We start from the raw sequence: 123,873 nt of genomic DNA, 5'->3' as shown, positions 1-123,873 counted from the left end.
ATTTCACTTGTACCAGTACCAACTCATCAATGGCATGTTTGTATATAAATATGAAGGAAGATGTTGCTTATTATGACTGTAAGTATTAGAATAAGTTCAAACTTAATTTGCTTATTTCCTTTGTGAAATATGTCTCTAAACATATTTATTTTGTATGACTTACCTAGGTACATATCCAAATTAATTATCTGGAACCTAATTCCTTCAAGTTATGGATTGCCAAAGAAAGGGTCATGAATCTTTAGATGACTGTTATGGTCAGAATATTTAATGTGCACACACCTCTAAATTGTACTGGATGTAAACCGACTGTATTGATTGATTCAGTGTGTGGTGTGGTCACTTGAGATGTCTCTTGAATACACCAGTTATAATATGTATGTGTCTGGTCTGATTGTTGTTTTTACGGAGATCAACTTTTACCATTTTCTCATAAATGTATTTGTTACAGGGACTTCTAAGAAATCATGTTTGTCAGAAAATCTTGTTCTTACTATTAACTAAATATATCCTTCATGTACAAGCAATGTAGATATTTACCATGTCAACTAAGTATTATGTCATGCCTTGGCTGGTCGATATTGGGAGTTATACTACTTTGATCAGTCTGGTTGATAAATAGTTATGATCACTGTTCATATTTAGATTGTTAGGAAGTGTTGACAGATGAGGTTGTATGTCTGAGGGCACTTGACACAGTATTACTGTTGCCTGTTTATAATGTGCATATCACTATTTCAGCATATGTCTTCTGTGATTACGACTCAAGCTATGTTTTGTGAAAGCAAATACAGTTTTCTGTGCATCAACTTGAGTTTAATGAGTAAATTTCAGCTTTAGGACATTCAGTCAGTCTATAGGATGCATGATAATTAAGGTCCATTTTCCTGATATGTCACCGTTTTGGTTTTGTTTAAAAAATGTTTGGTAACTCAAAATGTTCGTCACCTCAGTTGTCCAGAGATTGTATAGCAGAACCAAGACAGGTGCTCTGTAACATTGCAACACCTGTCCTCACAGTTCTGTTTCTGGTTGAATGTAGCACACTGAAATAGCAGTATTTTTACAGTGTCCTGTACATAATGTTCCTTTCTTATAGAAATAAACACAGGGTTCACTTACCCACCTAACCATATTGTTTTATTGTGACTGGTGTGGGGTCCGGGAGGAATTCTCACTTGCACAACATGGGCCATGGTAAAAATATTATCATCTCATATCTCGTGAGAGGTACTACTTTCAAGTGAAACCTGCAGAAACCTGCTTGGACGTCAGATATAGAATTTCATGCTCTGTTGTCACTAAAACTTGCAAAACACTCCATTTCTATCATGTTTTCTGCCAATAATGTTTTCTGACACATACTTTGAATTTTATAGTAACAAGTTGTTACTATAAAATTCAAAGTATGTGTCAGAAAACTAACAACTAACAACTCTTAATTTTGTAACATACAAGACTACACATCATTATTTCAAAATGCATACCGACAATAAAAGAGAAAGAAGTAATTTTCTGCGGTCATGTGGCACTTAAATCAGCTGTCTCAATCTGAGCTGGTTATTGTGATTTGAAACTTCTGATTGACCAAACATAATCAAGCATTTTCCACAGTACCCATGAGCCAGATGACTCCTGGTTTCAAAGATGCATAGGGACATTGCATCTTAACCATACCAAGACCTGTTTGATTTCCCCAAGACTAAATTTATGAAGTGCATTCTTCCCTTCTTTGATATTATTGACATAAAACTCCAATTAATTGGTTGACTGGACTTTAATGGAATAAGTTCTACTTCATTTGCGTAGTACTGTAGTCTTCAGCCTTGAGAATAGGGAGAATATCAGTGGTTGTACCCTTCTACCAAAAGTGATTGAACGTGCAGGTCTCAAATCAACATGCATCAGGTTCAAACAGCTGATCTATTATTGTTCACATTCAATACTGTATAACTTCCACCCATAGGTCTTAGAAACTAGGGCGGGGACGAGTTTAAATAGTCTGGGTGCATAGTCAGAAAGAAATGCGAACATTAGTGACTTGTAGTGTAACCATATAGTTCAAGATAATTTTTGTCATTAAACATATATCACATGACCAACAACGGGTCAGGGTAGTTCTGTGGGTACCCAGGTCCTTCTCAGTATCCACCCGAACCGAGCACCAGAGTTCCCCGTCCCCGCTCTACTAGAAATGGTATTAACATGTCTTGTTTAATCACACAGTTAACAAAATTGTATTAGGAAAAGTGAGGTGAAATGGGGTTTAATGTTCTGTTGAAGATTATTGCACTTACACGGGAATGTGCATGCTTTGTGCATGTATTATTCCAGACCCACGACCCACCAAGACACTATGTCGCAGTTTAACAAACACACACACACACACACTGTATAAGAGCTGACTGGCCCTTGTTTTATCACAATGACAAATCCCAGTCAGTTTAACAACAAGTACCTTCTTTTAACGTCCTTCAATATGAAGGAGTCAGGGAATCAAACGCTCTCCAGGCATGCTCCATTCACTGGACCATATTGGAGGGCAAAGATTGTACTACAGATTGGTAGAATGGAGACAAAACCTCTGTGTTTTCATGATGTGCTATGCTATGACATAAACATGTTTTCAATGCATGTTAATTCTAATATCCATTCAAATCTATAGATCAACTGATCTATCTGAAGTTAAATCCCAAATAGGTTTATCACTTACTCAAATAGGCACAAATGAAACATAGTTGTAGCTGTTTATTACCAACAGGTTTTCTTGTTATTTACAAATTAACAAAATGTGATGAAAACAAATACCATAAGGTCAGTATGATGGAAAAATATATAAACAGGATGCAATAATTTGCATGATTCAATAATGATACATAATTTGTAGAAAAATACTCTACAATATTGCATGTTACAAAACATCATCAAAAAGAATATTTACATCCAATGAAATCTGATATAGGATTCCAGTAAATTTTAGGCTATAAGGTAACATGACACATACATTGATCAAGGTAAACTGTCATTATTATCACAGATACAGTTCATGTGAATGTTGAATACAGGTGGCAGGCTCATTCTCCTCCCGCACAATGTCCCAAACACCACAGAACCCAACCTATATCCACCTCTTCAGGGTGAGATAAACTGCATGCCCATTGGCTTATGTACATCAGTTAGGGATACAGACCCAAGAGTAATTCTGAATTACTATTCAACAAAATGAGATAGTATACAAAAGATTTATCTATGGAAATAACTTTTAGTGAAAAAATGAATCTGAACTAAATTCTTCTTTCAGAAGAGGTAATTATTAACAGGCATATATATATTCCATAAAAATGAAAAACATGCTAACTTCCTGACTGTAGAAAACAAAGACACTTTTATCAGACATATCTTTCCTGTTTGACAGTGGATACCAAATATTTCCTCATCCGCCATGTCACCATCTTGAGATTGGTCCATTAGCCACTTCTACATAAAGTACACTTTGGTATCTTCCTTGAAATTTATGTATCTTGACAAAGGTAGCACAACAGTGGCAACACTCTCCAATGGAAATGACTGCAGCACACACAAAAAGACACCTTGCATGTCCATGTGGAGTTAGTGACTCACTTTGCACCCTGCATCCAGCTATTGTCACAAGCACTGCTATGAATTTGAAAAGGTAGTCTTGGCAGGTAGCATGATTAATTCAACAGTTGTCTTCATTACCTATCCTATTTGTGTGCCAAGGTGCAAGGTCAAATACTATAAATGATTCTCATCCGGAAATAGGCACTTATTCCACCCGCACATAACTGCTTTCAAACCAATTAAATATCTACTGGCCTTGCTGTGACATCTTCTAAAACAGTGATTAGAATCCCTACTCCAACAGGTGTTTAAAACATCTGTTCACATATTGAAGCATTTGTTGTCAGTCAAAACAAAAAACAGTCATAACGTGATAACAAATACTCTTGAAAAAAACAATTTACACTGTTACTGACATATTAAATATAATTTCATAACTTTGTTCAATCAGCACTTCAAGACTGTTAAATACTTGCCATTTCACTAATCACAGGCAATGATAACACATATTTCATGATGGCAGGGGAATGAAAACAGCGTACCACATTCCGATCTGACAAACCAGTGTAATATCTTCACCTAGCAACCTATCATCACTGCCAACACTCAGAAAACAGTGAGTCACAAGGCATAAGAAACAAACATGGTTCCAATAATATGGAAATTTATCAATTGCTTGGTAAGCAGTATTTTTTTAATTTGATATAGCAATTGATCGATTAGTTTCTCATATAATGCAAAAGAGAATTAGGTGTTTATGTTCCTGACCTCTTCATAGAAAAAACAAACTCTTGTGCAATGAATGTCATTTTCCAAACAAACATTTTTTGATTTTTCACTTACAAAGATTTGTTCCTTTTACAACTGTTCTCCTTCCTGTCAACTATTAAGAACATTTTGTGTACTACATATTAAAGTGTGTGTGTGTGTGTGTGTGTGTGTGTGTGGAGGGTGTGTGCGTTCGTGCGTGCATGCACACACATATGCACGGAATATCATACTAAAATGACGTGCATTATTAAATGGTAGGGTAAAGGGTCAAACTGATTCAAACCCAAGATCAACTCGGATGACCCAATGGAGGGAGTGTACACAGTATTTCATTCTGTGCTGTCAGAAAAGATGTTTGAAATAGGGTATCACTAGATTCAAGGGATACATAAACATCAAAATGTCCTAAAAGACTAAAATTAACCTTTTGGTCGCGGTGAGATAAAATGACGTCTGGTCTTCCTTGAGACGTAATAGGACAGATCTGCCAATCAGAACTGCATATGACGTTTGTAAGTCTCAGCTATTGATGTCTACCCACAATGGCATCCATTTAGAGGATGGATCTGTTCCATCATAGATGGGTATGCATTGAGGGATTGATCAGACTACAGTGATAGGAAATACATGGCCACTGGGTTACAATGCATCAGATTAGCAAAGAAGTTTTACAGTTTTTACCATTGATCTGATTTCAAACTTAAAATGATTGATTAATTTTATGAACAGCTTGCACAAGTTGAAGATATAAACATAGATGTTACAAGACATAAACAATCAAACTTGATTCACATACATCTATGTGTGTACAAATGTTACAAAACTATATTTACTCAACACTGGCGAATTCTAAACTGTTTCAACAAATGAGGAAGGCTGGCTAATTTGCATAAATATCCCATGATTATGGAGAGGTACATTATTGTTTGTGACAGGCAAATGAAACATCTCTTTGTTTGTTTCAAATTACTTGACAAAGTAGAGACAATTTATGGAAAACAACTTCTTTAATAGTGTAAAGGCGACGTTTCGGAAAAGATCCTTACACCATTGTCAGGCAAGACTGAATGAGAAACATTGTCCTCCACCTACTATATGTATTCTGTACAATGTCCCTCATTCAGTCTTGCTTGACAATTGTATAAGGAGCTATACCGAAACGTCGCCTCTACAGTATTAAAGAAGTTATTATCCATAAATTTTGTCTACTTCTACTACTCGTCATCCATCAAATTCTAAGTAATGCCTATCAAACAATTCAAAATACTTGCCATGACATAACACATATATGTCTCAACATTTGCCAATATCTGTTCCACTGAAGGCCATATGATAATGTAATCAACTCGCAACAAGTTGTTATTCCAGGACCAGAGTGTGAACTTACTCAGAATAAGCACTATTCCAACCATGCCAACACAGGTTATCTGAAACTTCTTCTCAATTGCTTCTAGTTATCAGTTCTAGTTGTCAAGAGACCATAATAACAACTCAACTGGGACCCAACTTGAGTACATTGTTAATCGTATCTTTCTAGCTTTGGAAAGGTCAACTTGTTTTACACACATGAGCAAAGATTGTTTGCACAATTCTTCAATTACCTCAGGTCATAATAACTACACAGTTATAGAGGAGATGACAATATAGGCTCAGCAAACAATATTAAGCATTTAATTTTACATTTTGCACGTTTCGGTAGAGAAGATATGTTCACACCTGAGTTCCAATCACAGCAGGATTAATGTTCCGATCAAATTTAACCTTGTTGTTCTCTCATGCATGTAATATATGCTAATTCTTAGCAAAACATTTCAGACAAATTATTTGTAATAGGATATCAAATGATATTTATTGCCCTCTTATGCACTATCTGAAAATATGTAATAACACCCATGAACTGAAATAATATAAGATTTGAAAAAGTATAAATATTATACAAAAATCTAATTACAAAATGCACAACCAAATGCATCAATTTCCTTGAATGCCACCTTCCAGGTCAACTATCTGTGCTGTGTGGCTGTGAGACCACCCCAGAGATTCTATTGCTGGGAAGACAGTTACATCTGGTTTGCAGGACTAACCAGCTTGGGCTGACATTTTCCATGAAATATATTTTGTTTGTTGTTTTACACAAATGTAGCAATATTCAAACCAAAAGGTTGATGTGAGCAATGTCCTCTTTGGGGCATGATGACTTGCAATCAACCATGTCATCAAATCTGACAGCCACTTATATATAAATCAACTCCTACCAAGCTCAAAACCTGTAACTAAACACCTGTGTGACACATACCTCGGTTGACAATGTGCTTGAAAGTTATTTAATGTGAATATTTTTAACAAAAATGATTGAAGTATCCCCAGTTTGTACTGAAATAATAATATACCTGAGCCAAATGTTACAATGAGTGAGCAACTTTGGTTTAACACCGCTTTTAACAGTATTCCAGTTATATCACGGCATGACAGCTTGATGCCGGAGGAAACTACGAAGTGATGCAGGTCTCAGATGTTTACCACTTTGGTCAAACCCACAAGCATGGGTATGGTGCTGACAAACCTAGAAACTGGGCAACTTGTGGCCCCTAAATGTCAAAATGAGAGTGAAGGAATTAGTATTGGTTTTAGCTATGAACAATTTCACCATAATTACAGCATTAATGTCAATGGTGGAAGAACACTGTCAAGTTACAAACAAACACTAATAACCAAGGTTACACAAAGCGATCTAAGGGCTACGGCTGACTTATGACAGTTGCATCATGAACATTGCTCTTTGGAACAGATTCCTGGTCACAGCTTGGAGTTGATGTTTTGTGGATGTATGTTCCTTTGTTACAAAATGAATCAAAATAATATGAAATCAGTTATATGTAGCACTGTACCCGAAAATACCCATTTCTGATATACCATCTGATTATTGTATTGCAATATGAATCCTAACCTAAACTGCCATTGACAAACCCCAACAGTCCAGGTCACAAAGCTGGGTTTGTTCACGTTTATCCTCCATCTCACATTTTCAGATCTACTTCAGATCTCACTCAAGAACCACATCTATCCACCTTGTGGTGTCAACATATGCATGTTTATCAACAGTGTCAGCATGGCGAGAATACTGATGCTACTGCATAACACAGAACCAGAACACACTGTTGCAGCATTCCTTTCCTCTTGGAGGTCAACATGTACTTGATGCTCATTTCTCACAGAATTTGACATCATATTCAACTGCCCAAAATTGAGAAGATTGATCCAGTGTAAAATTACAGTTTTATATAGTGATCATGTCTTTTCACTGGTTCAAAACCAGAATTAGCACTGGGAATAACAAGTCTTGGAATACATGGAGTCTTGGATGGATGAGCTGCTCAGTCACAATTACAATTATAAATCCACCAGGAATAATTCATCTAGTCCAGAAGCATACAGATTAAGTAACTCACACATCATTTGGACATCCATATCATACAGCTGCTATAGTTGGGAACCATGTGATGTGAGGAAAAGACCAGATTATGCAACTGAGATAGAACAGCTCCAAGGAATAACTAAACAAGATGACTTATTTCTCACACACACTGACGACCTAAAAAATAAAAGAATTGGTTCTCAGACAATGGCTTTTGAAATATAGTTCAGGCAGGCTGCATGTTTGTGGTTTTATTTGGGGAGGAGGGTGTTCAAACTAGTATGTAACCAAATAAACAGTTGTCTACAATCAACTTGTAAGGGGCCTTCATACATAAATGTATTCCTTAAGCTCTGATTTTATTTCACAATGTGAGGACGCTACCATGAGCACACAACACCCGAAAAAAAGCATGTAAACAAGTTCGTACTTGTATGCAAGTTAGTCCTGTTATTACATTATCTGGCTTTAAAAGTGTTCACTGTGTATCTGGACTTTCATTTGTAATCCATTATATTACTTTTATATAAGATTTCATTCAATTTTGAAAACATTAATTTCAGAGAAATCGAGTATGAACTGATTGGAAAATCACATCAACTCGCCATGAACTCGCCTTGAAACAAACATTACTCGTTAGAGATACAAACTCTTCCTATCACTGTATTGATATTTCTTTTCAGTTATGATATTGGCCATGACATTAAGTATTTCATAAATCACCCATAGGTAGGAGAGAAAATGTGTGAACAGCTGATTGCTATTTTTGGCTTATCATATGAGACAAATTCACATTTAATCTTAATCTTTGCGTAAGAAACATTGTGGCATACAGTACACAAATACCATTGAATTTGTAAATCATCATGTCTAGTGATGTTTTTTCATAAATTTTGAGTTTTCATTGACTAAATTTGCAAATGGCATGACCACAACAACAGATGAGCAGCCAAGCAGTGTGCATGTAAAGGGAAGTAACTGCATGCTTTATTGGACAGCATTGTTTATAAGTATTGTAGCATTTCACAGCCAGGGTTGTGAGCGCGTAACTCAGAATATTTAAGGATTTTTTTTTTTTAATGGAAATAAAAGCGAAAGGTGCAGCAGGCTTTATGATGAGAACCAAGACTATTATTTATTTTAGCCCAATCCTTTTTGTTATACTGTAAGGATATCTAGGACCAATCTTTTACTGACATACAAAGCACTATGTTCTATAGTCCCACAAGAAGTAACTGTTTAGTGATTATTTGCTGGATTAAAAAAAAAGAAGGGTATATTTGGGGAAGAAGGATCTCTAATAATTGTCTCTTGCTTCTTCATGTGCATTTCAGTGTGGAAAGTACAAGCCCTTTTAAGGAAGGCTAACAGATGGCACAGAAGTTCCTCTTAGTCTTTGATTCCATTTGTCAACTGTAACAGTATGAATGTATGAATGCACCACATTGATCCTTGTCACCAACTGTCATCAACCCATCCACCCTCCCTGAAAACTAGGAGTTGACAACGATGCCAAGTGGAACATACAAAGACGTCTCATCTCCAACATCAGGAAAGTCTGTAGAGTCTTCACAAGGGGACAGAGAACCAGACTCGGACCCTTCCTGCTTGGAGTTGCTGTCATCTTGATCATCATCTCCAGATAGCTTCTTGTAGGGCTTGGTCCGTACCTTGAGGAACTCCTCTTTGCTCAGCATACGTATACCTGTGGCTGTCAGTAGCTTTCCATGCCGAGTCTTAAGGTGACGCTTGTATGTGTTGCGTGTTTTGAACTTAAGAGGACAGTCCATGCATTCAAAGGGGGTTTCACCTGTGTGTCTCCGCAAATGTTCCTGGAAATAGTACAGGCACATTGGTAGGGTTATGCTGATCTGACTGGGAAATTAATCCAAGTCAAGCAGGGACATGAATCAATGAATACTGAGAGCAAAATGAAGCACCCATAAAAGAGTTTCGGGATATCTTTACTTATCTTCAAACTGGCTTATTGCTAGGTTGATGCCACAGGGATTTATCAAGGATTTTAAACTGAGTGCCCTTGGCAGGCAAAGGGGAAACAAATCGTTACAGTTGGGACTTCTGTTATTTTGATTAGGTTAATTGCAATAGTATACAACTAAACATAAAAGTCTTTTGGATCCTCTTTATTGCAGTTAAACACAAGTTACCTCTACCAAACCACATCATAATAACTGTCACAACATGAAGTGGGACATTTTTAGGTCCATTTTGGATTTTTTTTACTGACATTGGTTGCAGACTTGGGGCCAAACATAGGTCTCTGAGCAGGTCTAGATAAATCCCGATACCAATCCCTAATTCACTGCATTGACTAGTGTCCATGTACAGACATGTGTACAGTTTTTTTTGGTGAAATCCTTTTTTACTGACCTAAAATCTATAAGAAAACAATGTTTACTGACCTTGAAATGGCTGGGGTGTCTGAACTTGCGACCACAGTCCTTGCACGTGAAGCGACTCTGGTTGTTGTGGATGAGCATGTGGTAGTTAAGGCTGTGTTGGCGGGTGAAGGTTGTGTTGCAGATAAGGCACACAAATGGTTTGATTCCTGGAACAGACAGAACAGACTATGGGAAATACAGTAAACTATGGTTATAACGAACTCAAAGGGATCACAAAGTTTAGTTCGTTATAACCGGCATTCATTATAAGCATACATGCTGCATATATATACAGCAAATGGTCAGGGACAAAAAAGTTTGTCACATCCGTCAGGTCGTCATCAACGTAGTTTACTGTACACCAAATATCTGCACGAGTTAGCAGTGAAGAAGTCCCATGTCAATGTCAGCTATTTCTAAGAGACCAGCAAGGGTGACAATTTAATCGCTGATTTAAACACACTAGAATACCATATTTCCTCAATAATAGGGAGAATTCCGTGCACAAAAACTACCCACTATTTAAACATTATCCCAGCATTTAATCAAGGAAATTTGTAGAATTTTCCTATTCGGAATATTCTATAAGTAATACGTTACCACTGTTATACCGAGGCTGTTGTCTCCCACAACTGCTCTTATAGCGAAATCTACCACAGAGATTCAATTACCTCATGCAGCACGTACGTAGCCACCTGAGCTGCCATGTGACACCCTTCACTCTTGTCTCTTGCGAGAGCAAGTGCTCAGGGGACGGTCGGGCGGGCATCAGCCAAGTGGTAAAGTATTACTTATAGAATATTTCGAAGAGGAAAAGTCTACAAATTACATTAAGTAATACATTACCACTGTTATACTGAGGCTGATTACCACAGTAGGCGGTTGGGAGCGCTACAACCCAAACCTGACTGATCGCTGTTCCTTTTCCGACCAGCGGAAGTAAACAAGGCAGAAGCACTCGATGTGCATGCTCCCAGCTTGGTGTTACCCTATAGGAATACCAAAGCACTGTCAAGCGCATACCGTAAGGCTCAATCGTCTTTGCCAAACGATTAGTGACTCCAAACGGCCTCACTGGATAGGTATTTCATTGCCGCAGCAGATGAGAACACAGTTCCCGTGTGAGCTGAATCTTAGATCAGGTTAAACAGTCGGGAAGAGGGAAATTAATTTCATCCGGACCGTATATCCCAAAGCAAGCCTACTTAAAGTATGTGATAGGCACGTGACCTAATTCCCGTATTTGTAAGCATGCATTACAAGGCTGGAACACATGACGGACAATTAAATAAATAATTGTCAAAATACAAATACGGACAAAACACACAAAAAGCCGTCCCACCTGTGGTGTGAGAGCCCTGGTTTGCGGGACCCCCACTCCTATTACCCACGGCGGTGAGAACATTGGAATCGACCCAGATTGTCCACTGTGCAAAGGTCTAAGCCTGAGGAGTTCGGAAATGCGCTAAGCACACACCTTAGATGACCGCTTGCGCTGCGATCAGCGGCCCAAGACGGTGAACACCCTCCACGTCTTCATCAGAAACTTTTCTGAGGTAATGATTGGCAAATACCGAGTCAGAACGCCAGTAACAACCTCTCAATATTCTGTGAACAGAGATATTAGAGTGTAGGGCAAATGTTAGCACACGGATCTCGTGCAGGTTTGACCCCGCAACCGGTACCCCCCCGTGACCGGTACGCCAGATTGATGATAGAACGAAGCCATAACGCAATCGAGTTGCGAGTTATGTCAGCAGTCCGATTAGGGTTACACGATATGAACAGACAGTCGCGCCCTTGTCTACGTTCATTCGAGGCCTTAAGATAATACTTAAGGGCCCTAACTGGACACAGTGATCTGTCCTCGGTATCAGCAGGATGTAAGATTTCCTTGAGTGATCTTACAGTGAATTCTCTCTCCGTTTGGCCAAATTTCTAAATCTTAGCGACAAATAGCCCAACGTACATTTTACACCTTCTGGGTAGAATCATAATGCATACTAACGTATGCCCGAGATGCCCGACGAGAGAAACCTTTTCTCCTCAGTCGCTCGGTGACAACATCCAAATGTGCAGATTGAACTTCCCTGCATTTGGATGAAGTTGACGGGTGTGAGGGTGGATCAGTAGATCCAGTTTCACAGGCAGTGGAAGTGGCGACTGCGTGGCCTGGGCTAGCAAGTCGGGGTACAATGATCTGGTCGGCCACATGGGCGCGATCAGTAACATTCGACAGCGAACTCATCCGAGCCAGCTTAGAATGAGTGGTATTAACGCTGTCGGTGGGTAAGCATAAGCGTCGATGCCCGTCCAGTCTAACGCAAATGCATCGTGATCGATGGCCCTCGGGTCCGGGACTGGTGATACAAACAACGGGAGTTGATTGTTGAACTGTGTTGCGAACAGGTCGACCATCGGGCGACCCAGACGTTAGCACAGCCACTGAAACACTACTGGGTTGAGCATCCACTCCGTGGGGCTCGGACCCCGAGGCCTCGACAGAGCTCTGCCAGTACGTTCCGCACACCGTGGATGTGACGGGCGAGCACCTGGCACGGGATACTGTCCACCAGAGCGTCAAACTCGAACGTGAGATCGAGTAGTGACTGACTGTGGGTTCCCCCCAGTTTGTTCACATAAGACGATACTGTCATGTTGTCGGTCGTCAGCATGAGTCGGGTGCCGACCAGACGATGCTTCCAGTGACTGACTGCGTTGACGCTGTCGGCATAGGAACCCCTCCATTGAGAGTCACCTGGAGGAGCCCTTGCCGTCCTTAGACGGTTTGGGCTTCCCCCAGTGCCTCTTCTTCCCGCGAAAGGGCGGCAGATTGCCCTTACCGGCACCCTCGGGGCAGGGCTTCTTCCCAGAGGAAGAAGGACCCGACCCCTTGGACTTACCGGCCGCAGCATCTTGGGGGGCACTCGGTTTAGGAGCAGCACCCAGGCGTCAATGCAAGGACCCAACAAGATCCAGCGGACACAGCTGCCTGTTGTTCTTTCAGAACACCAGGGATCTTGTTATTAAACAGGGTCTGTGCAGACCAAGGCTGCGAAAGGAGCACCTCCTGGTTAGCAGCGCCCAACCCCGAGGCGGGAAGGTACACTTGCCGTCTGAGGAAGAGGCACGTGCGGGAAAGAAAGGCCGAAGCCCCGCCGACGTACTCAAGCGAAGCATTTAAACCGATTAAACAGTTGTAAATGCGCTGGTCTCGGTCTGTGGGAGAACCTTCGACCAGACTGGCCGCTGCTGCCAAGTAGGTATCCCCGTGCGACATAGCCAGCATGGAGCGCCTAGCGAGGGTGTCCAAATGCTGCAAGGTAGCAGCCGGTGGGGCACGAACACCAAAACCCTCGACGTGGGCCTCCGCGGAGGGACCGGCCTCGGGGAAGGCAAGGTCATGCACCGGGAATGAATCCTTTCTCCATGACGGCAGAGGCAACGGGAGTCCCCGACTGGAGGCCGCCGCAAAGGCTTTCCCCAGGGAAGGCTTAATACCACGGAACAAGGTTGAAGCGGGGAAAGCCTTGTCAGACGACTCCTCGTAGACTTTGGCGGAACCCTTGGAGCCGTGGATTCCCTGCAGTACCGGCAGGGGCTTGGGCATGTCCTCAAAGAGGTCATAAACCATGGCTACGCGGTCCTTAACCGATAGCGGAGCCAACGGTTCGGGGGAAGGACCGGTGACCATGGGAGCCCCCGTCGCACCGAAAGACCCTGCGTCCGAATCCCCGGCCATCGAAGAGGCCGGGACAGAACAGCCAGCGGCCTATCCTGGGATAAGGCCACCAGCTTGGGAGTCAACGAGCTGCAAAAGCAATGCGGTAACGGAGTCCGCGGTCAGTCTAAGGGCCACCAGGGGATCCGCTGCAGACGTGGAAGTGGTACCGGCAAGGGGACCCCGACCGGACAAGCCGGCCACCACAGGGGTGGAGACAGACTGCACGTAGAGCCTGTAGCGCTCCAACGCCTCAGGCCCCAGACCGTCGCACCGGGAGTCCCCGCAAGGAACCCTGCACCGCGGGCAACGATCATGGGGATCCCGGGACAATAGAAATTTGCGGCACACCGTGCAACACATGGTTGCGTGAGTGGAGGGGGTGGAGCACGGGGAAGTGTCCATGTCAGATATTGTTTTAGCTATAAACAAAGAACAAAACATGATTACAAACACAAGCGCCACAAATAGTCACAACGAAAATTTTCACAAGAAAATAAACGAGTAATGCGAATATAAAACATACACATATTTCAGCGTGAGAGAAATAGGTGATGTAAAAAAAAAAAAACATACTATAACAGGGGAATGTAAGACGCAACGTGCAGACGAAACACCCCGTAAGTATATAGAGAAAAGGGCAGGAAATTTTTTCCTTTTGGCGGGAAAAATATTTTCGAGCGTAGTTAAAGCAAACGCCCTCAATAGATACAGTTTATATGCTTTAATAAACAGTAATAAATATCACAAGGATGAAGAAACAGGAAAGCTTCCGAGCAGTCTTTGAACGTCTTGCTGAGGCAAGCGAAGAGACAAGAGTGAAGGGTGTCACATGGCAGCTCAGGTGCCTACGCACGTACTGCATGAGGTAATTGAATCTCTATGGTAGATTTCGCTATAAGAGCAGTTGTGGGAGACAACAGCCTCGGTATAACAGTGGTAACGTATTACTTAATGTAATATGGTACTAATACTCAGTAGCCAAAAATGTGAACCCCAAACCAATGAAACCAGGAACGAAGAATGTTGGGGAATTAAACCAGAGCACTATGGTACAGAACTTAGTCAGTATTCAGTGATATTAACATTTAAGGGAGGAAGAAGTGCCAAACATTTTGTAAATAATACCAAATTACAGGATACAATATTGTTTTCATTAATCCCTCTAATCCCTCTAAGTCCCTCTAAGCATTTAATGCTCCTTTGAACAGTATTCCAGTTGTGTTACAGCATGTCATCTTCATGTGTGAGGAAAGCCACAAGTGATGCATGTCATAGACATTTTCCACTTTGGTGAAACCCATGAGCATGGGTATGGCATTGACAAACCTAGAAACATATTTTGGGGCGAACCGGGATTCAAACCCATCATCATTATCACAGGGTTCTGGCATGCCCAAGGGATGCAAATTGCAGTGCTTTAGCCAACTGTGCCAACTGTGCCCTCATATAGCTGTAGAAACGCCAATCAAAACCATTTGCCTAAACAACCCTGAATGTGGCTCTTAACATCATGCAAGTGTTTTGGACCTCTATAAATTTTGATTGATCAGCTTACTAGACCAAACAGAATTTTATGCAACTCATGCCTCCACCAAATAGAGACAGATTGTCAACTTTTGCTATCTCCCTCATCAGTCACTACTACAAAGAGATATTTCAACTTCCCCTGACTTCACACCAGGCATAAAGGGCATGTAGTAGTTCTTTTATTGACTATGAAAGTGAGTGCATACCTGCATGGCTTCTGTAGTGATACATAAGGGTAGCACTGGCTGTAAATGTCTTGTCCTTGCAGATCTTACAGATTAAGGGCACTTTATCATCCTTCCTCCTATTCTTTAGCTCACGAATACATTTCAAAGCCATTCTCTGAAATAGACATATAACAAAATTCTTATAACAAATATCAAGTAAATATCTCAGTAATACAGCAGCATGGTGATATTTTACAGAAGTATCCTCTTGAAAAGAAGAAAAACTTGTGACTCACTGTGACTCACTGGTCTAAGTCCATATGATAAAAGCTAAGACAAACACTCATGATTCAAAATCTCAATGTTGTCCCTGATTTTTTTTAAATTCTCAGTTTACCCGTTCCCATTCTGGTGTGATCTCTGCTTGTTCCCCCTTCTCCACTGCAGCAATCTTCCTCCGCTTCCGTGGACTAATGATATCATCCTCGTGGTCACTGTACAAGGCATTCTCCTCTGGCACAATCAGACGCCCCTTCTTTGCCAGGTTTGACTTTGGCATTGGTGGGTATGGCTCTGGTCAACAAAGCGATTCATCCTAATCAGCATAGTCACAAAACACTGTACCTAACATCATGTCATTATTCACTTAAAGATTGACTGTGTATTTTTTTCGGTTCATTGAAGTATGAATAGAAAAAAAAACGATGTGCAAACTGTATGAATTTCGACCATGAAAACATGTTTTATCTACAATAGTTTAACCAAAAACAGGTGTATATATCAAAGCCGACAAAAATGAAGATATTGATAAACATACAGGTGTAGGAATACATACTGTGGCGCGACATGAATCAGGTGATTGTTTAATTTATGCACATAACTTGACACGCCTAAGTCAGTAGCCAATTAACAGAGAGTAGGAACAAAACAATGTCCATAAGACCTGTCAATCAAGGCAAGAGGCGAGAAGAAGTGCAACAGTCAGACTGTAACAAACCAGAATAAATATGTCTAGGAGAAGGCGGCTGTTTCAAATGACGTGGTCAGTTACCGCCGGATTGAAACATTTGTTCCCTGAGCACGGGAAGACACAGTAGGAAAAATGCTAGATCTCTAGTTAGAAATGAAACCCGAAGACATGAAAGTTGTGGAACCGAGTAGAGCAGGAAAAAACAGGCGAGCCAGCCTGCACGTTTGCTGTTCATTCCTTCACCGCCTCCGTTCTCAAAGGTTTGTTAGGACAATGAATATGCATGAATTTCATTAAATGTCCTGTGCATGAATATCGATACTCTTAAGCAGAAAGGGAATTCCCTCGAATGTAATTTTGTGATTCCCCGACCATTCGTGACCATTTTGTGACTGGGTTCCATCTTAGCGCAAACGGGCATACCTAAAATTGCCAACTCTTTGCGTAATGGTTCACATATATTTTCCCATATATTATATATGTTTAAGATGCAATTTAAAGCACATCTGGACATGTGGAATTATACAGTATGATTGAATACATTGAACTGTGTTTTAGGTAAAATCAAAAATTATTTCTGAGGCATTCTTTGACGAAGAACTTGAAATAATATGCGCATTTTGATTGGTTTGTCGTATTTTCGCACTTAAAATTCATCGATAGGGGGGCGAGTGGCGAGTCTTGCAGGTTATGGAAAGGGGCGAGTGGTGATGAATTCCGTAGTATTGAAAGTAGTCCTCCTAAGTGGGCCTCGTTTTTAACTTTTTACATTCATTGGGAAATGAATGCAATAACACGTGACCAATTCAGCTAATCAGAATGCAGGAATATCAATGAACACAACAAACATTTAAATATAAACATATGAATAAACTCAGTAACTGGCAATCAACTCACACAATTACTTCCAACAATGCACAGACATGCTGAGTTGCATTCCTTGGCAGGGTCATGGGTTTGAATCTAAGATTTGTACTGAATTAAGTTGACAAGCCATGAAATAACTGAAATACTGTTCAAAGCAATGTTGAGGCCCAACTCACTCACTCACTCAAAGAGTAACGATAGACTCACTTTCCCCATTGTGTCCTTCACCATCCTCATCATCCTCATCAGAGTTGCTGCCTTCTGACTCGTTCACCACCTCCTCCATGCTCACCATCGGGAGTTCAGCAACTGCAGGAAGCTGTAGCAACATGATGGGTTTGGTGGACTTCCTCTTTTCACTGTCCTCAGACCCATTGTCACACACATCTATCACTCCATTCTCCTCCTCCCCCGAGGACTCCAGATCAAAGTGCATAGTTTCGATGCCACGTTTCTTACCAAATATGGTGGTGTAACAGTGGTCATGGTGAGGCTGAGTCCGACTCAGCAAATCAATAATAAATTGTTCATTTTCTTCAATACGGCGCTCTGTCTCTTCATGCAAGTTATCATCACTCTCGTTCTCAGATCCTTCTCCCTTCTCTCCACTGCTTCCATGTTTACCTTTCAATTTCTCCTTCTTCACTTTTGTAGCACCACTTTTTGTGTCTTTTTGATTGCCACTGTCAGCACCAACAGTTTGCAATGTTGACTTCTTGTGGGCATACCGTCTAGCCATGTCCTTTTTGTTTGGCGAGATGGCTCGATTGGTTTTTTTACGTTTCAATGAATTCTCTTTCACTTCCTCCTCTTCTGAATTTCTGTTGAAATTGTCAGTTTTGGAATGTGACTTGGCCTTCGAAGCAGGACTGTTAGATGGCTTGCATTTAGGGTCTGACACTGTCTTTCTACTAGGCTTTAGTGCAGTGAATTTGGCAATTGGACTGGCGCTTTTCTTTGCTTTCCCAGGACTTGATGATGTGGTGTTCTGAGTGGGAGTTTTTCGTTTTTTGGCAGCTTCTACAGAAAGAACTACGGTATCAAATTCAGCACAGCAAGAATTAAAGTAATTATAGTAGTGCTTCAGATTGATACTTATACTCACAGGATGAGTGACTCATTACATCTGAAGATATAATGGGCCTGATATTCCAAAATATATAATGGGGGTTATTTGTGGTTATACTACCTAGATACCGCAACTATACCAACTTAATGTCCATGCTTGCTATGCTTTTAATTTAACATTCAAACGTTTGAGGTTCTTAATCTGAAGGACATTAGGAATGAAAGCAGTGCACTGATGCATCTTACATTTTCATGCAACAATACGATACACGATACGTGTATCTTCTGAATCGATAAAACACTTGCTGAAAGATATTACTTCCTACTCATTTAATGACCCGCAGCAATTATGTCTGTCAAATATTGAAAAATGTGTTGTAATTGGCGTTCCAAGGTCACTACTAAAAATAGCAGCTATGAACATGTGTCTACAGCTAGCTTCTCTTTAAAACATGCTCTGAAATATTTATAGTCAAGACATTTCCACGCAATTTGATGTAAAAATATGTATTGTATCATGACCTTGCTGTATCATTTCATCTCTACCTGACATAACTTTGTTTATTACTTGCCCGTGAAGACATCACCCGTTTAATAAACATACAGCTGTATTACACATTGTGTAATACCAAAACGTGTGCTTATGTACTCTCGAAACACGTTTCACGAACAAATATTGAAAGCTCTCAACATCCCTTGGCTTATTCATGACATTGCTTGTGGAGTTGATAGATCATTGAGAGAAGCTTATGCAAACTCGATGACCCCAGCAACCGTGTTGCTAGGCTGACGTCACATGGCATTGTTTCACGGATGGATCTTGCAACAAAATTCCACAAATTATGTCATCGGGTATTGTGATGTGATTGTAAACTTTGAGGTGCAAGGCCCGTTCCACAAGGCGATCGCAACGACAGTCGTAAGTCTTAGTTAAAGTATGCGAGATGTGATAGTCTTAGCCCTTCGATAATTTTGTGAATTCTAAAGGTGGACCGTTGTATGGTATTAAATTCATATGTTTCAACTTTTGATGTGTTTGAAGTATTATTCTGTTAAACTCAATTGGACTATGCCGTGGATCGTGTAAGTGTCAGCCAATTCATACTCAACAGTATAATTCTAAAAATGTTATAAAAGGCAAGTAATAAATAAAATACTAAACTCGTGAATAGATGTGGTGTCTGAGTCGCTTTCGCTTGTCAGATACCACAACTATTCACCATGTTCTCTCGTTTCATAAAATTGGTATTACACATGAGCTCGTTTAGTATTCTATATATCTATCATAATGGTCATTCCCACCTGCTAACTTTTTCTTTCTCACAGTGACAGGTACAGCGGAGAAGACAAACTTCTCCGTTAGATCTGGATCTGAAAAGAAATGGGACTTTCAAGTACGCACCAAAACACAACTGATAAAACAAGACCTTGGTCTATCTTCTGGAAATAAAATGATATCAGGGATAGAAATTAAAACTAGCCTGCTAGCCTGGGCTATTACAAATTCCTGTGGGTGAGTACAAATTTCCCAATTTCCCCATTGTTTTAGCACTATAAAGGCATTATATCTTTAGCTGGGCCAGTAAAGCTTTGGAGTTTAGTTCTAACCCTGTGATACTATTACCAGTCTTACTGAAACTTTAAAAGTCCAAGATTATTGGGATACTGGAAATCAGGAAATGCTACTGGGGCAAGTATTTACACAGCTTGCTCAAAAGTCATACCATTTGCATCATCAATCAGCTGTTCAATGTGACTCAGTAAGTGTGTCCTCATCTTCATACGTGCACGTGTCTCATTGCCAAAGCTAGTGAACTTCTCCTTGCACTTGTCTGGCATGAGATAGCAAGTGTATGTGTAGTTACGAGTCATCTCATTAGACGTCATATCGCTGAACAGGCTGAGCAAGGCCTTGTCGGAAAGTGCTTGTATCTGGTCAAGGTTCAGAACCTCCAGAGATTGTATGCTACGCTTGGTCAGCTGTGGAATAAATATTGCAAATTCACTAGACTGTTATACATTATACTTCCCTGAAATAGATGAATATTACACCTGCATATGGGAATTGGTATACACTTTTCCTGTTTCAGATGTCAATAACAAAATACAGCCCTGTTACATACCAGCATATTGTACCATTTGATAAAACCGCTAAGTGTTATAATGCAAAGGTAGATACTGTCTTATTGGTATTTTTCTAATGACATACTTATATTTACCCAAATTAAATTGTAAATATGCAATAAATATGATATAATGAAAAAATTGACAACCTTTTTAGGAGTGAGTGATTTCTCATTAAACTTGGGTTCTTTTTCCAATGTTGCTGATGCCACCTGTGCCAAAACATCCAGTGACATGTAAGAGGTCTGTTCTTCTGCCTCACTGTCACTTGTCTCCACATCACCATTGTCATTGGTCGATGCTGGTAATCTGTTTGATGATCTCCGAGTTCCTCTTTGTGATACCTGTGGTCCAGCTGAAAATTTTCAAAACAGAGATGATATTATTTTATATTATCCACTGATGTGAACATACCTTCATTATTGTCAAGTATTCTTTACTTGCATTAAAAGCTTCTCATTTAAAAATATGTTGTAATTTTGAACAAATGTTCAGAAACCTTAAAGTTGCTATCTCTCCCTTAACAACATGCATCTAATCTAATGGTTGTTCCACTGTCTTTGTCTACAATTTATCTCTATCAAAACAACTGTCAAACAATGACTTTCTAGCTCTAGAACTGTCAGTTTTTTATTTATTCTTTGTACCTATAATTTTGCAGACAACACAAATTCACTAAATGGTGTATCAATTCATTTCACACCAGAATATTTACATTTGTGCCAGAAGAATTTAAGTATAAAACACCATGTCATAAATGTGATGAAAACAGTGATTACTTTCTCTGTGGAATAGTTCCCAATGCATGGTAATCTATTATTTTACATTCAGGAAATGTAGATCTGTGAAGTTGTAAGTAACGGTTTTGAATATATACCTTCCAAAATCTTTAACATTAACAATTCAGTATCAATGTAGATTATATTTTGCTTTTGACAGTTTCAGGAGAGATACACTGTCGTACTGTCATACCTAATGTTCTATTGTAAATTATTTTCTTTGAAGTTAAAGGTCTGCTCTGAGATCACTGTAGGCCTACTAGCTTTAACATTTATGATGCCTTTACAAAATTAAAAGAGAATTCTTTCTGTTCATATTGTTAATATTTTCAAATTCTGACAAATAAATTTAAGAATGAACCATTTGACATAAGTAACAGAATAGTATATACATGGCAGCAGGGCTAAGAACTTGATAGTCTACAAACACGACTATTCCTGGCGGAGGACTGATACTGATTTTCACAGCACGTGTAGGGTTGGCTTCTCAGCAGATCTGGGTGTATTGGCATGTAAGAAATGAACGGATTGTAGAAACTGTTGTGGCGCTCTAAGCACAGTAATTGGAGAATAAGCTGAATCTTTCGCGCCGAAAAGTTGTAATTCTTTCATCCGCCATTTTGGATTCGTCTGTCACAACACGCCGCTCGTCGTCTCCGAACATTATAGCTTTTATTAAACGCATCGCCTGTGAGCAACTAATTGATACTATAAACAATGTGTCATTTGGTATCAATATCACAGTACTCGACGTTGTTTAAGATTTGAAACATTGTTATCACTGTATGAAACAAATGACAACAAAGTAACAATTTACAACATGGCTCCGTAGCAGCCGACGTCTTGCTCCATATGTCTTAAGTCGTAAACAACAGCATTAATGCGGTGCGAATTTCTCTCAAATGTATAAATGGTAACTCGATTAAAATGTTTAAATTGTTATACCGCTCTTTTGACGGTCCCTTAAACTTCTTTTTGCAGCCTTTTCCTTTAGTCTTGTCGTCGCCATTTTCGCGTCTTCTGCTATCACAATTTGGGCTCTACCCTAGTCTTAAATGTACGGCAAACACGAACAATATTTTAATTTAAAAATCGCATTGCTGCAAAATATTGAGATTGATTTCCTATTCGCTTCAAACACAAAAGTATGTTTGTATAATTTGAAATGAATAAGTTACATATTGAAGTAACTTTAGACGAAAAGGTAGTTTTACTTTTTACTTCCCCGTCGAGCCCAACAGACTATGGTACATTGCTGACCTCAAAAGAAAAGCAGACGATTTTCATAAATATTTCTGATATTTTTTATCAGTTCTGCAATGGTCATGATTGTGTGTTGAAATTGCACGACTAACTGTAGTGCACGCATGTTATGAATTTAATATAATATTTGGCTTTTAATTTGATTTATCACGTGACAAAAATAACAAAATGGCGGCTCTCTTTAGGGCCTAGAGGGCAAGAGCCAGAGCAGTGGTGATACCGTATTATTTGACAACACAAGTAAGGTTTTCATGTGTGAAGTTATCTGAGGTAGGTTTAATTGCATATCTGTATGAGTGCTTGCTGTTTGCTTTGTCGCATGTTTTTCATTGCGGTATTCTCAATATATATCTGACAAGCCCAGTTTGGATACTGATATGACAGGCACATTCTCCACATGATAACAGAAATTCATGTGTCTCATGTCAAAATGTGGCCAACGAATATATATTTCGTCTATTTAACCAGTTATAAGAAGACATGTGTTGACAAACGGAAATTTTGTCCTTTTTACGCCATTTCAGAAGGCTCGTGTAGGAACACCAACACGTTGGTACTTTGCAGAGTGACAAGATGGCACTGACCGATAAATGGTTCCAAATAAATATTTGTGATCTGTTTTCACCACTGCTTTATAGAATTGCTTAAGCTCAATCAAATTTGATTCAGGAGAACAGGTGAATGACACAGTTTACTCATGTGATTCATCAACTTGTTTAGTTACCATTCTTCATAGCCAACAAAATACATGTCACATGGGGTGCAGGCTAAAACGGCACCTCAGCAAAACGTCACCGATTTCTCTGGCAAAAACGGTACCGCATTTGGCAAAAACGGCTACTATGTGTCGGGCGAAAACGGCACCTCTATTTCTAATGACGATAACAACGATTTATGTAGTAATATATTTGATTTATGTTATTTGTTACATATTATTTGATGTATTTACATGTTACCGTATTCGACCCATTAAGCGCCCAGGGCGCTTAAAAAAAGACAGAAGGGGTGGGCGCTTATTGGGACAAATTCAGAGTCTAATTGGCGTAAATTCATCAGTAAGCCTTATCGTATTTTCTTGAGAATAGTGCGCACTTTCTTTTCCAAAAAACACAGCTGTGTAGAAGGGGGTTCGCATTATACACAAATTAATGACTTTTGATGTGTTTTCCCCTAAGGAAAGACATTACTGTGAGCACGTAACACCGGAAATACCATGTCAACAAATCCATTCTGAAGTTCGCAAATTATTCATGTAATTACACTGTCTGGCTATAAAAAGTGTTCTTTGTATATCTGGACTTATGTTCGTAACTTAATTCATCAATTTTATTCAACATTCCTTTTAATATTGTTTTAATTAAATCGGCGAAATCGTGTGTGAAGCGATCGGAAGATCGCACAACTCACCGTTATTAACAGCAACCACGGTCAGATTACTGCTATTGACGCCTTGAAACGAACTTAAGTTGACAGAGAATGGTTACATATATCATAAATGCCATACTTTGATTCATTAAAAGTCATATTTGTTTTTGTTCGACGATTCTATGTCAACACGTAATTCTCTCGATCACGTGCACGGGAGCCTTGACGGTGACTGGTCAGACATGTTCCATGTGAAAAATAATACCCGGCAATAACGATCAGCTGCTTTGCTTAGGGTTATTATTATTTTAAATATGTTTAGTAAAAGCTGCATCTAAATTAACAAGATATTGGAATATATTATTCCTGATAAAAAAAAAATAGTTTCAGATATAACTTTTGCCGATCCTTGCATTTAAAATCCTGTAAAGTTATATCATTGGGTATGTCTTGACCGAATCACCGGTAGATTCCAAGAAAACGTGTGTACAACTGATTGCTGTTTCCGTCTTAGTTTACGAGAAAATGCACAAGGTAATCTTAATCCCTGGATATAAAACAATACCTAGCAGAACAAAAAATACAATTTAAACGGTAAATCAACATGTCTGGTGATTTTTTTATCTCAAATTTCGAATTTGTACTGACGAAGTTTCTCATCACCCGTTTGTTTGCCGGACTTCGCTGAAAGGGTACAGTGTAATTTTTCTCTGCGCATAATTTTCAAAGTCACAAATATCTAAAGTAAACAGAATACAATCATGCCCCGCTTATATGGACTTCAAATATCCGGAAACCTCGGTGCCCGGACGATTTTCATTTAAAACGAAATAATTACTATATGAATTTATTTTTTTTGTTTTTTGTTGTTGTTGTTGTTTGTTTTTTGGGGTTTTTTTTTGGTTTTTTTTTGGGGGGGCGCTTATTGGGGGAGGGGCGCTTAATGGGTCGAATACGGTAATTCCTGTTTCCAGTTGTTAACAGATAACCACATGTATACATTCACATATATATACAGTTCTTCACAGTTTTCATCTTCATCACACTTTACAATATCGGCACATGTACCACCGAGCATTTCTAATGTAAACTTGTTTGAACTTTTCACAATTATTGGTGTTTGTAAGAGACGATGTTACTTTAATTTCATTTATTTTACTTCAAGGCATGTTATGTTTTCACAATAAGTTGAGTTGCGTATAGGCTAAGTTGGAATATAGTTGGAGTAGAGGCTAATTTCTAATGTAAACTTGTTTTAACATTTCACAATTATGGGTGTTTGCAAGCGACCATGTAAGTTTAATTTCATAAATTTTATTTTTTGCTTGAGCATGTTGAAGCGAGGTGCTGTTTTCGCCAATCGGTGCCGTTTTGCTGAGGTGCCGTTTTAGCTATAACCCATACCATGTATACGAAAATACAAGAAATAGTATTCTTTCATTGGCATGAATGGCATAGCAGGACTCTGGTATAGTAAATAAATCAATTGTATGGATGACAACATATATTCTCATCATTACAAGGTTGTGAAAACTTACAGATAATGACTGGTTCTGACAACATGAAACTGATTCCAATTAAATTAATATAACATGATAAGTAGAAGCCAGTACTTATTACAGATGATTGTTGGTGAATGATTTGGAGATATTCAATGATAGAGGGCTAACGCTGTGATTACCTAACATCGGTAGAAACTAACATTTTTAGTCCACTATACCTTATTATGATAATATATAGAAACACCCTTAAAAATGGCAAATTTCTACTAGTACCTTAACTATTGGGCATTTTGGCAAGTACTAGAGGAATTGTGTCAATTTCTAACGCTGCCAAATAGGTATTGATAGGTTTGAGCCATGTAATAACCAATTGCACATCTAGTTTTCACCCGGTGACCAGTACTTAGTTTTATGTTTCATGCTTCATATGCTTACTAAAGTTGCTGGTATCCAAACAGAAAAGGTTGCAACTTTGTAATAAAAGAAGCTGTCATTTATACCATTGCTTGTAATTGATATAGAGAGTATATGAGTTATTTATCAGCTGCACAGTGACAGTTGCACATATAATACGTTATGGTGTCAAAACACATACTTACAAGTTTGAAAACTGAAAGGCAAATGTGTGTGTAACTCTTTTGGACTTAATTCGTGTAAGCATGAAATACTCCCTACTGAGTGATTATTACTTAAAATTATAAGGTAAACTAATACTGGCAATCGAACTACAAGGCTTGGGTGTTGATCATAGTCATGATTGGCATTTCGTCAAATCATATTGGAACAAACATTTACTGCTATGTCTGTCTACAACTTTAGCCACTTGTTCATTTTTTAAAGCCCAGGACAAGTGAAATGTTTGTCTTGTAATTTCAGAGATGTTTCATAAATAGTAGCCTGCATGTTAAGTCACAAATCTCAAGGAAATATTATGGTAAACAAAAGATTCAAAAGTTTGTGTCAAAGACTGTAATCCAGGACTATGTTTGCCTTTTACCACCAGCTGAATACCAAACAATTTCCAAAGTTGGCACCATTAAACATACAATATTAGATTCCAAGATTCTTCCTAATTTATGATGATAGTTTTGTCAGAACCCTACGATCAGAGCTCCAGATTACCTTTTGATCAATTGAGTTTTTACTCTAGGTTTTTTATTTAAATTGGGTTATGACCAATGACATTTTTCATTGGGTAACCAATATTTTTTCACTCATCTATTCATCACTCTATTGGGTTCTTCCCTAAAAGAGTGAACATTTTAAGATTGAAAAAAAATGAAATAATGTTTAAGGTGGATATAACTGTTCTAAATATGTAGGCCTGACTTGGAAATTAAATTGTCTCGTAATTGTGTTTCGGAAATTAACTTTGTATGCATGCTGAAAAAGCTTCATTGTGTATTTATGCATGCTCTTTTTATACATTTGAGTTTTTCATTTAATGCATGCGTTTCTGTACGCCAGTTAATTGAAAGTAACTGGGTTTTGAATATTTTTGGGGGGTATTTCATGCCAATACACAGCTTATCTGTAGCTCTGTACGATAGACGTCTTTAAGACCTGGATCACTTCACGTTTTCAAAGTAGCGTAAAACGTAACTCACTCACTAATAATACAATATTTAATGCCTTTGCATTGTTCAGTTCATTAGATAATGGTAAACATGGAAAAGGCAGAAACAGGAAGGCTTTATTTATTTATTCATTATTTTAGTCATGATTCATATACGAGACTCAAGCAATACTTGATACAATCGTGCCGCTCAGACATGCAGGTGAAAAACTGAACATTTTGAAAGAGCAATCACATGTATTTAATGTCCAGCAGATGTCGTCAAAATGAATTGTTGCCTCAATTATTTTCACACATATTACATGTAGTATCAATCATTGTCAGTGCTCTTGATAAATATAACTGTACTTTCTTTGTAATGTGACCCACCTTTGCTCTGTGAAACTGCTTGAATAGCTTTTGATTTGGATATTATTAGAAAACAAACATAATGTTTTTAACTACAAATATTGTTAGTTACCACTTGGCACTCCTAGAAATACGCAAGGGGAAGCACTGATGGTAATAGACAAGCTGACTTTGTTCGAAAAAGTTATATGAATATCACTGATGTTTTGCTCAACAATACTGATTTATGAGGTACTTTCTTTGCCAGTTTACAGGGACTGGCAGTCGCAGGAATTACTGGTCCAAGCCTAATTTTACTGGTAAAAAAACTGGTAATTACTGGTAAATGGGAACGCTGTACTCTACTGTGCTTTAACACTATCATTGACCGCAAATGGACATCTTGATTGCCTTATTGTTATATGGTTACCATAGTCGGCTCCTTGTTATCACACCCAGATCCATCACTACACCTTCATTGTGCTTAATTGGCCTCTCTCCTGTTAACCCCACTCATTTCATCATTATATTGTCATTGTAAATTATCATACCTTGTGTAAACAGCATGTATCAGCATGTATAAATATAAATTAACTCAATATGTTTACTCAGTATTCACCTGATGAAGTAGACTAACATCTAGTCTCTGAAATGAACACATCTTACATAAAAAAACAGTTGTTCAGTTATCTTAATAAAAATATAATAAAAAGGAGCCCAGTGACTCTCTTCATTTTCAGATACTTCAGTGATCTAGACTTGCCAAACATTATAGACTTGCATGGGCTGTATTTGATATATATTTGTATCAGGGTCTGTAAGACAGACTACTGATGAAGGGGCAAGAGGTATCCCAGAAACATCGTCACAAAGAATAAAAACTTACTATCCATAAAAAGTGTCACATACATGTCTATCTTCTCTAAATGTATGTCAAAGGCTTCATAGCAAAAGTTATGTGTAGGATAAAAGAAGTAAGAGGGTTTTTATGAGATTTAAAAAATGAATCCATGGATTAAAACCGAGGGTCATCAGCCCTGAGGTTTTATCCTGAGGATGAGGGTTTGATATCTGTTAAAAACCAGAGGGTAAGTTTTTTATCTAACTTATTAACCGAAAATGAGACTTAAAACAACATTTATCAACATTAATATGTTTCAAACATACTTTCCATGAACCTTAGGAAACAGGCATAAAATATCTGGTGCTGGTGTAGGGGTACTTGAAAAAGACATTCTCAAAAGCATTGTGATTTATCAGGGCCTCTGTAGCCTAGTGGTACACTCACTGGGCTACAGATACGAAGGTTGTGCGTTCGATCCTTGGGGATATAAAGAAAACATTTCTCGTTTGATTTGACATTTCATTACATTGTGTTCAAATGCAAAATAAATTTCTAGTGAGAAACATTCATATGTTACAGTCTAAACAAGTGTATTAATAGAATTCTCATGATATTGAATAAAATCCCGGGGATATTATAACATCCCTGTTTATAAGATTAACCTGACTGGAAAACAATAGCATGATGTCACTGGAGATTTAAGAGTAACCTATAACAGCGTTTGATATCATTAGGTTTACAAATTTATCATTTCAGCATTTTATTTTGTATTTAGCGATAAAATACTTATCCCCAAATATGAAATGTCTTTTTTTTCACTTGAGTGAAATAATACTTTATTGCGGAACTGCTTTCAGGCTATCTCAATGACACTATGGTTTTCAGAGCAAGATTGTGAAAATCCTGCAAGAAAATACGTAATATGTAACATTTTTCTTTTCTCATGACCTGCAAAGTTGACATTTTCACTCTTGGCTGTGCCACTCATGAACTTTGCAGGTTACTTGATAACATAAACATGTTGCTTGACAGAAAAGACAAATGTCCTCAATATATTGTGAGTGATTGCATGCGTCTGACTTGATCTGTTAAAGGGATGCAACTTGGCACTAGCCTGAGTCATTTCGTCTAATGTTAAAGCTATCCTAAGGGCTAGTAGAACTTCATGCATTTTAGGAGCTGTCCAATATAGGTTATGATTTTTTTGCGCTGGGAAATGTTTCAGTGAAGTTGCATCCCTGTGAAGTGCTGAGAATTAAGTCAGACATGAGTTTGTGAAAGTTATCTCCCTTGGAACTGGAATCTCTGTGAAATGTGTGATGGCAGCCTGAGCCCAGTAATGGCCGTGTTGTGATTGGACCCTCTGAAACATCATCACAAGTCAGATGATTGTGAGTTGTTACCATTAATCAAAATATCAGTCATTCCATAGATCAGAATATTCAAAACAGTTATTGATATTGAACAAAATATGGTTGAATGAAAACTGTGTATGGTAGTACATTTTGCATTTTAAGGGCATACTGTTTTTTAAACGGAAATGTGGAAAAAAATTTGAAAAACTGTGGGTTTTTATTCCACCGACCAGAATTAAGTAAGAGCCGTGAAGATCTGGGGTAGAATAGGTTTTCAGGAACCCTTGCTTGCCGTAAAAGGTGACTGACAGGATGGATGTTTGTGATATCAATCACTGGATTATTTAGAGACAGCTGTTATATAGCTGGAATATGGCTGAGTGCAGCGTTAGATAACTAACAAACAAATCATGAAGAAGCCTACGTCAGGCAGACACCATGAGTTGTTCCAAATGGTCAGCAGCTCACTGAGCCTCATTCGCCTCTTCCTGAGGCAAAGGAGTAAACGGACTGTAAAAGCCCAGTTTCAACCCTGGAATTTCTGGGTGTGATCGTAGCGCCACCAGTGGCTATTATTAGTTATGTCCCTTCTGTTTCCCTCCTACTGACCAGTCAGATTCCATCTCTCATATCACTTACATTTGCTTCAAACAAAATAGCGGCGCCCAGTCATGACGATCTGATCAATAATCAAGATATGTATTGTAATAACAGGTCTGACTTTGTCGAGTGCATCAAATCATTTGAGTCCCTTGATTAAAAACATGAAAAGATTTAGAAAATAATTGTTCACGCCAAGTTGGAGGTACACATGTTTTTAACATCCTGCAAACATCCAATATCTGCATGGCAGTTGATGAACCTGATAACGATTTCGTTACACAATTTTTATTTGACTATGCATAGACTGTTACTCCAGACAAAATGTAACTCCATAATTCCAGCCTTGTTCAGCTCTTTCCAGACATGTGGTTGATGCAACTTAATTAGTTTTGGGGAGAAAACAAGTTGTCCTTCCAGAATTTCACAAGTCTAAGGACTAAAAAACATATTGGCCATGCGGGAATCTTGATGTTGTATTGTTTTGTTTAGATGTCTGATGTCTGATGTCTGATGTCTGAGACACTCACTCACTCACTTTAGGCTTACCACAATTGAATATCTGTCACTCAGAGCTCCAGATAAGCTTTTGGTGTTGTGGGTATTTTACCCATGCATTTTAAAATCATTGGGTATGAGTAGTATTCAAATTTCTGTTACCCACTAGTTTTTACACATGTGGGTATTTAAGTTAAATATTTTAAAACACTATTCATCTAGTCCCTACAAACTGGTGTCGTGTGGGTTCGAGAGCTCTATAGGACTCAAAAATACCTCGACACTTCCACAAGAAAGTGTGATGGCCAATGATCATGATGTAACTGTCATCGTGGAGTTTGGCAAGGTTGACGGAATGCCCGATGCTGATTTGCTAATGGAATACGCAGGGTTACTTCACAATATTTTGATGATACGCACAAGTTTTATTTTTGTAGCGTATCTGTAATGTTCGTTGCGTATTTGATACGCTTGGATTATATTTTACTCTGTATTTCTGCATTTCTGATGCGTATTTCACGCAGATACGCAGCTTATCTGGAGCTCTGGTCACTGCTGATGCATCAATATGCAACATTCACTAATTCACTTACCTTTGATGGCTTGATTCTTGTCATGGAGGCATTGGTGGCCCAGTCATCTAAGGCACTGCAATTCAGTATGCCGAGTTGCCTTTATGGCTTCAAATCCCATATTTGCCCTGATTATGATCGTACTGGTTTGTAAGCAACATGTTCTTTGGTTTCGTCAATGACACTTCATGATATGACTGACACACTGCGATATAACTGACACACCCTGATATGACTGAAATACTACAGTATTAAACCCAACACCAACACATCATTGATATGGTATTGCAGTAAGATTTTTGTATTTTGTTATCAATACTTGTAACCTAGATACAGATGTAGCTACATTACATGTACATTCTACAGTAACACATACAAACACAACCACAGTTTGTGCCACATCAAACGTTCATTAGTGTGCTGATCATGTTAATGATGACAAGGTACATAACTGTTATGGTAGAGAGGCTATAAAGTACACACATGCTACACACGCATGGATCAGGGAAGGAAATACACCAATCCTCCTCGGTCTGAAGTGAACTTTCACATTGAGATACGGTCTGACCAAGTCTTCCTTATTTGATAGGAAAGTCTACCATTTGTCTACCTACAGGTTAGTTAAATATTTATATAAAATAATAGCTAAAAAAATAAGAAGCTTTTGGGGTCAAGTAAAGAAATTGTGAAGCATGTTTAGTATTGTTTTTTCAAACCTCTGTTTATGAGAAATGATGTTTTAGTTGTGTCTCAAGATTTGATTTGAAGAGTATTAAAACATAACCTTATACCATGTATAGTGGTGTAGTATACTGTTATGTCGAAACAGAACACTTAGAATAATATTCTGCCTTCTTATGACATTTAACTTTTGCTATTATATGTTCTACAAGTCCACAGGTGTATGAACCATTGTACAGGGAACTGTCAACTAATTTGAAAGTTGGAGTGATGTTTCAGACCCTCCAGGATAAGGGCTCCACAGCAATGGAGATTCATGAGGCCCTACTCAAGGGAGATTCATAAGGCTCTACTCAAGGGAGATTCATAAGGCTCTACTCAAGGGAGATTCATAAGGCCCTACTCAAGGGAGATTTATATAAGGCCCTGCTCAAGGGAGATTCATAAGGCTGTACTAAAGGGAGATTCATGAGGCCCTACTCAAGGGAGACTCATAAGGCCCTACCCAAGGGAGATTTATAAGCCTCTGCTCAAGGGAGATTCATGAGGCTGTACTAAAGGGAGATTCATGAGACCCTACTCAAGGGAGATTCAAAAGGCCCTACTCAAGGGAGATTCATAAGGCTCTCTTCAAGGGAGATTCATAAGGCCCTTCTCAAGGTAGATTCATAAGGCTCTACTCAAGGGAGATTCATAAGGCTGTACTAAAGGGAGACTCATGAGGCCCTACTCAAGGGAGATTCATAAGACTCTACTCAAGGGAGATTCATAAGATTCTACTCAAGGGAGATTCATAAGACTCTACTCAAGGAAGATTCATAAGGCCCTACTCAAGGGAGATTTATAAGGCCCTACTCAAGGGAGATTCATAAGACTCTACTCAAGGGAGATTCATGAGACTCTACACAAGGGAGATTCATAAGACTCTTCTCAAGGGAGATTCATGAGACTGTACTCAAGGGAGATTCACAAGACTCTTCTCAAGGGAGATTTGTAAGGCCCTACTCAAGGGAAAGTCATAAGACTACTCAAGGGAGATTCGTAAGACTCTTCTCAAGGGAGATTCATAAGGCTACTCAAGGGAGATGGTTAGTGCAGTGGTTACAGTGACCTGATCTCTGTTCCTTGGATGGAAACTGAAAGCATGCAATCATTTTCTCTGTTTCTTTGTACTTTGTTTGCACTGAATTATGAATATATATTTGATGTAACAACAATTAACATTAATGCTGTTAGGCAGCTGAGGAAGTTACTGGTGTACATTTCCGTGTGTGTAAGTGGGACTGGGTGTGATCTGCAGGCTGTGGAGACATTCCACACAGTACTTTCAATGGCTATGTGATGGAAGGGTGTTCATATATGTATCTTTGTGGAAGAAAAGGGTATTTGGAGGTAAGAATAGAAAACAGAATTGCAGAGAACTGTCATCTAAATACAGCCTGTAGCTTAGGTCACAAGTCTGAAGCCCTAATCTGGTAAAATTACTTACTGATAATAGCTCACGTGTTAACTGACTGGAAAGGATGCCCCAAAGACTACTTTGGATTGTAGACTTACCAGGCACAGACTTACCAGGCAAAATGGACTTGGTCTTCCAGCTTCCGCCCAAATGATTACAATAGGCATGACAGGCAAACTTTCAAAAATGATAATTAAGAAATGTCCACTCGCCTAACCATGCTAAATGATACCTTTAACATGGGAAAGATTGCTTCATGTTAGTTCCAAAGTTTCACCCTGCTTTAATAAATCTGTTAGCTTTGGAAGAACTGTGTAATGGTCTAATGTCTCAACTTATCCTGTATAAACATCATAAAGATTAACATACCAAAGGCAGAGGTTTAGTCAGTCACCATGCATCTGCTTTGACCAAGCATTGAAACGCATGAACAGGTTTTTTTAACACCCTTAATGGTTCACAGGTAGAGGGCCATTGGTGCTCCAGTTGTCTAAGCTGCAGCAATTCGCTGTGAAGAGTTGCATCCCTTGGGCTTGCCCCGTTTATGATTCTAGTATGTCAGCTTCAAACCTATGCTTGTGGGTTTCAACAAAGGCGACTAACAGGATCGGGTGGACAGGCTCGCTGACTTGGTTGATGCATGTCATCATATTCCAATTGCATAGGTCGATGCTCATGATGTCAATCACTGGATTGTCTGGTCTAGACTCAATTATTTACAGACTGCCGTCATATGGTTGGAATACTGCTGAGTGCGATGTAAAACAACAAACAAACAAACAATTCAATGAGCATGCTGAGGTAGGATTTCATTTAAAGGGATTAATTTTCATTACTTGATGTGGGTGGTTGTGTCTCAGGGACAAGATGGTCCCTCACTTGGGTCTGTTCACAAGTTCTGACCTGGCTACCATATTCAACGTATTAAGTGCCCTGCTCTGGACCAAGCTGTAAGTTATATTTATAAGTCGCCCCTACTAAAACTGGATTCTAACATGATTTTTGTGTGTGTATAGTAGAGATTTATTTTTGAGAAAACAGAAGCGTAGAAGGGGAATAATTTTGAAGTAACAATAATGGAAAAAGGTTTAGTTCCATCAATGTTTGAACTAAGTTTGTTCATTTGTTCACTACCCATCTCTGAAATGAATTTAACTTGGTGTGTATAAACACTTTGTCAATTTTCTAAGCGACCAACAGCAATACAATATTTTGTTTCTAACAATGATGTAGCATCCAGCGTTTTCTCATGTCACATACAGTGATTCCTCGACATAACGCTCCTCGATGTACCGCTACTCTGGATGCACCGAAGGTTAAAATCCTTGGCTCCCAAAAAAGCATGAAGCATTTCCCCCTCAAAGCATCTTAACATGGTTAATGCAAATAATGTGACAAATAAACTGATGAGATTTAATTCCCAGTCGATGTACACATGTGTTTATTTGTATAACAATTACGTTCATTGTATCCGGCTGCAGTATTTTCCTGCTTAGATAATTTGTTGAACAGAACGCCTCTGTGGTCTACATGGTCTAGTGGTGTAGCATTTACCCGGAGAGTGGAAGGTCCAGTGTTCGAGCCCCGAACCAAAAGACGTTAAAAGTTGTTACCCTGTCTGGCACTCAGCTAAAACAAGGACTGGTCAACTGGAGTCAGTATACTGTTTGGGGTACTCATGTTAAAGTGCGGCATGGCATCTCAGTAGGCCAGCAGTTAGCCCTGCATTAAACCCCATTTCATCTCGCCTATTTGTTGAACATGTAAAGAACATGATAAGAGCTGGTTTAGGGAACACTTCGCATATTTCGTCATTCACACATTTTTATGCCAGTTGGATGCTAATTGAGCGTGTTGTTGAGGTCAGTGCTCAGTGTGAAGGCATTCGTTGATTCATCAGAGATTACCTGCGAAGCAGGTTTGTCACTCAGCAGTGCCCTCCACACTTAAGGTTTGTAGATCGGTATGCAGTCTGGCGGACAATCCCTCATACCTACCTATAGCCCTGTAGGACATCACATACCATACTGCCTATTCATTGATAAAAGTGCACTGTCACAAATTCTATTCTTGCAGTGAACTTCTGTTATCATCAAAACATCAACCCAAAAGAACCTTAATCTGATCTGAAGCATGTAAACCTGAGCCAGATTGTAAATGTGGTTCAGTGTTTGAAATGAATCAAAGTCAAGGGTCTTTGTGGTTTGTTAACCATTACATTTTTCACGTGTCTAGTTTCCTGTTTTTGACGTGGGGAATTGCTCCATCAGCATTATGGCAACATGATTGGCAGTACAGGGAAAGGTATTCTCAGCTGATGTTTATTTCTGTGTGACATACTTGTACACAATGTAAATCAATATGATCAAGTTCTATGCAGACTGTTGAGGGAAATGGGCTGGCAACAGTTGTGAGGCTGTCACAGTGCATGTCTGATCGGCAGCTGTAGATGTGCAGGGGCTAGTGATGTAAGTCAGTATGTGTTTGTATGTATCATAGTCGAGTTAATGTTAGGCTTGATGTAACCATGCCACTCGTGTCACTGGCGAGGCTTGTTCTCTCTATTTCAATTGTTGATTTTCATTTCAGTCATATATGTAGTGTATAACGTGTATATCTGTAGGCATGTATATTAAATAAATTTCTCTTCAAATGTTGTTGTCATCAATTTTGGAATAACCCCTGTGGTTGTACAGTAAATACCATGGACATGTCTTATGAGTTAATTAGAACAGATGTGGTTAAAACACAGACCTATATATATCATGTATATAGGTCCGTGGTTAAAATTAGATAAAAATAATCAATAACAGAGATATATGTACTTTTCCTAGAAGTAGGTGTGCATGATGCAGTATTAACCAAGAGATGTGCAGGGACATGAGGTTCATGTGATGGTGGCAGGCTGACCACAACAGACCAGGTAGCTCGGTGGGAGTCAGTGTGACACAGCATCATATCGAAGTCCTGTACACACACACACACACACACACACACACACATCTAGCATTGATTGATGGATGTATATAGGTGGCGTGCCATGTGCATACTTCGCTGTTGACCAGTCCACATCACTTCCCTGGCCGGACCAGCCACTTGGGCCACGTTCAAACAAGCGGGCTTGCTACGTACAACACTTGGTGTTTACAGTGACTGTATCATTCCCACACAGTGGAATTAGTGGAGCTTAATTCACCTTCTCTTATGATGCTGGATTTGTGGATACTGTTTTGGATAGACTAAGGTGGTCCTCGTCCAGATAATGGAATGTACAAATCAGGAAGTTCACTTGGACTGAATGTAAGTGTACATGACATTATGCATGGTGTTATTGGTTGGTTATGTTGTATTTCTGGACTTGTGTCCTTGGCTATTAAGTTGTAACTAACTATTCGTTAGCCTTCAGGACCAGTAGACAGACACATTTGCTGTCCATGTAACCCTGAACTAGATCGATTGTGGTTGAGGTTAGTAAGATAGGATGTTAGTTCTGACCTTCATGTTCACACACAACTTTGTCGTGTTAATGAAATGTTTGAAACATTAACTCTTTAATATTTTCACACAGTTACGTTAAAAATCAAATTTTCTGTGTAGGTACTATACAATAGGGTTAATGGTGTTCTCTGTGGGGCCATGTTTTTATTGTTTGTTGTTAAATGGCATAAATGTTGCCTGCCCATCTTCAAAGTTACCTGCCCGCATTGTAAACATTATTAATATTGAAATATCACCAAAAAAATATTAGACAAATTGCATCTTGATTCAGTTGAATTAATGCAAAGACTTACTTGAGAATCTACGAGAAGTTAAGACAAAATTTAATGCGTAAATAGACATAAAATTATCTGCCAGACAGTCGGGCAGGTGGAGGAAAATTTCATGCATCCCAACAGAGAATTTACCAGCCACGGGTAGGCGGGCAGGCAGTTATTTCAGACACTGGTGGCAAACACTGTATGTTGTCGGAATGAACCAGTGCTCATCTTCCTGAAATGTGAAGTGACTTGAAGTGCAACACATGGCCTAGATTAAGTACTCTACTTCAGTTATTTTGAAATGTTATATAACCCCCATTATGATCATGTTGCTATGACCAGCATCTATTCATCGTGTTCATGGGATGGATTTGAACAGATCATATTTCACTGCAGGCTTTTTCCACTTGTGTTATGAATGTAACATTGTTGATGATTGTTCACTTCCGGAGATGAAGTGTATTGTTGATGTTGTGAGGACCACCATGTAGTGTTTACAGTCTTGTTGAAGTGACTGCGGTTATCATTACGCAAAGATGTGGAGCTGGCATGGGATGGGTCAGCCCATCATGTGTATCAACTTTATTAATACTGTGATGAGTGATTGGGCCTTCTTCATAAAATACACCTGTATCAAAATGATGATGTCTATTGTAGATTAGGTTTTCACTGACAACTATATTTGTACTTTACACTTCCTACATTCCATGGTGTAAAACTGATATGGACAAGTCGTGGTCACTGTGACACAGTCAGTATGTATAGCATTTCTTGGCATGCATTTTACATGTGTTCATAGTTTTGAATTCACAGTTTCCCAACCACAGGTACATACACTGATCATGCTGGTACACTCCTGGACCCAGATAGCCCACCAAGGTACATACACTGATACACACCATGACCTAGATAGCCCACCATGGTACATACACTGATGCACACCATGACCCAGATAGCCCACCCTGGTACATACACTGATACACACCATGTCCCAGATAGCCCACCAAGGTACATACACTGATACACACCATGTCCCAGATAGCCCACCAAGGTACATAGACTGATGCACACCATGACCCAGATAGCCCACCAAGGTACATACACTGATACACACCATGACCTAGACAGCCCACCATGGTACATACACTGATACACGCCATGTCCCAGATAGCCCACCAAGGTACATACACTGATACACACCATGACCCAGATAGCCCACCAAGGTACATACACTGATACACACCATGACCCAGATAGCCCACCCTGGTACATACACTGATATACACTGATGCACACCATGACCCAGATAGCCCACCAAGGTACATACACTGATACACACCATGACCCAGATAGCCCACCCTGGTACATACACTGATACACACCATGTCCCAGATAGCCCACCAAGGTACATACACTGATACACACTATGACTTAGATTACGATAGCCCACCATGGTACATACACTGATACACACCATGACCCAGATAGCCCACCCTGGTACATACACTGATACACACCATGTCCCAGATAGCCCACCAAGGTACATAGACTGATACACACTATGACTTAGATTACGATAGCCCACCATGGTACATTCACTGATACACACCATGACCCAGATAGCCCACCCTGGTACATACACTGATACACACCATGTCCCAGATAGCCCACCATGGTACATACACTGATACACACCATGACCCAGATAGCCCACCCTGGTACATACACTGATACACACCATGTCCCAGATAGCCCACCAAGGTACATACACTGATACACACTATGACTTAGATTACGATAGCCCACCATGGTATGTACACTGATACACACCATGACCCAGATAGCCTATGGTACATTCACTAATAATAACATACTATGACCCAGATAGATCACCATGGTGTATATAAACTCTGTCTTTACCTAGATAGCCCTCCATGGTATATACACGTATAACACACTGTGACCCAGATAGATCACCATGGTGTATATAAACTCTGTCTTTACCTAGATAGCCCTCCATGGTATATACACGTATAACACACTGTGACCCAGATAGATCACCATGGTGTATATAAACTCTGTCTTTACCTAGATAGCCCTCCATGGTATATACACATATAACACACTGTGACCCAGATAGATCACCATGGTGTATATAAACTCTGTCTTTGCCTAGATGGCCCATAATGGTATAGACACTAATAACACACTATAGCCCACAATGATATATACACGATATAGACACTATCACCAGACCCAGATAGCCCACATTAAATACACTGAGTACACACACATAGCTTAATAAGTTATACATGTACTGTATTAATACTATTATACCACAGGAATAGACCATGATATACTGTACAATTATTTTTTTTAAATTATTCACCCATGTATCCTATGAGATGTTCGTAGGATCCATGGATAAATAATTGTATTTTTTGTGCAGCTACATAATGATTGATGCTGCCAAGCGTGCATGGTTAGAACTTAGATATCATTCGTCATACCCAAGTCATATCATGCATATAGCTGGAATATTGTTGAGTGCTGCATTAAACAACAAACAATCAATCAAACAATGTATACATAAAGTAACTAGATTTAAGGATAAAACAACTATTCCCTCTTGATTTTCACTTGACTAGTGTCTGTCTATCCCTGCCATGGAACATTCATTGATACACTGCTTGACTCAGAGAGCTCTAGATCAGACCAAGCTGTGTGCTGACTGAAGTGAATCATATCAAGCCTGCAGATCAAAACAGTTAGCCATGTGGTCATGTAAGGCCAATGTGAGGTCTATGTTCAGGATACCTGCTGCTTGACTCGCATTCCCCCTGCATCATTCCAGATAGTGTGTTAAGACGACTCCAAGAAATGGGGATTGTGTTACACCATGACTGAGTTCATCCTTCATTCACAACACACAGCTGTGTACGCAGGAGTGTCTGCCATTACAACCTTAGCAACGCAGAAGTTCTTGAGTGTCTAAAACTTGGTAAATATAGATCAAAAGGCCATGTCTTCTGTGTGTCGTAATAGAGACAGACAGATGTATTTGCATGATGATCATTTATGGAATGTTTTGTTTTGGGTTGTGTCGGTCATCAAAGTGCACCCATGTTCGCAGGATGACACAACAGATATTTGTGTCAGTCGTTGTTACAGTCACATGTTGTGTTTATCCTTCCTGTGCCAGGCGAGCATGACAAGCATGACAGACATGAGTTTTGTCTTGGCTGTATGTTTATTGTGTTTGTCAGGTGATACATGTCATGTACAAAGAGTCAGTGGTAGTTTCAGTGGAGTCACTCAGTGTTTCCCTGTTACTGAGTGTAGCTGTACAGTCACAGAGGGTGTGGTCGTATGGGATGTTTAGTACAGCTGAAGATGAGGAACTCCCAAGAAGAAACTCTGAGTGTTGAAGGGTTCTGTTTCCAAACACATGATTATGTTGATTTGCGTTAAGTTTTATATTTTTATAAATGACACTATCTAATACCTATGTTAAAGTCCAAGACAAATAGTCATGCATGAAACATATTTACACTTAATACTCAATACTATTCTTATTACAATGTTCCTGTCATTGTGAAATTTACGTAACACGCTTCATGTTAGACTGACATCTAGTCTCTGAAATGAAAATATTTTACAGATAAACAATTGTTAAAATTATGGTTATAATAATATCATAAAATGGAGCCCAGAGACTCTCTCAGACTTTCAGATTCATCTAGACTTGCTGACATATTATAGACTTGCTTGGGCTGTATTGGATATATTTGTTTCAGGGTCTGTATGACAGACACACCTCAGGTATAAGCATGACAAGTGGGGTTTTCATGGAAGAATAGAAATGTTGAATATACATATTCATAGACCTAATAGACGTCTTTTACCTATTTACTTGATTTGTGGTCTGCCATCACTTACCTGGCAGTTCAGAATATACCAAGGGAGTGAATATTTATCAGTACCAGGTATCATCAGATGTTTTCTTCTGTTATTTTGTTAATATTAAAAATGGCATATTTCAGTATTTTTCTAGCAGTAATGATTGTTTTTCCAGGTAAACACTGATCCTGTGCTTGTATTGACTGTCTCCGAAAGCTCAGGATTAGTTCTGCAAATGTCTATACACAAGTCAGAAAATAACTCCCGTCAAATGTGATTGCTTGGCATATAAAGGATACATTGCATGAAGACAGGCTAGCAGAATACTGGCATATGAGCATTCACATTTCTCATCGGAAATCCTCAGAATGTGTTTTCATTAGTAGTATTATGATACAGAGGTCCGATTGATTGTAATTTTTACTTCTCTATACAAGCATTGATCACAGTTGTGCACATAGTAAAAATATATAAATTCTTACCTTAAATATTTGATTGAATAATTGTTACACTAAACACTAATTAGTGTCATTGTGTGTTCACTAATTAGTAGTGAAAAATAATAGTGAAAACATAACTATTTTCATCGATTGCACCATATTTGACACTGCCAACTATAAATCGTCATTGTGCCAGGTCTTTGTGTCTGTGAAGAAGATGGCTACATACCACAGATAAGAGCACATGTAAGTATCGTGATACGTGTCAGATCATGAGCAAGGTATTGTGATACGTATTGGATCGCACAATTAGTGTATCGTCCCAGCCAAAGTTTCATAAAAGTTTACTGTTGATAAGAGCTCTTAATTAAATGATGATCCTCTCAGACTCTGTAGACAGATATATCCTGTCTGTGGCAGTGTACATGATGAGTGTTGTACACACTCTGGGCCCCGACATGTTAATCACAGGTTCAGTTCCTTCACACTACAGCCGTGACCTTTGTACGTCCATTTTCTCTTAATTACATGATTACTGACAAGGCTGCCACCCTAATACAATTACTGCGTATGTCCGGAGTATAATAGGTATCTGCTCCATATATTAACATTTTGACTGTGAGCTGCAGATGGTGCAATGAATGAGAAGAGACAAATTGTACAGACAGAGTTTTATTTCTCGATATCCTTTGTAATTATCAATATGTGATGTATTCAATTTCTTAAATTATATTTTTTATGATACCAGTAATATTAAGCTTTGCTATCCCCAACACTAGAGAGAGAAGCTATGGATGTCAACTTCTCTTACTATGAGGCACACAGTTTTTGGGATAGTCTGTCATACAGACCCTGAAACAAATATATCCAATACAGTCCATACAAGTCTATAATATTTTGCAAGTCTAGATTACTGCAGTACTAGAAAATGAAGAGAGCCTCTGGGCTCCTTAAACCATATTTCATAACTATTATTTAACAAATATTTTTATCTGTAAAATATGTATGTTCATTTCAGGGTCTAGATGTGAGTCTACTTTTCAGAGTATATGCCATCTTCCCGAAGCAATTGAATATATAAAAGTCCAGTTTCCACCCTTGCCGAACTTGGCTGGCATTATGGAGTTATTTTTGGGCTGGATTAACAAGTCTATGCATAGTCCAATCAAAATCATGTAATGAAGTCAGCATCAGGTTTCTATTCTGCTACACAGACTTTGGTCGCTTGCAGGATTTGCAAAGCAACATTGTGTACCACCACACCCATTTTATTACAATATACATTTCAACTATCTATCAGATGGTCATGACTGGGCACCGCCATTTTGTTTGACGCAAATGCAAGTGATACGGGAGGTTGAATCTGATTGGTCCATAGGAGAGGCATAGAAGGGACATAACTCGTAATAGCCACTTGTGGCACTTTGATCGAGCCCAGGAATTCTAGCCTTGTTCGGCAAGGGTGGAAACTTGACTTTTAAAGTCAGTTAACTCTCTTGCTTCCAGAAGATGACTGAATACACGAAAGTGGACATTCATCTCTTCCACCAGTGTGTACACAATACAGCAGAGGTTAACTCAAGTCTCAGTCCAGCCCATTGAGCACAGATCTGTCTACTTCCTGATTGCTCTTTAAATAAGCATCTCTGTGGGACTATCTGTCAGATTGTCTGTCTGATGGATTGTTAACTGAGCATCTCAGCAGTTGTTAGCGTGGTTAGCTGGTGTCTACTCTGACAAGTCTGTGTATTCAGTCAGTTTGACTGTGTGTCTTCCTCCTTTGAGTGTTTACTTTACCATAACTTCAGTATTTAATTATTATCGTGCAAAGTTTGTTAAATTTAAACATCTAGGTAATGAGAATACATTACATCAATTACATCAGTTCATTCAATTTGTCACAACTTGTCACACATCTTACAGGGCTAATATAATGGTACACTTCTAGCATATTCTATATTAGTGCTGCAATATGTAAATATACTCCCTTGTTGATCTTCAAGAAATGACTGTCAACTTGCTTTTTATTCTGCACATGCCTAGGTTGGAAGGCTGCGTTCTATGTGTTTAGTTCTGCTGTTTCCATGTTTTCAGCAGGGGTCTGGAAACCGTCATATGCTCCGGACATGTCCGATTGGGAATCTCAAATGTTCGGTCTAAAATATTGCTTACCGGACATTTAAATTTTTCTGTCCGGACATTCTTAAATTTTGACCGGACATGATCAACAGTTAGGACTGAGCAATTTCTGTCTGCAGTTGTAACACAATGAAGATTATCTACACTGACAAGCTTTGTTTGTTTTGATTGCTGTAAATACATCGTACCTAGAATGATAGTCCAATCGGTCAATCACTCTAATAGGCAATAAACTGAGTTGACACTAATTAATCGAGGATTTATTACTGAGAACATCTTGTTGATTTGAATAAAATGTGTTTACAACTGTACATAAATACCTTGCATCATCGATGTACCTCATTATCCTCACAATGCTATGATACGTAACCTCAGTCAAGAAGCGAAAGCGTGACGACAGCCAGTCGACCGATGCAGATCAGTCGAGCGGATCTGCCAAACCCTCAAAGTCTGAATGATCATTTTGTAAGTCGTTGCTAACGACTTTCACTTGGTTGACATACAACGAGGATTTGCAGATTTTATTGTTTTCAGTAGCTAGTCGTATTGAATCTTGATTGACCGCCATTTTGCTTTCTCGGACGATCGATATCAAGTTTTTTTATGGTCAATAATTAAGTACAGATGAAAAAGTATTCAAATAACTACTGCTATCAACGATAGTTTAGGATTTATGATTACATTATCTGTCTTGTTTTTAAATAATCTTTAGTTTAAAAAAAACAACCTTTTCCCGTGAGGTCACGTGATAACCAAATATGGGATAATAGTCTCGATCCAAATGTTACAACGCGTACACTTGAGCAGACTCATGAATATTAATTAGACCGTTCACAACGTTGACAGATCGTTATTATAACAGAAACAAACATATGTTTTCCATATATATCTAAAATGATATTATTTGTAATTAATTGTCCGGTGAATTAAACAATTTAAATTGAAACAATTCATAATTCATCATATTATGAATACGTAACAACTTGTAATTTGTGTGTAAAAAGTCGTACTAAAACACGCTGTTTGAAGGGGGCGTGGCATAAATGTAAATGTCCGATTGGGATTTTAAATTTTCCGGACCCCTGGTTTTCAGTAGTGTGCTCTCAGTTTTATGATACTTTTATGATGTTTATTAGTTTTTCGTTTCATTCCGTTTATGTTGCCGATTCCTTGTGTATCGTAGACATATGAAAGTTTTCTGTAGCACTCTGTCAGTTTTCATAGGTAAACCTGATTGGGTTTATGTGCTGGATGGATCTTTGGAATGTTCTTGAAATACTTCCAACTGATACTGAAGGCCTTTCAAGGCCATATACTAAAAAATGTATCACTACTATAACAATAACTCAGGAAGTTTAGTGTAGTAAGATGAAATTTGGTACATATCATCCTTAGGTTGTGACAATGAAGTGGCAAGACTTAGAGCAACGTTTATTGTCGATCAAGTTCACTTTAATGGTAATTCTTAAAGCAATTTTGCTTCTTGTGTACTGTACCAACCCAAGTTTGTGAGAGCTTCTGTCTGTGTTTTAGACAAGAAATCGTTAAGCCTTGGATTGGTTGAAACTAGGGTCAAGGTCATTAAACTGTAAGTGCATAACTTTCTTGTAGCTACAAACATGGGACTTTCTGTTTTAAGGTTGTCTTGTAGTAGACATGTGGGTTTTTTTTCTAAAGAGACGTTCTTTCAAGGAACCAAAATGCTTACGACAGAAATACATGCCGTGACTACTACCAGGACTTGCAGGTTTGAATCCCAGATTGGGCTTCATTATAGTATTGAATCTGTTAGAACTCACAGGTTTAATCAATGTGGTAAAAATCTATACCAGTGTGAAGTTCCTGCAACATGGTATGTTAGCTAAGTACTGAAAAAACAGCATGAACACGCCGGTTGTATTATTCTGTTTGTTGGTGAGTCCATTCATGTGTCTTTTATTATGTCTTCATCAGCCTCCCAACCTGTTGTGTTTCAGACATAATCAGTATCTATGTCTCCTGCAGCAATAGGAGAGAAATGTATTCAGTGCTAAAAGATTTCATAGACTGTATGTTAGTCTAAGTTTGAAGCTGTTTCTATTTGTTTTGCAATGTTCCGTAGAGTTCAGTTAGCTTTGCTCTGTAGCTTTATGGTTCTATAATTAAATTTTTGTTGTGTTCATTGTAATTCCTGCATTCTAATTAGCTGAATTGGTCACTTGTTATTGCATTCATTTCCCAATGAATGTAAAAAAAATTTAAGCCATGCCCACTGAAAAGGACTACTTTTGTTACTGCGGAATGTTGGGGAATATAGAGGTTATCACGCGAGTGTGTTTGGGGATGGTAAATATCCTGCATTAGGAATAAACAAGGCTCGCTAAATACATAGTGTTTATTCTTAATACAGGATATTTACCATCCCCAAACACACAAGCGTGATAACCTCTTTATCATATAATGTCATTCTTTAATTCTGTGCTTCAAAATCACTTTCCCTCTTTCACAAACATTACCGAAACATTGCGAGTTTTCCTGGAATGCGCGCATTAATATTTATTACGTCACAGGGTAAGTGATGTGTCAGTCGGACAGTGACAGTAGCCAATATAGTTCCAACTGAAATCTGTTTCTTATACAGTGGCGAAGCAACATATACGCAAAACAACTATTGTTTTTATTTGCCTTTCGCGGCAATCCATCGGTCTGTCCGCTAGAGTAACTGCCCTTTGTCAAAGGGAAGCTAATCTAACCCTAGTCTATGAGACGTCACGGCCACGGTCAGACGTTGTTGACCGTCGGTCTGTCATAACGTTGAGAAGTGTAGTCAGATGTACACACAGCGACAAAACGAAACAAGGTAACAATTCAAACATATTTGGTTCCAAATCCAACTATTTTAATTTGTGGAGAAGGTTTCAAGCCGCAGAGGTCTACAAGCACAGATATGGATACTGATCCCACTTGGCTAGGCCTCTTGCCCTCGCAAAATTGTTTCGAAATTTATATCTCCAAAGTTGCCAAAACTTATAAAATGCCTTAGCTACGTCACACTTAGACACTGATTTTCAGTATATTAGACTGTTCTTTTGATAATGATAGCAATTATCCCTGTATTTATCCAGATTCCCGATGGTTAATTCTGACTTGATCGTCAAATGACGAGGGCGACGCCATGTTTGTTTATAAACAGTGAAAGTAGTCCCTACTTGACCTTTGATATTTGCATCTCTATCCGCATATGACCCCAACGGATATCGTTTTTATCCGTTGGCTTTATCCTGCCGAGAAACCTACCCATTATATGATAAACCAATATATCAGTCGAGGGAATTTCCTTTCTGCTCATGTGTATTGTCATGCACAGGACATTTAGAGACATTCATGCATATTCATTGTCCAAACTACCCTTTGAAACCGAAGGCCAAGAAGGAATGAAACAGCAAACGTGCAGGCTCGCTCGCCTGTATTTTCTCCCGCTCGCCCCAGTTCCACAACTTTCTTCAGGGTTGATTTCTAACTAACATTTTTCCAACTGTGTTTTCCGTTTTCAGGGAACTAATGTTTGAATCTGGCAGTAACTGACCATGTCATTAGAAACAGCCGCCTTCTCCAAGTCATATTTCTTCCGGTTCGGCCTATGAACATTGTTTTGATCCTACTCTCCGTTGATTGGCTTTGACTGTGTAGGCATATCAAGTTTTATATAACTAATGTTATATTTGGGATAACACTTTCTGCGTGTCATTGTGTATTCATGTCAAGTTTTGTGCATAAATTAAACGATCACCTGATTCATGTCACGCCACAATATGTATTCCTACACCTGGAATGTTTATTAATATCATTATTTTTTTCTGTTTTGATATATACAACTGCTTTTGGTTAAACTATTGTAGATAAAACATGTTTTACGTGGTCGAATTTAATCATAAGCTTTGACTGTGTATTTTTTTCGGTTCATTGAGGTATAAATCGAAAAACTGATGTGCAAACTTTTGTAAGAATCCGCTACGCGATTCATAGTTTGCACATCAGGTTTTTCGATTCATACTTCAATGAACCAAAAAAAATACACTGTCAATCCTTAAGTACACATGATACTGTATCTCCAGACCCTGGTACCAATATATTGCCCTGGCTGATATATTTGCTGTTCTACAGAGCCACTCAGGTAGAACTCTTCATTGTCCCAGATGTTATTCTCAATGCAACTGGCTTTCATATTTCCACCTAACAGGGCTGTGTTGGCCTTGTGCCAATACATTGTGGAAATATACTTGTTAAACATTGAATTTCCATGCATAAAGTAGTTTGTGAGGTTGTGTCAACTTATCCAATGTAATCAGTCTGCACTATCACTGTCATTCAAGTGTCCCTACATTTAGGCAGAATAATAGCCTGTCTCAGTCATATATTAATTTCCCTTCTGCCCGGCCCTTATTGTAAAGCTATAACCCTAATTGAACAAAGTCTATATTTTCCACATCTTCTCCAATCTTACTTGGGCTCCTTTTAAGTTTAAATGGAGTTGCTTCTGTTATAAAAAGGATATATTTTAAAGGACAAAAGGTTAGTCCAGCAGAATAGGTACATACTGCCTTCTTGTCATTGAGAAAAATGTCTGGCTCAGGTGTTACTCCGGTGTCCCTCAGTTGAGTGGTTGATACATATTGGTGCCATGTGACAGAAGTGAATCTTTGCTGTAAGGAGGCTGATGTAGTGTGTCATCATCATGATCATACCCTGGTGGTAAACATCAACCTTTGGTTTATCTGCTCTAAGTGGAATCAACCATGGCCAGAGGTAACAATATGGGCCAAGTCCAGCTACTTCACATCTCATTCAGAATAGGTGTTCATGTTATCATGGTAACATTACTACATTTTGGAGAAAATTTTGTGACAACTAGTCCTTACATTTTTCACAAGACTATTAAGGAGCTTATAAATGACCTTATCATACCTCAATTGCAGAATGATGAGATCATATTGGTCCATGTGATCTTGATAAAATACTATGTATCCTACCTGTGAGGGAAATAAACGTCTGAGAGGGAGGATATACACCTTATTATATACCTTATTCCCCGCTACATGCTTTTTCCTTGTCAGTAGGGGCAGTCGGGTAGCCCAGTGGTTAAAGCGTTTGTTCGTCACGCCGAAGACCCGGGTTAGATTCGCAACATGGGTACAATGTGTGAAGCCCATTTCTGGTGTCCCCCCGCCGTGATATTGCTGGAATATTGCTAAAGGCGGTGTCAATAAAAGGCACGTGACATAGCACAATTTAACCTCAGCTCAATCGAACAGCTGTTTTCTATCAATTTTGGATTTGTTTTAATTCTTTCACAATAGCAGATTACATAATGATAAAGTAAGATAAATGCATTGTTACTAATGGGGTTTTAGGCATCCCTTCTTAGGTTTTATACCACTCGTCTCTGGCTCATGGTATATAACCTAATGTGGGATGCATAAAAAAAACCATTTACCCCTCATGATCCTGCTACAACCTATAATGTATGCTTGATAGTGAACTGCTGTATTCCTGTACAATGTCATTTTATCCTATTCAGATGCCCGCAGATATGACACTGTGGTCTGCAACTCGCTGTGCAGGGTTGTGCCCCTTTGCTACCATTATCCCAAGCTCCTTTCCAGCGCGTGACACGTTCGTTGCACTCTCAGTAACATTGCTGCCACAAGTGTGGGTGCGGCTATTAAAAGAATCTTGAAATTTGACCTCTAACCCCAAATGTAGTAACGTTCATACTTTGTTTATGTCTTTGGGAATGCCATCACAGTGAATTTTGAAAAGGTTTATGACTGACCATGTTTTCCAGATGAATTTACTTTCGAGATTGCAGACTAACGGAAAATCAGCCAACTTCTCCCTTACATTCTTACTATATCAATAACATGATAGTTTTAATGAAATAGAAATTCAAATTGACAAACAAAGACAGTAATTTAGCAGGGGTAAGTGTTTTCGACATCACGACAGTCGTCATTTGTTTGTAAACGTAACGGTCATTCGGTTGAGAGTTCAACTCCAAGCATGGTTGGGACCTCCTATCACAGTGGGGAGTTTTGACTGGTGGCAGCGATAGTAGTGAGAGCTCAGCGAACGGGCTATCGCTGTGAGGAGCTTGCCATTATCCTCTGGTCTGGGCTTGGACTCCAGATTTTTATAGTATTCAGTTCAGTGAATCACTCACAGGAAGAATGTTAGGCACTCGGACACACACCCCAAACTTACCTGATCAATGTTACAATTCTCCTACGAGTGAGTGGAAATTTCATACTTGTTTTTATCATGTTTAGTGTATGGGCAATTGTTTGGAGAACAAGTCAATAGGTTAACCCTGCTCTCACTCACCCATATACAACTGTGGTCTGACATTTCTTAACCCCTCTGTTCATAAAATAGACTTTTCTTACATTTCTGAGATGGGATTGTATTCAGGGAGTCAACATTATTTAAAAAGTGAAATATTTTGAAAGATTGATATTTTGTTCTTTAGGCTGCAAATAAATTGTATTATATCATATAAGAAATAAACGACTCATTGTCATTGTTGATTGTACACTAAAACATTTCAAGGAGAATAAACCACTCGGGGCTGTGCCCCACATGGTTTATTCTCCCTGCAGTGTTTACAAACAGTGTACAATAAATAACTCACTTTTGTCGTTTATTTCTTAAATAACTTGAGAGTGTAACATTAGGCTAGATTTTTTTTCTGTTTTGGTTTTTAGATTTAGATAGTGGAAAATTTAGTCCTAAGTATAAAAAATATATATGTTCAAAATGCATCCTTTAGGATTTTTGTAATCATCTTAAAGTTTGATTTCGATCGGTAAGGTGATTAACATGATTTTTTTTATATCTTGGCCTTGTTTGGGTCAACTAAAAATATTGTATTTCTAAAATCTGACTGCAGCATTTCATTGTTATTTTTATGTTCAAAGTAATCTTTATCGTCAGATGTAGATAAAAAACCTTTTCATTCTGATTTTACATATTTTCTGAATTTTCAGATCGATACACCAAACCATAAGAAATGTAGGGCCTGTATTAGCATAATTAGTCTGTTATGCAGACCCTGAAACAAATATATCCAGGGGAGCCCAGTTGCTTATCTTTGACAGTTGGCAAGTCTAGATTACTGCAGTTTTAGTTTCTGAAATTGAATAGATTTTCTGAGCTCATTTTTATTACATTTTATAAAGATAATTTAACAACTGTTTTTTTTTTTTTTGTAAAACATTTTCATTTCAGAGACTAGCTGTATGTGTCAGCTTTTATGAACATACCTGTGTGACAGGAACGTCTCCATCAGAAGGACAGTGATGAATGACACCTGTCACACACACACATCATCACACCACATGCGTTTGTTCCAGGTGTAACCTACATAGCGCCAACGATAACTGATCAATGCGTATCATTGCCTGGGGGTGCTGGCTAATTAGGGCAGGGGTAGGATGTCAGTTTACATAACGAACATACCAGTGAGTTGTATGAGTTGATGTCTTGATGTCTTGATGTTGTGGATTACCTTGATGTTGCCTATGGTTAGTAATCTTAATCCAATATTGTGCTATGTACTGTCAATAACTGCCAATGACTGTCCATGAAGAATTAAGCAATATTTACAGTCTGTGCCAGAATCTTTTGAGTCTACTAGCCCAAACAAGGCTTTAAACATCATTTTCAGTTGATTTTAGTGCTATTTTATGGACTACTATTAACTGAGCTTTCTAAACTGAACAGAAATTTACTAGACTCAGGCTTAGGACTAGTGGCACATTAGACTCTATCTACTTATTTGTTGTATTGGTTTGTTGAATAAACCTCCTGTATTTTCTGCAGATGAGAAGTGCATGCAAGGCAACACCACTGTTGCCTGAGTCTTTATGTAGCTGTTATGTTTTGTTGGAACTATAGAAAAGATTTTAAAAGTTGACGTTGTATTTAGTATGTGTTTAGGGGGATAAGAAATTCTGCTAACATGTTGAATTAAATGTTCTCTTCATTTCCTCAAATAGACTAGGTTCAGGAAGCTGAAATGTTTTGTACCTAATATGAACATGATGAACAATAGGCCATTATTAACATTGTACCTTGGAATTCTGATGGTGATGGCCACCATGGCAGCAGTTTTGAAAATGTCATTTTGCCCTTATTAAGCCATGGCTTGCTTAATAATGTACGATTGTGTAATTGATATGCATTTGGCATCTGCAAATACTGGTGTGTCATCCTTTGATGGTTTCGTCATCAGTTTTTTAACTACCGCTGCTGAAACTGCACCGTTCATATTTGTTCAGGACTTGACATTACAAGAATTGATTAATATCACTGTACATTAGCAGTAAGCAGAGGAACAAGTCGTGCATGATGCAGCAGCTTGCTGTGCAGAGTTGCGTCCCTTAAGCATGACAGAAACATGATTGTGGGTTCGAATCCTAGATTCGTCCTGAATATGATTTTGGTTTGTCAACCTTACCCATGCTTATGTGTTTTGCCAAAGTGGTAAACATCGAAGACCTTTGCTTCACTTCAAATTTTCTCCCTACCTGTACTGACAAGCCATGATATAACTGAAATACTTTTCGACCAATCTCGCTCATTCACTCTGAAGGCAGACTATGATGTCTTTGATTTGGATTAAGTCGGACTCTTGTCAACATTATTGTTACACAATTTGTGAGAACTAAGAAAATGTTTCCGTAGACCTTACATTATCAGAAGAAATTCCAAATTGATTAGTTATCACGTTTCTTGCTTGTTGGAAATGTTGGAAGTAATTATAAAAAGTGTATTTTCAATTTACAGATTGCCTGACAATGTTACAAAGTGATGTACGCCAGATTGACTGCCACCATTTACAAGACTGTTGCATGATGGCTACAGTGGAGTGATACCTGCCTCACTATGAGTGTGTGGAAGAGGCTGCAGCGGGTCGGCAAGTCCGCATCCAAGTTTCAGTTCACAGCCTCGTACCAAGAACTTATGGTAGAATGTACCAAAAAATGGTGAGTTTAACTCCTTTCATGTTGAATCTATGTTTAAATGACAAGGAGTACTATGGATAACAACTTCTTTATTACATTTCATTTCACGGCTACTTCTTGCCCCTTTATCAGGGGTCCTGTGAAAAAGAATAAGTTGTAATCCATATCTTACCTAACACATGAATGTAAGGTACATGTCTTATGTTCCCTGCTTGAATTGCCAATCTGTTGGCATTACATTTTGCAACATACCAACCGCAATATTCTATTGGGAATTAATTATGTAACACACCATTCTCCAGATATTTACGATATTTTCTGAAGGAAATAAATCTAGGTGGATTAAAATTTGTTTTCTGCCACAACAAAGTGAATAAATGCCTAACTGTGGTACTCTTACCTATTCCGACCAGAGCAAGATTGCATAAGACATTCCTGCAATATAATTAGTTGTGTGGTAAGTTAAATTTTTGTCCACCGGTCCCTCGGGGGGGGGAAATGGGTTGATGTTCCCTACATGTTAGTTTATGTTCCCTCTGGCTCAGGAACCCGTGAAGATCTGGGGTGTAATAGGTCTCCAGCAACCCATGCTTGCCATAAAAGGCGACTATGCTTGTCGTAAGAGGCGACTAACAGGATCGGGTGGTCAGACTAGCTGACTTTGTTGATGCATGTCATCGTATCCCAATTGCGTGGATCAATGCTGATGATGTCAATCACTGGATTGTCTGGTCCAGACTCGATTATTTGCAGACCACCGTCATACGGCTGGCAGTACTTTGTGTCTTAACTATTACGGAAAGACAAGGTTGACTGAGTGATTGTTCTCATTCTAGGCAACCCCAGAAGCTCTGTGTCATCTGGACACGCAGGAACCGACGCAAATCTTCACAGGTAATTATACAAGAAATTGTTTCTAGCATCTCAGTTAGGGGGAGATAACTCACTTCAGCTTTATGATACTTTTCTCAGTATACATGAATGTTGGCATTCTGATACATGACAACTTAATAGTTAAAAATATTTGTGACAAGTATTGCTCTCCCTTATAATTTTTGTATTTACTGTTTTCTGTTTGATGCTCTCATGGTTTCTTAGATTTGCATCCATTCTTCATGCACACTTTCATAGGACAGCTGTCTCATTCTCATTAACTTCAGGGACGGTGATGTACCTGAGTGGTTAAAACATTCGCTCTTAATTCGTGATGTTGCTGGAATATTGCTAAAAGCGGCGTAAAACCATACTCACTGTCATTATTACTGAAGAAGAGCTGGTATAGTCAGCTGGTGCTTTATTAACTTGTCAACATTTTGCTTGAATTCTCAACAACTGAGCCAGCATGCAGCGTGAGGAAATTATTTGATGTAGGTGTTTTTGTGTGTCTGTTCAGTTGTGCACCTGGAGCCCCACCATGCAGAACCCCTACAAGGGGCTGGTCACCTGTAGATCTGTGTCACATGGGCTTGTGTCTGTCTGTTTGTTTCAGTTGTACACCTGGAGCCCCACCATGCAGAACCCCCACAAGGGGCTGGTCACCTGTAGATCTGTGTCACATGAGCTTGTGTCTGTCTGTTTGTTTCAGTTGTACACCTGGAGCCCAACCATGCAGAAGCCCCACAAGGGTCTGGTCACCTGTAGATCTGTGTCACATGGGCTTGTGTCTGTCTGTTTCAGTTGTACACCAGGAGCCCCACCATACAGAACCCCACAAGGGTCTGGTCACCTGTAGATCTGTGTCACATGAGCTTGTGTCTGTCTGTTTCAGTTGTACACCTGGAGCCCCACCATACAGAACCCCACAAGGGGCTGGTCTCCTGTAGATCTGTGTCACATGAGCTTGTGTCTGTCTGTTTCAGTTGTACACCTGGAGCCCCACCATACAGAACCCCCACAAGGGGCTGGTCACCTGTAGATCTGTGTCACATGAGCTTGTGTCTGTCTGTTTCAGTTGTACACCTGGAGCCCCACCATGCAGAACCCCTACAAGGGAATGGTCACCTGTAGATCTGTGTCACATGAGCTTGTGTCTGTCTGTTTCAGTTGTACACCTGGAGCCCCACCATACAGAACCCCCACAAGGGGCTGGTCACCTGTAGATCTGTGTCACATGAGCTTGTGTCTGTCTGTTTGTTTCAGTTGTACACCTGGAGCCCCACCATGCAGAAGCCCCACAAGGGTCTGGTCACCTGTAGATCTGTGTCACATGGGCTTGTGTCTGTCTGTTTCAGTTGTACACCTGGAGCCCCACCATACAGAACCCCACAAGGGTCTGGTCCAGGGGTCCGGAAAATTTTAAATCTCAATCGGACATTTACATTTATGCCACGCCCCCTTCAAACAGCGTGTTTTAGTACGACTTTTTTACACACAAATTACAAGTTGTTACGTATTCATAATATGATGAATTATGAATTGTTTCAATTCAAATTGTTTAATTCACCGGACAATTAAAAACAAATAATATCATTTTAGATATATATGGAAAACATACGTTTGTTTCTGTTATAATAACAATCTGTCAACGTTGTGAACGGTCTAATTAATATTCATGAGTCTGCTCAAGTGTACGCGTTGTAACATTTGGATCGAGACTATTATCCCATATTTGGTTATCACGTGACCTCACGGGAAAAGTGTTTTTTTTAAACTTAAGATTATTTAAAAACAAGACAGATAATATAATCATAAATCCTAAACTATCGTTGATAGCAGTAGTTATTTGAATACTTTTTCATCTGTACTTAATTATTGACCATAAAAAAAATTTGATATCGATCATCCGAGAAAGCAAAATGGCGGTCAATCAAGATTCAGTATACGACTAGCTACTGAAAACAATAAAATCTGCAAATCCTCGTTGTATGTCAACCAAGTGAAAGTCGTTAGCCACGACTTACAAAATGATCATTCAGACTTTGAGGGTTTGGCAGATCCGCTCGACTGATCTGCATCGGTCGACTGGCTGTCGTCACGCTTTCGCTTCTTGACTGAGGTTACGTATCGTAGCATTGTGAGGATAATGAGGTACATCGATGATGCAAGGTATTTATGTACAGTTGTAAACACATTTTACTCAAATCAACAAGATGTTCTCAGTAATAAATCCTCGATTAATCAGTGTCAACTCAGTTTATTGCCTATTACAGTGATTGACCGATTGGACTATCATTCTAGGTACGATGTATTTACAGCAATCAAAACAAACAAAGCTTGTCAGTGTAGATAATCTTCATTGTGTTACAACTGCAGACAGAAATTGCTCAGTCCTAACTGTTGATCATGTCCGGTCAAAATTTAAGAATGTCCGGATAGAAAAATTTAAATGTCCGGTAAGCAATATTTTAGACCGGACATTTGAGATTCCCAATCGGACATGTCCGGCGCATATGACGGTTTCCGGACCCCTGGTCTGGTCACCTGTAGATCTGTGTCACATGAGCTTGTGTCTGTCTGTTTCAGTTGTACACCTGGAGCCCCACCATACAGAACCCCACAAGGGGCTGGTCTCCTGTAGATCTGTGTCACATGAGCTTGTGTCTGTCTGTTTCAGTTGTACACCTGGAGCCCCACCATACAGAACCCCCACAAGGGGCTGGTCACCTGTAGATCTGTGTCACATGAGCTTGTGTCTGTCTGTTTCAGTTGTACACCTGGAGCACCACCATGCAGAACCCCCACAAGGGAATGGTCACCTGTAGATCTGTGTCACATGAGCTTGTGTCTGTCTGTTTCAGTTGTACACCTGGAGCCCCACCATGCAGAAGCCCCACAAGGGTCTGGTCACCTGTAGATCTGTGTCACATGGGCTTGTGTCTGTCTGTTTCAGTTGTACACCTGGAGCCCCACCTTGCAGAACCCCCACAAGGGGCTGGTCACCTGTAGATCTGTGTCACATGAGCTTGTGTCTGTCTGTTTCAGTTGTACACCTGGAGCCCCACCTTGCAGAACTCCCACAAGGGGCTGGTCACCTGTAGATCTGTGTCACATGAGCTTGTGTCTGTCTGTTTCAGTTGTACACCTGGAGCCCCACCATACAGAACCCCACAAGGGGCTGGTCTCCTGTAGATCTGTGTCACATGAGCTTGTGTCTGTCTGTTTCAGTTGTACACCTGGAGCCCCACCATACAGAACCCCCACAAGGGGCTGGTCACCTGTAGATCTGTGTCACATGAGCTTGTGTCTGTCTGTTTCAGTTGTACACCTGGAGCCCCACCATACAGAACCCCACAAGGGGCTGGTCACCTGTAGATCTGTGTCACATGAGCTTGTGTCTGTCTGTTTCAGTTGTACACCTGGAGCCCCACCATGCAGAACCCCTACAAGGGAATGGTCACGTGGACTGTACCGGAAAATGTAGAGATAATGGTAACGTTATTCCGAGACTCTCGCCAGGCTGAGTTTGAAGACAAAGAGTGGACATTTGTGATAGAAGATGTAAGCCCATTTCATGTGATTTAGCTGCTTAGACCCCTAATTATAAATTCAAAGGAGCTTCTGACATTTTGTCTGTCGAGGCATGCAATGATTGTTTAACATAACCAAAGAAATCTTACCATGATGTACCAGACAATATACTTTCTGGGTGATGATAATATCAATCATGTTTATATTGATGTTTTAGACATGACCAAAACAATACGTTTGACATCAAGCAAGAGAATATTTTTGTAAATGAAACATAGGTTTGAATGCATATGTTCATGCATCTTCCCAAGGCAAGGGAGTTAACTGACTAAAAAAGTCCAGTTTCCACCCTTGCCGAACTAGGCTCGTATTATGGAGTTACATTTTGGCTGGACTAACGAGTCTATGCATAGTCCAATCAAAATCGTGCATCGAAATCAAAATCCGGTTCGTAAACTGTCCTGCAGATTTTGGTCGATTGCAGGATTTGCAAAGCATGTGCACCGCCAACTCGTTGTCAACAGATATTTTCCAAATCTTTTCATGTTTTTAATCAAGGTGCTCACGCATTGCGCGATGTAAGACCCGTATTATCACAACACAGACCTTAATTATCGATCAGATCGTCTTGACAGGGCGCCACTGTTTTGTTTCCAGCAAATGCAAGTGATACGAGAGGTGGAATCTGATTGGTCTAAAGGAGAGGCTCAGAAGGGACATAATTCGTAATAGCCACTAGTGGCGCTACGATAGAGCCCAGGAATTCCAGCCTAGTTCGGCAAGGGTGGAAACTGGACTTTTAAAGTCAGTTAACTCTCTTGCCTCGGGAAGATGATGTTCATGTAACTATGTGAAGTTTTGAAACATGATTCTGAAGCCACTCTATGAGGTGTTTTCCCCAGCCATCACCCAATGTAACCCGACTTGTGTTGTGTGTCTGCAGCAGTCAAAAGGCCGCCGGAAGATCTTGGCTAGCGGCAACATCAACATGAGGGAGTATGCCAGTCACGTGCCCACTCAGAAAACCATCAAGGTGAATCTGAAGCCTGCCACTAAGAAAGTAGTGTCGGCGTCACTGGAGCTCACAATCTCGTGCAGCTTCATCAGGGAGGGGAAGGCCACGTGAGTTAGCCTCTGTACCCTTCTACTATTGTGTAGATCGTTGCATAACTCACCTTTTGGCTCTTCAAAAAAGATGTAAAGAGAACTCAATCTGAATGATAGTGTTAATGTATTTGCTGTCTGCTGGCTAGTGTATCAAATTGTAAGCCTGACATCCTGTCAGTGGAATGTACCCCATGACTTTATAGACAGTATGATACCTGTGAAGATCTGGGTAGAGAATATGTCCCATGCTTGCTGTAAGAGGCGAATAATGAGATCGGGTGGTCAGACTCATTGACTTGGTTGATGCATGTCATCGTATCACAATTAAGTAGATTGATGCTCATGACGTCAAGCACCAGATTGTCTAGTCCAGACTCGATTATTTACATACTGCCGTGATATAGCTTGAATATTGCTGAGTACACTGTTAACAAACAAACAATATAAAGAGGATGAAATAGGTTTTCTTGTCAACTGTTATATATTTTTCGCGTTTTTTCAGAAGTGCTTACTGTGTCTGTTCTGTAGGTGAAACCATCTCGTGTTGTAATTGAGCTGATTGTTTTTGGTATACGACAAATTGGTGAACTGAAGTGGAAGCGGAAGTAGACATTCACTACTGAGTTGTGATTACCCCTAAACTTCAACATTAGATAAAGTTTGAGGTTGAAGTTGTTTTTCGTACTCAAATATACATCAGCTGCACACTTGCATAAACAGTTACAGTATTATGTGTGCAACCTAAGAAAATATATTTCCAGGCTATTAGTTTTTAGAATGAATATGAGCTGTCTTATACCAGACCAGAAACTTGTGATGTAACTTTCTGGACATCTCAGTGATGCCTTTAAAAAACGTGCAGACAACTCACTAGGCGAGATTGTTAGACGTAACTTTGGATAAATATATGCAAGTAAGATGACAGTGGATAATCTGGAAATGGTTTAAATGAAGATGATTGAACGAATGAATGTGTTTCTTAATACCACAAAAAACTGGTGTACTACATTGTAAATATAAAATGTAACAGTATCTGTACCGACCATGTAGACCTTCAATGACTTTGCTTCATAATGTAAAATGTAAACAGTTTCTCTTCATATTGTAAAATGTAACAGTGAAATGACTTTTCTTCATAATGTAAAATGTATCAGTATCTATACCAACCATGTAGACCCTCACTGACTTTCCATCGTAATGTAAAATGTAACAGTACCGTATATCGCTGTGTATAAGGCGAGTTTTTCGTACCTAAAATGAGGGGGCTAAGAAGGGGGGTCGTCTTATACACGGAGTCGAAGAACTCACATTTTTTTCCACTGGCGATGTCAACCGGCGTCCGATAGCCAGCAAAAGCATTTGACAATAAAACTTCGCATTTCGTCCTAAATAACTGTTTCAATAACTATTTCCATACATAAACATGATTTGTATCTCTTTTCCTTGAATAAAGTTTAATAATTTCTGCAAATAAAGTTGAAATGACCCTCGCCTCGATGCAGATTGTCAAACCACCTGACACGGTAAAACAATCAACATCCGTGAGTAGAGAGCCGGAAGTACTGGTAATTTGCATATTGCACATGTGACCTAACATGTGATAACCGGTGAAGCTGAAATCAATTCCCGCTGTTTTTATAGTTGTATTAACAAGTGTTGGAGACGGTGTGTACAAGTGATTGTGGAATAAACACGCTGAATGTGAAGCAAACATAAGCCTAGTTAGTTAAAACAAAGTTAATTGGCGATTAATTGCTCATCATCGTCTCTTATATGTTATTACTTCATAAATGAATTTTATTTTACGGGCACCAATTTGGTGTTGTACCGTGTAAACACAAAATGGCGACGAGTGCTGGAGTTACACACGCGACCTATCATTGTAGAAAAAGAACAACGCAAGATAAATATATTTTTATTGCATATATAAGGTTTGTGTGTGCACTTGTGATGTGTGCGAAATATGCATCAGTCGGAAAGCGCATGTTAAATCTCCAAAGTAACTAACTAACTTGTGATGTCCGTGTGCGAAATACGCTACAGTCGGCAAGCGCACGTTAAATCTTCTACTGGTATATCAGTCAGACTTGTGATGTGTTTCATTCTAGGTCGCCTTATACACGGAGTATAGGATTTTGGGTTGATTTTTAAGGCGTGTACAGGGGGGTCGTCTTATACGTGGGGTCGCCTTATACACAGCGATATACGGTATCTATACTGACCATGTAGACCCTCAATGACTTTTCATCATAATGTAAAATGTAACAGAATCTATACCAACCATGCTGACCCTCAATGACTTTTCTTCATAATGTAAAATATAACAGTTTCTATACCGGCCATGTAGACCCTCACTGAATTTCCATCGTAATGTTAAATGTAACCAGTATGTTTACCAACCATGTAGACCCTCAATGACTTCAATGACTTTTCATCATAATAGAAAATGTAACAGTATCTATACTGGCCATGTAGACCCTCAACAATTTCTCATCAAAATGTAAAATGTAACAGTATCCATACCAACCAATGACTTTGCTTCATAATGTAAAATGTAACAGTATCTATACCAACGATGTCGACCCTCAATGACTTTTGTTCACACTGTAAAATGTAACAGTATCTGTTTTGACCATGTAGACCCTCTACAGTTGATAAATCTTGGAGATATTGAGAAGAAGAATGCTGATTGTCAGCCTGACCACGATGACTGTGTCTGTGTGCGAGACAAACACTGGCTAGACATCATTCAGCACATATAGATTTTCTGTTGTGGAAATAACCAGGTGTTAGGCCTGATAAGACATCTAGTATGACATTGTTTGCATCTACTTACATAGTGGTAAGACAGACAGGTTAACATGGTTAGCGGTTCCTTGATGACATCATGGCAACTTGAGCTGAGGCTGATGGATGTGGGCTACATGAAGATGTTCATGCTGGTTGGTCAAGTTGGCCTTTTTCGCATACATTGTCAGGTTGTGTCAGTCAGTTCTGTATTCTGTTGAGGTTTCAATATTTACATACATTTTTGCGCTAGTATTGTTAAGCTTGACAACAGCGTTAGAAATTGGCACTAGTCCTTTAGTCCTTGCCAAACTGCCCAATAGTTAAGGTATCATTAGTATAAGTAGAAATTTGCCCTTTTTAAGGGTTTTGCTATATGTTATCATTATAAGGACTAGTGGTCTAAAACTGTTAGTTTCTAAAGCTGTTGACAACAGTACATACCACCAGTTGAGCACGAATCTCAAGGGTATCAGTTATGGCTAAGAATGTTGTGTTAGTGCCACATGTACAGAGACTGGGACTTGTGTTTCAGAGATGAGGACATGCAGAGCGTAGCCAGTCTCATGAGCATGGGGAAGGCCGACATTGGCAATCTGGACGATCTGGAGGAGGAGGAAGAGGAACCTGGTGTAGTCAATCACAAGCGAGACGACAAAGCTTTGAGCAGCCAGATTAAAGATATCACTTCCCAGCTAGATAATCTGGAGGCACATCATGGTAATCCGTTTGAAGATGACGCAGACGAGGACTGGGCATGTGACTCGGAGGGCAATGGCGACTCGCTTAACCCATTTGGTATTGTTGGCATGCTGTTTCTGTTTGCTTCTTCTGTGTTGGAACACTCTCAGTGGCGATGTCTGTACTAAATAGTTGATGATGCGAAAGATGATGCAAAATATGTTCCCAGACAATTTGTTTGTGTGTAGTGTTCATAGGTATACATGGGTTGGACAAGGTAAACAAGGATCAAGAGTGATCGAAATTCTGATATTTCACTTCATGATATTCTTAGACATTAGTCATGTCCACTGATAGTGTTTCAGCCTGTTGTCAGTATTGTAATAATACATTGTTCAAATAATATACACAATGAGTAGAACTTTTTTCTATAAAAAAAAAACATGACACAGAAATTTTAGAAAAATGTAATTTTTCCAATAAATTATTAGTTGAGATCCACTCTTATTTTACATTGTTTGATCAGTATTGACAACAATGCTACCAGTTTCAACTCAGTTTCAGTTCATACTGTCTCCTTGCTAGATTTTAATTTGATTTGATTTTTTGTATTCTTTCTATGCATGAATATTATTTCCTGATTCAATTCAACTTGACGAATTGTGTCCACCCATGGTGATGTATTTTTACTACTTGATAAAGTGTCTCTACCCACGATTGTGTATGCTTTCAACCTTCTCTCCATGCTCATGTTGTGGTAGATGTTTTGATGTGGCTGTGACCACTCTGTCTCTGATACTGCTGTCACCGACTGTCAATGACTGTCCACAAGCTGCACACATGGACTCTCTGTTGAGTGATGTATTCTGACTGTTGATGGCATGGTTGTCACATCCTGGCTGTGCCCACTTACACTGCCATGTCCTTATTCAGGCCACACAAGTACTAATATGTCTATATCCTTGTTGTAAGTGCTTGTGTCCAGGCAGTTACTAGATCAGCCCAAGGCTGATGATGATAGGGATACCACATTCTGAACACTTTGTTGCATCCTCGGTTATCCAGAGTATTATATCTCCTCCATTATGATAAATACCCTGCACCCTTTTGCCACCACCTTCGCTTTGAAAGTGATGTCACCAGCTTCATCTCTCTTATCAGCAACTTAACACAGAATTTCTCTCACTCATTGGGTTGAAATCAACAATCAAAATGTCTCTCCCAAACACAAGCTCAGCATAGGTCTGCATTTAATACACCAGCCTCAGATGAGAGAGCACAAAATGTATTTGATCAAATCGAAAGATTATTATTAATGATTTTGAAGCTGAAAATATGTTTTTTGAATACAAGGGCAGTGGAGGAAAACCCTTTTGCTACAAGACGTTTCACTTGAATTAGAGACTGCATGCAAAAGTGGAGTCGAGTACTGGTGATATCGCCAGTCCAGTCATATAAGAACAGTGTAACTATTCTGGATAGCCATCTTTAGCATCATGTCATTCGAAATGAACTCTAAATGAACCCCTAGGGGAATGGGTCCAGGGTCATTATCATAATAGAATGGAGATATTATATACTGGATGAACATGGATGACTTTGTTATAAAGAAAAATGAAATTGTTTAGGGGTATTTCTTCATCGTAGTCCTCATTTCACCCCCCGAATAGTGATGCCATTGCTGACCCTGTCCCCAGAAGCAAATGTTGTTCACTGACATAGGGAACAGGTGATCCCTGACTGTTGTGTAGGACGTAGTTGGTATATTGGTAAAGACCAACACCAAATGCCTGATTGTATCAGGGATCAATCTTGGATTACAAACTAAGTACCCTTGGTAGGGAATTGGGAAAAAAATCAGGATTTTCTTCCAAATTACGATTTTTTAAAGTTCTTATGTTCTTTAATTCAGAGGCCTTTTAACATTGTATATTAGCATTACATTCAATAATGTAAAACTTAACATGAAAGCCTCTTCTTCTTTCTTGGCTCTGTTACCTCTACAAAGCCATCTCGTTAGTTATAACTATACAGTATATGTACAAGCATGAATTTGGAAATTCTTTATTCGTGAATTACTGACATTTGCTGCAGATTTGTGGTCAAATATCGGCCTATGAGCAGGTCTAGATATATCAGCAATAGGAACAAACAGTTTTAGTCGACTACTGGTCCTTATGACACCTTAACTTTTGAGTAGTTTGGCAATGTTTGGTATGTCACATCACCCTGACAAGTTGGGTCACAGCTGACTTGTCTGATCCCCCCTATTCTATCTGACTATGGTGTGTTGCTGACCATGTATGTCCGTTAGGTGTCTTGTACTATACTGGGAGGTTGTTAGTGTTGTTATACACCTGTTATCATCCCATGCATTGTGGGAACCGTCCTTGGTGTCATAATGCTGAAGTATTGCTAACAGTGGAGTTAAACTCCTTAACTCACTCACTGACACTGATGTAGATGCATCTAGAGTGTGTTGTTGCTGGTTCCTGTGTACCCGTAGTCATAGTAACATGGTGTGTGGTCAACAGCAGTCTCATGCCTAATGTGCCCTGCAACTAACAGTGGTTGAAAGTGAAATTTAAAGTGCCGTGTCTGCAAGGTTTTATTACATTCAGTTGTATAGCATATTAAGTTGTAGGTGGAAAATTGGGGTACTGAGCAAATGGCCCTGTCAAGATGTTGTCAAAATGGATGGCATCCTGTATCAATATTTTATGTAGTTGGTCAAAGGTTAAATCAGAAGTACTGTAATGAACATAGAAAAATCTGTGGCACTTTCTGTCGTAGTTATTAATGCCAAAATATATCCATTCATTTTGAACAGTTGCTGTTACCTATCTCCTAATGAATGTCTACTGTGTGACAAATTTCATTCTTATTGAGTGTTAAATTTCTTGTTCTTTAGTTGAACCAGTGTTTAAGAAAACTGAAGACAAAAAGGAGAAAAAAGCTCCCAATCCATTTGAGGACTCAGGTGAAAAGTCTAAAGAAACTGATCAGGAAACTGATGAGGACATTTTCAAGAAACTTGATAGTGCTAGTATATCCAAACAGCCTGGTGCCAGCCACGGAGATCAGCAGAAATACAGGACTCTTCCTGCCTCGCTGTCACACAAAGATGCCAGCAAACATGGAACAAAGAAGAAATCCGCTATGACTCTGAAAATGAGCAAGTCATTATCACCTACTGATCGGCCGATATATGAAGGCACGCCACCTTCTACACCAGAAGAAGAGAAGCCCCCAACAAGGGCCATAACTCCTCCTCCACCACTGGATGAATCACTCAACTCCACCCTGGATGTTTCCACAAGGTAAGGTGTTGTCAGATCGTAGGCAGTGGATCTGACAAGTATGTACGATGCATTTTACTGAAGTGATGATATAGGAGCAATGGTAATTCATCTAGCAAAAGTCACGAACAGATGAATATAGGCAGTGAGTGAGTTGGGTTTATCGCCTTCTGAACAGTATTCCGCTTATCAGCTTATCTCGTCATGTCAGCTTAATTTTGGAGGAAAGCCCGAAGTGATGCAGGTCTTATAGATGTATACCACTTGGTGAAACCCACGAGCACCGGTAAGGTGCTGACACACCTTGAAACATAATCAGGGAGAACCGGGATTCGAACCCTTGATCATAGGTTTCTGGCATGCCCAAGGGATGTAACTCTGCACAGCAAATTGGGTGCTTCAGGAAGAATATTCACAGACAGATTGCTTCTGATTACAGTGACTTCTTGGTTCCAGGTCGTCTCTTTCCGAAACATCTTCTGCCAATGTCAGCACTTTCTCACAGACACCTGATGGGGAGACCAGTCTGGTAATTGGCTTCATTTTACTCTGGAATTAAAATAATCTATGAGCCTTATGATATGATTGTTGATGATGAAAAATATGTGAAAGGCAATCATTGAATAACATAATTTGTGTAAGAATTTCTAAAGAATATTTTATTTGTACTATTTTCACCAGTAATTCAAGATTGCATGTTTCTGACAAATAAGGGAAGTAATTTTGATCTGTTTGTTTTGTGGAGCTTCATGGGGTTGAAGATAGTGCAGGAGTTGGTCTTGTTGAATGAAGTACTTGCACTCCTACCTGTCACTTTGATCATCTAGTGCAGTAGTTGGTCTTGTTGAATGAGTGATGTACAGGGAGACACTGTGTTACAGCTGGAGTCCCCCAGCCCTGGCAACCTGTCGCAGGACCTGTTGTCATGGTGCCAGGAGGTCACCAAGGGTTACCGTGGAGTGAAGATCACCAACCTGACGACATCATGGCGGAACGGGATGGCATTTTGTGCAATAATCCACCACTTTAGACCAGATCTCATGTGAGTACATCTCATATTCCTTGAAAATCGGCTTGTTTTATTTTCACTTTATGATTTTGTAGTTTAAGTCATATTAATGTATATGTTACTCATGAAGAATATTTTCTACTTTCAGTGATTTTGCATCTTTAGCACCGCATAATATAAAGGGAAACAACAAAATAGTAAGTAAATTGTGATACAACAGTTAAATTGGTTTAAGACACGTCTTCATGGTTGGAAGAAACATTTCTGAGGTAATAATCTGTGGTTGTTTCATATGATTAAATCTTCTTTGAGATCAGCCACTTGAAATTATGCCTGTATTCTGTCATTCAGAAGACTTAAGGTTAATAACCCCTGAGAAAGCAAGAACAAAGTGCAACTGAGAACTTCTGAGAAATTTGGGTCCCCACCCCATATGTCTAAACCTGGGCCAAGTTCCATAAAGCAATCATAGCGGTAAAGTGATCATAACTCTCTTATTTTAACATGGACTTACGACTGTGGAAGGGCTACAATCACATTGTGGAAAGGGGTCCTAGTCATTTTCTCAGATGATGGTCACCTCAACTCCCCTTAAGCACTGGCTATATATATTTTGGACAGTTTGTTAAGTGGATGTCCATTATTTCAGGCATTTGACTCAGCAGCCAAACTTGGAATCCCCAAAGTGATCGAGCCATCTGATATGGTGCTACTTGCGGTGCCGGACAAGCTGTGTGTGATGACATATCTGCACCAGCTGCGTGCGTACTTCACGGGGCAGACGCTAGAGGTGCAGCAGATTGGCATGAGTACCAGCGAGAGCACCTACACATGTGGGGAACATGATGAAGTCACTGACCAGAGAATATCAGAGGAGATGTATGGCAAACATTCACCAAAGAAAATCCTTACCCCTCAGTCTCCAGACAAGATCAAGGACTTTGATGTGGCTAGTCGGGAGAGTGAAACGGTTACAGTTAACGGTGGTGACGTGGAGCTGAGGCGAGAGGCTGTGAGCAGTGATAACAGGACATCGAGTACCAGCATGGAGCTAAAGAGAGACTCTGTACTTAAGGATGACAGTTCACGAAATTCCCACAGTTCACGAGACTCGGCAAGTGTTGAGTCAGATCGTAGCTCAGCTTCTCCAGCAAAGGATTTGTCCAGGGAATCATCAGCCTCTCCTGCCAGTGCCAAGAAGCAACATTATAAGAAACGGCGTGCACCAGGTCCACCAAAGCAGAGGAAGCGCCGGGCACCTAGTCCTCCCCGGAAATCCAATTCCGATAAACCAATGTTGATGACAAGGAAGCAGCTGTACAATCCCTTCGACTCAGATGATGAGGATGAGGATGAAGATGATCCATCCAACCCCTTCTCCAGCAGCTTTGTTGAAACAGAGCAAGCTGAGGAGGAGGAAGTGAATGGTGGGGAGCCAGAGCCGGAGCCAGAGCCGGAGCCGGAGCCAGAACCGGAGCCAGTCCCTGTCTCAGTTCCAGTGTCAGTCCCTGTTCCAGCAGAGAGGTGAGTGAGGTTGGATGGGCTAAGTTTTGTGTGTTTGTTTGTAGCACTCAGAGTAGGGGGTCAGGAATAGTGATGCATTAGGGGAGGTTGGGGGTTATGAGAGTTGGAAAGGGTGTTATAAAAGTATACATGATCTGAAAGTTGTGGGGACGTGAGAGAGATCTGTAGCCATACAGTAGAATTTGATAAGAAGGGGCAGTAAAGGCAGAGGGTTGATATGAATTCATGTGTGATGAAAGATTCAGTAGATCAGTCATGTGATATTTCCAGTCAGAATTCTGTCTGTTTGATCCCCATGATCTCCCCTGCAGGGCCCCACTATGGACCTGGTTGGGGGCTTGCTGCTCCCACCCACGCCTTCTCAGTTGTTTTTGTCATCCTTCAATCACATGCCTGGTAGATACAGCATTAGTCAGGCGGAGGATGGAGTCGGTAGGGTTGTCAGAGAGAGAGATTGGTAGTATAGGATTGGAGTCTGACTTTGGGTGGTCAGGTCGATGTGCCTTCACTATTTCTACCAGGAAAATGTTAAAAATTGTATTTGCTAATTTTTTATGTTTGTGCTCTCTGTTGTCAGGAAGAAGATCCCAGTGGATGTTAGTGTCCTGTCAAGTCCAGCACCAGAGAAACAGCCCCCACGGGTAGGTCTTAATGTTTAACAGGAAGCCCCACTGGTAGATCTTAGTGTTTAATAGGAAACCCTTGCGATAGGTCTTAATGTGAGATAGGAATCCACCACCAGATGGTCTTAATGTTAAATTGAAGCCATCACTAGTAGGAATTAATGTTAGATAGGAAGCCCTCACGATAGGTCTTAGGGTTACATAGGAAACCACCACTAGTAGGTTTTAATGTTAAATAGGAAGCCTCCTCCAGTAGGTCTTAATGTTAAATTGGAAACCATCACTGGTAGGTCTTAATGTTAGATAGAAAGCCACCCCAGTAAGACTCTAATGTTAAATTGGAAAGATGGATAAATGTTTAGAAGATTGTAAAGCAATCCTGTAGCTGATGATAGAACCGGACTTTCTGAACACTGATATCCAGAAGAGTTTCACAATGTTCATGTCCATTAGAGAATGTGATCACTGATGCATCTTATCTTATTGTACATTGATGGGCAACATATGGGGTTTCTAAGAAATGCAACTTGTTTCCTGCCTGAAGAATGCCTTTTATTATGTTGGCTTAGGATAGGTTTTTGTTTCTTTATTCCCTAGCAGAAAAGACTGCCACCATGGTCTGGTTGTAGAGCGTCCGCCTAGAGAGCTGAAGGTCCAGGGGTTAGATTATGTCATATCAAAAGACATTAAATGATGGTAGTGAATGTGGTTCCGTTTCAGGTTGCAAAGAGACGCAACCTGCCTGAGTCTCCGACAGACCTCACTGCCACACAGGAGGCAAGCAGTGCCCCCGGCCCTGCCGTCTGCACCAGCGATGTGAGTATTCTCCCCATACAGATGACCTATATGACCTGCAGTGTACACTCCTTGGTCTCTTACATACATCCTAAAGGTTCAGTGATAGCCTGAGAGTACTGGTATTTAAAATAGGGATGTTTACAGGGATTTATTTAGGCTGTCGGTCATCTTCAGCAACATCACTTTTCATTTTGATATTTCCAATGAGAATATTATTTATGCTACTCAAACAAATTTAAGGACCATCCGATTCTTTCATATTACTATATTTAATCCGTCAAGACAAAGTAACTATCGTAATATGAAAGAATCGGGTGGTCCTTAACATTCTTTGAGTGGTATATATGTCATTTCATTCAACTGCAAAAGATATATTTTAAAACACAGAATGCAAAACTCTAAATTTAATCATCTTCTATAATGCTTGGAAGTGAATTTTGTGTATAGGTTTGTAACATTTCCGAATATAATTATCATCACCCTACCACAGGCATCAAGACCATATTCCTGAATGAATCCCTGTTTGTCCACATAAACACCTGTCAGTCTTGGACCATCGTGGGTCTCAGTTAATCAGATTTGATTTTGTATGCATGTACCATTAGTACAGTTATGCATCAAATTCTGTGGTCACTATGTTCTTTTTGAAGTTTTAATTTTCATATGTTATGAGTAAATATGAATGAAGTATTTTTTATCTGATTTCTTTTCTATAAGCTGTTGTTGCATTATGCCATCACATATATTCACATTCAGGCACATCCAGACACATCCCAACAAGCTAAGCAAGGAGCACTGTTTCTTAATGCTTGCACAGTCTTTAATCTGGTTACATACAAATCACCATCAACTTCAGATCTTATCAGAGTGGTGGGGTAGCCTAGTGGTTAAAGTGTTTGCTGTGTAAAATCCATGTCACAAACTCAGCTTATCATAGGTGTCAAGTTATCTCCCCTTATACCAGTCATTCACCCATTCAAAACAAAGGAGAATTGGTCCACATGGCCTTAAAATTGTTGTACTGATTGACAAAATTGAGTTGCAGTTTCAAAATGTGTGACCGGGCTTTTTGTCCCAAGAGCACCTTGGTGTTGCCTCTCTACAGGCTGCTGTGATATAGCTGTAATATAGCTGACTAGGCCATGATCCAACACTCAATTATTTGTCTTAAATATGTTATGGATAACGATTTATTTCATAGACATTTTATAGACTATTTCTACTGTTGAGTTGGCCTAGCACACATTTTTGCATTGACCACTATCAACTTGGTCCTTTTTGACATTCATTTGCAGTGTTTAAACTATATAGATAGTGTTTTACTGTCACTTTTACATGATATGTGGACTGGTAAATGTCAATGTTATACTCTGACAGACTTAATTTTGATATTTACTTCAACTCTCTGCATTTGCATTAGTGTGTGTGTGTTTGCAATTGTGAGACTTCTGCAAAAGTTAAAGAAGTTGAACAAATATGCTGTTCTGAAAGTTGGTCACATTCTGAACATCTTACTTGACCTGTAATACACTAATTGGAAGATCTTTCAAATTTATTTCTATGATATGTTTAAAAAAACAACACAGCATTTATTTGCTATAATGTTCACATAATTTGCTATTAAGAAATTAAGGCATGGCAATGCCAAAGATAACACTGGTCATGTAATAAAGTGAATTGATGGAGATATTTTTTATACTTGTCTGTCAGAGTCTGCATTGTCTTTTACAGTCTTGATTTAATCCATGATTTGAATTTCTTTAGTTAATTTTAGAGGTACTAACTTTTGTTTGCTCTGATTTTGTTTTCTGGTTTCTTTCCTTCCTTTGCCTGCATTTCCGTTAGTCTCGTCCCAAGTCTCGACACGAGGAGCTCAAAGAGCGTGCTAGACAATTACTGGAACAGGCCAGGCGCGAGGCCACCCTGAAGAAGTCGGTATCGACTGAATCAGCTCCCGGGGCAGAGCAGGAGGATGCCAAGGTGCCTAGGGTGGGGCATGACTTGGGCTAGGGGGAGGGTGGGGCATGAGTTGGGCTAGGGGGAGGGGGGGCATGAGTTGGGCTAGGGGGAGGGTGGGGCATGACTTGAGCTTGGGGGAGGGTGGGGCATGACTTGGGCTAGGGGGAGGTTGGGGCATGACATGGGCTAGGGGGAGTGGGGGGGCATGACGTGGGCTAGGGGGAGGGTGGGGCATGACTTGGGCTAGGGGGAGGTTAGGGCATGACATGGGCTAGGGGGAGTGGGGGGGCATGACGTGGGCTAGGGGGAGGGTGGGGCATGACTTGGGCTAGGGGGAGGTTAGGGCATGACATGGGCTAGGGGGAGGGGGGGGGGGGCATGACTTGAGCTTGGGGGAGGGTGGGGCATGACATGGGCTAGGGGGAGTGGGGGGGCATGACTTGAGCTTGGGGGAGGGTGGGGCATGAGTTGGGCTAGGGGGAGGATGGGGCATGACTTGGGCTAGGGGGAGGGTGGGGCATGACTTGGGCTAGGGAGAGGGTGGGGCATGAGTTGAGCTAGGGGGAGGGTGGAACATGAGTTGGGCTAGGGGGAGGGTGGAGCATGACTTGAGCTTGGGGGAGGGTGGGGTATGAGTTGGGCTAGGGGGAGGAGGGGCATGAGTTGGGCTAGGGGGAGGGTGGGGCATGACTTGGGCTAGGGGGAGGGTGGGGCATGACTTGGGCTAGGGAGAGGGTGGGGCATGACTTGGGCTAAGGGGAGGGTGGGGTATGAGTTAGGCTAGGGGGAGGGGGGCATGACTTGAGCTTGGGGGAGGGTGGGGTATGAGTTGGGCTAGGGGGAGGGTGGGGCATGACTTGGGCTAGGGGGAGGGTGGGGCATGAGTTGGGCTAGGGGGAGGGTGGGGCATGACTTGGGCTAGGGGGAGGGTGGGGCATGACTTGGGCTAGAGGCGAGGATGTGGCTTGAGTTGGGCTAGGGGGAGGGTGGGGCATGAGTTGATCTACTTCAATGTTGGACAAGATCATGATTAGGATGACGAATAGGGTGTGGGGAATGATGGGTCGTATGTAAAATACTTATATTCCGCCACAAGAACTTGCTATGGTATTGATACCAGGTGTACCAGTGTATCTTCAATTTCAGTAGGTTACAGATTCTCTAGGCTGTAGATGAGCATCCATCAAAGCCTTGTAGCCTTTCAAATTGATCATCAAGTACCGGTATGGTGGCTAAACTTACAGTCGTCACATTGCACATTTCCTTTGCCAGCATCACAATATATTTTCCCCTCTTCATATATAAATTTCTCGTATCAATTCTTTATAGCTACGAAAATAACATTTATGCTGGTATATATTTGCTACCATCAGTATGCCTATATGTCATTGATTCATATGATAGTATGTATATACTGTCTGTACGTAAAGAACAAATATGTTTGGCATGATTTTATTAGTGTTTCAAATATGTGCCTTGTCACTTGCATATTTAAGCATCTATGTATGTTTTATGGAGTCAATGAATGTAACTGTGTTTCTTAAGGATCAAATCTAACTTGCATGTGAAACAAGAGTAGCATCCAATGATGATCATCATCATCATCTGCAGGATGAGGATCGACAGAAGCGCTTACGAGAACGGGCAAGGAAGTTGATTGCAGAGGCCAGAGCTGGTATTGGGAGTCCTGAGCCGTCCTTCGACCGCCAGAGTAGCACAGATTCTAAGTCAGGTGAACCAGAGAGCTCCACAAAAGTACTGAAGACCTCCACAACTGAACCAGGTGAGCCTAGCTTGCAGTGTGGGACCCCATGTGGGGCTCCGATCATGTCCATGTGACCATGCTGTTGCCTTGCCTCGGTTAACATGTTATAGTGTATATGCTTGCCTTTTTAATTCAGGCAAGCTATGAACCATTGTGCTGCAGTTGTTAGGTGTACAGAGAAATCTTGATTTTTCCATTCCCTGATAGTCAGACCCCTGGGGATATCGAGTTAAAAGTGGTCCATACACGGGTCGTACAAGGCCACTTAATGGATCGGGGTCAGGCTCTCTGACATGGTTTATACATGCTATCATCCTCATCAACATGGGTTGTTACTCATGATATCAATCACTTGTGTGCCTTTTCCAGTATCAATTATTTACAGGCTGCCGTCATTTAGCTGGAATGTTGCTGATAGCGGAAAAACAAGAACAACAAATGAAATAAACTTGGCCTCCAAACAAATACTGTTGACAGTGTGTATTATATGCATTCAAAGGAACACTACTCATGAATTGTTAATCAGATAATTTATCAGATAATGGATGATTTCTTTGGTAATGGTACTCTGTGGACGATCAGGGTTTCGCTGTATATATCAGCTTCCAAAAAGAAGTAACCTGAAGAACACCTGAATTTTTCATATGACTTATTTTTATTTGTCATGACCATGGCAGACTAACTACAGTCATATGAAAAAATCAGGTGTTCTTTAACTTCTTTTGAGTTATGTTATATATATTTGTATGTGCTTATAAATGCTGATGTTGTTGGTGTTGATGTTGTTATCTGTATATATAGTACAGCATGAATCTCTGTTCAGTGTTGTCACCATTCTTAGTGCACAGTCAGCTACTGAAAGAAATATTAACAAAGGAATCCTGTGTTTTATTATTTCTGTTACTTGTAACGTTGTTCACTACTGCTGAGGATTACAAGCTTGTTCACCCTGTGTTGTTCACCTGACACAGGTCTAAATAATTTATGTTGAATATACAAAAAACACCATCCCTCAAACACTCTTGTAAAGTTGAAAACTGTTCAGATATAGGACAAGCAATGGTTTAATTTTACTGACTTTGTACAAGCTGTATTTCCTATTATTAACTGACTTTTATTGAGCTACTTTTTTAATTGCTGTCTTGCTATTCAGTTACCAGTAAACTACAAGACTGGCCATATTTGTTAAGAGTAAGTTAGTGAGCTTTATCACCGCTTTGAACAATATTTCAGTTATATCATGGTGTGTTTACTTACTCTTGGGAAAAAGCCATAAATGTTTACCCGGTCAGTGAAAACCATCTGAAGGGTATTGTGCTGACAAACCTGGGATCTGGATAGGGTAAAGTCAAGGATTGAAACCCCCTGACCATCGGATCCTGGCATAACTAAGAATAACAACTCTCCACAGTGAATAGCAGCACCATAAATGACTAGGCCTTCCATGCCCCCTTTCTTAAGGAACGCTGGTATGAGTCTAATGTTTCATTAAAGAAAGATATTCAGAAAATGGTTTATCTATATTCATAAAATACAGATCAATACCACAAGTAACCAATGTTTAGTATTTATTTACACAATTGTCCGGGTGAGCTAGTGAACATTGAGTCTTTATCTTTTTTCTAAAGTTCTTTTATTTTTTTTATTTTAAACCATTCTTTTGATCACTGTACTAGTCATTTCCAATTTATTGCACTAATTGTTTTGCTTCTTTGTTCTATGACATGTGGCTGAACTTTCTTTTTGTGTGCATGGCAGTTTCCATCAAGGCGTACCGCCTTGCCCCCCAAGTGCACTACATTGGTAGGTAGCTACGTCCTTCTCTGCTGTAGGCTACTGCTGCACCAGACTCAGGCAAACGGAAACATAACAAACAATGTCACCCCCCTTCATGGACAACAACTCCTTTATTGTTGGCAGCAATGTTTCTGGCATATTCTGAAACCGAAACATTACAAACAATATAGAAATAGTCACCCGTAAAAGTTCCATGTCTTCATGTTCTTCCATCTTCTAAAACAAGCCAGAGACTTTGATCACCCAATTTATTGTAATATTAAGAATTATATATATAATTCATTATTTTGGTTCATTAGCTGAAGGAGCTGCATCATGATAGTTTATTGGATGAAGAGCATTTGACACTTTCTACTAACTGAGTTCAGGTTGTCCTAAAATGTAACAAGAAGTCACAGGTTATTTTTATTTTTGTGTCGACATTTTGCACAATGTGGTATGGCCTGAAGTCCTCCCAAATTTGCCTGAGTCTGATGCATGAACTGGGAGGGTCATCTTCATGTTCCTCCCTTAACTGTTCTTGATCAGTGTTTGAAATTAAGCATGAAAGTAGCGTGGTCCTTGTCATAACCCTAGTGTCAAAGTCACAACATTTAGGGATCCCTTGTTTCAAATACTACAGGAGACCTCTAGGACAGCGATAGAAATTGGCACTAGTCCATAGTACCGTACTTGCCAAACTGCCCAATAGTTAAGGTATCATAAGGACTGGTAGAAATTTGCCACTTTTAAGGGTTTGGCTATATGTTATCATTATAAGGACTAGTTGACTGAAAATATCAGTTTCTAACACAGTAGAACCGAGGATATGCTTAATTTCAAACACTGATGAATTGTCAAGCTTGATTGATTAACCAATAATATGTTGTGAAGCTTTCTTCTTGATGCTTCTCCTTGATTGAGGACAGTGATGTCCTGTGATGTGTAGTTGATATGTACTTGCTGACTGTGCCCACCTCACCTCTGTACTCAGTCACCCACCATGTATGCTCCTCTCACTGCGTACCCGACGGTCAGTGTGGCAGTCTGTCACAGGACACCTGTCTGACACTTATATGTATGTGGTATGATGGCCTCTGCAGTTTGTGAATTAAACCACGTCCAAGCCCCTAGTCTAGTACATGTTTTGTCTGAAAGTTTGAACTTATTTATCATGAATTTAAAAAATAAATAAATCAGTTTATAATGTTGATACTGTTTTGTGAAAAAGTTTTAAAAATCATTCAGTATGATAATGTCAAAAATGAAAACAGTCTGCTGATGATATCATGATGATGTAATGTTACTGTGAGATTTGACTTTTATATACTGAACCGCAAAAGAAATGTTACTTCATGAAAGTTTCCCATTGAAATATCAATGTTGTTTTGGAGGTATCTCGTGTGACATTAGTCTGTATCCAAATTTAATGTTAACGGCCACAATGATGTTAACAAGTGACACAATGATGAATATAATGGGTCGTCAAAACGTAGATTAAACGGCCATGGTACAAAGTCCCAAATGCTTTCAATGAAAATCAAAATCCACTTGCGTTTCCTTTGCCTTTTCTGATAAATGGCACCACACATACGTGGATCCAACATTCGTGTATCAATACAAGCGCCATGCCAAGACTTATGAAGAATCAGAGAAAACAGGCTTTATGACGACTGTATGCTGTTGGTGACCTGGTATCGTTGCTGTAATCTGTAGATGGTTCTCACATGGACATTAAAAGCATTGGCAACCATTCGTGCAGACTGGCCAGCATACAATCGTCATATAGCCTGGTTTCAATGAATCTTCGTAAGTCTTATAGCTGGTATAATGCTTCGTGCAGCATGAAAAAACAAACACACATACACAAAAACACTCACACATACATAATAAGAAACACACTCCAAACCCATATGACAAGGTGATGCTGATGATGTCCGTTGCAGAGCGCCGCCACTCGGCCTCAGGGGATGAGGACAGCAAATCCTCTGATGTCAAGCTGAAGAAGATCACTCTGGCCAAACCCAACCTGTCTGTTGGTCTGTCCACCAATGGCTCTGCTGATGCCGGGGAGAGAAGGCGGACACCTGAAGTGGAACAGGTAACAATCAGGTCGGGAGAGGGAGGTCAAGACCTGATCTGGACCTCCCTGCCTGTAGGGCTGGGATATCTTGTTGCTTTAGGGATCTATACATGTGAAAGCTCAGCCCAAGTATCTGCAGAGCTCCAGATAAGCTGCATATTTGCGTAAAGAAATTTGACCCAATATGTAACAAGACTTTGCATAATTGCACAATGTAGCTTTTTCAAGTTGGTACAGGTATAGCTTTGCACATCTTTCCGTAATAACTGAATGCAGGCGTCATGTATACATGAACTCTGCAGTGAGTAATGCACATATGTGCAGCATCTTGTGACATGTAACTCATGCACCACGTGAACATACGTGACCTACCATAAAAAATGGGACTTTATGGGTGAAAAATCACCATTTTTGTCCAATCCGCACACACTGTGATTTTTATTGAAGTAAGTTGACGTCGACCGTCTTTCTTTATGACATCACAGCACAACTGTATCCTAGCCCCTATAAGGTACCTTTCCTCCCGGTGGGTCACATATGCTAATTAGAAGTAGGATTATACAAGACCCAACAGACTGGACCCAGAAGAGTCAAAATATGTAACCCACCAGGAAAGAAGGGACCTTATGGCTAGGATACAATTGTGCTATGATGTCATAAAGACGTTTGGCGTCAACTTACTTAAGTGAAGATCGCCATGTGTGATGCCATGTATGTCTGGGATAAATATGAATTGAAGCTTGTGAATTGTATTTTTGTGTTCGGAAGATGTTGTAGTTTTAAGATATAATGAAAAGTCAAAATGTAATTTTTCACCCATAAGGTCCTTTATCTCATGGTGGGTAATATATATATTGAATTCTCAAAGAAAACTATCAATACCAAAAGAGAAGGATAACATAAGTAATACTCAGTGGTTTGAAACATTATGTAGAGCCCTATATCTGGTAGTGAAAATAGTCACTGATAGCCCTAGCTCACTTAAATGTTTTTTATCATGATTTCCTGTCTATGTTTTGCAGAGAAGTAACCCTTTTGATCGTGAGAATGAAATGGAGCGTGTTTCTGCTGGAGAGCAAGGTAAATACTTTAGTTTACATGTGTTTTGTTGTGGGAAGTGGTGTATTCTGGTGGATTGACGTTTACCAAGTACCTTCATCACATGTAATAGTATTCACCGCTACTACAATTAACTAGTTCTGAGGTATAGATTTCTCTCTACTTATGTATATTTGCCACGTGAAGATGGGTAGGCTTCAAACAGCCATCAGATATATTTGGTCACAAAATTCCTTCCTGTGTGTTCCTGGGCATCATCTAAACCCAATTATTTAGTGAGTGAGCGAGTGAGTTGGGTTTAGCACCACTTTGAACAGTATTCCAGTTACGTCACGACTTGTCAGCTCAATGTGGAAGGAAAGCCTGAAGTGATGTAGGTCTCAGATGTTTACCACTTTTGTGAACGCATGAGTAGGGTATGGTGCTGATAAACCCAGAAACATAATCAGGCGAACCTAGTAGAAAGGCATTGAAGATTTCCACAATGTATGCTGTCATAACAATGTTAGGCATTTCTCATGATATGAGTACATACTTAATGAGTTAATGTGTCTGAATTATTCATTTATGAATATGAATTATGTGGAATAGGCTCTTGAGATTACGATGGGAGAATAATTACCAAAACCCAGAAAGTTTGACCACATCACTCCAGTTCTAAAACGACTCCGTTTCTTGCCCATTTCATCATGGATCAACTTCAAGCTACTCTCCCCTGCCTACTGATGCTGTATACCAATGAAGCTCCAACCTATCTCTCCCCCCTTACCTACCAATGCTTTCGCTACGATCCAGAGACAAAATGATTATCTCATCAGCACAAGCTGTAACGATTTATGGAAAAAGATCCTTCAAATCTGCAGTAATAATCATGGCCTAACCCATATACTGCATGTTACTGCATTTACTTTTGTAGCGTGTGGTCTATGTCAATGCAGATATCCTGATATCCTTTTTTCTGATAAGAAGTTCTGAAATTTGAAATCTGACTATGTGACTGTGTACCCCATCTTCTGATGATGTTAATGGTTATAAACATATTTTATAAGGAAAATCACCAGACTTAAAAATCTAAGAATTGGTTCTCAGGCAATGGCTTTTGAAAATATAGTGCAAACTAGTATGTAACCAAATCTGTACTGAAGTATCCAAGTTAGTCCTGTTATTACAATATCTGGCTATAATAGTGTTCATTGTGTGTCTGGACTTACGTTTGTAATCCATTATATAACTTTTATCCAAGATTTCATTCAATTTTGTTTACGCTAGTTTCAGCAAAATTGTGTATAACCTGATCAGCAAATCACGTCAACTCACCACTAACTCTCCTTGAACCGAACATTAATCGTTAGAGATACAAAGTCTTTGGTCACTGTCACTGTTTGTGAAGTTTCTTTTCAGTTGTGATATTGGCCATGACATTTGATATTCTTAAAACTGAATTACCCATAGATAGGGGAGAAAATGTGTGAACAGCACACAAACTCGTATTGCCGCCATGACCATAACATGAGATACGCAGTAAAGCAGTGTGCATGTAAAGGGAAGTAACTGCATGCTATATTCATTGCATTGATTTTAAGTATTGTAGCCTTTCACTGCTGGGGTCGTGTGTTTGAGAAACGGAATGTTTAAGGATTTATTTTTTTTAAATGGAAATAGCACTAAACGTACGGCAGACTTTATGATGATGGATGTGCCTGAGAACCAAGACTATCATTTTTGTTAGCCCAATATGCTGACACTTAATATTACTCTGGAGATATAAGGTTGGCTTTGGTGATGGTGTAAAACCTTGTCCGTGTCTCTGTTTCAACACTCTCTGTATATACTGACCAGTGTGTTTGGTGGCAGGAGTGGGGTACGATGCTAACCTGGGAAGCGATGGAGAGGAGGGTGACTCAGACGGATCGGAACTCAACTTGCATCTTACACCAGATGAGGTATGGCTCCACTCGCATACATACAATGTCCATACCCGTCTTTAAATTTAAGGAGGTCCTACACGTTTTCAGCATTAGTTCAGTGTAGTGACCCTCTCAATCTCTCAATATTTTAAAGGACGTCTAGCCTTTTGTTCTAATTTTCAACAACTTACAGAACCACAAATGGTACATTAATAGAATTTTAGTAAATCTGATTCTCACATGATATTAATTTTGTGTTGAATATGATATATGTGTGTGTTTCTCTCGTTTTTCGTGTCAACAATCGTCTCAAATTACCATCACATTTGAATATTTTGATTTTCATAACTGGGCAAGAGAAGATATTCTTTGACTCTTAGTTATCAATAGTTATCTCCCTTATTTATTGCATGCCCAATGTGCTGTATGTCTGTTGAGACGGGTCTTCTTTGAGGGGGACAAGCATGTGGGCAAGTAAACAATATAGATGTCCGGACACAAGGTGTGAGATACTGGTCATATCATAATACACCAAAACTGAGTAAACAATATAGATGTCCGGACACAAGGTGTGAGATACTGGTCATATCATAATACTCCAAAACTGTGTAAACAATATAGATGTCCGGACACAAGGTGTGAGATACTGGTCATATCATAATACTCCAAAACTGAGTAAACAATATAGATGTCCGGACACAAGGTGTGAGATACTGGTCATATCATAATACTCCAAAACTGAGTAAACAATGTAGATGTCCGGACACAAGGTGTGAGATACTGGTCATATCATAATACCCCAAAACTGAGTAAACAATATAGATGTCCGGCCACAAGGTGTGAGATACTGGTCATATCATAATACACCAAAACTGATACACCTAAACAATACTTACATCATTTCTGTTTATGCATGACAAGAAATATTGCTGATTCAGATCAGAAATTGAGATCACGTGAGAGGGTTATTTACATAGATGATCGATAAAAGTGTTAGAACTAGCACCCAAGAGTCAAACATTGTCAGCTACTTATGAGTACAGACAGACAGACAGATTTATTTGTATAAAAGCCAACTGACCCCTTGTACATTGCATAATATACATTTTTATCTAAGAGTTACCAAACTTTTGTTGAGAACACGTAAATTTTGCAAAATTTTTCCTTGTATCATTGTTGGACAATTGGCAGAGTGTTTTTATACAAATAATTGATGGTTAACTGTCTTAGAGATAAACATATTCTCTGATTTGCATAAAGAAAACAATTGTATATAACATTGTGTTATGTGTGTACTCAGGTTAGAGGTTGAGGCCACCGTGGTATTTTTTCAGGACCTGCGCAGCGCCAACCAGTACGTGAAGGCGGAGATGGAGGCACTGGAGGGGGAACAACGCCAGATAGACAAGCAGGCCGCCCAGCTGGAGAAGTCACTCCGCAAAGTCATGGAGAAAGGTGAGATAGTCCACCCTGGAGTCATACCAGTCATACCAACACGGAGCAGAGATTGTGTGTGAGGAGTGAATGAGTGTAGGCCGAGTTGGGACAGCAGGCTAGAGAGTACTGCACTTTACTAGCTGCATATTCCTGCATTTCCATTTTTGCTGCACTCTTATTCTAAACAAATATGTACACATCATATATGATTTATGACATTAGATGGGTTTCATTTTATAAGATGTATATGTTTGATGTTTAATGTGTTGGATGCTATGAGATGTGTGTTATTATTCAAGGTGTGTTGTATAATGCTAGGTACATTATCTGAGACTATGCGTTGTATGGTACTGGATAAATTTGTTTTTTTGTTGTATTCCAGGGAAGAACAAGTCCCTGGAAGAGAGGTTAATGCAGGACTGGTTTCTCCTGGTTAACAAGAAGAACGCCCTCATCCGCAGGCAGATGCAACTCAATATACTGTGAGTGTTCCAACTGTTGTCCTTCTCTTGCTTTGCACCCCCTGTAGACTACTGGACTTCTTCCCACACTTGTAGGGTGCCCCGCCCCCTGTAGACTACAGGACTTCTTCCCACACTTGTAGGACAGAATTGCTTCCACAACATATGTTGTTCTCAAATGACATTAATTTTTTGTTTAGGAGTTCAATTGCATTCATACAAGTTACAAAATAGAACTTTTGGTTATAGCGACATGAATATTAGTTATCTTCATTTTGTATTTATGGGGTATTTTAAAGAACGGCTTACTTTGGAGAATGCCCTCAAATGCAGTTTGTTGAGTCGGAGAAAATATCTGTTTGTCTGAAATGATATTACACAGATTGTGGTTTCTCGGGTAGTGCTGGTGAAGGAATGAGTGAGATACAGCTAGCCAAGTGAGTCACCATCTTTCAAGCTATCTATTTGTAACTGGATTTCTTTTGCAGTTTCAAACACAATTAATTATTGCTCAATGTGGCATTAAAACATTTATTACCCATGTGGTGAGTTACTAAACCTGTATGTGTGTTATGCAGTGAGACCTTGTTTGATATCATATGTTTTGGTTGGATTACCCAAACATTCACACTTTACGCTACTTAAATGGTGGACAAAGTTTGCTATGCATTCTAAATTGGTTTTAGTTTCAAAAAGACCAAGTACATACATTATTGCTCTATCCATTTATGTCCATAGATGTACATACACAGTTCTTGCTCTCGTGACAAATTTAGTATCAGGTTTCATTTTCTTCTGTTATGTCAAGTGAAATTGTCATTTATTTACATTTATGTGTATATTTAATGTTGGTAAATAGTAACAGTGTTTCGTTTTAAATAGTAAATATTGAGAACCAGTGTACTCACACATTCGCCCTGACAATATTGTTGCACAAATACTGTGAACAAACTTAGTCTTTGCCCTCAGCTAGTAATCAACTGTTTTGGCAAAGTAGAACACTTTCCTTACCTCAAGTGGAAGGACCTGATTTAGTTTGTATTGAGTAATAACAAACTACCCCAAATAACATTGTTCAAGTGTCCCACAGCATATATTTAGCATGCGTCAGATTGCTGCCCCGAGTGGCCGAGTGTCCATTTAGAGAAAAACCAACGGGTCACAAGGAATTATGGATTACCTGTCCCGAGTGAATGAGTAGTGTTAATCCTGAAGGTCTTAAAAGCATTCATTCATGAGGGACAGATAATCAGTAATTTAAGTTTTGGGTAGGTTAATCTGTATATTACTCTGTGACGTTTTAAGAGACTAAATGAAGAAAAACATATTAAATGTCAACCCTACCAATAACATCACTGCAGGCAGCCTACTGATCAGATGAAGTCATGTGATCAGTTTGGGACGTCATTAATAATGGGTTACATCATTAATAATGGGTTACATCATACCATATTTTTCTCAACAAAGAAGCACTTTGATATATACCATTCAAAAGAAGTTAAGGATCACAAGATTCTTTCATATTGGTAATGTTAATCTGTCATGGCATGAGAGATTAACTATTGTAATATGAAAAAATCAGGTGATCCTTAACTTTTTTTTGAGTAGTATATTATGGCTTGGGTTGACCAATCAACATTGAGTATCCCTAAAATAAACATGTTCAAGTATTAGAAAGTTTTTAACACACAATCATTCTATCCCTATGGGTAATATTTTCCTTATAACTATTTTTAATATGGTGGTGTCAAAATACATGCATTACAAAACATTTTTTTGTTAAATTAACTTATTGCTACTTTTGATTTATTGTTTGAAGGTAATAAGCTAATTACATTTCAAGATGAATATAACCTTTTGGTTTATTATTTTGACACACAGCAAATATTAAGGGTTAGATGATTGTCAAAGTTTGTTTGTTTATTGTTTTATGCCGTACTCAGCAATATTACACATGATGACGGTCTGTAAATAATCCATTGATTGACATCATGAGCATCGATCCACACAATTGGGATATAATGATATGCATCAACCAAGTCAGCGAGTCTAACCACTCAATCCCGTTAGTCACCTGTTACGGCAAGCATGGGTTGCTGAAGATCTATTCTAACCCAGATCCTCACGGGTAGAAATCTAGATGTGCCAAATCATTTTAATTTCTTTACTTATTCTCTCAGGTCTATGATACAGAATATGTTTTCTTTTGTGTTCTTGTATGTTTCTTTTCATCAATTAAATGGTCAGGCTCAGAGGTTGAGTGATATCTATGTTTTTTATAACTTGTAACAGCATATGGAAAAATTGACCCTGTTAACCCGTAACTAGTTACATTATCTCCATAAACAAAGCTTTACAGGTTTACAAATCATGGGACAGAGTTATCTCCCTTTGACTAAGAACCCATTCACAACAGCAATGTCCAGATTGTGGGTTTCTCTGACACAGGTGTCCAGACTTTGCGACATATTTGTGTTTGGTACCTTCAGAACTGATATTTCTTTGTTGTCATTACAGGTAGAGTGACAATAGTTTATTGGGATATAACTGTTTTCACAACTCTTTTCCCCCTGATGGACTGGGACCCCCAATTGCAAGGGTCTTTCCTGAAAATATAAGGGTTCTGTAAAGTAATGAAATGCGTTAGTGTACGGTACTGTAAGATTTAATAATTACTTTATTTGCAAGAACTTTATAATTCTTGTCAAGAATTTGATGCAATCAATGTTATTGTGTGTCCCTCAGGACATACCTGTACTGGATGCACATTTTTGCGTCACGTAAAACCCTTGATCTGGCAGTGATTCACATGGAGTTGTCAGTAATTTAAACTGAAGGTATCAGTGTGATAGTAGCTTCCATTTCTAAAATATTGAAGTTTTTTTACCATTGTCATCTCAGCGTGGCCCTTAATCCCTGTGATTATCACTGCACCTCCTTAAAAAAGATTCTACAGCTGGTCACTGTCTTTGTTCATCTCGTTCACTATAAGCTGAAATACTGCCCAAGTAATTTTAAGTTTGAACTCACTCACCCTCTTTTCTAATCTCCATAATGCAATATCTCATTCTTTACTGAAAGTGCAACCATAATTAATATACTGGCTCCTAGCATTACTTGTGCTGCATCACCTTTACAGGTGTACAGGTGAAAATAAACTAATAAGCCTTGATATCTTATCCTGCACCTCAAGTAAATATGTTAGTGAAATCTTGTGAAGCACCCATAAAATTTCAACACCTTCCACTTCAACAAAGCCTAGAGAGTTTATGACCTTTCAAGAGTTTTTCCAAACACAATTTGTCAACTCAAGTTGAGGAGTAACAAAGCCAAAGGATTCATTTGGCTCTGTTTTTTATGAATTTGATTAGAAACTCATTATTCTATGGAGGTATCTAGCGGTGGTGTGTATGGAACAGTAACTAAGTCAAGGTGGTATAGAAGTAGTTACAGAGTTATCTCCCATGGACCTGCGGTTTCAGACAGGTGCGTCTATTCAAGGCTTGAGATGTACGTCCAGTGAGAAACTGTGAAGGATGTGTCACTATGTTATAGAGCCAACAGCTGTGTAATATGTATTTTATGTATTTTATTCTTTGTATTAATGTGGAAACAGATTTTAATGTAGCTTACAAATATCTTTTTTGTTACAGCTTAGAAAGTATGAGAATGTTATCTCTGATAACTTTGTTGGGAGGCTTTACAGTATAATAGGAGAGTTTAGTTGTATTTAATGAATTTGACAAAAATCAAATAAAATCAAAGACATTGGAATAACAGCTGTGTGAAATTTCCTTGTTGATGGGAAGTCATTATTTAGGAGTTACAAAACTTGTTTCACCAACTCAATAGATACCAAGACCTGTTTCATTATTGTTTGGATTAAGTTCTTTAAGATAAGATTTTAATTGTCTATTTATTTTTAATTCCTGCACTATTTTAAGGAAATAAAACAAGTTTAGCTATTGTGTGGCTGTGAATCCTCTTATACAAGTATTAGTTCAAGGCTTTTCAAGATAGAACTTTATGGAGATGATCATCTAAGCTTCTATGCATAACTCCTCACAAAGCTGTGCCTTGTCACCTTCACGGTATCTGTCATGATTATGTAATGAGGGTATATTATGAAAAACAAAAAAGAAGTTTGATAGGCTGTGCTGAAAAAATTATTTCTCAATCAGTTGAACATCTATCACTGAGAAATTGTTCAGTGTTGGCTTGAAAGGGTATATTCACCAGGTTAATAGGTGTTGTGTGGATGGTAGTATGTGTTGTCTGTTGGGTAGTATGTGTTGTGTGGATAGTAGTATGTTTTCTTTGTTTGTCCTTCAAACTTTATGGCCAGTAGTGACATTGCTATTTTTGTTTGCACAAATGCGGTAACAGGGTTGACATAAACTGGAAAATCGCTGCTAAATATGTTTTTGTCTCACAATCATAGTTTTTTTTTTTTTCTTTTAGCAAATCGTTTTTTAAATGTTTTGGTTTGGGGATGTGACCAACCAAAGCCCAAACTTACCTTTTTAAATAAAATGAATCTAGCTTCATTTGTTTTATTCCAACTGCCCAATCATTGATGGACAAGAACATTTTTAAAATGAAAACTTCAAAAATCAAACACAAATTAACTTAACTGTTTTAATTCTAATCGATCATATGCATTGTATGTAGTCACTAGCCAGTGCATAGACTGAAAATAGAACAAAGTGTTCTAAGAACAAAATGTTCTAAGAACAAAATTAAATATAGACATGTTACTGTATTCAGAAGCAAACAGCTACATTTAGGGAAAAACATAAATCCTAATTTCTGAATTTCTGAATTACATTTCAATCTTGTGGTATACTGGATAGGTAAATTGGTACTTGTAGTTATATTCGCTCCCTAACAAGCATGGCTTAGCACTATCATTATTAATGTTTGGACAATGTCCGTAGAGTCAACAGACTGGTAATGTTCAGTGGAAAATATTGATTATAGAATATGTTCGCCATCCAATAGTGTCATAAAAACTAGATGTATCTCAAGAAAAAGTACTTAATAAAGGAACACATATTTACGCATGCCTCTTGGATCTTGTTAGGGTTAGTGGCGAACAGATAGCGGCTCCGAACAGTGTTGTGGAGTATTGGCCGAGCCCTCCTTTCTACACACAGGAATTCTTGTTTTGATTTGAGAAACCTTGCTTTTACCCAATCATATACCTGGAACAAATATTACCATATTCGACGTAATAAGTACCCCGCTCTAATAAGCACCCACGGCGATATTTGCTAATATATTTGGCTAGTGAACAATCCCAATTAGCACCCTTCCAATTGATCAGTGTAAACAAGACTTATTTATTTGTGTATTATACGCACTCGTGTTGTATATGCACCCTTAATTACGGGCAATTAAATTCTGGAAAAATATATCTGTGGTGTATCATTACTTCGAATACGGTATCTAAGATTCTATCCATAAGTTTCGTGTAGCCTTAGCAAAGTTAAGATGTAGTTCTCACCAACTAAAAATTGAAACTGACAGATATGCAAATGTTCACGAAATGAAAGGTTTTGCAATGTTTGTAAAACAGGTTTCGTTGAGGATGAGTATCATTTCTTGTTTGTATTCACCATGTATGCCGAATTGCGTGAACAATACATTTCAAGAAACTACTATGTATTTCCCACATTACATGAATTCAATGTCTTGATGTCAAGTGATAAATGTAATATCATAAGAAATTTGGCTATGTATATTAATTGCTATGCAATTAAGGACAAAACTGCTGATGTAAATTTTAATTCCAATAATGGCTGCTCTACAACTGCTGTGACATGGGCAGATGGCCTATGTAACCTTGCTGGATAAACATAAACATAATAACAAGATGTCTGTGTGTCGCTGTAATACACTGGAATTTCTGCCCATTCTGGATCAGTTATTAGTATGATTCTTTTTCCGTGAGCTATAAAATTAAAAACACAAAGCATGAAAGCCAAATACCTATATCCCACCTTCTAGAAACTCTGCCAGACAATCTTGATTTTGGCATAAAAACACTTTTATGGTTATCAGGAAGATAAACAGACACCAACGCTTTTTTTTAGATTGGTTTTAAGACAAAATTGAAAATTCTGACCTTGGTTTGCAGACTTTAAAAATTAATTTTTTAAATAAGCCTTCCCCCACCACCAAAGACGTATTTAATATATGCAAAACAAAAGCAGTGAAATAAATGAATATGTTTTTTCAAGTAGCTTTTAGATGTACAGTGAAAACCATTTCTTTACTAATTCATTGAATTGCACATTGTTCATGTGATTTTTAAATTTCAAGCACATAAGTTTGATTTCATATAAACAGTATTGGTAAGAAATTTCTCCACTCCAGTTGTCAGTGATCTGCAGGAGGGTTGTCATGAGATGAGGGTGGTATGGCTACAGCTGATGGGGGCCATGGCGCCACTGACTGTCATTACTCTGACTAAACATGCTTTTGTGTCCACCAAATGTCTCATTATTAACATGTTACTATTACAAATTTCCAATTCCGCAGAAAGAGCGAGAAATTGTTGAATGATTGTCATAAGCCAACGTAAGATTACCATGGCTAGTGGGTTGGATTTTTGTGAGCAGCTGATAAAACCATGTGCAAATATTGATACAATTATGTTATTGGGATTCTGTTTCATTCCCACCATGTTTTTCCCCCGTCTACTTCAATGTTTCATTTTGTAAGCTGGGATGCACATAAGATCCAAAATCCCAACAAAATTGGGCCCTCTTTGAACATGCCCATCGAATCAATAGAGATTTTCTTCTTTGTAGAGAATCTCTTAATTTGACGTATTTTGAGACGAAGTGAAGATGGGTTTGTCGTTGCGGAGGGAGACGACGACCAGCATACCTTGTGGGGACAAGACGTATCGCATCTAATCACAGCGTTTCTCTATTACTTTGTTCAAAACAGAAATCTATATATAATAGCACTTGATTAGAAATGTTTCTCTTCCACGATGTAACAAATAGCCCTCACTATTTGATCGAGATTAGGCATATAATTCATTTTCGCCACTTCCTCAAACTGTGACCGGAGGCCATGTTGACCGTCGCCCTGGACATTGTAGCGTAATTGAAGAGAAAAAACCTTCAGATTTGCTTGTATGAAGATGAGCCCTACTAATCAAGCATATTACAGGCCATGGGAATCTTTCTTCAGGCAGATTTATTTCAAACTTGCACTTTTTCCCATACTGAGACTTAATCATCTGTGTGACAGGATTTGTGAATGGCAAAATTTGAGAGCTATAGAAATGTATCTTGTGAAAATATTTCTTTTTGAAATGGCATTTGCAAATCTCTATGGCAGTCTTCATATCACAAAATTGCATGATTATTGGTGGCGGCAAAGCATATTTGTCTGAAATCCATACCTTCTAAAATCATTAGGTATTTGGGCCAACATTAATTATGATGATGTGAGGTGATTGTCATGCATATGAGAGGCAATGTAATCTCTATCGTACTTTGACATTTTGTTTGGTGGTTTGAAACAAAAAGTGCAAAATGTCAAAGAAATGGTGATAAAACCATAAAAATGTCAGCACAATTTTAGTGGTAATTTCTAAATTTCAATGCGTTGTCAGTGTCAGCTTATATCACAATTCAATATTCTGTCCACTTTGTGTGCCTATGTATGAACATTTCCTTTCTGTGCATGGCTCTGTATTCATCGTTATGTATCGATTATGAAAATACACAAGTCCTCTTTATGGTAAAGTGGTACCTTCCTCCATTTTGTCCTTTCTGTATTTCTTCACAAAGTATTGCACCATGTCAGAAGGATCTGTCGTGTTTTTATGACTCTTGCTCACATGTGACAAAGCAGCTAATGTTATCTGATATCAGAGAATAATTTCCTCATTATGATAATAACATTATATTTACAGGTTAGGAAGATTATTTTAATAAAATGGTTTCAGATCCACACTCAAAATTTCACAAAAGGTGCAAACTGTTAGAAGTATGAAAATGGAAATTTGCCCACCTCGTCAGTGAACAAAAGTGTGGGATGAACTATGGGAAGTAACTGAAAAGCATGAGCATTCTATTCTTTTAATTGTTTTTAACAACAAAACAATCTGTGGACCGAGAAATTGGAAAAAAAGAAGGCCTAAATAGGCGGGTACAATTTGACACTTGTAATATAGCTACAGTGGAACCTAATTGGCTATAGTGTATGACTCTAGATATTTCTACATTTCCGATGAATCAATGTCAGGATAAAGTCACATTTGTTCAATTTAAACCGGGATCTGATTTTTTGTATTGATAATGCTATCACTGTAAGCATATTATTGTTTCTAAACCAGAATACCAGAATTACTAGAAATGCATTGTGAATTGCTGAAGCAATGGCCATCAGAACATAGTTTAACTACTGGCTTTCAAATAGCATGAGTTTTCCTCCATTTACCCACACATTTAAGTGGATGCAGAATGAAAGACTATGTAGCACCCAGAGGTACACACAATAATATTCATTGTACCAATTTGTTTACAAAAGATATATAGGTCCTGTAATTGAAGTAATTATCAAAACCTAGATTACATACGGGGATACACCATATCATGACTTTAAAGGACCCCTGAAATTAATTTTTTGGCATCCCATGGACCTTGATTTACAAAACTGTAGTCAATGGGACCCCCATGTGAATTAATGAAATGGTGTATGTAATGTACTGTAAGTTTTGATAATTACTTTAAATTAAATCCTGCTCCAATGTCATTTTGCACTGAAGAAGTTGTCTTCTGGCTGTACTGAGATCTGACTAAGGACAGGGTTATCAGGCATCAATATGTCAGTGTATTCAACTATGGAACAAACTTTATTTTGTACTTTTATTTATATATCTGTAAGTATGTTGTCCTGTTTTTTTACATTGAGGAAGAGTTGACTTCACTCATAAGCAGCCAGGAAAGTCAAACTGTTTTATGTGAGATTGAAATCAAGGCAATTGCAGAGTGTAAACTATATTTTGGAGATTTATATGAATTGTGTATGATTAAAAGGACATTATAGTTTAATGCTGATTGTGAAGATATATTTTTTTTATTGATGTATTGATACAATCAGTCTCACACATTTTTATTTTCACGCTCAAATATTGCTACAAAAATGAAAATTGGTCTCATAAACCTTTCGCCAAATAAAGACCAAGTCAAAAATAAGGGATTTTCCTTAGTCACTGCAATAGTACCAGTGGTGGGTATTTCTGGACATTTGTCTGAAACCAGCAGTAGGCCTGATTGATGATGAATGTGATGACAAAAGCAGTGTTCAAAGACTCATCATCATAGGTTTTAGTGTACAATCTGTATCCCTGTGTCAGTGATGTCATCGAGCCCTGGGTCAATGCACTATGATAGTTTTCAGTCAATATTTCTCATCAGCGAAAGTTCTGTTAATAAGGCTGTCTCTTACATTCTTGCACAATTAGTGTGATAGGTGTGTGAATACACACAGTTTGCTGTGGAGTTCTTTATTTGTTGTGTTGCTGTGTCTATCCTGTCAGCTGTGAGAAGCTGTGTATCCTGTCAGCTGTATACCCTGTCAGCTGTAAGAAGCTGTATATCCTGTCAGTTGTGAGAAGCTGTATATCCTGTCAGTTGTTAGACCCTGTATATCCTGTCAGCTGTCAGAAGCTCTATATCCCGTCAGCTGTGAGAAGGTGTATATCCTGTCATCTGTGAGAAGCTGTATACCCTGTCAGCTGTATATCCTGTCAGCTGTGAGAAGCTGTATATCCCGTCAGCTGTGAGAAGCTGTATATCCTGTCAGTAGTAAGACCCTGCATATCCTGTCAGCTGTGAGAAGCTGTATATCCTGTCATTTGTGAGAAGCTGTATACCCTGTCAGCTGAGAGAAGCTGTGTATCCTGTCATCTGTGAGAAGGTGTATATCCCGTTAGTTGTGAGAAGCTGTATATCCTGTCAGCTGTGAGAAGCTGTATATCCTGTCAGCTGTGAGAAGCTGTGTATCCTGTCAGCTGTGAGAAGCTGTATATCCTGTCAGCTGTTCGAAGCTGTATATCCTGTCATCTGTGAGAAGCTGTATATCCTGTCAGTTGTGAGAAGCTGTGTATCCCGTCAGCTGTAAGAAGGTGTATATCCTGTCAGTTGTTAGACCCTGTATATCCTGTCAGCTGTCAGAAGCTCTATATCCCGACAGCTGTGAGAAGGTGTATATCCTGTCAGTTGTGAGAAGCTGTATATCCTGTCAGCTGTGAGAAGCTGTATATCCTGTCAGCTTTGAGAAGCTGTATATCCTGTCAGCTGTGAGAAGGTGTATAGCCTGTCAGCTGTGAGAAGCTGTGTATCCTGTCAGCTGTGAGAAGCTGTGTATCCTGTCAGCTGTGAGAAGCTGTATATCCTGTCAGTTGTGAGACCCTGTATATCCTGTCAGCTGTGAGAAGCTGTGTATCCTGTCAGCTGTGTATATCCAGCTAACTTAGTTCCAGCAAGATGTAGCTTGATGTGTCAGTGTTTCCATAGCTCAACAAAAAGGCGTGTCATCTTACCAACTGTAAACACAAACTGTAAACTGCTTCAAAGGAGGAACCATCTTTCTAATTATGAGCGATCCCACATCCCCCAATTCCCACAAATACAATTGTTCATTTTGTTGACACTATTTTTGATTTGCCAATTGCAGAAATTTGATCGTGACGACAGTGTCATTAGCCTGGGCAAAGTAATTACTTAAGCCGTGTGTCTCCGCGTTTCGGGGTTCGCAAACCCCGCTAATCCCTCTCCAACTCCCCACAACAGATAGTAACCAAGATTTCAGATACACACCAACATTCAAATGAATTTTTCGTATTCACACAGGGCGAAAATGATCAATTTTGTGGCTTCCCTAACACCCAGATTGTTGGTAGACATTGATTATATCGACTGCTTCAACCCGCAACAATCGGCACTAGCCAACATATGCATAACGTATTGTGGAGAAAACAGGGCTATAATGCCCACCCAAACTGGGCCTAGATTGGGTCAGGTCCACACACTGCCTTTTCCCACACCTCACCAACGTCATTGTTTGACAATTATTTTTTCTTTTCACTCTCACTATCTGTGCAACCTCAAGATAATTAAAAACCGCAGATTCATTTCAGGGCTAAAAGTGAGCAATGTTTTTGTCTTGTCACCTCACCATGTGCTGTAAGGATCGTTACTTTCAGTGTCTGTGTATCTTCATTATGGCCCCCCCACCCCCAGTTAGTCTGTTTTCTCAATATTGCCAGCATTGTTCACCAAATGCGGAACTTTGTGAGGAGGATAGACAAGCCTCTGTTGGGATTTATGCTGTATATCATATGTTCCGATGTCATGGAAAGATATTGACTTCTTATGATAACAAATATGACTTAACAAAGGCCCATATTCCCTATTGACTGGCATATGGAAATATAGTTAGGATCCTATCTTCAAGAAACATTTTGCAGTCTATATTATTAATATGTAAAAAGGATTTATTTTCATAGAAACTGTGTTGATTCATGATTAAATTCCTATAAATAACTCTTGAAATAGAAACAACAGAATGAAAAAGAAACAGCATTTTTTCAAACAAACTAATAAAAAGATTCATGTTAAAAAGATTAACATTATTCGCTGTTTAAAATTTTAGGGTTGCTTGTATGGAAACAAGAATGAGAATTTGCTGGGCTTATTGTATAAAAAATATATATGAAATAAAAAAAATCATTTCTCAATTTTAGCATTTTTTTCTGACAGGACAAAATAGTTTTAAATATTATTGAATTCATATTCTGTTCAGTACAGCCAATAGCTTAAGCGTTTGTTACTGATTTGACCTTCCCTGAGCACAGATGTCCAAATGACATGGTTGAAATGCTGACCTTTCTAATTGGGTTCTTGTACGTGTATGACCAAATAAATCCCTCAGACTTACATAAGTCCCTTGTATGCCTTGGGGCTGGACTTATAAACAACAATAAAAACACGTGGCGTAAAGGCGTAATCTGCAATGTGCAGATCGGTGGACGGTGGAACTCCGTGCACAGAGAGGTAAGCAGTGAATACTGACGCTTACGAAGGGATTTGGTAGTTAGCAACCGCTCGTCCCTAACAAACCACACTTACACTCACTCCCCTAATCTGTACATGCGTTAAGGAAATTTGACAAAGAAAATATTAATACTCTTAAGAGCTTGTTTATGGTGAATTCATTGAGTAATTTGCTGGAAGGTTTTTGGCGTCAAGGGCTGGGGCATGCAGGACCGAGAGAGCGGCGAGCGCCCCGCTGCCTGCTGGAAGCATTGCTAAATCCCTCACTCCTGGCACTCCTGCTAAGCTCCGATTTTCTCTGATGTATTGCGTTTTGTCTTCGACACATCTGACATGAAACAGTCTTTGAAATTTTCCTAACTCGCATGCCAAGCGGAAAACTGGATCTGGCATAAGAACATAAGCCCTATCAATTTTTTGGCACTTTGTACTGACATGTTCTTACAAATTAATTTTCACTTTGTAAGGCTCAATGCTTTAAGACAAAGACAGCGTACATACGTTTTAGATTATTTCTCTCCCATAGTTCAGATTAAATATTACACCTTTTCAGAATCAATAATTATTTTGGTAACCTGTCAGGAAGAGGTATTTTACTGCAAAATGAAGACATGATAATTAATTTGATTTATGAAAATAGTATTTCTATGTCATGTCTCAATGTGAATTTCGAGTTAAGCTGAACATTTATGATAGGTTTTATCTGTAATATGGAAATTAATATTTACATAAATTCAAATTGATACCAAGTATGCAACTGAACTTTGAATTAACTGCACTTGCTACTTTGGTCTTCATTTGTTTTTAACATTTTTTGTGTGTTTTTGGGTTGGAGTTCACAAAAAATCTTGATTATTAAAATTATTAGGCAAGCTATAGATAATAATCGGAGAACAAGTTGAGTTAATAAAAGCTGCAGCTTAAAGTTGTCAAAATATTCATGTTGAGTTACATCTCTGTTACACTGCCAATTACCTTTCTAAAATAGGTTCCAGATTAATGTTCTGTAAGTGGTTTGTTATACCAAATAAAATAAAAAATTAAGGTGGGTTACTTTGTATTTATGCCATATGTTTTGTCAGTGATTTGCTGTGTGCGAGTTCATAGGATCTGGGTCTGTTCTGAGTTCATGTTTCCATGGACATGTTTTAGTGTGAACATCTTAGAATATAAATAAAATTCAGCTGTATTATTTCTGTTAGAGACATCTGGTGACAAAAGTTAATGCGGGAAGTCTGTATTTAGGATTTGAATGACAGTTTGTTTTTTATGTGTTGTACAGGGATGCTAAGTAACACAGGATGCATTCACTAACGCTGAGTCTTTCCACTCTTTATGTTACCACTTTTCTCCTGAATTTCTTAGTTATCCTATCATTACTCCCATTATTTTGACAAGAAATATTTGACCTCTCATCTCTGCATGAGTGTGCCCCTATTATCAGTACACTTGCAGAGCGAACCATATAGCACTGTTTTTCCTTCTTTCATCTAGCAAGAGCTTCCATATTGGATAATGAAAATATTAACTTACACTCTCTCAGTCACTCCCCTTCTGACCTGCATTGCAAATGATACTACTGTCTCACCTAGTTCATATCAATTATTATTAATTATAAAGTTCCTGTATTATTTATTTTTTAAATATTTGTTAATGTTCTTTCCCCCATGCCAGCCATATCGCTGTACTGACACAATTGTTTCTTCTCTGCAATAGACTTGAAATGAGTATTGTATTGTTTGGACATATGTTTATTTTATTTAGGAGAAACTAAATTGATTTATTAAATAGTACATTACCGTTATCTCTGAGAGTACATGTAATTGAGATATGTTTGGTTTGTTGATGGTTGTTGGTTGTGAGGATTTGGTTGTGTTAATTCCCTTATTGTGGACATGGTGTGCAAGTCATTGTCAACTTGTGTACAAAACTAAGAAACAAGATGTGAAATAAGCTCAAGGAAAAATATCCACTGTCTATTCATTGTAATTATTGTACTCTGATTAATAATCATTATCTTGTTATATCATTTTTGAGAAATTAAGGAGTTGACAAGAAATCAATTGTTTATTGTATATGAACACATGAACTACATCAGAGAAACAAACATCATCATCCTCATGATATCTTTTCCTATTTTATTATTAGCTTTTGAATTATATTTATGAAAATGGATCATAGAAAATAGTTTTATTAGTATTTTGATTAAAAATAATTTTTCACAAAATTCATTTAAAATCTAGTATTTAAATAATTGAAGCCTGTAATTGAAATAAAATGTTTTATTAATGGAGAAAAATCGAAGACGGAATGAAATACCATATCTGTTTGAGAAAACACGAGTCTCCAGTACTATACCTGCAGGTGGAAACTGAAACGTCACAGACATTCCACACACTGTATAATCCTGTCCTTGAATGAAACACACTATAACATACACCAACACATTAAACTGACCGCCACACATGTAAGACTTTCTCATGTAACACACAAACTCCATAATCCAAGCCAGAAAACACATCCCCATCATGGAGTACGATATTCCAAACGTTTGAAAATGATGCGTCTCACATGCAGGTTCTTCGTTGAAACATTATTTTTTTCTGAAATTGCCAAAACAATGTATTGTTAAGTTGGGTGACTCCTGTATGTGAGTAGTGACAGAGCTAGAATGGCAGTTTCCACATGAGGCATGTTTTATAGCCTACTGCCATGTTATCCTCTTTACACGGCTTTGGGGAGTTGGCAATGAAACTGTGGAATGATCTGTGCTCTAGCTTGAGATAAAGACATATTTAGGCATTTTGTTGACTTTTCCAGCAAAGCAAGCATAAGTAGACCATGTCAACCTAACATTGGGCTTTGTAGGCAATGGGCTTTTCTTTTATACTGGATGTGGAGCTCGCCGGCAGTTTTAGAATTAATTCTGCATTAATTTGAAAGTATCTTACTTTGATAGGTGTAAGACCATTATAGTAATGCCATAAAATCAGATTTGTTGAGTTTTAGCCTAGCCTTAGTGCAGCTGTGAGAACCAGTCAGGCCGTAGGATTTGTTCCACACTCGATAAAGTGGCTTTTCTTAAATCTTCTTTGCAGAGAAAAGGAAGAAGATTTGGAACAGCGCTATGAGCTGCTGAATCGAGAGCTGCGGGCGATGATGGTCATTGAAGGTAGGCCATTTCTGCAGCAATTAATATTTAGGCAGAATCAAAACTGTGTTAGCTATTTTATGGGAATGAAAAATGTTGAGCTAAATACTTATGTAAACATTAGTACAAGGAATTACTGGGACTTAGTGTGGCTTTCTTGGGCGACAGGATTGCCAACTTACTGAAAGACACTGTCCTAATTCTTGAACGTTTGATAATAGTCCAGTTGTTTAAATGACAATTTAATCATCTCGGTGAGGAATAAGATCAGACACTAATGATGGGTTTTTAATTAAAACCGAAAAAGGGAACAAATGGGCAAAAAAGATATTTATTAAAAATAATTATAAATTTTTTGTTGTCTCTCTTTTTGTGTACCATTCTTTTTTCAATTTTAAAACAAAACAAAAAATGGTTCTTATTACAATTTCCTGTATGTGTTTTCAATGAATATTTTTGTACGTTGTAGAAATCATTTTGAATAAATTCTCATGTAGTTGTCAGTGTGACTATATCATGTTAATGTCCCGAAAAACATTTTGTCAAGAGGTTTAAAGCAATTATTTTGACTTGATTGTGTCTTGAAAGGAAGCAGCTCTTGTTGATTGTGCCATGAAGTACCTGACTTTTTTTGTCACCAGGTTTTTACCTAGACTTACGAAAGCGGGGTTGCCAGGGGACTCCCAATGATAATTTAAATTTTAAGGGTCCTAGCAGGCAACATGAGGGTCCTAGCAGGCAACATGAGGGTCCTGTAATGTTTTGATAATTACTTTAGAGCCTGGAATAAATCAATGATCATGTGGACAGTAGTCATGGTTGATGGATGAAATGAGTCCGACAACTGCTCTTGATGCGCTGTAGGTAATCTGTTGTACAGACCCTGCAACAAATATATTCAATCTAGCCCATGAAAGTCTATAATAGTGGGCAAGTCTAGGTTACGAGAATTTAAGAATGAATATTGTCTCTGGGCTTCTTTTTGTTATAAGGTATACCTTATTAAGATGATTTAAAGACTGTTTTTTGTGTAAGATATATTCATTTCAGACACTAGATGTTAGTCTACTCTGTACGTACAATGAATATATTAGTATTTGCTTTTTTTGCATCAATTCTCAACATTAGTGCATACTGGATGCATATTTGTGTGTGTCGCGTCCGGGTTCAAGGTCAGGCTGGAAATGGAGCTTTGTTACAAAAAGTGTCCACATATGACACAAGACGAAATATGTTACTTCAGGCTTTTTTTTTGTGTTTGTTTCTCCCCCATCACAGAACCCACTCCTACAACTACAAACGCTATGATTAAGAAATAAAACTTGTAATTCTGATGGGAAGCAATTAGAGATTGGGTTTGTTGGTCAGCAAATTAATTTGTTTACATGTGTTTTCTTAAGAGAAAATCCTTTGATCATATGTGCTTGTTTTGGATTATTATGTCAATAAAAGAATTAGGTCAGCCCAGAATTAGGATCAATGAGGTGAGTGAGGTTATCAGCAGAGGCACTGCTCACATAGCATCAGTCTGTGCCAAAAACTTTGGTGTCTACAAACCAGAACCATTGCCACCAATTTCAGTATATTTTAGTGCTAAAATATTGATTACCGGTATAGTTAGCTGAGCTTACATGATTGAACTCGATTCAGGCTTCAGACTATTGACTAATGTTACACAGTACCATCGCAGTCAAAGAATGCAGCATGGTTTTACTTTGACCTCCAAAACTGAAGTCCAGTGATCCCTGATTATTAATTTCAAGGGTAATGAAATTGTGTAGTATACTGAACTGTAAGACTATATAATTATTTTAATTGGAGGACCTTTTTATTTCTATTTTTGGTCCAGAACTTGTTATATATAATGAATATCATTGTGCGTATTGGGATGCAATATTGTTTTTGTGTGCGTCCATTGTATGCAATTGTGAGTACTGGACGCACATTTCTGCACCAGGTAAAACCCTGATACAGTATTTATTATTTTATATCTGTGGAATATCCTAGTCTCTCCGGGTATGTGTACCTGTATATTGTGAAATGGAAGGGTAAGGTTACAGCCAAGAGAGCCGTAGGTGGAGGTAACCATTAGTGACAGGAGGAATGTCTATGAGTGAGGAGCCAAGTATGCTGGCAACATTTAATGAAGTCCCTCACAATTAATGTAACTCCCTAGACTGTTTACACATGCCATACTGCGTGACATTTGTTTGCTTTGATATGAAAATACTGTTTGGTTCATTCCAGTCTGGTGATCTGCCCTGGGGGGATTGGGAGCTGTCCCCCACCCCTTGACGACTGTTTACTCCCCACCCCCTGGGAGACTCGGAGCTATTTGTGTGAGGAGCGCTGACCGAGCACCCACACAATGATCGAGTTTTAATCCTTCTATTGATAACTAATTGTTCACCTTCTCCCCGCCTTTCTTCCGGCCTGTATTTTCCGTGTTTCTCAACTGAAACAACAACATGTGGAGTGCTTGTGTTGGCTAGAGGCAGTAGAAGGCATGGTCAGATCACTGGAGTGGGCAGTCAGTGTCCGGGGCCACTTCTTCAGTTGGACTCTCATGCTAATCTTATCAGATGGGCGCTGTGCACATCAGTGTTTCTTGATAAGACAAACCTTCCCTGAGGTTTGTTGTCTTTTGGGGGACAATTACTTGAGGTGGATTAAAAATGTTTCTTTAATGGTATTTTTGTAAAACATAATTTGTGAGGAGTTTGTAAATGTCAGCATGTCTATTACCATACTTGGATGGACAGTGATTTTGGAAATTGAATATCAGTATGCCTTGAGAGGAACACTCTACCTTAGTCAAAATACAGTTCACAGTCTTTACAGCATGGTTAGGGTCTGCAAGGTTTGGAGAGCATGCCAGATTACACATTTTTTTCATATCACTGCATCCGGGCAAATGACATGGTGGTTAGTAGAAAGTCTTTGGCAATAGAGATGCTAGTTTCTGGAGAGTCTTGGTCTATAGAGATGCTAGTTTACAAAGGGTCTTCAGCTATAGAGATGCTGGTTTGTGGGGGGTTTATAGCTGTAGAGATGCTGGTTTATGGAGGGTCTTCAGCTGTAGAGATGCTGGTTTATGGAGGGTCTACAGCTATAGAGATGCTGGTTTGTGGGGGGGTTTCAGCTGTAGAGATGCTGGTTTATTGAGGGTCTTTAGCTGTAGAGATGCTAGTTTCTGGAGAGTCTTGGGCTATAGAGATGCTGGTTTATGGAGGGTCTTCAGCTGTAGAGATGATGGTTTGTGGAGGGTCTTCAGCCGTAGAGATGCTGGTTTATGGAGGGTCTTCAGCTGTAGAGATGCTGGTTTGTGGAGGGTCTTCAGCTGCAGAGATGCTGGTTTATGAGTTAATTGTGAGTCATGGTGTATAGACATAATGCTAAAGTATGAAACACAACTAAGTAAGCATATTCCCAAAAGTTTCACAACTTGCAATACGATTGCTTGTAACTGATCTTCAGATTCTAATGCCTTTGCAGAAATGTGAACTCTCACTGGACAATAAAGAGCCCTAGTGAAAATGTTTACATAACCAAGGTAAAAATTTCAGACAGGCGTGGTATGTACCACAACATTTGTTTGCACCTTGTGTAGATGACTTCATCACTGCTCCTTAAGTCTGTTGTTGGTGTGTTTGTGATGAGAACACCCTCAACCTGTCTGTAGCAGGTGGCCGTTCTGTACAGTATGGCTCTGAATATGCAACACTGACCTATTGACATCCTTACAAGGACCAGACCAGGCGGTTCAGGTTACTGTCATGGCACGGGGATGCTGTAACACTGAACACAGACTTGCCTCATATCGTTGTACACCTCAATTGACAGCCTCCTCCTGAAGTGGATGACCAACACAGAGCAGGGGATCTTTCATCCATGAACCTGCTCATTAGCGAGGACCAGGTGGCTAACTCTTGCCTTCTGCCTTTATTCGGGGGACATATTATCTGGACTTTGTTAAGTGGGGGAGTTCCCGGCTGCACCCTCTCCCTATAGGTGCCTCACCAGGATGTGCTATCTTTGTCCCATGTCACAGACCAGTCACTCCTCTCACACGCAGGTGTGTGAAAAATGTGGACGTCCATGGCAATGTTATTGGCCTCATCAGTTTCAGCCACCAATCTTACTTGATGTTGTAGGGTAAAACCATGGCGCCACTGCATGGTCCCTGTGGTGATGTACCTTCTGTCTGGCTTTTGTGTGGTGTCCCTCTCTGGCATCCTTATGCAGATATACACCCCACATAATCATCTTCTGATTTCTGCTTACAATCTGCCCTGTCCAGCTGTTTAGACATGCTTCTTTTCCTCCTGCTCATGATTTCTGTATATAAGCTGCCCTCTCCAGCCCTGGCCTGACATACCCCCTCTCTTCCAGCTCATGATTTCTGTATATAAGCTGACCTGTCCAGTTCTGACCCGATGTACCCCCTCTCCTCGTCCAGCTCATGATTTCTGTATATAAGCTGCCCTGTCCAGCCGTCTAGATATTCCCCCTCTCCGCCTCCAGCTAATGATTTCTGTATATAAGCTGCCCTGTCCAGTCCTGGCCTGATATACCGCCTCTCCTCCAGCTCATGATTTCTGTATATAAAAGCTGCCCTGTCCAGCCGTCTAGATATTCCCCCTCTCCGCCTCCAGCTAATGATTTCTGTATATAAGCTGCCCTGTCCAGTCCTGGCCTGATATACCGCCTCTCCTCCAGCTCATGATTTCTGTATATATAAGCTGCCCTGTCCAGCCGTCTAGATATTCCCCCTCTCTCCTTCTCCAGCACATGATTTCTGTGTATATATATATATAAGCTGCCCTGTCCAGCTTTCTAGATATACCCCCCTCTCCTCCAGCTCATGATTTCTGTATATAAGCTGACCTGTCCAGCCGTCTAGATATTTCCCCTCTCTCTTTCTCCAGCACAGGATTTCTGTATATAAGCTGCCCTGTCCAGCCGTCTAGATATTCCCCCTCTCCGCCTCCAGCTAATGATTTCTGTATATAAGCTGCCCTGTCCAGTCCTGGCCTGATATACCGCCTCTCCTCCAGCTCATGATTTCTGTATATATAAGCTGCCCTGTCCAGCCGTCTAGATATTCCCCCTCTCTCCTTCTCCAGCACATGATTTCTGTGTATATATATATATAAGCTGCCCTGTCCAGCTTTCTAGATATACCCCCCTCTCCTCCAGCTCATGATTTCTGTATATAAGCTGACCTGTCCAGTCCTGACCCGATGTATCCCCTCTCCTCCTCCAGCACATGATTTCTGTATATAAGCTGCCCTGTCCAGCCGTCTAGATATTCCCCCTCTCCGCCTCCAGCTCATGATTTCTGTATATAAACTGCCCTGTCCAGTTGTCTAGATATACCGCCTCTCCTCCAGCTCATGATTTCTGTATATAAGCTGCCTGTCCAGTCCTGGCCCGATGTACTCCTCTCCTCCGCCACCTGATCAGTTATCTGAATGTAAGCTGCAGTGTCCAGTGATCCGCTTATCCCACTACAATTGATGGAGACCCATGGTCTGTAAGAGCATTACTGTGTTAAGTCTACACTGTTTAGTTTAGCCAGTGCTTACAGTCAAATACCATTTAAGGAAAGAAGGGGCAGTTTATTTTAGTAGTGTGCGTATCAATTATAGTAGTAAATCCTATTATCAGATAGATGTACACTGGCTATATGTCCTGCAATGACTCAAGGACTTGAGTTGTTGAACAGGGATAACTGCAGCCTATTCACACAGGCAAGGTCAGGGGAAGAACCAGTATGAATGTCTAGTGGGATGACATTTTGCCTGGAGATGAAGTTGGGTCAGATGTGAAATAGCTGGTAAATGATAGGGCTGGAATAATACATCCAGCGTTAGAAATTGGCACTAGTTCTATGGCCCTTGCCAAACTGCCCAATAGTTAAGGTATCATAAGGGCTAGTAGAAATTGGCCATTATTGTGGGTTTTGCTATAGGTTGTCATTATAAGGACTTCCCAGAAGTTGACTAAAACAGTTAGTTTCTATCACTGACATCAGTGCATGGGTGCATCTTGACTTTTCATTTTCACGTTGTGATACATGATACGTTTTTTTTCTGCAGCGATACAAGATGATACACTTCCTAAAATCAAATTACTTACTTGTTTAATGACACACAGCTTTTTTGTCCGTCAAATATCGCGATAATTGTGTTGTAATTAAGGTTCTAGTTCACTACTGAAAATAGCTGCTACATGTCTCTACAGCTAGCTTTTACTTTTGAATTTGCTCTGAAATATTTATGAGAAGTTTCCACACGATTTGACGTAGATATGAATATCACAATATGAATCGTATCATGACCTATGTACCGTGATACATATTGTATCATGACCTTGCTGTATTATTTCACCCCTAGTTATGACAAGTCTTCTTGTGAAGACTAGTAAGGACCAGGAAGGCAAATCTTTATTTTGAAACATATTGTGGTTCCTTGCTTGACAATGGTATAAGATCTATACCGAAACGTCGCCTTTACAGTAAATATAGAAATTGTTATCCATAAATTATCTCTTTGTCATATTGTTGTAATAAATATTTTCAGATTTTGAATTATTTTGGCTAGACAGTTGAAACATGACACTGAAGTACTAAGTACTTCCTTAGTATTTTCCATTGCAGACTCGTTACTGCACGTTGTGAGGAAAATATTGCAACAAGAAACATGTGTAAAGAGACATTTAAGTGAGCAATAATAATGGAGACATGACAGGTTTAATATTTGACCCTATAGGAGGCTATGAGGAAGAACATGCGGTGACAGTGAGCAGCTCGTCTTTGTACCAGTCACTATAGAGGTGTATAGGTGTCTGACTCCATGTTGAAAGTATGTTATGACTTCAGTGAATACAAAGCTTGTTATAGCTTGATAAAGGAACATATTGTTTTCTGCAACGGTATTGAAATCTTGGTGAAGAAGGAAGCAGTTAAAGAAGCCCCACAGTTTTATCGGGTTTCTGTCACCATTGAACTGAATTGTCAGGACTTGCCACAAATCTGTCTCCTGTGATGAGAGGTCTATTAGGAATATTTCAGTTTTCAGTGTTAGAAAGTCTCAATAGCTTTTCTCTTTTTTTAATGACAAGAATGAATTTGTAAAATGAAGAAGGGATGTGAGCATATCGAGCGATATTAGTGTATGAATAGTTTTATGTCAATACAGGACTAAAACGGTTGCCAATGCGACCTAAATTTCAATTTGTCTACTGTCTAAAATTCAGGGGTAGCCAAATGACCACTTTGAAAAATATCTTGTGGCGACTTAATTCTATGGCTACACATATGTAGACACAAATATAAACATGTCTGTTACTAATTGTATTCACAAATAATTCATCAACAATAAACCGAAATGCATAAATATTAATGTAATTAGTATTTTATTTTAGTTGATAGTTTATTGGTTAAGCAAGGATATACCTATATAATCTAGAAACATAAATTGCATCATTGTTCGAGTCACAAATAACAAAACTCAAGTACAGTTTCCACTAATATACAATTGGCTACTGGCTACCTGGAAAAAAATACTTGTAGCCACATGGCTACTTGGTAAAAATTTAAACTTTGAGGCCTGCAATACATTATCAAAACAAATGTATGAAAATTGATACAGAATTCATAAATCACTGCCATAGAAACATTTACATGTGTTAAGAATACCCTGGTGAAGATGCATGATTAGAAGGCAAGACATTCAATTTTAAACATGTATTGGATCAGCCTAGATCATGTTTAGAATTAATTTGATTAATTGCAGGTCTAGATTTTCATATATATATACACATCCAGAATAACAAGTTTTGTTATTGATCGATACATAGATGCAGCCCCATTAGAGAAACATAAGAGTCACACCTTCCAGGATTCAGGTGTAGACTCAGAAGTATATGTGTGTGTGTGTAGGTATGTGTAGGTGTGTGTGTTAATGTTAACCAGTGTTTTTGGCAGGATGCTGTGACACTATTCCTTCTACTTACTATCAGACCAGTGAAGATCCGGGTTAAATTAGGTCTGCAGTAACCCATGCTTGTCTCTCCCCGTGAAGATCCGGGGTAGAATAGGTCTTCAGCAACCCATGCTTGCTGTAAAAGGCGACTATGCTTGTCGTAAGAGGCGACTAACAGGATCGGGTGCTCATGTTCACCAACTAGGTTTATGCATGTCATGATATCCAAATTGTGTAGATTGATGCTCGTGATGTCAATCACTGGATTGTCTGGTCCAGATTCAATTATTTACAGACCGCCATCATAATGCTGGAATATTGCTGAGTGCGGTATTAAACAACAGCAAAAAATTGCTATCACATTAATCAAGTATCATTTTACACATTAACAGACAATTTACTGGATTGGGGCTTTAAGTTATTAGTTAAAGTCTAGTGTGACACTTCTGTTTACTATGCATATACTGATAGACTCCGGACAGTGGATAATAGACCCATACATTCCTTTGTTGGGTGATCAGACTGTTGTCCTTGACTTGATGAAATCTCAACAAGGAGACAGCAGCAGAATTTCTGTCATTGTAAATGCAATGCTTTGAGGTATTGTTGAAACATCAATCATGGAGAATATGAAATGAAAATATTTAATATTTTATTGACAAGTGTTTAATCATATTTTTTAATGGAATTTAGAGGAACAAATGCATTATTCAATAACATTCTAGACCAAATTTATTTTATTGGAAATTTGACTCATTATGATTCATATCAGTAAGTGATAAATCTTTACAGTGTTTCTCGTGTTTCATTAAAAAAAGACTGTCTGAAATGTTCTGTGTGCTTGCTATCATGTAGAGGCAATAGTGGAGATCAGCCATTGTCATTAAAGGAACATATGGGCTTACTGTATACGCACTCTCGAGAGTGAATGAGGCAAGACTCTACCTCCTTGCCAGGAGAGCTGCATCTATCACGCGTGACAGGTACAAGATGAGCGTGCAGGATAGCGGTACACAGGCAGCAGTGGCGGGACATGGCCGAGGTGGTGCATGAGGAATCTACCCATTGTTTCTGGGCTGTCACAGCCAGCAACTTGAAAGGGATTACGCCGGTCTTCAGTCACAGACGCTCAGCCTGCTAATTGTTTCTCTAGCTACCATCAAAACATTTAGGCAAGACGGTAGCAATTACGCGATTGTGTTTGACAGGAAGACAACACAGCCATATGGCGTTGAGTGGCAGGAGACCAAGAGGATTCCACAGCGCTTCGCCCAAGTCGACTTACTCCTCCGTCTACCTGACGTTTAGCTCTGCGCTCAAAAGGGATTGATGCTTGAGGTAATTTCTTGAAGAATGCTTAGATAGTTATTGGTTGATCTGAGCTGGCGGCATCCCACTGATGAAAAGGATCTTGATAGGGGAGTTTATGTGGCAGACATCAACACTCTTCAGCGATGACCTCACTCACCCTGCCCCGACGGCCTATCTTAGCATGCTTGGCTGGGCTTATACACAGGTGAACATTACTCCACATCTGCCCATGAACTGGCTGTGACCAATTGGCCTGGGCCTATTGACAGATATTATTATTTATCCCCCTCATCGGGTAAACCTGTGTATGCTTATAAACAGGTAAACACAAATATGTCTAATGTATTCAATATCCTATCCAATGTCACATCACATGTATGTACCTACATACACAGTTACCATGGGTAGAAATCATACCCTGGTCCCCCATTCCACAAAGCAATCTTAGCACTAAGACTGTCGTAAGTCTATGTTAATCTGTGGGAGTTAAGATTTTCTTAGGGCTATGATCGCTTTGTGGAACGGGCCCCTGTTCCCCTTGCTTGGTATAAGAGCATCTGGAATAGGAATCAGGTGGTTGCCATGTGTGGATTCCTGGGGGGTCGTTGCTCATGCTGTCAACCACGTGTTTGTTGGTCTGGATAAACTATTTACAGCTCATGATTTAGTGGCAACATCAATGACTTTAGTGTTCCACTCTCTGTGTATGCACAGACAAACATAGGGACATCAATGCAAGAGAGTTTAGGAAGCCATCTTTTTCAGTTAAACATTCAAACCTTTCAACAAGAGGTAGATGACATACTGTCTGACAAGTTGGGTGGTCATTAAATAGCGTTTAACTGATTATTGCACTTATATCGATGTGTATGCATGTGTGTGCATGTGTTTGAATTTTTTAGTCCAGACTAATGCTGGTTTTATGGTGCTAGCCCACTGAGAAACCATGCAGCAGTTTAACATGGATTATCCACTCAGACACAATACTGACTCCAAACCGACCAGTCCTTATTATATCCCTTTATTGCCAAGGACCAGGCAGGGTAACAACAAGTACCATCTTTTAATATTATTCCTCCAGCTAAAACAGAATAAGTGCCTGCCTTAGCAAGAGGAATGAAACATTGCGATGCTAACAACAAAATAAAGAAAATTTAGATGCTTGCATTACAGGGGAGGAATATATTTCTCACTGAAAAAAGGGATCTTGTGTATCCCTTTATCTAACTGAAAGAAAAACTTGATAATCAACCTGAATCCAATCACTCCTACTAAGTGGAGAAAGATATATTAGCATGGTCACTTAAAACATAAGCAGCACTTGTCTTTTGGAGATTTCTTTGAACACTGAAAAAAAACACACCCCACTCTCTTGACATGAAGATAAAATAGTGTTGTGTTGTATTCATTACTTCAAATATGCCCTCTCTCTTGACTTATAGACAAAATAAACTGAAAATGTCATGTTTTTAGTTCTTATTTTGCTACAAAATTTTTTAAAGTATTTTTTGTAATATCATAAATAGAAGTATTACAATGGAGTTTGAAAGTGTTTGTGTATACATCACTTAAGAATATGCTACAGAAGATCTGCTCGGGATAGAAGAGTATCAGTGAGATTGCTTCCTGGCCCTAGCTGTCTGACATGCCGGTCTTGAGCTGGAGGCCTGACACCTACCTCAAGTGTGATTGAAGATGTGCAAACTGTGTGCCAGGCTGATTGTACCTGCACGTTACAGTGCTTGTGAGTGAGATGAATAGGAAGAAGCCAGGACCATATGTCCCCATGTTTCCTCTGGACTGTCCAAGCAGATCGGGTTACATCTTGTGACACGGCCCCCCTTCTTGTTGTTGTACAATAATGGCCTTGTGTTTAGTGGGTCGTGGCTGGAAGGCGATATGTGTTGCTTTGTTTTTGACACAAGCCACATTGGTCAGCCCTCTATGCTTGAGATGAGCTTAGTCGGAAGCCGACACCCTGCGCGCGTCCGCCGTCGATTTGTGTCAGTGAAAGTGGACATGAGAAAATTAAGTCGTCAGCGGACTTGAAAGGGAAGTTGGATTGTCAGCAAGGCCCTGGTGGAACACCTGGCTTAAGGAATATACTGTTACATGTCGAAGTTGTCGGCGCAGTGACTGACGCGTGGCCACTACCACCGTTACACAGACATAACAGTAAAAATGGGCAAAGACAACACAGTAGTAAATTAAGTCTTGGGTCTTGATACCCTTCACACACACAGGCCTTTGTTTCGGACAGAGGGGACAAAACATCTTTATCCATAAAGTAAAGTTTGGTCCCTGTAATGATAGTTGACTCCTCATGCAATTTATTCATGATCCACAAAGTATTGCCATTTTTTTGGTATCACAAGAATTATTATAAAAATGTTCTTAAGAAGTAATATGGTTCTTTATAAATGAATTTAATATTGTTCAAATAAAATTAAGGACTATTAAATGATTAATTTATTATATACATATGTTGCATTCTCATGCAATTTATTTATGATCCACAAAGAAATGCCTTTTTTATATAACGAGAATGTTTTACAAATGTCTAAAACAGTAACTTGTCATTATGACACATTGGTTTTTTTCTCGGTGCCCTTCGGCATCAGCATTCCCATCCTATGCCGAGCCATTATTCAATGTTTTTCGACAAAACTTGGCATATGCATTGCTTATCAGCTTAACTGGTGCCTTTGGCTAATTTGAATTTTTTCTAAATTTTAGTTTCTTATGTTTCCCTGAAAAGTTTTTTACTTAGTCTCAAACAAGTGAAGGGTTTGTTTTGGGCAATGTTGTTTTGTTTTTTTAAACCTTTCAGCATTTTTCCACAGAACTTGCCATATGCATTACTCATCAGCTTTGTTGGTTCCTTGTGCTATTTTGATATTTTTATAAGTATTATTTTATTACGTTCCATGGAAACTGTTAAATGGACTAAGTATCAAACTCTGGACTTTGTTTTCGAGCCATAACTCTCGAACTAATAACTATTTTTGCATGAAAGTATGCATGTGCAATGACCACTTGCTCAACTATTACGTTTTCATTGGGGCGGTGGGGTAGCCTAGTTGTTATAGTTTTTCGCTCGTCACGCCGAAAACACGGGATGGATTCCCCACATGGGTACAATGTGTGAAACCCATTTCTTGTGTCCGTCTGCCGTGATATTGCTGGAATATGGCTTAATGCGGCCTAAAACCATCCTCACTCAAACTTTTCCAGATTTTTCAATTTTTATTTTTATTATTTCTTGTGTTTCCTTGGAAACAATTTGGAACTTCTTAAGAATCTTTCTACCATGCATAAAGCTACTGATTGATACTTACGCAACACAAACTGTTGTTACATGTTCTTAGTCTTATCTTGTATAAAGAGTCGACATCGCATCAACTGTAATGCTTCTTCATTAATGCATTAAACAGTACCAGTACTTTTTTCGTTGCTATTATTTTTTTTTCAGAATCGCAAACACATATATAGTTACAACTTGAACTTATGTATCAAAAAGAATCAACTGACAGACATCAGTTTTTATGAATAATTACACATTCTAGTTTTAGAATGAATTTAACATTGTTCAAATAAAATTAATAATTTTTCTACAATAAATATATTATCTTCATTCTGTCTATTGGTTGTATCTACAAAAGTTGCTATTGTTTGTTTTGGTTTGGAATGGAATTTTATTTCTTTTCTCACATCATAATTGTCATTATCAATTTGTGGTTTAAATTGCAGTTACTAAAGAATGATACGCACATTACATCTTTGATAACCTCTGCTGCGTGTTGATATTGATTTATTGATAAAAGATTATCCGTGTGTGATCCTGCCCTGTATCCCAGCACAGTCAGCCTGTTATGTCAGTGTACAGCCACAACTGTTAATTTGCCTGGCTGATGTGCTGGCATGTATCGTAGTGTGTAAGATAAGATCTGGCTGGCCGCTGTCATATCATCCCAGGTTACAGCTGTCACACCTCACGGTAATCAACACCTTATTAACACTAATTTGTCAAATTTGATGGCATATTCAACAGCCATATGCTTCCTGCCATCCAACAAGTCTTCCCCATATGCTCTCCATTTTGAAAAATCTCAACTCCTCAAATTGGCAACTAAATACGCTTTCGTGTGAAGTTCAAATATTGACAGGTATTTTTTGTCAGCGCTCAAATCCATGCTGTTCTATTGTTGCTGGCTTACTGCGTATGTTTGAAATAGCCCCTTCTAAGTGGCCCACAATGCCCTGTGCACACCTTTCATTAACTGTTTCACACCGTTTGGTCAACAATGCCGATAGTTTATTCTGTTGTATTTGCATTGCTACACTAAATCGCAGCTAGCAGTGTGCGCGCTTCATCAGCATATATTTGTTTTCTGGCAGGTGACAGTAAAAGCAACTCTAGTGTTAACCCTTTGTGTCTCTACGCACTGGAAAATAAACCTGGTCACACTTGGCAGTCAATTGCGACTAGTAGTAATATCATGGAAATATGCATCGCTAAACTGTCAACCTTGTGTCACACGAGATGATGACTCCTGTTGAATAAAGCACAGTAGTTTTTTGCTCTTCAGGACTGTTCTCCCTTCAGTTTATATTGTGTCTTAAATATAGATGTGGCAATATTTATATTAAGATTAAGGGTTCTAATGTTAAGAATGTCCATTCATGTTTCCAGGTTTAGCCTGTTCAGGATGTCTATATATGTTCTGTGGAATATTTTTAGTGAAATATATCCTGTTAAAGACCCAAGGTAGAACTATGTTTGTATAGCATCCTGAGATTAGTATTCTTTTGTGTGTGTCTCACTCATGCTCGTAGTGTTGGCAGCAGTGGATGTAGAACTTTGCCATTTGTAAGGGTTTTGCCTTTTGTTAACATAAGGAATATTTGACTAAAAATGTTAGTTTCTATCGCTGAGTTCATAGAAATAATTGTGGCTCTAGTTGCTTTTACCCCACATGCGATATTATTCACTTTGACAATTATACAACAGAATACCTTCATCAGAATAGGACTGAAACCTTGAACTTTATTTTTCCAGATCTCACTATTGATTACTATTGTACTTGTCCTAGTATGTACAACCTGTGTTCAATCTGTGTCAACCCAGTGTCCTTGGTATCTGACCATGTTATTTCGTTACAGTGTGGTGTTGAGATTTCCTCATCATTCTTTGAAAAAAATCGGTTAATTCCAGCTGATCAGTCATTGATCGGGGACCAACCATTTAATATTGAGTGGCACGCCTGGTATTTTGTTTTTGAGACAGATTTTGGGGTGGGGAGGGGGGTCACTGCTTCAAAAACCTACAAAGCAACAAGAAGAAAACTTTAGATCACAACACATTGATTTTCCAAACTTCCAGCTTATCTAGTGAAGGACTTTTTTTCATGAAGAGAATATTATAATTTGTTGTCATATATGTATATTTTGTTTTTTTTGCATAACGTTAAGTCATCATCCCCAAAAATGAATTCTTTAAAAAAAATAACTGATTGGTTGTATATCAATGTGATTGTTCAATTAATCATTTTTAGGTTTAAAGGTAATTAAAGGCCACTCAGTTGAAATATATTTTATATTTGAATGTGATTTTTATTTTCAAGAATTGACAGTTACAATGAATCATTGCTCTCATATGACAATCAATTTTTAATTGTAATCAATCATCAGAACATGTCTATCATAATGTATTCCAGACTGGCAAAAGACAGAGGCCCAAAAGCGTCGTGAGCGTCTATTGCTGGAGGAACTTGTGTCTGTGGTCAACAAGCGAGATGAGCTAGTGCAGCACCTTGACACTCAGGAGAGAGCGTAAGTGACACAGTCATAGTACCTACACTCAGAATCATGTAGAAGTATCACAGTCGTAACACCAAGAATCATGTAGAAGTATCACAGTCATAACACCAAGAATCATGTAGAAGTATCACAGTCGTAACACCAAGAATCAAGTATAAGTATCACAGTCGTAACACCAAGAATCATGTAGAAGTATCACAGTCATAACACCAAGAATCAAGTATAAGTATCACAGTCATAACACCAAGAATCATGTAGAAGTATCACAGTCATAACACCAAGAATCATGTAGAAGTATCACAGTCATAACACCAAGAATCAAGTATAAGTATCACAGTCGTGATACCAAGAATCAAGTATAAGTATCAGAGCTCCAGATAAGCTGAGTATCTGCGTGAAATACGCATCAGAAATGCAGAAATACGCAGTCATATAACATCCAAGCGTATCAAATACGCAAAGAACATTGCAGATACGCTACAAAATTAAAACTTGTGCGTATCATCAAAATATTGTGAAGTAACCCTGCGTATTCGATTCGCAAATCAGCAACTTATTTTGAAATTATAAACGGGCATTCCGTCAACCTTGCCAAACGCCACAATGACACTTACATCATGATCATTTGCCATCACACTTTCTTGTGGAAGTATCGCGGTATTTTTGAGTCCTATAAAGCTCTCGAACCCACACGACACCAGTTTGCAGGAACTAGATGAATAGTGTTTTTAAATATTTAACTTAAATACCCACATGTGTAAAAACTAGTGAGTAACAGAAATTTGAATACCCAGATAGAATTACTGATACCCAATGATTTTAAAATGCATGGGTAAAATACCCACACCAAAAGCTTATCTGGAGCTCTGAGTATCACAGTCATAACACCAAGAATCAAGTATAAGTATCACAGTCATAACACCAAGAAACATGTATAAGTATCACAGTCATAATACCAAGACACTCCAGAGCAGTTGTAGGTATCACCAAGACACTCAGAATCACATATAAGTATAACAGTCATAACACCAAGACAGTCAGAATCATGTGTAAGTATAACAGTCATAAAGCCTAAACTGTCAGAATCATGTGTAAGTATAACAATCATTATGCCTAAACAGTCAGAAGCAGATGCAGGCAACACAGTTCTTCTGTGGATAAGTCCTGGGGATACCAGAAACAGTGACCTGTTCATCATTCAGTGTTTCATTGTAACTTCCAAGAAATGGTTGAGGTTCAAGGTTGCAAGTGTTAGTTTGTCTGTCCCAAACCTGTTCTGTCATTGCAAGCAACAGCCTAACATTATCAAGGCCATGGAAATATATATGACATCTCAGATGAGCACCACTCACACTCTTACTCATCATGTGATCAAGTATCTAGATGATGGCACTTACCAAAAAGGAAGTGGCACATGTTGTGGACAAAAAGAAACTGGCACATGTTGTGGCAAAAAAGAAACTGGCACATGTTGTGGACAAAAAGGAACTGGCACATGTTGTGGACAAAAAGAAACTGGCGCATGTTGTGGACAAAAAGGAACTAGCCCATGTTATGGACAAAAAGGAACTGGCACACGCTATGGACATAAAGGAACTGGCACATGTTGTGGACTAAAGGAAACTGGCACATGTTTGGCACATGTTGTGGACAAAAAGAAACTGGTGCATGTTGTGGACAAAAAGGAACTGGCACACACTGTGGACAAAAAGGAACTGGCACATGTTGTGGACAAAAAGAAACTGGCACATGTTGTGGACAAAAAGGAACTGGCACATGTGGACAAAAAGAAACTGGCGCATGTTGTGGACAAAAAGGAACTGGCGCATGTTGTAGACAAAAAGAAACTGGCACATGTTGTGGATAAAAAGATACTGGCACACACTGTGGACAAAAAGAAACTGGCACATGTTGTGGACTAAAAGAACTGGCACATGTTGTGGTCAGAAAGGAACTGGCACATGTAGTGGACAAAAAGAACTGGCTCGTGTTGTGGACAAAAAGGAACTGGCACACACTGTGGACAAATAGGAACTGGCACATGTTGTGAACAAAAGGAACTGGCACATGTTTGGCACATGTTGTGGACAAAAAGAAACTGGCACATGTTGTGGACAAAAAGAAACTGGCACACACTGGACAAAAAGAAACTGGCACATGTTGTGGACTAAAAGAACTAGCACATGTTGTGGTCAGAAAGGAACTGGCACATGTAGTGGACAAAAAGAACTGGCACATGTTGTGGACAAAAAGGAACTGGCACACACTGCAGACATAAAGGAACTGGCACATGTGGACAAAAAGGAAGTGGCACATGTGGACAAAAAGGAACTGGCACACATGTGGACAAAAAGGAACTGGCACACATGTGGACAAAAAGGAACTGGCACGTGTTGTGGACAAAAAGGAACTGGCACACACTGTGGACATAAAGGAACTGGCACACTGTGGACAAAAGGAACTGGCACACACTGAGGAAGCAAATGAAACTGTTGTTTCATAGTCCTTTCGGGGGGGCTAGTCAAAAGTATGCAATACTTATATTATTGGCAAAACCTTTCTTTCATTTTATTGCGGTATGAACTAAATATTTTTTAAAAAACTATATAAAAGGTTTCATCTAATAGCCCGATGGTTAGAGATTAAGACATCATGTACATCAATCTAATTGTGTGCGGGAGCACATTACATCGTGATCACTGGCTCCAGTACATAGATCTACCTTTACCAGGAAAGTCCACATCTTTGACAGTAATCCCTGATCAGTAATTACTACCAGTCAGTTCGGAATGACTTCATGTCGTACTGCAGACAGAAATAGCTCAGACTGGTGTGGTAAATGAAGGCGTTACAACATAGAAATGTCAATTGATAATTACGAATTAATCTCTTTCATGGGCATCATGTTTATGAACGACAGATGTATCTTTCAGGGACGTAGATGCTTTTGAACCTTAAAAAAAACACTCAAGAAGAACAAGAACTTCTTATGTAAGTCTTTTGACAAAATGCTTTTGAAGGTAATGAAAGCACCTGTGCAACAGATATACGGAATGTTACATGTAAAGTGATATCACTGTGGACAGTGCGGAATGTTCTCGATCTGGTGGCGGATGGAAACAGACATGCAAAGTATTCTCAAAATGTTCATCTTGTCAAGTCCATTGACAGAACATGAATAAAGCTGAATGGGCCACTTTGCCGAGTCAAATGAAAACAATCAATTGTTACGCTCAGTAGATGTTTGGTTTCGGCAAAGGTCTGAGTGTTACTTTGTCCCTCCATTAGTGAAGGAGGCTGGTGGAGTGTTTGAGTAGGATGAGACCATGGAATGTCCGTGGTGTGGGAATGTCAGGGTATCAGGACAGTGTTGTAGCTGTGTTTGAAGATGGAAGCTATAGAAATTCCCCTCTTCACGCCCCCTTGGGGCCTCTTTTCAAGGAGCCGTGACAGAGTTTCACACCCTGCACACCCATATCAAAAGTTAGGGGGACAGTGTTTGCTCTCATCAGGTCTCATACTACCAAAATTGGATATGTACTAATGGGTAAACAAGCATGTCGCAAGGCAATCACACGTGTTTATTAGCACAGTTTGCTGTTTAGTGGAGCCAGGCTGAAGTGCACGTCCAGAGTTGGAGAACTGCGGCTCAACTTTCACTCTTGCCGTCGCTATGTTGGCTCGGGGACATCCTATACGTGTGCCACTTAAAAGAGCAATGACGGCCAAGTTTACGTGTGTAGATTGAAGGCACAGTGCGATTGTTCCCTAATTGTGTCGGTAGTGTGTAACTGAAGGAAGGAATGGTGGCGAGACAGTGTGGCACCAGCGTCCCGGCCGCGCTGTCCTCACATAGACATCATACACAAGGTAAACACCGCAGCCTACAGGAAATCCACCGCTTTAAATTCCAAACTGTTAACTTAGAAAGGATCTGACAATAGGGCTAGTGGATGATAGGTAGACAGGGCGCTGGTGTCCGATTATCTATTTGTTTGTTAATTATTGAGGTGAGTGGAGGACAGGCTTCAAGATTCATGCAATCATAAACGAGGGTATCTGTTTCCATCTTCGGCAGATCAACTTTCCAAGGGCAGATACGAACAGGTCTTGAGATGATTCGACACCATATACCTACTCACTACTAAAATGGAGTAAATATTGGTAGTCTCTTCGTCTTTTGATGTATGAAAACAAATCTGAGAAATCCTGTTTTTCACAAGTCGACAAGAGGATGTGTAAGTTGATTCTCTGCTGGGAGCCTGGTTGTGATACGAGAGAGGACACATCGGGCTGCAACACAATCCACATCAGGTGCCCCTATATCATGGAACAAGTGTGTGCTTTATGGAATTAGCTACCTGTGATGAAATTTTACACTTTCATGAATCTGAAACTTCAGTTCTAATTGAAATGAGATTTCTTATCACTTAGTTTGATAAGGTTGATGAATTGTTGAGCCAAGGATTCATGACATGGAAATGAGGTTGCAGACACTTGACTGGTAGTCATCAGACGAGATGTTTAAGGAATAGGAAGCTCATGTTATGTCATCAGTGCCTGGACATTTTCACTTTGCTAATGAAGAATCTACCAACATCTCATCGTCAGACATGCTTACAAGACAGACTTCATCAGAATAAGAGCAGAAACTTTGATCTTGTAATGGAAATCTTAGAGTGACTGCTGTTTCAAGGCCGATTCTTTTTCCATATTCTTGCTGAAGGTCATTTTGCCATCAGTTGTAATGGACTGTTATGATACATATGTGTCTACTTTTACATCACAACATGAGGAAAATACCTCATTCAGGATGTACTTTTTTTTACTTTCACATATTGCTTTCCTCTTCTCTATAGGAATCGACCAACGTATAGCACAGAAATATGTATGTCAAGCAAGTGTGTTATATAAATTACATGTAAAAACTTTGCGTGTTGTCTATTCTAAATTCTATGATTTCGCCATCACTTCAATAATCAAAAGGTTAGAAAATAGGTCTTCACCAACCCATGCTTGCCGTAAAAGGCGACTATGCTTATCGTAAGGCAACTAATGGGATTGGGTGGTCAGACTAGCTGACTTGGTTGGTCAGACTAGCTGACTTGGTTGGTGCATGTCATCACATCCCAATTGCATAGATCAATGCTCATGATGTCAATCACTGGATTGGTCCAGATTTGATATTTTACAGACTGCCCTCATATAGCTGGAATATTGCTGAGTGCGGCGTTAAACAACAAACCATCAATATTTCCATAGCTTCTGAAAGAGCAAACACAATATATGTACTGGTAATGTAACGGTTTCATCATGATTCTTTCACTGTTGTCGATCCACATCTGATGTCATACATGTGTCAAGATGGTCCCTTTTTACCTTAATCAGAAGATATAGCACATATAGTCTTTGAATTTTGTTGTATGTTTGTTTTCAGGATTGAGGAAGATGAATTTCTGGACAAACAAATATCTGAGGGTCGCATTCCATTGAAGGATGAGAAGAGTTGCTCCATACAGTGATATGTAGGCACGGAGCTGCCAGGAGTCAAGCTGTGATACTGAGTGTGTGATGATCAAGAAGGGAGATGATCAGTGTGTTGGAAAGACGGATATTGGGGGAGGACTTCGGGACTTTCTAGAATGAGTGGTGATCAGGAGGTGCGTTTGGTGTTTGGAGGAAGGATGAAGATGGGGCCACTGATAATATGAAAGTGTTTTTCTTTATGTCAATATCATACAATTCACCTTGATCTGTAAAATAGAAGTTTGTGTATTGATGGGTCGACTCTACAGACCTTTCATAATATTGCCAGTAACAGTCATGTCAGTGCTTGGCCTTGACAAACATAGTGCTATAAGGTCTCTGATGACCTTGATGTCTATTGGTCACTGAACTTTGACCTGGGTCATTAGGATGTAGGTGATGGCTGCATAACTCTCATCCTCCAGTTTTGCCGCTGTCCATGTGGTAAAGGTCACTGGGAGATACCTACAGTGAGGTTCAATCTGGACACAGGGAGAACTGCCTCTGATGCCATAGGTTTGTCTTCAGGTAATGCCAACATGACCCACTAAGATCCAGCCAACCACATGCTGCCTCCTGCTTCTTTCTTTTTGTCGTCTCCAGGGGTAACAGCCTGACTTGTGTTGTTGTACACTGTCATCTCTTGCATAATATCATATGTGTGTTGCATGGGGATGTTGATACATTTTGCATATCCAAGACGGAGAATCAATGCTGTGAGGATCTTCTTGTGTCTTGTATTCACTCATGGTTAATGGTTAAAATCATTCATCATCAACAAATTTATGTGGTGAAGATTGAAAGGTATGCTGCCATCCCATGTTACAATCTGTATGGACCAGCAGTGTTGCTGGTCGCAACCATCCATGGTTCCAGGAGTCAGAGAGTGAAAAAAACAACCAGAAGCAGGTGCTTCATGGAGGAAGCTGGACAATTGTAGTGAAACCAGATGAAAGATGGGAATTTATGATCTTGTACATGTAAAACAAGGGTCTGTATTTTGCCCCCACTGTTTCAATGAACATTTGTCACAATGCATGCAAAGTAGACAGAATTTAGGGATACGACTTCTTTATTTGACTGTAATGGCGACATTTTCATATAGATTCTTATACCGTTGTCAGTTTGGTATAGATTCGGTAAGTCACCTTTACAGTCAAATAAAGAAGTTGTTATCCATGAATTGTGTCTACTTTGTCATCGGTCAACTTCTAAGAAATGCCTATTAAACAATTCACTTTGCATGCACCTTAAACATCAATCTCTTTATTTCACAACACCAACCAAATTCCTTACCCACAAATAATGTTTACTGCCCAGCCCTCACTTTTGTATTAAATCTTCAGTCTCAATAGAGACCTGTTTCACCCAGGTGATTTCCTAGTACAGAAGCAGCTGAGGGCCAAATACAGGAACTGTTTGCATTAACAATTGAACATTCTTGGAACATCATGACATTTGAACTTTTGTGAATGGGTTGTTTAGCAATGAACTTTAGATTTTGTATGGTAGGGTGTAAATTTGACCATGTACTGTATGATGTTCTGTGATAACACTGACCATGTACTGTATGTGTTCTGTGATAACACTGGCCATGTACTGTATGTGTTCTGTGATAACACTGACCATGTACTGTATGATGTTCTGTGATAACACTGACCATGTACTGTATGTGTTCTGTGATAACACTGACCATGTACTGTATGATGTTCTGTGATAACACTGACCATGTACTGTATGATGTTCTGTGATAACACTGACCATGTACTGTATGTGTTCTGTGATAACACTGACCATGTACTGTATGATGTTCTGTGATAACACTGACCATGTACTGTATGATGTTCTGTGATAACACTGACCATGTACTGTATGATGTTCTGTGATAACACTGACCATGTACTGTATGTGTTCTGTGATAACACTGACCATGTACTGTATGTGTTCTGTGATAACACTGACCATGTACTGTATGTGTTCTGTGATAACACTGACCATGTACTGTATGTGTTCTGTGATAACACTGACCATGTACTGTATGTGTTCTGTGATAACACTGACCATGTACTGTATGATGTTCTGTGATAACACTGACCATGTACTGTATGTGTTCTGTGATAACACTGACCATGTACTGTATGTGTTCTGTGATAACACTGACCATGTACTGTATGTGTTCTGTGATAACACTGACCATGTACTGTATGTGTTCTGTGATAACACTGACCATGTACTGTATGTGTTCTGTGATAACACTGACCATGTACTGTATGTGTTCTGTGATAACACTGACCATGTACTGTATGTGTTCTGTGATAACACTGACCATGTACTGTATGATGTTCTGTGATAACACTGACCATGTACTGTATGTGTTCTGTGATAACACTGACCATGTACTGTATGTGTTCTGTGATAACACTGACCATGTACTGTATGTGTTCTGTGATAACACTGACCATGTACTGTATGTGTTCTGTGATAACACTGACCATGTACTGTATGTGTTCTGTGATAACACTGACCATGTACTGTATGTGTTCTGTGATAACACTGACCATGTACTGTATGTGTTCTGTGATAACACTGACCATGTACTGTATGTGTTCTGTGATAACACTGACCATGTACTGTATGTGTTCTGTGATAACACTGACCATGTACTGTATGTGTTCTGTGATAACACTGACCATGTACTGTATGATGTTCTGTGATAACACTGACCATGTACTGTATGTGTTCTGTGATAACACTGACCATGTACTGTATGTGTTCTGTGATAACACTGACCATGTACTGTATGTGTTCTGTGATAACACTGACCATGTACTGTATGTGTTCTGTGATAACACTGACCATGTACTGTATGTCTTCTGTGATAACACTGACCATGTACTGTATGTGTTCTGTGATAACACTGTCCATGTACTGTATGTGTTCTGTGATAACACTGACCATGTACTGTATGTGTTCTGTGATAACACTGTCCATGTACTGTATGTGTTCTGTGATAACACTGACCATGTACTGTATGTGTTCTGTGATAACACTGACCATGTACTGTATGATGTTCTGTGATAACACTGACCATGTACTGTATGTGTTCTGTGATAACACTGACCATGTACTGTATGTGTTCTGTGATAACACTGACCATGTACTGTATGTGTTCTGTGATAACACTGACCATGTACTGTATGTGTTCTGTGATAACACTGACCATGTACTGTATGTGTTCTGTGATAACACTGACCATGTACTGTATGTGTTCTGTGATAACACTGACCATGTACTGTATGTCTTCTGTGATAACACTGACCATGTACTGTATGTGTTCTGTGATAACACTGACCATGTACTGTATGATGTTCTGTGATAACACTGACCATGTACTGTATGTGTTCTGTGATAACACTGACCATGTACTGTATGATGTTCTGTGATAACACTGACCATGTACTGTATGATGTTCTGTGATAACACTGACCATGTACTGTATGTGTTCTGTGATAACACTGACCATGTACTGTATGATGTTCTGTGATAACACTGACCATGTACTGTATGATGTTCTGTGATAACACTGACCATGTACTGTATGATGTTCTGTGATAACACTGACCATGTACTGTATGATGTTCTGTGATAACACTGACCATGTACTGTATGTGTTCTGTGATAACACTGACCATGTACTGTATGTGTTCTGTGATAACACTGACCATGTACTGTATGTGTTCTGTGATAACACTGACCATGTACTGTATGTGTTCTGTGATAACACTGACCATGTACTGTATGTCTTCTGTGATAACACTGACCATGTACTGTATGTGTTCTGTGATAACACTGTCCATGTACTGTATGTGTTCTGTGATAACACTGACCATGTACTGTATGTGTTCTGTGATAACACTGTCCATGTACTGTATGTGTTCTGTGATAACACTGACCATGTACTGTATGTGTTCTGTGATAACACTGACCATGTACTGTATGATGTTCTGTGATAACACTGACCATGTACTGTATGTGTTCTGTGATAACACTGACCATGTACTGTATGTGTTCTGTGATAACACTGACCATGTACTGTATGATGTTCTGTGATAACACTGACCATGTACTGTATGTCTTCTGTGATAACACTGACCATGTACTGTATGTGTTCTGTGATAACACTGTCCATGTACTGTATGTGTTCTGTGATAACACTGACCGTGTACTGTATGTGTTCTGTGATAACACTGACCATGTACTGTATGTGTTCTGTGATAACACTGACCATGTACTGTATGATGTTCTGTGATAACACTGACCATGTACTGTATGTGTTCTGTGATAACACTGACCATGTACTGTATGATGTTCTGTGATAACACTGACCATGTACTGTATGATGTTCTGTGATAACACTGACCATGTACTGTATGTGTTCTGTGATAACACTGACCATGTACTGTATGATGTTCTGTGATAACACTGACCATGTACTGTATGATGTTCTGTGATAACACTGACCATGTACTGTATGTGTTCTGTGATAACACTGACCATGTACTGTATGATGTTCTGTGATAACACTGACCATGTACTGTATGATGTTCTGTGATAACACTGACCATGTACTGTATGTGTTCTGTGATAACACTGACCATGTACTGTATGATGTTCTGTGATAACACTGACCATGTACTGTATGTGTTCTGTGATAACACTGACCATGTACTGTATGTGTTCTGTGATAACACTGACCATGTACTGTATGATGTTCTGTGATAACACTGACCATGTACTGTATGTGTTCTGTGATAACACTGACCATGTACTGTATGATGTTCTGTGATAACACTGACCATGTACTGTATGATGTTCTGTGATAACACTGACCATGTACTGTATGTGTTCTGTGATAACACTGACCATGTACTGTATGATGTTCTGTGATAACACTGACCATGTACTGTATGTGTTCTGTGATAACACTGACCATGTACTGTATGTGTTCTGTGATAACACTGACCATGTACTGTATGTGTTCTGTGATAACACTGACCATGTACTGTATGATGTTCTGTGATAACACTGACCATGTACTGTATGTGTTCTGTGATAACACTGACCATGTACTGTATGTGTTCTGTGATAACACTGACCATGTACTGTATGATGTTCTGTGATAACACTGACCATGTACTGTATGTGTTCTGTGATAACACTGACCATGTACTGTATGTGTTCTGTGATAACACTGACCATGTACTGTATGTGTTCTGTGATAACACTGACCATGTACTGTATGTGTTCTGTGATAACACTGACCATGTACTGTATGTGTTCTGTGATAACACTGACCATGTACTGTATGATGTTCTGTGATAACACTGACCATGTACTGTATGTGTTCTGTGATAACACTGACCATGTACTGTATGTGTTCTGTGATAACACTGACCATGTACTGTATGTGTTCTGTGATAACACTGACCATGTACTGTATGTGTTCTGTGATAACACTGACCATGTACTGTATGTGTTCTGTGATAACACTGACCATGTACTGTATGTGTTCTGTGATAACACTGACCATGTACTGTATGTGTTCTGTGATAACACTGACCATGTACTGTATGATGTTCTGTGATAACACTGACCATGTACTGTATGATGTTCTGTGATAACACTGACCATGTACTGTATGTGTTCTGTGATAACACTGACCATGTACTGTATGTGTTCTGTGATAACACTGACCATGTACTGTATGTGTTCTGTGATAACACTGACCATGTACTGTATGTCTTCTGTGATAACACTGACCATGTACTGTATGATGTTCTGTAATAACACTGACCATGTACTGTATGATCTTTGATAACATTGAAACTATAGTGGTTAATGAAGAACATTCTCCATGTATTCTATGACATCTAAACATCATGAGGTTTCAAGAACCCATATTTTGTATGTAATACTACTGAAGTTATAAACTATTGTATCCTCATCAATCATTGGTGAAATTACTCCACATGGGTCTCAAGTTATGTTGTATGTTTCTCATGTTACATAGGTAAATGCCTACAGTGATTGCATCAGCAGTTATGTACATGTGTTGCCAACAGTGTGTATCTTCCATGAACTTAGTCCGTATTATCATGTCAACCCATGCTTGTCGTAAAAAGCAACTATGCTTGTCGTAAGAGGCGACAAACGGGATCGGGTGGTCAGTCTCGATGATTTGGTTGATGCATGTCATTGTATCCCAATTGCGTGGATCTATGCTCATGATGTCAATCAGTGGATTGTCTGGTCCAGACTCGATTTTTTACAGACCGCCTTTATATATCTGGAATATTGCCGAGTGTGGGGTTAAACAAACAAATATAATCATGTAAACTAGGACAACAGGCGTGTGAGGCAAATCAAGACTTGAAAAGGTCAAGAGTTTTCATATTCTTTCTGAAACATACTAAAACTCACTGAAACTTCGTTTCTCTGGAAAGCTGCCTCCCAGGCGATGCTCTGGTTGAAAATGTCTCTAGTTTGTTTCTATCATTTATTAATCTGGACATTTGTTAAACTGGATAATTTCTCTGTGAATGGTACCTTTAGAAATAAGAGTGTTTAAACTATTA

At 39.2% G+C, this 123,873-nt stretch overlaps 2 protein-coding genes across 11 annotated transcripts; one reads left to right on the top strand and one right to left on the bottom strand.

Annotated features, from left to right (window-relative positions):
* Positions 1 to 7,102: 7,102 nt before the first annotated feature.
* On the bottom strand, positions 7,103 to 22,424 carry LOC139442702 (uncharacterized). Its single transcript, XM_071223583.1, has 9 exons — positions 22,342 to 22,424; positions 20,767 to 20,972; positions 20,218 to 20,473; positions 19,796 to 19,864; positions 17,633 to 18,445; positions 15,986 to 16,161; positions 15,628 to 15,763; positions 10,192 to 10,337; positions 7,103 to 9,600 (listed from the first exon to the last, which is right to left on the bottom strand). The coding sequence occupies exons 1-9, from the start codon at positions 22,403 to 22,405 to the stop codon at positions 9,262 to 9,264; spliced, it is 2,205 nt and encodes a 734-aa protein (XP_071079684.1). The 5' UTR covers positions 22,406 to 22,424; the 3' UTR covers positions 7,103 to 9,261.
* A 413-nt stretch (positions 22,425 to 22,837) lies between these two features.
* On the top strand, positions 22,838 to 118,893 carry LOC139442034 (EH domain-binding protein 1-like). Of its 10 annotated transcripts, none has more exons than XM_071222808.1 (24): positions 22,838 to 22,929; positions 52,499 to 52,698; positions 53,514 to 53,571; positions 56,965 to 57,114; positions 58,028 to 58,206; positions 61,514 to 61,698; positions 64,571 to 64,979; positions 65,415 to 65,487; positions 65,840 to 66,000; positions 66,116 to 66,164; positions 66,617 to 67,491; positions 68,069 to 68,132; positions 68,835 to 68,930; positions 70,758 to 70,892; positions 72,483 to 72,654; positions 74,395 to 74,439; positions 76,359 to 76,513; positions 77,518 to 77,575; positions 79,409 to 79,497; positions 80,796 to 80,916; positions 81,281 to 81,380; positions 96,541 to 96,614; positions 111,610 to 111,724; positions 117,150 to 118,893. In XM_071222808.1, exons 2-24 carry the CDS (start codon positions 52,598 to 52,600, stop codon positions 117,232 to 117,234), a joined length of 3,549 nt encoding a protein of 1,182 aa, XP_071078909.1. In that variant the 5' UTR covers positions 22,838 to 22,929; positions 52,499 to 52,597; the 3' UTR covers positions 117,235 to 118,893. The 10 variants fall into 10 exon arrangements, with proteins under 10 accessions (XP_071078909.1, XP_071078901.1, XP_071078910.1 ...); XM_071222800.1 differs by having other exon boundaries at positions 61,514 to 61,776; XM_071222805.1 differs by lacking the exon at positions 22,838 to 22,929 and adding an exon at positions 27,730 to 27,749 and having other exon boundaries at positions 61,514 to 61,776.
* The last annotated feature ends 4,980 nt before the right edge of the window (positions 118,894 to 123,873 follow it).

The sequence above is a fragment of the Haliotis cracherodii genome, unplaced genomic scaffold (assembly GCF_022045235.1).
Source record: "Haliotis cracherodii isolate W230 unplaced genomic scaffold, xgHalCrac1.p SCAF_5, whole genome shotgun sequence".
NCBI lineage: Eukaryota > Metazoa > Mollusca > Gastropoda > Lepetellida > Haliotidae > Haliotis > Haliotis cracherodii.
The sequence above is the reverse complement of the archived record's forward strand: the minus strand, read 5'-3'. Positions and strand labels throughout refer to the sequence as shown.

Bases quoted from the DNA above. Each gene is read 5' to 3' on its own strand.
- LOC139442702 (XM_071223583.1), bottom strand. From the start codon at position 22,405: ATGGCGACGACAAGACTAAAGGAAAAGGCTGCAAAAAGAAGTTTAAGG. The intron at 20,474-20,766 runs GTTGTCAATTTT...TTTATTCCACAG, and splicing joins AATCACTCACTCCTAAAAAG to CTGACCAAGCGTAGCATACA. The intron at 10,338-15,627 runs GTATGCACTCAC...TGTCTGTTCCAG, and splicing joins TCACTACAGAAGCCATGCAG to GAATCAAACCATTTGTGTGC.
- LOC139442034 (XM_071222800.1), top strand. From the start codon at position 52,598: ATGAGTGTGTGGAAGAGGCTGCAGCGGGTCGGCAAGTCCGCATCCAAG. The intron at 66,001-66,115 runs GTGAGTACATCT...TTCTACTTTCAG, and splicing joins CACTTTAGACCAGATCTCAT to TGATTTTGCATCTTTAGCAC. The intron at 68,133-68,834 runs GTAGGTCTTAAT...GTTCCGTTTCAG, and splicing joins CAGAGAAACAGCCCCCACGG to GTTGCAAAGAGACGCAACCT.